Source organism: Clarias gariepinus, chromosome 10, assembly GCF_024256425.1.
Source record: "Clarias gariepinus isolate MV-2021 ecotype Netherlands chromosome 10, CGAR_prim_01v2, whole genome shotgun sequence".
Lineage (NCBI taxonomy): Eukaryota > Metazoa > Chordata > Actinopteri > Siluriformes > Clariidae > Clarias > Clarias gariepinus.
Genome location: NC_071109.1, coordinates 31,550,159 through 31,672,054, shown reverse-complemented (window position 1 = coordinate 31,672,054; position 121,896 = coordinate 31,550,159). Strand labels below are relative to the sequence as shown.

At 38.3% G+C, this 121,896-nt stretch overlaps 5 protein-coding genes across 8 annotated transcripts in view; 3 read left to right on the top strand and 2 right to left on the bottom strand.

Moving 5' to 3' along the window:
• The first annotated feature begins 1,106 nt into the window (after positions 1-1,106).
• On the top strand, positions 1,107-10,700 carry fbxl9 (F-box and leucine rich repeat protein). Of its 2 annotated transcripts, XM_053506094.1 has the most exons (8): positions 1,107-1,422; positions 1,754-1,855; positions 3,059-3,373; positions 3,485-4,156; positions 5,044-5,256; positions 7,391-7,603; positions 8,894-9,111; positions 10,359-10,700. In XM_053506094.1, exons 1-8 carry the CDS (start codon positions 1,396-1,398, stop codon positions 10,525-10,527), a joined length of 1,929 nt encoding a protein of 642 aa, XP_053362069.1. In that variant the 5' UTR covers positions 1,107-1,395; the 3' UTR covers positions 10,528-10,700. The 2 variants fall into 2 exon arrangements, with proteins under 2 accessions (XP_053362069.1, XP_053362070.1); XM_053506095.1 differs by lacking the exon at positions 8,894-9,111.
• A 2,616-nt stretch (positions 10,701-13,316) lies between these two features.
• Positions 13,317-45,281, bottom strand: elmo3 (engulfment and cell motility 3). Its single transcript, XM_053505361.1, has 21 exons — positions 45,105-45,281; positions 39,423-39,543; positions 35,281-35,321; positions 35,084-35,156; positions 30,335-30,385; positions 30,070-30,239; positions 28,478-28,577; positions 28,238-28,389; positions 27,091-27,169; positions 26,309-26,359; positions 25,747-25,869; positions 25,492-25,614; positions 25,292-25,396; positions 25,091-25,199; positions 24,826-24,962; positions 18,024-18,187; positions 16,406-16,518; positions 15,888-15,992; positions 15,389-15,468; positions 14,911-14,991; positions 13,317-14,694 (listed from the first exon to the last, which is right to left on the bottom strand). Exons 2-21 carry the CDS (start codon positions 39,498-39,500, stop codon positions 14,482-14,484), a joined length of 2,148 nt encoding a protein of 715 aa, XP_053361336.1. The 5' UTR covers positions 39,501-39,543; positions 45,105-45,281; the 3' UTR covers positions 13,317-14,481.
• A 4,513-nt stretch (positions 45,282-49,794) lies between these two features.
• e2f4 (E2F transcription factor 4) lies at positions 49,795-64,771 on the bottom strand. Its single transcript, XM_053505363.1, has 10 exons — positions 64,315-64,771; positions 61,820-61,929; positions 60,828-60,988; positions 59,339-59,383; positions 59,004-59,068; positions 57,578-57,851; positions 56,227-56,379; positions 54,332-54,379; positions 53,877-53,921; positions 49,795-52,562 (listed from the first exon to the last, which is right to left on the bottom strand). The coding sequence occupies exons 1-10, from the start codon at positions 64,468-64,470 to the stop codon at positions 52,447-52,449; spliced, it is 1,173 nt and encodes a 390-aa protein (XP_053361338.1). The 5' UTR covers positions 64,471-64,771; the 3' UTR covers positions 49,795-52,446.
• Positions 64,772-80,931: 16,160 nt separating this feature from the next.
• Positions 80,932-104,466, top strand: LOC128531874 (cytochrome P450 2F2-like). 2 transcript variants are annotated; one of them, XM_053506050.1, is made up of 10 exons: positions 80,932-81,029; positions 100,810-100,999; positions 101,357-101,516; positions 101,624-101,776; positions 101,884-102,044; positions 102,226-102,399; positions 102,488-102,623; positions 102,749-102,936; positions 103,018-103,159; positions 103,273-104,466. In XM_053506050.1, the coding sequence occupies exons 2-10, from the start codon at positions 100,838-100,840 to the stop codon at positions 103,467-103,469; spliced, it is 1,473 nt and encodes a 490-aa protein (XP_053362025.1). In that variant the 5' UTR covers positions 80,932-81,029; positions 100,810-100,837; the 3' UTR covers positions 103,470-104,466. The 2 variants fall into 2 exon arrangements, with proteins under 2 accessions (XP_053362025.1, XP_053362026.1); XM_053506051.1 differs by lacking the exon at positions 80,932-81,029 and adding an exon at positions 81,361-81,440.
• A 14,418-nt stretch (positions 104,467-118,884) lies between these two features.
• LOC128531876 (cytochrome P450 2D3-like) overlaps positions 118,885-121,896 on the top strand; it is a 4,018-nt gene continuing 1,006 nt past the window's right edge. The window contains exons 1-8 of one of the 2 annotated variants that reach the window (XM_053506052.1): positions 118,885-119,054; positions 119,908-120,067; positions 120,172-120,324; positions 120,442-120,602; positions 120,934-121,107; positions 121,193-121,328; positions 121,462-121,649; positions 121,762-121,860. In XM_053506052.1, coding sequence (XP_053362027.1) covers positions 118,893-119,054; positions 119,908-120,067; positions 120,172-120,324; positions 120,442-120,602; positions 120,934-121,107; positions 121,193-121,328; positions 121,462-121,649; positions 121,762-121,860 — 1,233 coding nt within the window. In that variant the 5' untranslated portion in view covers positions 118,885-118,892. Of the gene's footprint in view, positions 119,055-119,907; positions 120,068-120,171; positions 120,325-120,441; positions 120,603-120,933; positions 121,108-121,192; positions 121,329-121,461; positions 121,650-121,718; positions 121,861-121,896 lie in introns of both variants that reach the window. The other variant, XM_053506053.1, reaches the window with a different exon arrangement.

Here is a 121,896-nt window from a genome sequence, read left to right as displayed (position 1 = left end):
TAATAAATCTGTTGCCTTTGTTGTGCTTGAAATCAAAGTGGTCGCTTAAATATGACCAGGGGCTCGCTTCATAAGAATTTGATGCCATTTTCACTTTTAGCTGTGTCTGCATCACTGGCATCTGTTTTGTCCGTCTCCATCGTTCTTGTGAGTTTAGCGCGTTTGTTCTCCATCAATCAATCAGTGCAGTGGTTTCCGGGGTGCAATTTTTCATTTTTTTTTTACTCAGTAGCGAATATGATTTAAACTGTAGTGAAGTACAATACTTTAAACAAAACATACTTAAGTAAAAGTAAAATTACAGATTTAAAAAACTACTTTAAAAAGTAGAAGTACACAAAAAAATCTACTCAATTACAGTAACGCGAGTAAATGTTATACTTAAATAAATACTTTCCACCTCTGGTTTTGACACAATACTGTTCGAGAATAGCTGACCTTCATGTCTTAAAATAACAACCGACTCTTGTTGCTGTTGTAACTTATTTACCTAATTCCATATGTGTTATTTCATGATTTAAAAGAATAAATTGTCCAGTGTTGTTTTAGGGTTTAAATCCTTTGGATTTTGAGATGCTTTCGAGTGGATTGTGGTTGTTGCTGCTGTTTTTTCTCAGTCCAAGTGTTTGGTAATATTAGTTCTTTAGTTTATTAACTTGAAATATTTAATTAAATCATTCATTCCTGTATACAGGGTTATTTATCATTTTTAAATAATACAAAATTGTAATTTTGGAAAAAGAAGTAACCGGACTCAAAGGGTTGTCATTAGCCACAACAAGGGTACATCAGTAATCTGACACGGATTAAGCATAAACTCTGGTTTAAATGTTATCTTTAGTTTCATTGTCTCTTGATTCAGCATTTAAATCACTTCCAGTTGTCACTCTTAACTTGTAAAGGCTGCTCTTTGTGTGTGATTAAATAGCTAATTTAATATGCTAATCTAAAAAACAAAACTGATTATTTTTCAAACGGGGTAAATCTACGCCATCTAGCGGAGAAAAATAAGACCAGCACCAAGTTTAGACAGGAAGGAGGAACTCCGTTACCCAGCAACACTTCCGGGTTTCACACGTCATACCTTGTCACGTGATCTACTGGTGGTCATTCTAACGTGCGCGTACCTTTCATCCTCGTTTATTTATATGTCTTAACATATAGGTCTTATTTTAAAGGTTGGATTTATTAAAAACAGAGATCCATCGAATCTGGAGTTTGATTGGGCGTGTTGGCTTTGACGGAATAAGTTAAGGAAATCACAAGAAGACGCTTCTTTATGGATTGGGTGGATGACGTCATCATCAGCTGGGACATGCTGGTGTAAGTGTGTGAGGACAGTGTGAGGACAGTGTGGAGTTGTTGTACCTGTGCAGGTGAAATGACTGATCAGTAATGGAGACTCCTGCACTGCCACATGAGGTGAGTCTGATCTGACAGGGAAAGCAAAGTGATTTTTAAGGAAGGAAATGATCAAAGAACACATGTAACTGATCAAAGCAACATAAAACATGTGATCTGAGAGACTGCACACAGATCTACTGTATAATCGCAGCTTTTCAATCATCCCTGTTGTAACAATACTACCTACTTTTGATTTGTTTGTTTGTTGGGGGGGGGTACAAACTTTTGCTCCGACATGTCCCTGTAATACGGTGCCACTGTCTGAATCACGAGATGTGACTAAATCAAGGAGAGGAAGCTGAACTAGTGTTGCAGATGCAATCATGTGAAGTTGTTCCTCTTGTCACAGGTCATTTCTCACATCCTGAGCTTCCTTCATCCGTCAGACCGAAAAGAAGCCTCGCTGGTCTGCAGGAGCTGGTACGAAGCGAGCCAGGATCATCAGTTTCAGGTTATTTGCTCAATCTAAGTTAATAATATTGGATACTAGAGTTAGTACGTGTTGTTGACAGGAAAAGAGTTTGTAGAAATAATTAAAAGGTTAAAGCTGAAATAATCGGTTCATCTTTAATGTTATCAGTGATATTATTATTATTATTATTATTATTATTTGAGGTTGAAGCCCACGTACATGTCTGTCTGTCTTTCTGAACAGCAGAACTCTCTGTCTAACTTATTAATACAAAGAAATCCCATTCTGTAAGGTTGAGTATAAAGGGCCAAAGTAGATTGGATAAAGATGAAGTTTTGTCTTAAAACCACTCCAGCGTGTTAAAATTCACTTATACCACTTCAGCGCTGTTATTTCAGCCAAAGTGAAAATATGAACTAATCCCAGTCAAAATATTCACTTTATCTTTTCTAATTAATATTGTGATTTCACTGATGGTGCAGGTTAAACTCCAGGCAGAGATCGAAATACTGCAACAGTTTCAGTAAATTCTGTCGAGACAGTTTTGCGTGATGCTGTGACACAATCTGGCTGGACATACAGACAGACAATTTTTTCTGAGACGGGTTTCGAGTCCTCCAGTGTATGAAACATAAAGATATCATTGAAAGAGCTTCTGACCAACTTACAGACTAAAACTTTCTTTTGTGTATATAGATTGTTCTTGTATCTGGCAGAAATCTAATTAAAAAAGAACGAATGGATCCTGATGGAGAGATTTGACATTTAATTAAAACCTGCTGCTTGATGAAAAGATTTTGGAATAACAGCAATTTTTGTTCTACTATAATACTACATATTGCGGTGGTCTTTCGGCTGCTCGTATCGAGGGGTCGCCACAGGGGACCATCTGATCCGCACCACAACAGCACAGGTTTTACCCCCTAAACCCAGGCCTTCTGCATGGCAGGTGCAAAACCTACCACCAATGCCCTATTATAATATTGTAATGTTTAAAACTGTTATTTTATTTTAATCTTTAACAAGCAAAACAAAAGCAAATATTACAAGGACGTGTTCATTAATAACAAGCAAGTAAATGCTTGTAACGGTAATACATGTCGCAATTTTATATATATTAAAAAAAACTGTATGTTTGTCAGCATCAACATCAGCACCGGCAGATGCTTTGCACAGGTTTGAAATTCTCATAATCCTTATTTTTATTATCCGCTCATATTTTTCCTTTCCTTTTTCTTTTAGAAAAATGTCACATTCAGGTTCCCGGTTTCTACGTCTTCGGTAGGGTTTATTCGTAGTCTCGCACACCGGCATCGATGCAGTCTGATCATCAGCCACGTGGACGACTCTAACCTGTCTCGCAGAGTGCTAGAGGAGGTCAGAGTTCACCTCGGGGCTCGGCTGGAGGGTCTGGCGCTGCCCCGGAGCAGTATGATGGAGTCGTCCCTCCTGAAACTGCTGCCGTGCCTGACTGGCCTGCACAAGCTTGACCTCAACGGCCTCGACAGTCTCTTCATGTCAGGAGCTTTCCTGAGCCGTGAAGAGCATCGACAGCAGGTCAGAGCTTTTTCAATCCAATTGACCAACCTTTTTCAATCAATTTGTGTAATTGTTATTTAAAAACTCATTATTATTATTATTAAATATAACAATATGTAATGCTGATAGGTCCGTACAGCGCTGAAGAACCTGGAAGAGTTGGACCTGTCTGACCTGCGCTACCTCTCTGACCTCACCTTTAACCGTCTAACAGGCTGCACCCTGAGACTCGGTCGTCTAGCGCTGGCTGGTTGTTACATCGCTTTCGAGTTTGACCCGTACCGAGGCCGCGCGGTGGGCCCGGGCTCATCAGCCATGCTGTCTCTGAGGAATCTTCTCCGGCTGGTCCAGGATCACAGCTCCACTCTGCGCAGCCTGGACCTCAGCCGCACCTCCATCACCCCTGAGTCTTTGCGCTCGTTGGTTTGCGTCCCCGGCCTCCACCTGGAGGAGCTGCGCTTGTCTGGCTGTAAGAAGCTCACTGATTACTCCGTCGAGCAGCTCTGCCGGCAGCAGAGAGGCCTCCGCACGCTGGACCTGAGCGGCTGCACGGAGCTGACGAGGCGCAGCATGGTCGCTGTAACTGCCGAACTCAAACATCTTCAGAGTCTCTCGCTGTCCCGCAACTGGAAGATGACAGAGAAAGGATTAGCAGATTTAATGGCGCTGCCCGCTCTGACCTCACTGGACCTGGCTGAATGTGTTAACGTGTGTGGAATGGAGCTGGTGAAGGGCCTGTCGTCCCCACAGCCCAGAGCACAGCTGGAGAAACTTAGCCTCAGGAACTGCACCTACATCCAGGTGAGCCCAAACTTTATCCAGATTAGACAAGTAATTTATGTGGTTGGACTTTGACTGCTCTTGTGAAGGGGTCACAACAGCGGACCATCTGATCCGCAAACAACTTGGCACAGTATTATGTTCAGGTTATGAGACTCTTTCATCCGCAGTAAAACATTTAAATGGTGCAAACGTTTTAAAGAAGGCGATAGGTTCGTGAAGGACGATCCCGGCCAAGGTGACCTGGAGCCCACTGCAGTCGTTCCTGTGAACGTTCAGCGAGTAGAACGTCTGATCCTTGAAAATCGGCAGACAACTTGTCACCCACTTGTGAAATAACTGGGCTGGGAGTTGTTGCCACATCCCCCATATAGTCCTGACCTCGCTCCAAACATGTTTGGGCCTTTAAAGAAGTTCTTGGGAGGCCAGGGATCAGACGGGAAGCAGGCACTGGGATAAGTGCATTAGTGTAGCAGGAGATTATATAGAGAAATAAAGGCAGTTTTTACTCTCACACATGTGTTCCATAATTCTGCATAAATCAGAGTCCTGGTTTGGCTTGAACGACCTCAGTGATTAATATAATGAAATCAGTCCTAATGAAAGAAAAACACACAAGTGTCTTTAAACATTTCAACTTCCACACTTTGCAGGTTCTTACAGGATCTGATATCTGATAAGATCTAATATCTAATATCTGATCCAGTCACGTTTATGTAATACATGTCCTTCAGTTGCGAGTCAAATTAAATATTCATTAAGGTAAACACGTAAATCTAAAAATGTACTGAAATCCTTTTACGTAAGGTGTTTTGCAGAGAAAATCTCTTCATTCTTTACCAGCTACTAGCCAGACGTCCTCCTTCTCCTCCATGTTTTTAATAGTTCCTTCTTGTTTTTCACTCTAGGACGTGTGCTCGCTTGCTCAGTTGTTGACGTCCAGTCTGAAAGAGCTGGATCTGACCTCCTGCGTCGTCCTCACAGACTCGAGTGTCCGCACCATCGCCACCCATCTGCCCGGGCTGCAGGTGCTGCGTCTGGGTTTGTGTAAGTTGATCACCGACTGGGGGCTGCTCGGGATGGAGGAGCCCAGCGATGGCAAAGAGTCCAGCAAGTACGCGGTAAGAGAGAGGAAGGTTCAAAACAGATGAAGGTCTTACTGTTAAAAATCAAACCTTTACTTTCAGTGAACTAATAAAATAACCTTCAGTATCAGAGTCGTTTATGCTTCAGCAGTAAATGCATAAGTTATATGAGATAGAGTTAAAAGATATAAATGAAATATATGTTCTCATTCGATTGTCCAGTGTCGTTCCACCAACGGACAGGAAAAAAAAGCATTATTTAGTTGTGTGACTACATATTCCTGACCATCGGGCCCATATGTCCGTGTTCATTCGGCTATGAGAGCGTTATGGAGCTCAGGTGCTAATGTTGCGATGTCGAGGAGCCTCCAATTTCAGTTCGTCCCCATGGTGATGGTGCAGTGAGTTCAGTCAGGGCACCGTGCAGGACACTTGAGTTCCTCAACTCCAATCTTAACACACCGTGTCTTCATGGAGCTCACTTTGGGCACACGGGCATCGTTAATCAGGAACCGGTTTGGACCCTTCAGTTCCAGTGAAAGGAAATCTACAGTGTACAAAGACATTCTATATAGTTGTGTATTTTTACTTTAGTGAAGCTCCACATAAGCATGAGGGTCTGGTGTCCACATACTTTTGGACACTTTTATAGGTAGCATGAAGCTGAAGATAAATCCACGAACACGATAAATAAGATAAATGAATAACAAGGAAATGAATGAATACTCAAATTAGTATCACTAATACCTGCTTCAATGGTATAATTATTTAATTATTTATTAATATAGTAGGCTAATTTTTTATGATAGTGTATAAATCCTTGTTTTTAACAACACGTATTTATGTTGAATTTCTTTTGGGGGTCAATAAGATATAATGATATAATAGTATAGATTACTATTAGATTGTAAATATTATTATGGATTAATTTTAAAATGTGTATTTTATTTTAAAAAATGTTTTTAGATGAAAGAAAAATTCACCTTTTCAATTTTTCAAACTTTAAAAATATTTTTAAAAAATTATTTTTTTTTACATTCTTTAAAAAAAAAATGAAAAACAAAAATAAAATACTTAATGTAATATCTGCAAAAATGTTCAACACCTTTAAGAAAAAAAGCAGCAGTACTATTTTGTTGGGAATTCCCAAACCTAAATTTTTTTATTTTCTAGATTTTTAAACAAGTTTTCTATTATGTTTTTTTTTTTCTCCTTAATCGAGTCACATCCATTTTCCACCTTTCATCACTTCCACATTGTAGTAATTTTTTATTTAGTAAATATATTGTAAAATATATATAAATATATATACACTACCGGTCAAAGGTTTGGGGTCACTTTCTAACTCCATGATGGTTCCTGATTTTTATTTCTTTCTACATTGTAAAGGAATGCTGAAGGCGTCCAAAAAATGCATTAATCTCCTTTGAACAGTTAATGGTGAGATGTTTCTGCTACTTCTGCTCTGTAAAGACTTCATAACGCCTCTAATCTGAGGTGCTGGTTGTTAATTGGTCATTTTCAGGCTGATAACTCTAAATGAACTTCTGGTCTGTGTCAGAGGTAGGTTTTGGTCTCGCCCTCCTGGGACGGCCTTCATGAGAGCCAGTTTCATTATGGTGCTTGACATTTTGCAAATGCACTTGACAATACTGTTCTTGCAAGAACTATTACAGAAAGGCCGACCTCTGTGTCTTAAACTAACAACTAACTGTTGTTTTTCTTGTTGTTACGTAATTACCTAATTCCATATGTGTTATTTTATAGTTTTGAAATCCTCAGTATTGTTGTAGAATGTAGAAAATAAATCACTAAACAAAATCAAATAAATTTGCAAGTGACCCCAATATATATATATTAGGGTCACTTGCTTATATTATATAAGTAGAAGTGCACAGAATAAATCCTTCATTAGTAATACAGTAGTGCTAAACTTGTGCAATACTACTGAGGTTCAGCTCTGTGATATTCAATAGTAATTTTAATAATAATGCCTAAATGAAAGTAAGTATTATCGGGTCTGTTGTCCAGGATACGGTGTGTACAAATGTATTCATGGTCGTAAAAATACAAAGAGTTAAAAAGCACTTATATGGATTTTGACCTCAATTTTTTTGTTAGATTGCATAATACACAAAGAACTAAATCATAACTCTTCACTACGTGGCAGGAGGATACAGGGCCGAGCTTTACTCGGACCTTCGGGAACATGGGCTTCTTTCAGCCTCCCAGAATGCCGTTTGATGAGAAGCCACGCCTGGTCACTGACGAGGACCTGGGCACCTTCAGGGAGCAGGAGGGAACCTCGCTGAGAGCCATCAAAGGTCTAGAGGAGCTCGACCTGACCGCCTGCTCCAAACTGACAGACATCAGCATAACACAAGTCAGTACCTCCTACATACTGTCAGTGTCTTCTGGACTGGTTCTTGTACTATAAATAAGATTTATTCTAAACAGAAAAAAACAACAACAACAAAATGTTGGAAAAAAAAGTGGCAAATGTAAAAAGGCAACTAAAAGGTTAGTTGTTTAAAAAACACAAATTAGACATTTTTAAATCCATAATTAGTAGTGAGAACTACAATATAATTAGGAATTTAATGTTCTGCTGAGATGGATCTTATTAAAATGGCGAATTTATAATCATTAGATTATTTTTCTTATTTTCCTCCATTTTTAAAACGTTGAACCTCTAAAAAAAAAAATAAAGTTGAGTCATAATTAAACAGTTTTACAAGTGAATTAAATACGATTGAACTGTTTAATGCTATACAGAATGTATCCCGTTCCTTATAACATTAGTTTTCTCACTTATAAACCAAGTGCACAAAAAAAATTAAAAGTAAATAAATAAGGTAGTGCAGCCTTTAAACAATATAAACTAATGTAAAATACAAGAATTTAACAATTACGTTTTTAATAAAATTATTTTTTCTTTTTTTTTCTGATCAGCAGGCATCTGCCATCCACTATAAGTGTTATGTCCTAAACAACCTTAGCGAACGATTAATTCCTTTCGCATAGGATGCCAATGTGGGAATAGTTTAGCACGCACCCACTGTATCCCCTCAAATGCCTCCAAAGTCTCAAAACTCAACTCGATAAAAAACACCGGCATGTCTGGCCTCTAACACTCGCAAGTTTCAGGATGAATTTGTTCTTGCAGTGTTTTGACGCTGTTGTAAGCGTCTATAATGAGTAGGTTTGAGATAAATTTGCCTGCAGAGTTTAGAAGAAAAGACTGATCGAGTCTTTTTTACCATGCACGTTTTGGAACGCAATTAAAAAGTGTTTCTGTTGCACCACTCGGAAGCTTCTGCACTCGGCACGGGATCTGATATCTGTTTGGATGGTAATCGGTCTCGTCCAATCAAACTGCAAAACAGGGAATTGCAGTCACTGTCCGATTGACCAGAGGAGCTCTGTTGCAAATGTAAAAAATTATTTTAAAAAATCAAGTATCAAAATCAAATTTTGTCAATCGATACATGAATCGCCACGCAAAAGAATCGCGATATGTAACTAAAGATTGTTTTCCGGTTCACATGTAACCAGTCAGCAGTAAATACAATTCTGCAATCTAAATAAAAGCAAAAAATAATGATTGATGAAAACGATATCTCGTAGCACACATACAGTAGAGTGTTCTCAGCCTGGTCATCGTTTCCCCCAGGTGTTGCGTTTCCCCGTGCTCCAGCGCCTCTCTCTCGCCATGCTGCCGGAGCTCAGTGACGAAAGCGTGGCGTCTGTGGCGCATCACTGTCGCAGCCTGACCAGCCTGGCGCTCAGCGGCTGTTCCTGGCTCACAGACGAGGGTCTGGCTCACGCCCTGCCTCACCTGCACAGACTGCAGCATCTGCAGCTCGCCTACTGCGACGGCATCACGGACAGGTGAGCTGGCACAAGCCCACGCCGTACCTGACTGCTTTATCAAGATCACTGTCCCTATGAACCACAATTTCTTTTTTAAATGTGAGGTGTGTTTTGTTCTCGCTGATGTTTCAGTTTCTCGTTAGTCGGCTTCCAGGCGTCCAGTTATTGTAGCGATCATCTGTCCAGTGGACGGTGTGTATGTGAAGGTGTTGATTAATTCTCCCGGACAGAGCTCTCACTTTAGTGCAGCTGCAAATCACAGGTTCATGATAGTACGCTCATTCTGATACGTTATTGTTTCTATAGCAATAGCTCTAGGGTATTTATAGTACTTGACTTTTATGATGGTCAGGTTTGAGAACAAGCTGTAACTTTTGTGCCTTTTCAGGTTCCTTTTCCCTTATTAACTGAAAAGGAGAGTCTGGTTTCTAATGTTACAGTGTGTTAATGGGATTTTCACAGACATTCAGCAGTTATCTTCGTCATCATCTACACCACTATACCAGGAGACTTGGGGCACGAGGCAGGGTACATCCTGGATATGCACACACATATACATACACTAACATGCTCATTCACACACTACAGGCGATTTGGGAATGAACCTAATCTGCATGTCTTTGGACTATGGGAGGAAACCGGAGTACGCGGAGGAAACCCACCAAGCATGGGAAGAACATGCAAACTCCACATGCACAGAGACCTAAGACGGGAATCGAACCTGAAACTTGGAGGTGCAAGGCGACAGTGTGAACCACTAAGCCATCTTGCCGCTGCATTCAACAATATTTATTATAACTATAAAACTGGTTTAAAAAAAAAGGTAATTCATCGTCGGCTTCTGCTCAGTACAAAAGGAATAAAATATGAAACAAAACAAAACCATTCACGCTGACTCCAAAATTATTTTTTAGTATGTTTGCATTTGAGGTGGTAAAATGTTGCTGTTTCTCTACAGTCCTGCAGGTGGCACACTCTAAACTAGTCCCACAGCATAGCATAGCATAGCATAGCATCATGGGTGGTAGGAGCGAACTATTTACTTACATTGTTTAGAATCATATTAAAATCTGGATCAGGATATTAATAAAAAATAGTCACACAAAATCGCAATGCAAATAAAATCTGTGCCTTTTTATCGTGATAATATCGTACCGAGCGCTCCCTGGTGATTCCCTTCCCTATTATATACATATACACACACGGTCGTGTAAATCTGGCTCCGTGTTTATGTTGTTGTTATTGTCTTTCCCGTCTTCCACCAGGTCCCTGAGCCTCATCGCCCAGCACTGCAAGAGACTGAGGACGCTGGACATCTCCAAGTGCAGAGACATTACTGTAACTAAGGTGGACGTCCTTCAATCCCAGCTGCCCTTTCTGGAGAACGTGCAGTATTGCTCTGTGAGCGGAGCCGACCTAAACCTCACACTCTGATTAATGATACTGTGCGCTTGACCAGGCGGCTTTGCTAGTTAAATTATGCGATGTGATGTGTAGAGGACCTGGTCCAAACTTAATCCCTAATCCGACGGTGCTTCTGATAATCTTGCTTCTTTTGCATGCAAGCACTCGAACAATGGCACAGCTGGAAAATAGCTAACAAGTTTATCTCTTAAACTTCAGTCAACGAGCATATTCATACTGAGCTATAAGGCATTATCAAGGTGTTATACACGGTTATAATCAAGAATCATTTGTTAAAGGAAAAAAAACAAACAAACTAATAATCATTCCAGAAAGATTATCAGGAAATCATCCTACAAAACTTTATAACTCATCAGTGATAATATTTATTCAGTATTGGCGATATTAAATGCATTTAAACACTTCCAAAAACCTTAGTGCCTTTCCCAAGATTATATGTACAGTGTGTATCGGGGCATATGAATGCATTATAACCCTTTGTGAAGGCATTCATAGGTCAGTATAGACATGGCCTTAATAGAAAGGAATTCCAAATATTTTGTCTAAAAAATTGTCACCTGCCTGTGAAGCACAGGGATCACGTCTGTTGTTTGTCGTCCCAATTTTTCCTTCTTTGCAACTCCTTCCAAACTATTCGTTAAAATTTGACCAAACCTTTTAGGAAGCAATGCATACACTAGCTATTACATCTTCAAATATTAATCAATTCATTCATTCATTCATTTATTTATTTATTTATTTTTATATATCTGCTGTCCAACAATCCTAATATACCATTTATGGGAATTTGACCAAACTTGCACAGAACACTTTCCAGAAATCTTACGTATGTATTTGTTTAAGTTTCTTCTCGCTGTAATTTTTCTAAGGACTACAGTATTCAACTATAACTATTAAATATACTGTAACACTCGGAGGTTATTACTCAGAGAGTAATGTTGCTAAAAGGTAACTTTGTTGTGGTCAGCTACACCTGAATGTGTGTTCAGAATTTTATTGTTTTGCTGATCGGTACAGGTGCAGGTCTTATATAAATGTCCATCACTTTTACATCTTCGTTCACCAGAAATGTCATTGCAAGTCCTGGTTTAAACGCCTTTCGAAAAATCTATTCAAAAACAAGTCCATCGACATTTAAACGTCAAAGAGTACCACAAGGCCATCAGGGATGTTTCTGTGTTTTAATGATTATGAATTTTATACAAAGAAAAATCCCAATAATTGTCAGTCTTTACAGTATAATGTAAAGTACATCTCCCCAAAAAAATCCCAAGGGACAGAACAGTAATTTACAGTACAGTGAGTCTCTAAACACAAATGATTTGCTGCTTATTATTATTATTATTATTATTATTATTATTAATAAATCATGATTTTCACCTGTTGCCAAGTTGAAATGTGTTCACAGCAGGTGGAAAGATAAAAAGTACTGTAAGTAAAGTGTTTTTGTGCCGTTATTGCATTAGCAATGTTCAAAACCACAGCATATTGTACCATGTCATTTTTATTTAAGATGTACTGTGTATGATTATTATTAAAGGATTAAATTAAATTACAATTCAAATCAATCACTGGCAGCATTGTACAATACATCTGATACAAAAGGCATCTGCGATCTGATACAGTGCAACACAACACAATTTTGATTTCATTTAATAGCCTTTGATCAAGATTTGGATACCAATAAACAAAACTGTGTCAAATTTTAAGTTTTTTTCTATAGTACGAATGTAGTTCTTAAATCTCGTTAAATAACTGCAGGACTGTGCAAAATATTTATTTAATGCTCATACATCTTATTCCTCGCTATAATTTTACTGTTCGGTTTGTTTTCTCTGTATGCATTAAAAATGAAGAGCTGATTCGAAAACTTTCTTCTTGAGCAGGAGGTTCGTGTGATGTGATTAAGGAAGACGTTAGGAAATTGGTTGTAACTTTAAGCATTGACTGATTCATCATTAATCTGGTAGAGTAGTGAGTTTTTTTTTTTATTACTCGTTTTAATTCACATTAAAATATTTACAGAATGTGTAGATTTCATATATTTATCTGCTGCTGTCGAGCTGCATATCACTATAGCTGTTAGTGACTTCATCAACGTTCTATTGTCTTTGCAAGATTAAATGGTGAACAATATTAGTCAGATCCATAACGGTGCTTTAAAAGATCCCCCCTGTATGATGTTGTGACCGCTTTTACAATTCAAATGTGCAGAAAATTTAATACATATCGCAAAATGTACCATTATTATTATTATTATTATTATTATTAATGTGCCAAGTACCTCATGATGTACCGTTTACATGTAAAGAAAATGTTTCCTGTGTGCGCCAGTTGCTATTATTGAAGTCTTGTTCAACTGCAACAGCTCACAATACGCAATAAAACAAAACTCTTATATTTTGTTAACAAAAAAAGGAAAGAAAAAAAAAACATTTCAGTGCGCCATCAATGTAAAAGTATTCCACATTTATCCACGGATGGATACCCTCTCGTAATATGTACACTTTTCATTTAATCGTATATTCGCTTTATTGCGAGAAAAAATTTCCCCAAACATTAAAACTAGCTGTTTGTAATGTTGGCGCCCTCTATTGCCCATAAGATGAATTTCAATGAAAGCCTTAACATGAATCTGACCCCGCCCATATATATATATATTTAACTATCAATAATTTGTCATAAATCATTTCCTTTTAAGCAATAAGGGCAGAGTGGAGAAGCATTGTTAAGGCTGGGGGACGGGGCTAATTTCAGGGCTGGAACCATGTAATCAGGCTCTAAATGGAAGAGCAGTGGCTGACCAGACAGCATGTTCACATCACGTTGGGATTACAGTATCTCTACAGACCCTGGAAAATGTACAACGCTTAAGGATAATAATCATTTAATTAGAAAATGTTCAGGTTACTTATGTAGATTTTCACACTTTGACATGTTCTCATGTAGGTGGACTGGCTACCCTAGGTGTAGAGTGAGTGTGTGTGCGGTGCTCTGAGATGAACCAACATCGATTGCACAGTGTATTCCTCTCAAGGTTTCTTCCCATTACCATCTCAGGGAGTTTTTCCTTGCCACCGTCATCCTCGGCTTGTTCATCAGGGACTATCTGACCATTTTAATTCATACACATTTACATTCCATACAAACTTAAATAATTCTTTGGATTGTGTAAAGCTGCTTCGCGACAATGACAATTGTTAAAAGCACTATACAAATAAAATTGAATTGAATATTTCTGTCTCAAACGTAGAGATCCTGGGAAAGCTTCTGGAATCTTGATGATCCTGATCAGGTTTAAATCATGATGAAAGAACGCATGATGATCTAACTGACCCTAAATACCCATGAAGAGCCCCCCCCCCCCTTTTTTTTTACATCATGCTATAAATAGTATAACCTGGTAATCACCGTAATTCCAACATAATGTGAACACACGATTTGGTTGATTTGAGTAAAGTACTTCTACATATTGTGTACGAGTGTTACTCCTTATTTGTCAGTTTAAGTTCCTCTATAAAAGCGTTGTGGTTCAAAAAGGCCACTTGAGTACCGTACCTTCCTGAAGACCAGTTTAAGGAAGTAAAATGAAACAAAAAAGTTTAGATAAAGAAATTAAATGAGTGCAGTACTTGTTAGAAAAGGGTAAAAAAAAAAAAATATTATATTGATGGATACACACACACACAGAAACAGGTGTACATGTATGACATACACCTACACCCTCACAATGTCCTGAAAGCGTGGGTCTCTGTCACAACCTCTTTAGACGGCTTTCCTCGTCACCCCGCAGTGGGCTTTTCTGTGTCCTACCGCTTCACACTCGCTGCTCCTCGGCTCCACAAATCTCCCGCTGAGTTTTTCCTCATTCGTCGACTCACTTGGGTGGGGCAGGAGGGGCAGGAGGAGCAGGAGGAGGAGGAGGAGGAGGAGGAGGAGGAAATCACGCCCCACGGTCTGGCTTTAATGCTCCGTCTGGCTGAAGTCGTAGCAGAAGTTGAAGTTGCTGGGCGGGTTGGGGACGGGCGGGGCTGAGTCTGGAATGGGGACGTTTTCCAGGTCCAGGAGGCGGAGTTTGATTTCCATGGAGAGGAGGATCTCCAGCTCACTGCGCATGGACTCGCTGCTCATCTCCTTCCCAAGTAGAACACTCAGGCCGTCTGTCCACAAGCAAAACTGTGAGAGGGAGAGAGAGAGAGAGAGAGAGTGAGAGAGAGTTAAGGAAGGACAGAAATGTGTTGCTTTTATACCTGTAATAGATATTTTCTCCAGCTCTTTAGGACAATTTGGAAAATGTTAGAGATGATGGAAAAAGAGTGAGAGAGAGTGAGGCATGGAAATGGAACAGGCATAGCTAATGGAAAGATGACGAAGAGTTGAAATTTCACTCACATCTGTTCTGGAGGAGGCGACGAAATTCAAGCTGTACTCCTCGACATCATACGTAATGCTGAATGCCAAATCCAACATCTCCTGCAGGATTTATTACCAAAAAATAAATAAATGACACCATTTATATGCTTATGAACCCTCAGGATGTGTAATTTATAGATTCTTGGAACGTCAGAGCTAGACACGACTTAAAGCGATCCAAAAGAAATCCAAAGACAATCATTTTTACAGATATGAAATATGAAGAACTTTAGGCACCCTGGAGGTAAGGCTAAAGTTCTTCTAATGCTTAAAAAAATACTAATAATAATAATAATAATTATAATTTGCTGTTACGTTACACCAGATATAAAAACACTACATTATCTAAACACTACATTATCCAACGTGTGAAAAGTGACGCCTAAGAAACAGATTTGAAAAACAGATGATATTTTATTAGATAAAATAAATACGGAAGAGGAAGATGGAGATGAACCTTGGTTTGTTTGCCCTTGTTATCCTTCATGTGAGGACAGTCTTTTCCGGTCAGCAGGGCTTTAATGTCGGCCACAGGTACTGGGGAGAGGAGAAGAAAGAAAGAAAGAAAAAAAGAAAGAAAAAAAAAACGGTCAACTACATGTCAACAAACTTTTGCATTCAAATTTTATATGCAATTTGTTAAGTGAAAAATATTTTAAACAACAAAAAAAAAAAAGATCGTGTCCTGCAACAAGACATGCAATTTAAAATGTAGAGCAAAATACAAACCAACATTTTTTTCTAAAAAAAGAAAAAGAAAAAAAAAAAGGTGCATTACATTTGAAACAATATCTGATACAAACTTTTAATCTGATTTCATTTTATAAATATTTATAGACCATTTTGTTATACAGGATATTCGGACACTATTTAATTTCTCTACAGACTTTTGCACTCCACTATAACACTAACACTGCTCTCTGGTGAACTCTGGAAAATGTGACCGCATCACTCACTCTTGTCCTGCAGACTCTCGATGGAAGGCGTCTCCGTCTCCTCCTCGACGTCTCCATAGTGCAGGACTTTGTGGTTAGGGGACAGCCGACAGTACCACAATTTATCTGAAATTAACAGTGATGATGCAACCAACCCAAAAAAAAAAGAAAAAAAACAGGTCAGTGGTGCGACAACAATAAATTAAAAAAAAAAAAACGTTTCCAGTTATTTGTGCCAATTTGTTTAAATTTGTTTAAAAGTATACAATTCTTGGTAAATAAAATACGAACAGAGCTGAAAAAAGATTTTATCTATTAAAAAGGCCTTTGTATAATAAATTGTAAATTAAAAAAATATTTATCGTTTAAAAAAAAAAAAAAAAAAAAAAAAGTAGCTATTAGCACTTCACTACTCGTCCACTAGTGGGCGATCACAACCATCTCTCTACTCATTTCCTAAAGAGTTGTAATCCCACATCATTCACGTATACAAAACAAGGGACGTTGTGCGTGTGTGTGTGTGTGAGGGAGTTCCTCACCTTGTCTCCGGCGGCTGCTGATTTTGCGGAACAGAGTGCCGTGACACAGACGGTTCAGTCTCTGCTGCCTGATCAGCTCCAACAACTCTGGCTTCAGACGCTCCTTCAGCTCGCTGCACGAACAAGCACACGCAAACACAAAGCAATCTATTAATGCTCATCCGCTTTAAAAGGAATGTTTTGGGGAAAAAAAATCCTTTACTTCAAATGCTGGAAAAAAAAAAGTTTTTCCGTGTCAGACGTTTGCTGATTCAGTTTTGCGAGTGAGAGTTAATTAAATGCCAAACCCTCTCATACACATGATCTTACACTAATACACAGACAAATGTTTATACTCTCTCTTCAAATTCCATCGTTAAATCCTGTAATCTCACTCTCAAATTAATTATTATTATTATTTTGTACACAGCAGACTACACACACACACACACACACACACACACACACACACACACACTTTGCTTTGGTGATCCTAAAGGACATAAAAAAAATTATATGATGGGCGAGTCGATATCTAGGCCAACGTGAGAAGAGTCACTGCTAGACAAATATACTCTTATAATATACATAGTTTATTTCTGTGTGAAGTAAATTACAAAAAAATAAAAATAAAAATAAATAAATAAAAGATTGCACAGAGTCCCAGAGTGTTTTTCATAGTCCTGCCTCTATGCCCTGTGTTTATATCTAACCAATCACAGATGAGAATGAATTCTTCTAGCCAATCATAGCGCAGTAGGCAAGATTTCTAAACCTCACGGCCTAACCCATACTTGCTCAAAGTTTTGCAATTTTAATTTAATTTTTTTGTTATTTCCTTTACAAAGAAATAAACTAAGTATATTTATATAGCAGTGACGTTGGCTACGATATAGACTCGCCCATCTTAGACAAAGATTTAATTTAAAAACAATATTTTTTTATTTATATCATATTTTAGAAATATATATTTTTAAAGAGATACAGGTTTGGCTAAAGAAACATCCAGAAACACTTAAGAAAACAAAGTTTGCCTAATTATTATTTTGTGCATATAAAAATGCAAAAACTAAAAAATACAAAAACTGAAACTATCATTTAAAAATGAAAAGATAAAAAATATTTAAACTGTAATGATGTTAATATTTTAATGTATGAGCTCAAAATTAAACTTAAAAAAAAAAAAACTTCAGAAACTTCATGACTAAAAATTCTTCATGATACAGAAGATTCCTTACAATAACATTTATAATCTGACTGATTTCATTTAATCTAATTAACAAAAATCTAATGCATCACGATATCGATGTTATCTCACATTGCCCAGCCCTACTACAAAGCGAGGGTTTGATCGTGTGTATAAATTACAGCAAGTTCCGAGTGTGTCCTAAACCACACACCGCAGAAGACTTGGAGTCATTTTAATGTGGACATTTATTAATTACTAATTTACGACTTAAGCTTCTGTTGCTCAATATTTACATCGGTCACAAAGCTCATGTTTAAAAATGGGAAAAGGAATCCAGACTGCATTTGATCGACTGAACTCTTGATCCCTCTAAATCAGCAGCAGGTAACAGAATATACAGTAGTACAGTGTGTGTGTGTGTGTGTGTGTGTGTGTGTAAATGCGTCTCACAGCACGGGTGGTGCGAGCGTCTCCTCCTGGTGCAGTCTCTCGGTCTGGCGCAGTTTGAGGATCTCGCTGTAGTTCAGTGCGTTCACTTTGTTCTTAAAAAGCTCCAGTGAGGTGGGTTTACTGGACAGGGTCCTTGTGATCTGCTCCCGCACCACCTGCATGACCTGTACACACACACACACACACACTCTCATCAGTTACAATTGACAGATTTTTTTTTCGACAGGATTTGTTTTTAAAAAAAAAAAAAAAAAAAAAATGCACAAAGAACGATGCACTTTATATCATCTGTAAGGACGGGGTGGTGTAATTAGATATCAGTGTGTCTCAAGTTCGTCTCTAGTTTTACACGGACGCTAGAATTCGTAGGACTCATAAGTCAGTCGTAGAAGTCTCTCAGCCAAAATCATTCCTGATATAAAAATAAAATAGATCATTTGAATAGTATCATACAGCTGTGGAATAAGGGGAATAAAACACATCATAACGTGTTGTAGGTGTTACACCACGTTATGATTGGATTTCTTCATTTGTTAAATCCAGTAGACTTTCACTCCCATCAAAACTGAACAAAGCGAACTACAGCCTCCCAACATTTCTTAGATGGTTGGTTTAGTATTCTGAGCCGCTTTGACACACACGTGTTAAATTCTAATTAGTCTAAAGCGCAGTGTGTCGTCACGAAAGCGTGTGTGAGCGTAATGCCATAGACACAGCTTGACCTCAGGCACCCAAGTCAAAGGTCAGGAACGAGGGACTGAAAGAGGCCTAACTGTGAAAAAGACAGACCGAAGGAAATGAAAAGGTAACGAAGGCGCAGACACAATGGAGTTGGGATCGGCTCGGTGTCTGACCGTGGGACCTCCAGCTGTGTGTGGGACAATCCCACAATGCCATGCTAACTCAGTCGTTTAAAGAGGTCTGACCCCTGACCACATGCTCACATTTCAACCCTGGCTGGCTGGTATACTCTCGCTCTCTCCCTCGGTCTGTCTCTACAACACCAAAATGCTTTTGCCACAAATTTTAAAAATGATAAGAATTAAGATTATTGTTTGAAATTGAATATCAGTTTAGCCTTTCTCAATAGACTTGGGGCACGAGGCGAGGTACACCCTGGATGGGGTGCCAAACTATCGCAGGGCACACACACACACACACACGCTCATTTCACACTCTACAGGCAATGTTGTGAATGTCAATCAACCTAATCTGGATGTCTTTGAACTGTTGGAGGAAACTAGAGAACCAAGTAGAAACCCTCAACGCACGCGAACATGCAAACTTTATACACACAGACCCGAGGCGGGGATCGAACCCGGACCCTGGAGGAGCGAGGCCACAGTGCCGCATTAATGTATAATTAAAGTATTTGTTATATTTTTGTGTCCATTGTGTCCATTTGACATAAACACATCATAAAGATGACAGGCAGATGGTGTACATTTCCATTTTATTGATGTGACGCACAACATGGGCATTCTGGAGTTAAAGACATGAAGTTTATCAACATGCCACTTAAGTGCTTCAGACATGATGTTTATCATACAGACATGACATTTATGTGCTATGGATGTGACACTTGCGGTTTGGATCTTATTATTGTTTTTGTTCATTGGTCTGATCCCAGAAAAACAAAAACAAAAAAAGAGAAATATATATTTGCTTTCCATTTATTATGTGTCGAACTTAAGGAAGACTTAAAGTAAGGAACTGTTGACCATGGTCTTAAATAAAAACAACACACAACACATGCACTTTTACAATACTCAGTTGTTAAATTACAGTGCAGTCTGAGGTATACAGGTTGTTATTTTTATTCCCACATTATGAAAACATTTACGTTGTCAAATAAACTATTTTTCAAAAAAAAAAAAAAAAAAGGTACCGACCTTCCTTGAACAATAGTGAATGGAATCACAGAAAATTCGCTGTAGCCTCCCGCAGCCTGGAGCCTAGGGAGAGCTGATTGGCCGAGCTCTCTCGGAGGGGAGGGATTACTCATCAATCACGGCTCTAACCAATCAAGAGCGTCTGTGAGCTTAGCAAGCGGACAGCGCTATCCCCCGGGTGTGTTTCTTTTGATTGTGTTTTGATTGAAAGCTGCTTTGCGACAATGACAATTGTTAAAAGTGCTATACAAATAAAATGTCATTGAATTGTTACACACTGCCCCCAATGATGCATATGGCTGGTGTTACATGGGTGGAAGAAAACGCGTGATGGCCTTTCGTCCTCCCTGCTTGGTAGGTTTTATAACAGGTTCAGTTTAATGGAACGAATCATGTGAATATATATATATATATATCATTAATCTGATGTGCAAGTTCTAGGGCGAGTCTTAAAACTTGGCCTGGTGTTAATTGGAGTAGGACGGTTTCAGCACAGCGTGGGAGGATTTATTTGTATATAACATTACATTTTTAAACCTAACATTTTAGGTATTTATACAGTAAAGTGTGACATTTTCTCTGTAGCCAGACATTTGTGTTTTATAAAAAGTCACACTTTTTAATTTATTCACGATATTTACGCTTTCGAGCTTTACAGATGCGATTTAAATGTGTTATGGATATACAGTTACATCTAATAGAAAGTATTCTTGTTGCTCATAACCGAATGAGCCAGCTAGAGGAATCTTGCTGAGTAAATGTGCAGCTTAGAATTTAAATATTCGAGGTGAATCCCACCAGAGAAATAAAACGGTGACGTACAAATGATCACTCTGCTCTAACTTCACCTGTCTCAAAAGTACTTACAGGAAAATGCATAGAAATATGGAAATCAATGAGAAGTAGAAATTGTAGTGAACACATAAGTGACTTAAAAGTCTGTGTTTCTTCGGTATATGTAAATAATCTCTTGCGTTTCTTAAAGTACAAAAATGTACAATTAAACGACCAGCCTCTCTCGGGCTGTGGCTCAAGATTTTGTTAAGTCGGCACAAGTTAGAAGTACCACATGTACAACAACAAAAAAGAAAAAAAAAAAAGTTTCCACACCTTTCTAGAACAGATGAAAGTCAACACCACGTGCAGCTGAAACGTGAACGTCTGACTGCAAACGTAATGGAAATCTGGAATATTCTGATGATTTGACAGGTTTGGCACATTCACGTATTTAAAAGACAAAAGCAGAATAAAAGCATCTGTTGCAGGAATGAAGTTCACACACACACACACACACACACACACACACACACACACCTTTGCTTTATAAGAATAATCTGTAAAAGTACCTTTGCCAAAGTTCTGAAGGGTAAAGCAGCTGCGCGTCCTCACCTCAGTCTGTTGGTGTGTGTGTGTGTGTTCACGTGTGTGTGTGTCCGTCCATGTACAAACCACTGACTCGAGCCACCTTCAATACTGATGCGAATTTCCCAAACCAGGGAGCATCTTCATGAAAATTAAACACGCCCATGAGTGCATGCCAAACACACACTCTCTCTCTCTCTCTCTCTCTCACACGCACGCAAACACAGACACACGTGTGCTCAGTTGGGCCTGGGGAAGGCAGCTGGCAGAAGCAGACTGCCAGGAGCGATTATGAATGTGGAGAAACAGCAGCGTCAGGAGACGAGGTGGGGGGGGTGAATGAGAAAACCAGGGTGAGAGTGACACGGTGGAACACGGAGGTGCGGAGGACGCAGCACAGAGTCACCGTCACATACGGAGACATGAGAACCAGCACAATGACATCATATCCTGTGAGGGGAAGCCTGAGTGCTTTAGCAGCGTCCGTACGCAACTCGGGTCCAAGTCTTCTGCTGCAGAAAGCAAAAAGTACCGAAACTTCTGAAACCCCACCATCGCCTCCCCCCCAAAAACTTTCATTTTTGCCAGCGACTCGTACAGACTGTACAGCTGAATGCTGTTTGGTTCCTCATTAAATTTGGTACCAACAGGAACTAATTTATGGGTTCAGTTAGTTCCCGAGGGCTTGAAAAACTGGTTTTAATTTGGTTTATTTCTTTAACATTATAATTGTTTTTCTTTCTTTTTCCCTTACTTCATTTTTTAACAGTAAAGTTAATTTCTTTGCTGTTGTCTCATAGTTTCATTATTTTCTTTCTTTCTATTTTTCCTTCTTTCATGTCTTATTTACTTTCTTTGTCCTACTTTCCCATACTCTCTTTCATCCTTTCCTTTCTTCCAATTATTTACTTTCCCATTTTTCTTTCATCTTTCATTTCTTGTTCCTTCTTTTATATTGTTTACTCAATTCTTTCTTTCTTTTGTATCTTATATTTATGTTTCCTTGATCTTTTTTTATTTCTTTCGCCCTTTTTTTCCTTCTAATTGCTTATTACTTTCTTTCTGGCTTTTCTAGCTCTTTCATACTTTTTCTCCAACCAGTCTTAAGTCTTTCTAACATCTATTCTTTAATAACTTTATTTCATTCTTTTCTTTCTTTCCTTACAACTGTTAACTTTGTCTCTTTTTAGTTTTTACTTTCTTAATTTCCTTTCATTTTTTATATTTTTTTCTTATTTTTATTCCTTACTTTAATTTTTCCTTTATTTTTTTGTTTTTTCTTCCTTTAATTTTTTCCTTTCTTCTATCAATTTATTTTCCTTTATTTTTGTTTATTTAAGGAAATGGAAATTGTATTTTAAATGTGTGCCAAAAGGGGTGAAAGAGCAGAGTCTGGTGAGGGAACAACCGATGATGAATTGATCAGTTGAGCCATAAGAGGGATTTTAGTTTTGTCATTCATTTAAAAAAAAAAAAAGTAATTGTTGGAAGCATGCTGTGGCACAAGAGCAATAAAACTCCCCAGGGTGAAAAAAACTAATCATCTTCATTAATTCAATCTGGTGGGGAACGAACTACAACCAGCATGCAGTTGGTTCTTGTTTGGACTGTTTGGGCTGGTAAGTTACACAGGAACAGCTTTACAATGCTGATTGTTTACGTTGCCCTTCATTGTGTTGTCTGTGTCCCAGGCTTTGACCATCATGCGCGTTACTTAGTGCTGATTTAACCAAGCTATTGTGATGAGGAACAGATTTTCCTCTCTCTCACTTTCTCTTTATTCCTGCTACAGAGTGGGCTTGCTATTGTTGCATTAATACGCTCATAAAAAACGCTCAACACCCCTGGCCATGAGGACAAAAGCCTAAATTCCAGCCTAAAGGTTAAAAGGTCGGGTTGTTTTTATAAAAAAAAAAAAAAAAGGAAAAAAAAAGAAAAAAAGGTTGGGCCCCTTGGGGAGCTAGGATGCACCGAGTGGACACTTGAGAAAACTGGATTACGAGTAGATTTTTCCATCAGCTAAGTGTGTCTCAGCTTTGTCGGCTTGTCAGGATGAGCGGGTTTAGACCCAGTCTAAGTGTTGTTCATCACAAACTATGATTCACAAACATTCAGCATCTTTCACGGATGTGGATTTCACAGGAACACAAACATTTCACAAAATGATTCACTCATCGACTAAACACCAAGTTTACACAATATTACGGAACCCGTCTTACATCCGAAGCTTCTTATCGACCCCAGACTGGTGCCTCCTGGGTGCAAAAACAAACCCGAATATTCAGTGACTTCTGAGAGACAGACAGAATTTATTTTCTAAAATGCTGGTAGTTAATGGATGGGGAAGGCTGTCCAAACCTGCCTGATTATGTGAAAAAAGTAATCTTCAAGAAAAAAAAAAGGGATTCTTTTAGGTTCCTAATTAAATTGGGTACCAACTGGAACTAGTGGTGGGTTTCTCGCCTGAAATGCAGAAGGCCCGGGTTCAGTTCCCACCCGGTGCCCCAAAACCTCAGCCACTGGTGCCAAGCCGGAATAAAATGGGAGGGTTGCATTACATTTAACCAGAGTTAAAACAGTTTGAACAGTTGAGAGTTAATGGCTTTGTTTAAGGGCTCAACAGTGGCAACTTGATGGTTGTGGGGTTTGAACCTGGGACCTTACGAACCATAGTCCAATGCCTTAACCAGGGAGCTACTCCTGACCCACGTTACGTAGGGTGTAAAACAAAAACAAACAAAAAGACCATTTGCCGAATTGTTGTGTGGATCAGATGGACAATAACTAATGGTTTGGGTGCTATGAAGTTTATTTATTTATTTTATTCAGAATGTTTTTTTCTTTCTTGCTTTCTATTCTCAATTTACCTCCTATCTCTTACTTAATTTTTCCGTTCTTTATTGTTACCACCCATGCCTATTTATTTATTTAATTAATCTATTTATTTCACACATTTCATACACTTTCTCACCCCTTCTGTTCTTCTTTTCCTAAATTTCTTTCACCCTTTAAATTTTTTTATTTGTCTTATTTACGCATTTCTTTTGTCTTTCATTTCCTTCTAATCTTTCCCTTATTTTCCTTTTCCTTTCTTTTCTTCCTTCTAATTATTTACCTTCATTCCATTCTTTTTTTTTCCTTTTCAATCTTAACTGTCTTTCTTTTCCATCATTTCTTCACTTTCTTTCTTTCATCATGTCTTTATTTCCTTCCAATAGTTTACTTTGTTTTTCAGGATGGCTGAATGGTCGAACAGACTTCATCAATCATCTTGAAAAAATTTGGAAAGCAGCGTACAGCACCTGGTCTCCCCAGGCAATCTCCTATCCAGGTACTACCAGACCTCACTTACTGTATACACAGATACAACTGGGTGTTCTCTGACCGGCGTAGATAGAAGTATACAGAACATGGATATATTGTATACAACATGGCTCTATAAAAAAGATTGATTGACTATATCTCAATCAGGGTCACAGTGGATCTGGAGTTCAGCAACACTTTGAGAATTCATTGTTGCGCATCTTTATTTAAAAAAAGTGAATGACCTTATCAAAGTCTTCCTGTGTGGCTCGCATCTCCTTCCAGGTCTTGTTCAGGAGCTGTATGCAGATACAGAAAAGTTCCTCCAGCAGCCGGTCCTGGGCAAAGAAGATGGGGTGATAGTTGGAGCCCGTTTCTGATGCTGGACAGACAGAGAGGGAGAGATTAGGAGGGAAAGGGAGAGAATATTTTTAAGATATTATACATGAAACAATGTGCGAATTTCTCAAATAAAAGAGAATGCGTGCTTGGCGTTGTGTCTGAACTCACGTGGTTCTCCGATACGCAGGATCTCGCACAACATGAGCGTTAGCTGGATGCTGCTGCGGGCAAACGGGCACTCGTGTTTATCTTCCCGGCTACTGTTCTCCAAAACAAACTGGAGCAGAGATGAAGAGAGAAACATACAGCATGTGTATATGGCTAAGGCTTGTGCGATAGAAAAGTAGCATGCTGCTCTGGGCATCTCACCCTGCTGTAGGCGTCGGGGTAACGCGAGGCGAAGTACGTCATTGTGTCCAGAGCGAGAAGCCCAGGAGGAGTCCGGCTCAGGTCCTGACCAGGGTTACTATTGTTCTAGAATATATGAACAATAGTTCATATATACATATACATATACACGTCTCCATGACCATCTTCTAAACCTCTAAACATTTAGCTCTCACACTTACAGAGAAACCCAGCTTCTTGAACTCTTTAGCGCACAGAGATCGGCGACGCTCGGTACTTAAACTGCCGTCGGCATCTGTCTCGAACACCGCCTGCCGCAAACTATGCAGAGCCTCTCTCTGTTCCTGAGATACACAAAGAAATTGCATGCAAGCGAGAAACAGTAGTTTCCCCACATTAGCACTGCAGCGTCATCGAACCCTGTGGATGTGAGACATGTGGATTAAGATCAGGTCTTGGACAGCCAGCCAGCTCACCTGACTAAAGGAGTCCAGAGCGGTCCTCATTCGGCCCTCCAGGTGGTTCAGACACACCGACTGCAGCACGTACAGATAGTGAGCCATCTCGTCTCCAATAGGACCAGAACTATGGATTATATTCTTTGAAAAAAAAAAAATTAAATATATATATATAATTCGGATTAGATAAATTAATAATAATAAATAACCTACTGTACAATGAGAATCCAGAATTCAACAGCATTGGGGTATAAATTTGTTTAGTTGTTTAATGTACATGTTCAAGTCAAAGTGGGACTGGTGATAATTTCTGGTGAAGGGGTTTAAAAAAAAAAGCCAAAAAAAAAAAAAAAAAAAAAACAATAGATATTTAAAAAGACTCAAGAACAGTATAGTCATCAGGTTCTTAGTCGCATAAAACATTTGAATGATGCAAACGTTTTAAAGAAGACTATGTTCATTAATGATGATCATGGCAGGCAGCTGTACCTTGAATACAAATGCATTAGTGTAACCATAGGGGATTATGTCGAGAAATAAAGAACAAGCCTTGTAAAAAACTTTGTAGGACTCGTCTCACCTTGTGAATATACTGGCGAAGATTCTTCTTCTCGAGAAAAGCAAAGAGATTCTAAAATACATAATATATAATTATTATTCATATTAAAAAATAAACTTTTGTAAGCATGTGATTGTACCATAATCCATATTGAAGATATTCGAAATCCCTCTGCTTATACCTTTATAATCAAAGCAGTGAGACATTTTTATAATACACACAAAATACAGTAAGTTTCCCCTCCATCTCATTAACTCAGTGATAACAAATCACAACAATGATATCAGAACATGATTTTAATCAGCTAGTGGATAAGTCTAAATTTGGGGAGAGAACAACAGGACGAGGTCAAAATGCACTTAAAAAACAAAAACAAACAACCCAAAACATCAGTGCACTACTGATGCAACGCTATACGGTGTTCATTAAAACAGTGGTATTAAGTTGTGCGTTTTTTAACAAGTTGTATTCTTAAACCATTTCAGTGTTAATATTAAAATAACTACAAAACTATAACAAACTATAACTACTTTATTTTTTCCACCCACTGTCATTGTACTGCCTGCAGGAGGCAGCAGACCGTGTATAAAAACATCACCCTTAATATAACACCCAGTTCATATTAAGTAGCGCTTCCTCTTTCCCATATCATCAGAATCAAAGTTCTGCATTTTGCCTGAATAACTGGACTAATACGGTGAGACATGCCATGACCGATCCTCAATTCAACAGTGATGCTCAGAAAATAAAACAAGCAGCCCAGGGTGAAATTAAAGGTGAGGCTTGAGTCCTGTAGTACTAACCTGTCTGTCTGCGTCTCCAGCCGTCTGCAGCAGGGCCATGAGGAGAGCCATAGCTTTGGTCTGAAGTTGCTGGTTGGACCTGAAAGAGAGAGAAAGACAAAAAGAGTCTTAATTATAATACAAAAAAAAAAAAGATTGTAGTGTACTGACAGCCAAAACACGGTATTGTTGCTAAAAAAAGATAAGAAACACATTTGCTGGATACAATTCATCATGTGCTTTTATGTAGTGTCTGTAACCTTTTTGAAATCAAACCTTTCAACGATTTTAACTGTCATGCAGATGAAACTTGGCCAATTTAGATTTTACATGAAAAGACAAACTTTAAAAAAAAAAAAAAATAAATAAAAAAAGTGTATTATTGTAAAATTTTTAATTAAGATACTGCAACATGAATTGGACATGGTTACGGACACTACAGATTTTATTTGCTTTTCAAGCTTTTACCAAAAACCAACTTAAACAACAATTATTACAGGTAATATGTTTCTAGAAGCTTACACAAACTTCAGCATTAATACTCAAAGAAATTCGAATAATTGACATTTGAAATGATTGTTTAACGCGGTACAGTATAGCGCTGCAAAACGGCGGGACATATTCTTGGGGCACAAATAAAATCATCTCTAGAAAACGGCTAAAGTGAGGAACTTAAAAATTTTAGGGAAGCAAGATTGGTCACTTCCATGTTGCATAGAAGCTTCTTTGGCTCAGACATTGTCTGTGTAGTATGTAGATCATACAAAAAAAAAACAGAGTTTAAAAAGGAGCTAAACAGATCACCCAAGGCGTGGCACAAGGGAAACTCAAAACCCAGGTTATTTTAATGTTACTGGTTTTAATATTATGGTTGATTTGTGTAAATCACATGTCGCACACTGTTTGTGATGAACGATCCAGGCTTTTCTTCTTGCATTTTACTTATGTCATGAGTGCTCATGCATCTAATCCATCAACCAATAACATCATTTTATAGATATTTAAGTTGATCTTTAATGTAACGCAAGCTAGCAGGTTATCGCTTAACACATTATGAGGCTCGTCTTGAAGTCGGATGTAAATCTTGAAGGACTACTGAGCAACTCAATAAAACCACTGTTCTGTGTGTGTGTGTGCGTGTGTGTTTGCATGGATATACAGTACATACACTTGCAGATGGGCGATCAGCCTCTCCATTGTGATCTCCTCTCGGATCTGGTGGAACAGGCTGCTACTACTCAGAACCATGCTCTCCAGGATGTCCAGGGACACCTGCTGGATGGAGGTGTCCATCACCTTGGCGTTCACGAACCCGGCAATCTGTGGACACGTACACACACACACACACATGCAGTTTAACACAAACAACGTGACAGTGACGATGTAAGGAGTGTGATGTGACCCGTACCTTTTTGATAAAGACACTGGAGAGGTTCTCCCAGGAGACGATCCCATGGTCCATCAACTCCATGAAGGCTGTGAGTGTGTGGGTCATAATCAGAGGCGCCCTGCAAGCAAAACACACACACACACACATTTAAAATAAAATCATTGATAATATATACCGCTAATCACTGCATGCGCATGCGGCAAACTGTGGGCGTGTCTTAAATCAACCGCTGGACAGAATTTTATGAGACTTTTGCGGTCCTTATACATCTTAAATTTAACCTGCATCATGAGTGATGTTATAAACAGTTATGTGTGGGATTTAATAATCTACTGTAAAATAATCTCTAATGCGCTACTGTCTCAATGTAAACAAACACCTGCACCAATAGATATTAATTAGAAAAGATAAAGTGAATATTTTTACTGGAATTTGTTCATATTTTTACATTTGAAATAACAGCGCTGAAGTGGAATAAGTGAATTTTAATCTGCTGGAGTGGTTTTAAGACAAATCTTTATCCGATCTACTTTTTTGATTTTTCATCTATAATTCACTTTCCGATTAAGTGTAAACAAGGTGTAAGATACTCATAATTACAAAATGTGATTTCTTTGTATTAATAAGTTAGACAGAGTTCTGCTTTACAAAAAGAGACATGTACATTAAGATTAATTTTACTAGATTATATAAAGCCTCACAACCCTGTACAGGACAAACTGTATATAAGATGAATGAATGTGTGTGTGTCTGTGTGTGTGTGTGTGTGTGTGTGTGTGTGTGTTAGAGTGGCCTAAAGAGCTCAATTTCAGTGCAAAAATACATTAACCCTCTGATGCCAAGTGATTCTCTAGAGAATTAGAGTTAGAGGTTGTTTTTTTTTTTGTATTTTTGAACGCTATAGAATCTTTATTTTTAAGTTATGTTCGCAATGTAAAGTTGTCAAAAAAAAAAAAGTTTAAATTTAAAAACCAAAGAAAATAATTACAATTTAAGGCACGCCCAGGAAGACTATTCAAGCGATCAAGATTACAGGTGGGAACCTGGCGAGGGGGATATGGGTGGGATTGGGGTGTGAATAGTCTTGCATCACACAGGGTTAAACTTTAGATCATCTTTTGAGAATATTTGTTTCACAATTTTTCATGAATTTGCACGAGCAGATACCCAACTGAACGTGGTCAAAACTTTCATACCGAACAGGGAGTGTATTTGGCTGAAGTGGAATGTAAAGTAAACCAGTCGCAGGATACTCATCCTTACAGAATGTGATTTCTGTGTATTAATAAGTTAGACAGAGAGTTCTGCTGCACAGAAAGACAGACAGACAGACATGTACGTGGGCTTCAACCTCAAATAATAATAGTATCACTGATTACATTAAAGGTTGAAACTAAAAATATCTGATGATCTTTAAACTCTTTCTACGAACTCTTTTTGAAGTAGAAGATATACATTTTAATTCCTGACTATAGAAATAGAAACGGATCTTTTCCGTCCGAAATCTCTGTCCCAGTTCTTTAACTTGCTTTAGCTCATTCACTTTAATGATCAGAATTTCTGAAGTGTTCGGAGTGTGTTTCGCAAAGTCTTACTCAAAGACTACTCACTCTTTAGCGTCCTCTACGATCTGGACGAGCAGGGAGTGGCCGTCTCGACTGATGAACTCCTGAGCGAAGGTGATGTCTGTGGAGATGGAAGCCAGCTGCTTCAGGGACTCGCAGCGCACGTCTGAGTCGGAGTTCTGGATGCCCTTATAAAGGTCGTCTGCACAACGACCCTGCGACACACAAACACATGCATACTGCGTTATAAAAGTACAAAGATTTCTGACGCTAAAGACACCGATTACAGCATACGGACGAAGTCACTCACCGGAGCTTTGGTCAGCCGAAGAATGCTGCCGTTCTTAATGTCCAAGCGATTCTACAACATACACCATGAAGAGTCAGACAGCGAGCACGAGACACAGCTATAAAAATAATCAAGCTACTGGATAACACACAACTGTGATAATCAGAGAGTGAGAAGTAACATCCAACAGAACAGACGTCTGTGGTTCCATGACGTTTAAAAAAAAAAAAATTACAAGGGGACAATATTAGATAGGTGCGCATAATGTTATGGTTGCAACTAGTTTTATTTTTTAAATCATTATTTGTATGCTCATAGTATTTATACATTTAGGATTTTTGTATCAAAGTTAATTTTTTCTATAATATAATATAATAAATTATATAATAAACATTCATTAAGTATTTTTTCAATATGTTTAAATATTTTAATGAAACCATGTGTGTCCTAAAAGCAATATCAAGAGGGGGCGCAATCCAATGTCTTCTTGTGCCAGTCCCAAGTCTGGATAAATGTAGAGGGTTTTGTCAGGAACGGCATCCGACATCAATGATGGCCAAATCAATGATGCGATTCACAAATATCGCTTCCATACCAGATCGGTCACGGCCCGGGTTAACAACTTGGGCTACTGTTGGTCGAAAAAGGAGAGGAGGAAGGCGTGTTCGAAAGCTCAGAGAGAAAAGGAAAGGCAAGAGTTTAGGAGTGATAGTAGGGACTTTAAATGTTGGTACTATGACAGAGAAGGCAAGAGAGTTGGTTGATATGATGCAGAGAAGAAAGGTGTATATACTGTGTGTCCAGGAGACCAGGTGGACAAGTTAGCAAGGCTACAAGCTTAGGATCAGGGTTCAAATTGTTTTACCATGGTGTGGATAGGAAAAGAAATGAAATAGAGTTATTCTGAAAGAGGAGTTTGTTAGGAATGTTCTAGAGGTGAAAAGAGTATCAGATATGATAATGAGTCTGAAGCTGGAAATTGAAGAGGTGATGTTGTTAGTGGTTATGCCCCACAGGTAGGATGTGAGTTCGAAGAGAAGAAGAAATTCTGGGGTGAGTTAGATGAAGTGATACAGAGCATCCCCAGAGGTGAGAGAGTGGTGATTGGTGCAGACTTCAATGGGGAAAAGAACAGAGGTGATTATAATGTGATGGAGGTTTGGTCTTTAGGACAGGAATGTACTGTAGAAGGACAGATGGTGGTGGACTTTGCAAAGAGGATGAAAATGACACTAGTGGAAACTTTCTTTCAGAATAGGCAGGAACATAGGGTGACATATAAGAGTGGAGGCAGAAGCACTCGGGTAGACTACATCTTGTGTCGACATTATGCAAAGTGTTGGTAGGGGAGAGTGTAGCCAGACAACACAGGATGGTGGTGTGTAAAATAACCCTGGTGGTGAGGAAGGTGAAGAGGACAAAGTGGTGGAAGTTGAAAAAGGAAGAATGTTGTGTAGTCTTCAGGGAGGAGTTGAGACAGGCTATGGGTGGTCAGGAGGTGCTTTCAGTTGACTGGACAACTACAGCCAATGTGATCAGGGAGACAAGAAGGAGAGTACTTGGTGTATCATCAGGTAAGGGGAAGGAGACTTGATGGTGAAACAAGGAAGTACAGGAGTGTGTACAGAGAAAAAGATTAGCAAAGAAGAAGTGGGACTTAGAGAGGACTGAAGGGAGTATAGTAATGTGCAGGATGTGCAGCAGGTTAGAGTGATTAAAGATAGAGATGGAAATGTACTGACAGATGCCAGGAGGGTGATAGGAAGATGAAAAAAGTACTTTAAAGAGTTGATAATTGAGGAAAATGAAAGAGAACAAAAGGTAGAAGAGGTGACGGTTGTGGAGCAGGAAGTAGTAATATTAGTAAAAGTGAGGTGAGGGCGTTGAAGAGGATAAAGAGTGGAAAGGCTGTTGGTCCTGATGACAAACCTGTGGAGGTATGGAAGTGCTTAGGAGAGGTGGCAGTGGAGTTTCTAACTAGTTTGTTTAACAAGATCTTGGAGGGTGAGAGGATTACAGAGGAATGAAGGAGAAGTGTATTGGTGCCGATTTTTAAGAACAAGGGAGATGTGCAGAGCTGTGGCAATTACAGAGGCATAAAGCTAATGAGCCATAGAACTAAGCTGTGGGAAAGAGTAGTGGAAGCCAGGTTAAGGGCAGGGGTAAGCATTTGTAAGCAGCTATATGGTTTCATATGTAGAAAGAGTACATCAGATGCAGTATTTGCTTTAAGGATGCTGATGGAGAAGTACAGAGAAGGTAATAAAGAGTTGCAATGTGTCTTTGTAGATTTAGAGAAAGCGAACGACAAGGTGCCGAGAGAGGAGCTGTGGTGTTGTATGAGGAAGTCTGAAGTGGCAGAGAAGTATGTTAGAGTGGTGGAGGACATGTATGAGAGCTGTAAGACAGTGGTGAGATGTGCTGTAGTGACAGAAGAGTTCCAGATGGACGCGAGTCTGCATCAAGGAACGGCTCTAAGCCCCTTTTTCTTTGCTCTGATGATGGACAGGATGACAGATGAGGTAAGACAGGAGTTTCCATGGACTATGATGTTTGCAGATGACATTGTGCTTTGTAGCGAGAGCAGGGAACAGGTGGAGGAAAATTTGGAAATGGAACAGTGAGGCTACAGGGAGCAGAGGTAAAGAAGGTGCAGGACTTTACGTACTTTGGGTCAACGGTCCAGGAGGTGGTGAAGAGGCGCGTACAGGCAGGTTGGAATGGGTGGAGAAAAGTGTCAGGTGTGTTGTGTGATAAAAGAGTATCAGCGAGAATGAAAGGAAAGGTGTACAGGACAGTGGTGAGACCAGCGATGCTCTATGGCTTAGAAACAGTGGTACTGAAGAAAAGACAGGAGGCAAAGCTGGAAGTAGCAAAGATGATGATGTTGAGGTTCTCTTTGGGAGTGACAAGGATGGATAGGATCAAGAATGAGTTCATCAGAGGGACAACCCATGTTAGATGTTTTGGAGATAAAGTCAGAGAGGCCAGATTGAGGTGGTTTGGACATGTTCAGAGGAGAGATTGTGAACATATCGGTAGAAGGATGCTGAGGTTGGAACTGCCAGGCAGGAGGTCTAGAGGAAGACCAAAGAGGAGATTTATGGATGCAGTGAGAGAGGACATGAAGTTAGTTAGTGTGAGAGAAGAGGATGCAGAGGAGAGGGTTGGATGGAGGCAGATAATTCTAACACCTAAAAGGGATAAGCCGAAAGACAAAGAAGAAGAATGTTTAAAACAAAAAAAAGTTTAAATACAAAAACCGAGGAAAATTATTGCATTTTGAGCCATTAAGCCATGCCCTCTCACACGGGAAGGCTATTCATATGTAAATATGCAAGAAATCAAGATTACTGGTGGGAACCTGGTGAGAGGGATATGGGTGGGATTACATTTATGCATTTGGAGTTTTTTGGATTAGAGTGTGTATAGTCTTGCATCTTAAGACTAAACTTTAGATTATCTTTCTCAGAATATTTGTGTTTCACAATTTTTTTTAGTATTTGCATAGCCAGGAAGCCAACTGAACATGGTCACAATTTTCATTACCGAAGTTTAGAATTTGCTAACTGTTACCTATTACTATTGTTAACAAATTAGAGATGGAGGGAAGCTTTAGTTTCATTCAGTTTCGCCATTCTTTTGTGCGCCAATTTCTGTATTGCCACAATAACTTTTAAAAAATAATTTTTCATTTATAGAAGCTTGCATTCTAGGTGATAATGCGGCTGTTCCTCTATAATCCTACAGGTGCTGTACTCTAAACTATTTAAACATTGTGTGGAAGGAGCAAATTATTTGAATACAGAATTGCAATACAAATCCGGACCGAGTGACTGTTTTATCCGAACACTGGTCCTTTTCTAAATAAGAAATAAGAATAATTAATATACAATAATATAGCACTTATTCCCCTCGAGGTGGACGAGGCTATACGCATCACTCAACAATCATGATCAACATGTATTGACTGTGGGAGAAACAGAAACAAAACCGCAACACTGCATGGCTTACTCCTAGAAAAAGAAAAGTAAACTATAAAAACTGAACCTTTAAAGATGAACGGACAGATGCACGATTGATTATTCTTCCTGCAGGAAGTTTAAAACCAGTTTGTCTCATATTTCTTGAAATGATGATGAAGAAAAAGTAGTAATGTTAAGTGCCACTATGAGATAAAACACACGAACATAAAACAGAGCAAACATACCCGGAGCGGTCCGAGGTCACTGAAAACTGACATTATATTATTTAAATACTATTAAAAATTTTAATTTATTATTTTAAAAGACTAACAATGGCTGCATATAGAGTATAGAGATCTGAATCCTTACACAAATGTGAAATTCTGACCTCAGCTTAAAAGAAAATTATGGTGTCCGGATATTTTTAAATCGTGATTCAGTACCCATGCAGTAGTTAAGTAGAAGTTAACAGTAACATAAGAGAAAAACAACGAGAGAAATATCAGCAACACAATACACTGATGTTTGTCTCACTGATTCTTTTCTTTTCAGAGGAACTCTCACATTCTGTAGTACTTGTGAAAGTGCAGTTTACTGCTGACGTTTTGTCGTTATTATTCATATGTAAATGCATTCCAATAATACACACCAGCTTGCAGTTCAGGAAATCACAAATACACATACTGCTGAAACAGAAATGACTTCATTTCCCCCAATTGTCCTTTGATTCTGAAAAGCTGCTTTGCAACAATGACCATTAATTGCACGACATCAATAAAACCTAATCAAACAGAACTGAACTTACAGACTCTGTGATGTAGGTATGAGCGCCGTCTGCATACTGAAGAGCGTAGTTCTCTGGACCAGCTAGATTCCACCTTAAAAAAAAAAAAAAAAAGATTGTTATGATTTAGCTACAACTTCATATTAAACAATTTTAAATAGAACAATTTCATATTAAATGCTGAAGACTTACAAAGTACACAGGGCACACACACTTACCGGTCACACACTTCCTTTATTACTGAAGTGAGAGGCTTTTTCTACAATACAAACAGAAAAAAAGGTTTAAAATGAGAAACTGCACATTGTGTTATCTGTATTATCTGGAATAGGGTTAAAACATATTGCACACTTTGAAAAAGAAAAAAAGAAACACACACAATGACCATTAACACACTCACACTAATATTATTATTAACATTGCTGATAAAATCCTTAGCAACATTTACACCAGCACCATTAACACCTACATTTTAACACCAATAACACTCTAACAGCACTGCTACAGGGGATATAATTAATACCAAGACCATTAACACAACCATCATTACTAAAAACGAATGTCAACAATAACCTTAAATTCTTTACTGTTTCACCAATTAGCAACATTAGCAAGAACAACCAACACCACAGTTAAAAATTTTGTACATCATTAAAACACCATTAAAAGTATTGGCATTAAAACCATTCGAACCATTTAAAAAAACCACAACACCACTTAAACCTCTAATGTTAACACCATTACACTGTAACAATAACATCAATATTTACTATCATTAAGACCAGATTTAACACCATTATAACCATTAACATCAAAATTACTCAAGTCCATCCATATCACTACATTATTTTTATTTTATTATTATTTTTTTTTTCCAATTTTAAGCCAATTCCTCCCCGTCACTAGGGGGCTCCCACATTAAGGCTACTACTACCATTCAGCCGGGAGGGCCGAAGACTATCCCGTGTTTCCTCCGAACCGCGTGACGTCAGCCGACCGCATCTTTTCGAACTCCTCGCTCACGCACCGTTAGGGGCGGAGTAACACACTCGGAGGAAAGCGCTAGCCGCTCCTTCAGCGTGTGCGTGCTCACAGACGCCCCTGATTGGCTGTAGAGCCGTGATTAATGTGGGAGCGCAAGTAATCAGCAATCAGCTCTCTCTGTGTCTCCGGCTGTGAGAGGAAAACAGCATCACCCGGGGTTCGAACCAGCAATCTCCGGACGATAGGGCGAGCACTTTACCACTGCGCCACTCGGAAGCGCGTTTTTTTTATTTTAAACCATTAATATCACAACTATTACCAGGATGCCATTGTTGGGCCCTTGAGCAAGGCCCTTAACCCTATCTGCTCCCTTAAATGGCAGATATTTCACATGACATTAGGGTTTCATTATATTTTAAAGATTAACAAAATCTTCAAGGTCTAAGAACAATTTAAAATAAAAAAGGACCTTTAACAGTATTACATAGCGTTAACGGAACTGAAATGAGGTTATAAAAGCCTGTACATCATGTAGTGTTATAGCACATCTACCTCTGGCAGTGTTCTTTCAAATGATAATCTGCAGTTAGAGCTGTGACTGTTATGGGACTTAAATAAAAGATCAAAATCAAGGTTACACTAACCTTCTTACGCGTAGCCTTCGGGTTTTATGTAATAGAGTGAAATTAGCAACTGTATCCAGACTAATCCTCCTTAAAACTTTAAAAAATTCTTTTAAAATTCCGCAAGACACAAAAATTACACATTCAAACCCAGGAACAATAGTTAAAGGTCCCATAATTTACAATTCTGTAGCACTAGAACCAGAATAAGCTAGAACAACAGAGCAGTGTAACGAGCCGCGAGACGGTACAGAAGGAAGAAAAGCTTCAAATAGCGGAAATGTCGTAGTGAAGTAGTAAATAATCTGTAAATCTTGAACTTTTTAGATCCATCAGGAATTCAAACCCAAAGGCAAAGTGTGTCACTTCACTCTGCATTTAAGTAGAAGACTGAGCATAAAAATAAATGGAGGAGACATGTTATTGCTACATCTGACTCCGAGACACCCAGCAATTAGTGGCGGGCTATGTGGGAAACCAATTAGAGTTTTCGGTGTAGTGTGGTAGACCAATCAGTGGGCTGTAATTTGTGGCCGACGGGCTGGTCAACCGAGTGGAAGCCCTGGGTTTAATCCGTCAGCGCAGCAGAAGAGCAGTTTATGTGAGCGGTTTTGAAGGAGAAAGAAAAATGGCTTGTCGTAACAAAGCACTTTTCACAACCGCAAAACCATCCTCCGGGTAAAAAAAACAAAACAAAAAGACACTGCTGTGGGAGAGTCCAAAGGATGAGACTGAACTTAGGAGAGAGAACTCGCTACCACGAAGATTAGGGAGGCTTCACACAAACAGGAAAAGAGCTTCGAGATCGCTATATGCTGAAACATTACGAGACAGGATTTCAACACTGTTTTGTGCAAATGGAAAACTAAAAATTAATATGTACAATTAAAAGAAATGATTAAAGTCATAAATAAATGCTCCAGTCTCACTAGTCTATTTAAGGCACCCATGGGAAATGGACAATGTGTGTCTAAGCATTCATTTAGTCACAACACACAACTCAAATCACTGATGTACAGTCAAGGCGGGGCAAGTTGAAAATTATTTCATCAATACTAGTTTCATACAGATGGCGCTTTAAAATTTATTGTTTCGTTTTGCCATTTCAAAACTAATTCCGCTACTTAGTTCAACTTAGCAGAATTACTGTACAAGTAACACACCATTCTGTATAACAGTCCTCTGTGCGTCAGTAGTGAAAGTGGGTGTTCAGTTCCTATTCCCTATTCAAATCAACACTTCTCACTTTAATGTCATACTTAATATCAGGTATCCTTGTATTTATACGCCCGGAATATTAACTCTAAAAAACTATTACTACTCCTCTAGTATTAAAAAGTTTTTTTTATACTAAAAGATTAAACCCTAAACAAACATACTTAATGCTGAAAAATAATTCTAAGTATTACACAGAACTAGCTAGCTAGTGTTAAAGGATAACTACAAACAAATTAGCTTAAGCTAGGGAAGTTAAACAAACCACAGCAGCAAAAGAAAATTAGCAAGCTGAACTAACTTTCTAAAGAGCTAGAAATAAATACAAAAACACCCTGACTAATGTTACCGTTTGTATAGTTGATGTTAGATAGGAAAAGCAGACTTTAACTAGCTAAAGTAAGATTGTACAACCAAACTAGCTGAAGTTAGAGCATATTCCCAAATAAAACTAGTCAACTCCAAACAAAGCTAGGTAGAATTAGAGACTATTTGCAAGCTAGACTTAAATTTAAGACTTAAATTTGAGAATATATAAAAAAAAAAACTAATTAAAACCCTACACCACAAAACTAGCTAAAGGTATGGAGTATTTCTCACAAACAAGCAAACTTATTTAGCGTTAACTTACTTAAAAAAATTCTTACTAACTTTACACAATAATCCAATCCTAAAAGTAGGTAAAGCACAGAATATTACCAACCAATATACCCAGTTAGAGCATATTTCCAAACAAAAACTTATAATCCAGACAATACCTTCAACTAGCTGGACAGTATTTACAAAAAAAGAAGAAAGAAAAAGTTGCTAATGTTACAAAATACCTCCAAACCACATCTAGAGAAATACGGTCAATGAATAGCTCTTAACAAACTAGTTAATTATGTTAAAGCTTGATTTGAGAATAGCTTCTAAAATCTAAATATCTAAAATAATAGTTTGGATTATTATTAAACCGACAACGCTAAAATGTTAAAATAGATAGTGTGCATTACATTTTGGCGAGACTAATCTGTGCAGCAGTGAAACATTACAGAAAATAACCGGGCTGATGAAATGTGTTGGTTTATGCACCGACTTATTATAGCAGACATTTATGGCATTTATATGCCAATACATATACTATTAAAAAGCATGACATAAGGCTGTACGTTTCTCAGTGTCATTAGGAGAAAAGCACTTTTAAGTGCACTTTCAGCATTTCACACACACATCGCTAATTGTAATTTGAAACCTGCTGCTGATTTAAACTTCAAATGCACAACACACACACACGCACACACAGAGGGCTATTAGGGAAACAGCACTTTGATGCTGCAACATCACTTCCCCATTCCAACTGGGCGAGGCCAGCCTGAGACGGTGCAGACCTGAAGCCTGGAGCAATCAGGAACATTCCAGACCAATAGCAAACAAATACGACACATGTAGAACATTCTTCTACAGCGAAGGTGCATTTCTGTTGATCATGTTTCAGCAGCTGGTGTATGCATCAGTCAGTCAGACACAGTGAGTCTGAACATCCCGCTTGTCCTCACCTGATCGAGCTGAATGAGCTGAGGGTACGCCCCTGGCATCTGAATAGCAATCTTCACGATGTCCTTCTGCTGCGGCATTTTGATGCTCGGTTGCCTGGATGCCTGCTCTGCTCTCGAAACTCTGAAACAGCACATGGACAACATTAGGTATTATGTTATGAGGTATGCTATTCTTTAAAACAATCCTAAACTCAATACATACTTATTTACCAACCTCACATGACCTCTCAAAACCTATTAAATCCAATGTGTAAGGAATAAAACACTTGTGCAGGCATGCTGTTAAAGGAAAGTAATCAATGATCCTGTGAAGTGGAGCCACCAAGTTGATTCATTCCCTAGAACAGGATTTCCCAAGAAAGTGTTTCAATTTACTTCACAAATGTGCCAACTTTTTACGCATTAAATAATGACATGTATTACATTTTTCAATTTATATGCTTCCTGGGAGAAAAAAAGAAGAATTAAATAAATAAATAAATAATCACTAATAATTCTTAGGTTTAATTTTTTCATGAATTCACTACGCCATTGCTTAGAAAACATTTTTTTTTCGTCCGTGTCAGCCTGAGATCTTATATTGATTATGGGAGAATTGAAACATCCCATAAAGTCTTCTCCAACAGTTTCAATGGTGTTAAGGTAAAAATGACTTCTCGTGCTCCCAAAACCACTCTCTCACAATCTGAGTCCTGGAATATGTCAGCATCATCAGGGAATAAAAACTCCATCCTGGTTATTCAGGTCGTCAGCTTATTTCATTTTATTGCCACATAACGAGTCTAAACCTGAACAACTGAAGCAACACCAGATCACCGAACAGAACACTGTCTCCTAACACTGGAGACTCCTTCTAGAAGTGTCACTAAAGTCTGCTAATGTTATTTATTGACTTGTCAAACATTTTCCTATTTTTAGAAGGAATTTAAATTTATAAATGCCTACATTACTTGAGGAACACAGTAAACATCATGCCTTGTAACTCCTTTGAGTGGAAATCTTATCTTTCGACTCAGACACCATTATATCTGGTGAAAATTGGTCAGGATAGAGATCAGAATGATTTTTTTAAATCCTCTATCTAGAGTTTTAACCTCATGACAGTTTTCATGAAGTGACCAGTGACTCATTAAACTTCTGACCAATCAGATTAGAGAATTGAGAATTCAACAAAGCTGTTGTATCAGGAAAAGGACTGCAAGATACCAACATTAATAATAAAAAAAAATAATAATAATAATAATTAAGCTACACAACCTAGCTATACAAGTTATAAAATGTCACAAAGTACACAATTGTATTAGATGACAAGCACTTGGCAGAGGTGGAGGGTTTGAATGTGGATTCATATTTAATAGAATTTGTTCCACCATGTAGATCATTTTTAGGGATCAAAAAGGGTAAAGTCTGGGATACTTTAACATTCTCATATTTCATCATTTAAATGCGTAGTTTCCTAATCCCACGGTTAACATTAATCTAATTACCAAAACGTTCTTTATTATATTTTTAAACTTTTGCCACCAAAAATGCAAAAAAGGTCCTGGATTAGAAATAAATAAGAAGCACATGCTGAAACAGAAACACGGACACAGGCGTTTATGTTACAGGAGAGAGAAGGGCACCGTGAGTACGCTCCCGTTTTCATAATGACTTTAGACCTTCCTCTTTTTAAGGAGAACTTGTGAGCTCAGCTTATCAGAAATGTGAACATGGGAAAACCTGTGAGATACTCTATATGGCATACAAGCACTCACAGTCTCAAACACACACACACACACACTCAAGGTTGAGGTTTTAGCAAAAGAAGCACCATCTGAATTGTTTAACAGACTCAAGTGCTTCCATATGTGCGAACAGGAAAAGTAACACACAGCTCCACGCTCACGGTTGTCTCCGAAACTGCCATTAGAGAAGTGTGTGTGTTGGTGTGTGTGCGGTTTTCGCTCGATTGTATGTAACTTCACCAGCGTTCTGTTGCAGCTGTGACCATGCCTCATGTCACATTACTGACATTTATTACACTAGACAGATTCATTTTATTCAATTATGTTTTGTAAATCAGAACCAAATCTAAAATGCATCCTATTAACAATCTTATTAAAAAATAATCAATCAAGCAATTAAAAATATTATGGCTAAAGTCTTTTTTTTTTGTTTTTTAGTTGAGTTGTAGCAAGAGTTACTGATTATATGACTGCAGCTGGTCATGTTTTCAGGTCAGACACTGCAAGGAAAAAAAAAATTCAACACTGAAGCGGAAACGCAAACTGAAAAACATATTCATCAGCTTTTCAGTTCTCTTGAGATATAGAGATTAAGCTGATTAACCTGAGTGGATGAGAGAGAGATAGAGAGAGAGACTCAGAGGCAGGACTTTCTGAGTCCTCATTCCACTTCATTCCTTTCATGTTCCTGCATGCTCCCAATCTTGAGACATAGTGCCAGAGAAATAAAGAGAGAGAGAGAGAGAGAGAGAGAGAGAAAGATCACCATTGCTCAGATAGTTATTGTTTGTTTATTATTGTTATTCTTTCATATTTAATATGTTTATATACAAAGTTTAGATATGTTTATAAATTCTGATTGATGTTATTTGTAATGTAATCAATGTTTTATAATTGCTTTGGCAACAATGTAATTTTTTTTCAAAATCATTCCTGCCATTAAAGCCCTTCTGAACTAAACAGAGAGAGAGAGAGAGGGGGAGAAAGTCAAACAATATGACCGACACAGAAGATAGAACAGGGACGGAGAAATCGACAGACAGGGAGAGAGAGAGAGACAGCAAGGTTGTGAGGGGGGGGAGAGAGAAAAAGAAAAAAAAAAAAAAGTAAGAGAATGATGGAAAAAATCAAGAGTCAGAGAGGGAGAAAAAACAAGCACACATCTTGGGTGTGTTGCACATACCGACTAGAACATCCCTCACCTCTTTTGAAACCACAAAAGCGTGATTTCGTTGCAACCTCTGAAACGGTTTCGGTGGACTGAAGACCCCCTCCCCCCCCACACACACACACATTAAGATATCATTTCTTTTTTTCTGTTCCAGTTCGACACCTTCACCTTACAGTCCACCCTAAATCTGAAATCCCAGAATGCACTGCGTCAGAATTGTCTCCAAACGGCAAGCTGTTTTCAAGATCTCCATACATTATATTAGACTATAAACATAACTGCCATGTATTCACTGTATAGTAAAGGTGGAAAAGCTGTGCCTTTTCAGCTTGATTTGATTCGGCTCTAATGTAGGAGTCGGCTCTTTGAGCTCCTAAACGTCTCGTTCTCATGCTCGGCCAGTTTGTGATGTCGTTGCCAATGATTGTTCTCGCTGATCTGAACACCAGCATTTTATAAACTGTAATTAAATATAATAATCGTTGGCCTAAATCACCAAGACACCACAAATCTGCGTTAACAAGAGCTGCATTGTTCTGGTTTGGATTGTTAAGAAGATTTCTGTCCATTTAGCCTAATAAAATGTTGCTTCCTGTACCTACAAACTAGAAACTACAAAACATAAATAAGTAATGATTATACCTTTAAAATAACTTTATTTCCAATCAGACATCTGGTTAGTTAAGCATGATTATCACTTCACAATCCAGTCACGGCACTTTACCCCACTCCAGCCGATGTGTAGCATTGCGTTTAGTGATCTTAATCTCAGATGATCTCAATCTCGTGCCAACATTGTTTCTCTGAAAGGCAGTTCGTACTAAACTCAGTACTAAGGAAGAGTTCAGAATATTTTTCACATGCTACACACTTTAGCTCTCGATGACCACAGTCTGTGTGGTCTACCACTTTATCACTGAGCTGCTGCGAGACACTTCCATGTCACAATAATAGCAATTATGGCTGGGGCAAATGTCACCAAGCTCACCCGAACGAGCCAGTGTCTATAGAGAATGAAGGTTATATGTGCTTGATTTTATGCACCTGGTAGCAACGGATGTGGCTAAAGAGCTTAAAGTATACAGTTAAGTGAAAAAGAAGAACGCAAAACACGTGTGAGATAGTGCAGCTCTTGGTGCTTTGGCAGCGGTCAAGCTACCACCACTGGGCCCTTGAGCAAGGCCCTTAACGTCTCTGTTCCAGGGGTACAGTATCATAAAGCTGTGAAAGTAACTAGTGCTGCAAAGTGTACTGTATGTGACGGATAAAAACTTTAGCTACTGTACGAGAATCACTAGTAACCTCAAGACACCTAATTAAAATTGCGATCACAATTTTATAAATATCCGTATTCAATATTACATTTTTCACCAATTCTGTTACAATTTTTAACCTCTAAAAAAAGTTTAATGATGAATCAAATGTAGCCCGTTTCTTATACCATTAGTTTCTTATAACAATAGTTCAGAGTGCGCCACCTGTAGGATTATAGAGAAATGTTTTATTGAGACAAATTGTTCCAATTAAACTAAATAGAAGCCAGTTCTGGTCATTGGTCGATTGACCGGTTTATATCCATTCGTGAATCACCACAAAAAAGAATCGCATCATCATATTGGGGGTCAGGTTATCTTTCTCCAACAAATCGTACCTTATTCATCATGACTGGTTACAAGAATTGTGCTTAGTTTACTCTATGATTGGTTCGATTTTCACTGGGTGTGAAATGCGAGTCGGTCCTGCAGCATTAACGAGCGGGACGTAAACATACCGGTCTTTTAAGTACAATGTATCTAATTGCACAGCATGAAGATTTATTTGTGATAAATACATTATCTGTATAATTCTAAGACACTAAAATGTAACAAAATAAGTGAGTTTTAAAGTTAGTTTGTTGGTTAAGGAGGAGGATCATTTTGTTAGGGTAACTGCTTGTCCTTCTTCCAGACACACTGCTGATGGTGCGTTATGGACGTGTCAGCCAACAGAGACCCAAACTAGAAATATGTGTGCGTGTGTGAGAGGGAGATAAAAACCTGATATAATGGTCATTGAGGGAAAGACGTCAGAAATCTTGTTTTGGGAAACAATCCACGTTACAAGATTTCTTAACAGAGAATAATCTGACCTGGATGACGGAAAAAAAATGTATCCTCCTTAAATCAACATCTTTTTATGGACATACACACACCTGATCTGATCTGATCTGACTCACCTGTGCAGCAGGTGAGTGTTAATATAATTTGGGGTTGGAACTGGAACAGGAAGGTAAAATAGATACACTGATGAATATATATAGCAGAGAAATGTGTTTGTACTGAGTCTAGTTGTGCTTTTATACTGCTTAATTAAAGGACAAAGAGATGGCACAGTTCCTCTACCTGGCCATTAGTTTAGGAACACGGTCTCAAATGTAGGAAAAGAGTTTAGACCAGAAAATAAAGATCATGTCATTTTAAATAGCTATAATAATAATAATAATAATAATAATAATAATATATTTTTTTAAATCATAGAATGCATTATACTACATACAGTAATGAATAACAATGCTGTTAAAACAAATACATAATAACATAAAAACTTTTTTTTTAAATTGTCTGGGTAAATTGTTTTAATGTCACAGACTTCATAGAAAGTTTTAAAAAACTTAAAAATATTTTTATGTTCTATGGATTGTTTTGAGCAAATCTCAACCCGCAGTGCACACGCCTGAAACAAGCAGAAGTGAGTTCACTTCCAATAATCTAATTATGCTAAAACTTGTTTAAACGTCTTTCTTACCTGCTGACACACAAAATCTCCGCACATCAACGTCTCTGATCCTTTAAAACAAGGCGATTGTTTCGGACATCAAAAGAACGCTTCGTGCGCGTTGCAACAGTTCTTTCAGTCTAAGTTTCAGAGTAAGAATTGGGTTTATGCTCCAGAACCATCGCGTTTCAACACGAAGTGCACTAAGTAGGGCTCGTTAGCCGTTCTCGAGCGCCCGTAGATAGTGCACGTGTACAGAAAGTCGGAAACAATTTGAGCTTCCGCCTGACAGCATTCCCAGTTCCGGGTTGAAACTCGTCCCTCCCGCTGCTGAAGGAAGAAGACCAGAGCTGCGTCCCAAACCGCACACTTCTGTACTAAAGAGTGTGGGGGGGGAAATTAGTACGTCGCCACTAGCAACCTACAGCAGCGTACTATTTTTTTGGTATAGTATTTAAGTACAGAAGTGTGTGGTTTGGAACCAAGCCCGGGTCGATCAGCCATTTCAGTTTACAAGAGTCTCAGGGCAATAACAGGAGTGAAATAGCAAAACCTAAAAGTTCAACTTTGGAACGTTGCAAAACTTTCATCAACATTATGTAGTTATGCACTTTGTTTGTAGTTAATAGAGATTGGGGGGTATGAACTTTTTAGTTACATATCTCAATTCTTTTATGTAACAATTCATTGTATGCCACACTGAAATTGATTTTTAAAATTAATTTATTAATTCAAATATGTTTGCATTGAGGTGGCAAAATGTTGCAGTTCCTACATAATCCTACAGAGGGTGCACTCTAAACTATTCACATGTTAGCTGGCAGCACTTTATTCTGTGTGATAGGAGCGAATTATTTATTGTTTGTTTACAATTGTAACAAAATCTAAAAAAAAACGTATATTAATAAATCGCAATACAACTTGAATCGGCACATGGGTATCGTGATGATATCGTATCAGAATGTCCTTGGTAATTCACATCTTTAGTAGTTAAGTGTGTTATAACGCTGCAAAACTTTCAGCAAAAGTACAATATTCTAGGCCACCACGAATACTGAAGTATAATAATCTGGAGTAGGACAAAAATAGTCTAAGAACCAGGAAGTCGGTTGAAATAGTTATTCCTGTCCGTGGTAAAATCAGATCAATTTTATTTACTGTACAAAAGTTTATACACCCACGGTTATAATGAACAACAAACGTGATGCAAACTTTTTTCATGCACTTGCAAAAGTTTCAAACTTTAAAAAAAATAAAAATCTTTTTATTTATTAGGACCATTAATATAGGAACATCCCACAAGAGTTGCACTTTTGGAGTTGCTCTGACCTAGTCCTCTAGCCATCACACTTTGGCCCTTGTCAAAGTCACTAAATCACCTTATGTTTGACCATTTGTCCTATTTTCAACATTAACTTTTAGGGATAAAAACTTTATTTACTGCCTAATATACCCAACCACTACCAGGTGCCATTGGCATGAGATATTGTAGCTGGGTCAGAGCAACTCCCAAACTGCAGCTCTTATGAAATGTTTCCATTGTAATGGAATTGAAATGTTACTTTATTTGTATAGCGCTTTTAACTATTGACATTGTCGCAAAGCAGCTTTACACAATCAAAAGAATTATTTAAGTTTGTATAAAATGTGAACGTGTATGAATCAAAATGATAAGACAGTGCCTGATGAGCAAGCCGAGGACAACTGCGAGAGTGGCAAGGAAAAACTCATTGAGATGGTAATAGGAAGAAACCTTGAGAGGAACCAGACTCAACATGGAACCCATCCTCATCTGGGTAAAACGGATAGCAGGGATTGATCTGCTTCATACTGTGTAAGATTGGAAGTTCAGTATAACAGCAGATGTGTTAAAGTTAAAATGGAGTCCAGTTCGTTCTTGGAGGCTCAGGTAGACTGTAGGAAACTCCAGCCCTGAATTATCGAGTGACTGAAGTCATAAATCTTCAAAGAACAGTGGAAAAGTGGAACCGTCCCAAGTCACCACACGCATCCCAGGCAGACAACATGGGGCATCCATGCGAGGAGATCTCCAGCCAGAAGCAGGACACCAGGACTATTCAGACAGCTTCAGAGGGCAGAGGGGGTCTGGATTACTGGCAGCTAAGGAGTGACATGTATAGCTCGGCAGTGAGACAGGGCGAAAGAGAGAGATAGAGGAGAAGAGAGAGAAGAGGAGAGAGCAGAAAAGAAGGAGAGATGGCAGTTAGCTATGATCACAGTCACACAATGTATAAAGTGAATGTATATTTAGTGTAGAGTGCAAGCAGGAACTACGGCAGGACTAACTATGACATCATAACTAAAAGGAGGGGCCAGAAGGAAACACAGACATGAGGGCTTCCTGAGATGTAAAGCGACCAATCACTTCACTGTCAACAAACCTGAGTGATCAATGAGAGTGGGGAAGACAGCATCCAAACATAACAGTTCACCGTAATACACTACGTCCATGAATCCCCCAGATCTGCTCCTAAGGAAAATCTATTTACAAAAATGCATGGCTAAATACAGAACAGAAAGGCCATCTAAAGTTACAGTGTGATCTAAAATCTTGTTTCTAGCTGCTTGTGGTCCTTTGACTAGAACTTCGTCTTTTCAGGATTAAGCAGAAGGAGGTTAATTAAACATTAAAACTAATACCATGTTATGAATTATGTTGCCCAGAGGAAGCATATAAAAAGAAAAAAGCAGTGGGCCTAAAACTGAACTCTGTGGAACACCAAATTCCACTTGAGAACATGCAGAACGGTCACCATTTAAATCTACAAACTGATACCGACCGGTCAAATAGGATCTGAGCCACGAGAGGGCCGTTCCCTTAATTCCTACTGCATTTTCTAATTTTTGAAGGAGAATACTATGATCAATGGTGTCAAAATCTGCACTGAGGTCGAGTAACACAAGTTTTGTGACTCAACCTTGATCAGAGGCCAATAGGAGGTCATTTACTACTTTAACAAGTGCTGTCTCTGTGCTGTGCTGAGGTCTAAATCCTGACTACAACAGTTCGTTTATGCTATTTCTATGAAGATATGAACATAAAAGTGATGTGAACTATCTTTTTCAGAATGTTAAAGATAAAGGGGATATTTGATATCGGCCTGTAATTGGACAGCTGACAGGGGTCAAGGTCAGGTTTTTAATTAGCACTTTAATAACTGCTAATTTAATGGATTTGGGAACAAACACACTGCTGAGTGAACAGTTAATTATTTTCAGCAGGGGTTCTGTTATTGCTAGTTCTATCTGCTTGAGAAAATGTGTCGGTAAAGGGTTTAATTCACAGGTTGAAGAAGAGATGAGTAAAATTAGTTCATTCTCTTCAAGGGTAGTAAAGTATTCTAGGTTCTGATGTCATGTGGTTAGTTTAACATAATGTTATGGCTGATCTATATATCTAGTCACACACTGTAATATTTTATTCAACCTCCTTTAATTGACCGCACACACACACACAATGGGGTGACAAGTTTATGTGTGAAACTGACTCCTCACATTCCCACAATCTGAAAAACTGATAACCTGGTGATTCAGTACATTCAGGTTTGTCAGCTGACTTGAGGCTAGACCTGATCAACTCAAGCAACCCCAAATTATTTTTAAATCTCTTCAGTTGTTTTCTTTTTTCACGCAAGCCAACAATTTAACATTTCTGAAACAGTGACTTTTTGGGGGGCCTGTTTTAGGCCGTGTATGTACAGATCAACATACACACACACACACAATATCTTGGTCTAGCTCTCTCTTTTTTTTTTATACACTATCAGTCAAAAGTTTGGACACACCCTCTAACTCCATGATGTTTCCTTATTTTTATTCATTTCTGCTCTGTAAAACCTTCATACCGGCTCTAATCGGTAGTGTGTTTATTAAAAAGAATATAGTAAACATAATACACGTGAGTGGTGGCTCAGGCAGCTAAGGCTCTGGCTTGTTGATTTTTGGATCTGAGGTTCCGGGTTTCAGCCCGCCGTTGATGGGTTGCCACACCCAGTACTACCCAGCCAGTGCATGCAATGCCAGGCACATTTCAGAGATCTTAATTTAACATTCGTTAAATGTTAATGTTGGAGACATTACAAAACTACATAATCTCTAGATTACAGTGTACTTTTCTCTAACTAGTTTTCATATAGATGATTAGATGCAGTTTTCTGTCTGTTTTGTTTTTAAACTATTGTTCTTATACTTTGACTGTAAGGTGTCCTTGACTGCCATGAAAGGCGCCATTAAATAAAATGTATTATTATTATTAATAATAATAAAGACTATGACTGATAAACTAGTTAAAATTTTTAACAGATTGACAGCACTAACACACACACCCTTGATAAGGTAGGTATGCTATTATAAAGGTTTCCTCTCTCAGTAGAAGTAGGGGTACGATGACTAAACAGTGATGTAGTATAAAAGAAAAAAAAAAATTTATGACTAGCTGTGAGAAAAAAAAAATCTGCTTAGGGTCAGTTGCAGCAACTTCCCTTCATCACACCCAGTCACTAAAAGCACAGCCCGCAGCGGGCCCCTCGCCCCCTATACTGTTGTTTATAAATGCAGAGTTGACCTTATCAGTCCCCAGTTCTGAATCAGTGTGTAGAATTTCAGGTGACTTGAGTCATATCCTGCTATAAATCATTTTGGAGAAAGAAGAACAGAACAGTATCCCTGAAGCACATTGACTCATTAAAATACACCACTGTTACAAAACTCTCATTTATTTCTTTTACAGATAGCCATTCTGGCAGGCTACTCGGTTACAAATAACCTCAATAGAATGCATTGAGACAGAAGAGTGAAGGTTGAAGGTAACATTTCCCTGGAGCTGAACTGAAGCTCTCCGTCCAGCAGAAAGGAGTGGATGAACGAGACCCAGAGTGATCGTACTGCCTTAAAGTGCAAATATGGAGATGACCGTGTTGTCGTCATCAGAGAAACGAGTCTGCTTTGTGCATACCATGGTTGTCTGTCTAACTAGCCTGTACAAAAATAATGATGGTGTACAACCATAAAAATATCCTTCAGCTAAACGCAATGCTTTTTTTTTTTTTTTTTTTTTTTAAATAGAGAACGGTCACGTTCTGGAGATGATGTGATAAAACTGTTTACAGATATAGGTGTGGTGCTGAACAGATTTCCTTCTTTACATTGTCATGCTCATATACAAACAGTACAAACTTGTTTAAGCTAGGATGAGTGGAAATACATATAGATACATGGAAATGAATAACAGATGGAAAGACTATAGGACTGGATATAACAGAAGGAGGAAAAGGATTACGCACATTGGGAAAAAAATAAAAATAAAGTTTGAGTACTGAATGCAGAATTAACAGCTTAAATGACACAGTTTATGTAAAAATCTAAAAAGACATACATTAAAACCTGGAGTTAGTTTTGGGTTAAAAATGAATCCATAAATTCTGTCCAGTTTAGTGATGATTAAATGAATATACAAATATGTGTTATATAGTAGGAGTAGGACTCAAGACAACTGATCACAATCCACAGAGAATAAGTGGACCAGACGTTTGGATGAGGAACTGCTGAGACACTGAGTCCTTGAGCGAGGATTTAAAATTTTTAACATCTTTGGATGAGATTTAATTCAACCTGAAGCTGTTAATCGCTAAAAAGTTTCAAATCGTCCCAAAGGATCAGAAAAAGCACCACAGACCTGACTGATTTCCTCAAGGGCATCATCACCCTGAAGGATTGTGTTTTAAATGTGCTCATATTATATACGTATTTAGCATGTCCTTAGTGATTCTGGTCGTGATTTAAGTTCAAGTTAAATTTGTTGACAAACAACAGACCAATAGTTTTATTTCTCATTAAACATCTTAACAGTAATCCTTGTATAGATTGAATCCTTGGAAGCTAATTGTTTTGAGTTGGAAGATGCGTCTGTAAAGTTGCGTTTACAGATAAAGACATGAAGCAAAGACTAAACTCCTGTGTTTATCTAGAAATTAAATCCCACTGGCTCACAATCAGCAGGTAGCCTAAACGGATTGTGGGCAATGTATGAAACTGCTATTTAGAGTTGTAAATCATAGGTAGACGTTCAAGTAGATTTTTTGACTCTGCGATTATTCTATTCAATAGCCCTAATGTTTAGTGTCAGATTTGTATCTAGCTTGTAGGGGTTTTAAAGCATTAAAACCTCCAAAAATAGTACCTTTTTGCCATTAAAATGCAGTGTAAATTTGTGTTATGTTATTTCTCATAGAAAGCATCTGACCTCTTTTCCCGCAAATCTTCTGCGTCATACTACAGTCCAGTATTGCATCAAATCAACCATGAAGTTAAAAAAAGAAGTGACCATCTGCCAAAAATGCAAAAAAAAAAAAAAGAAGAAAAAAAGTTTTGCAGTTTTGTTACTCTTTTGGTCCAATCTGTGGTATACTTCTAGGGAATCAGTCAATTTTAGAGAATTTATCATTTGAAAATATTTAGGTTAACTTTTAAAAGTGTGAATTGATTCATTTGATTGATTCGATTACTGAAATGCATAATCGATAAAATCGACACAGAAATGTGTAAAACTGCTGAGTATCAAGTCAATTTTAAAGTTTTTCATGGTAAATTTTCCGTTTAGACGCAGGTCATAACAGTTCAAACATCTTTAATCAGCGACTTTGTTTTTTATTTAAAACGTCCCTTCCAGCTCTAAAAATTACAAACTTTTTTTCATTTAGAGATTGGAAACCAAACTCTACACTGGATGTTTTTTTGCTACTCTGTAGGACTCAGCCAAGCGCTCATACTTTAAGATGCTCAAAGACAAACGTGATGAAAACATCTGTGTATGTGATAAATGCAAATGTTCTGTAAGTAAGCAACAATAAACTAACTCCTACTAATCAACAGACAGGCAGTTAAAAAACAAACAAACAAACAAACAAAACACACAAGTCAGGGATTAGAGCTGGTATTCCTGCTGGTGTTTCTGATTGGGTATTTGATCGAAGTAGCTAAAACAACGTCTTCATCCTGGGTAATCAACCCAAATTCAAAGTGTCGTCGGGGTTTTCAACATGTTTAAAAAGCACAGCTTTTAAAAAATAAAATGCTGACGCTTGGTGTCAGGCACAGGGTCGAGACAGTGGGTGGCCGGGGGGGCTGGGGGAACAAGTTCTGTGCCACTATTCAGTAGATCGCTGCTTTGGGTAAAAAGGTTATCACAAGAAGGTAAACGCAAAAACAAAAACATAAAAACATACAGCTCTATATACACATAAAATCAGCTTATTCACATGGATCTGAAATTCAGCCACACCTTTTAAATAAAAGATGGGCTTCTTTTGTTAAATACGAGTGTACGCTACTCTCATCAGGTGCGTGTGGAAGGTCAAAGGTTGGCAATAGGGACGTCAAAAAGATCGCACAGGCCCTCGGTCTCGTCCAGGTTATAGATGTAGTCGTGGTCGCCCGGAGGTGGTGAGAGGCGGAGGAGTGGAGAGAAAACTAGGAGAGAGAAAGGGGGAGAGAAAAAGAGAGAGTGAGAAAAAGAGACTGGGACATTTTAGAGGACTGTAGATACCCAAAGTGGAATTGGTGTTAAATAGATGGAGTGGTAAAAAAAAAAAAAAAAGATTAAACACCATATTTATTCATAAAGAGCGAAATTATTCAAAAATATTTATAAAACCTATATATAGTACCAGTCAAAACTTTGAACAAACCTTCTAATTCAATGTTTTTGTTTAGTGATTTCTGTTGACATTATGATATAATATAATGTGTAATATTTTTCATGCATAAGAAAAAAAAATAGTTTTATGTTACAATTTATTCATACAATATGCTCTACATGGTTTGGTAAAAACATATTGTAATACACTTTACCTATTGTTGATAAACATGGAAATATGCATGCAGTCCTTATAAATTATAAATGTACAAGTACCCCCCCCCACGCATATTTAAATACGTACACACTGTGTAATTTAAAATGAATAAATGTATTTTTCTTATGTATGGAAACTTATGGCCGACTTTATAGAACTATTCTGGAGATTTCAAAACTATGAAAACAAAAAATTTATAAATCAACTAAAATGTTTGACCTCCTAAAATCAACTTTTTCCTAAAATACCTTTTATTCCCTAAATATATTTGTAAAATATAATTTTTTAGAGAATCTAATTTTTTTTTTCCTTTAAAGTTTTAGAAAATCACAAGATACTTTTCAGTGTAAACTAAAGCTTGAAAAAGAGAAACACTTCAATAAAAAAAAAATTCTCGGATTGTATTGGAGATGGAATGTAATGGAAAAATTCAGGAAGTCGGCAGGAAAACGTGCACAAATTACACAGACGAGATCATGTAGGAAAAGCAAGATGCGCCATTTTTCTGTAGTCCTTTCTGTGGGAAATTGTCTTACATAATGACTTATTAGAAAAAGGAATCAGATTAATTTATGGTTATTAGAAGAAAACGTTTAGCGGGTGGGACACGTGAAACACTCCACACTAACTGAAACAAGACATAGTTTTCCCCACCAGATGCATTCTTATTTGGTGTATCCCCTAAACACCCTTTCCTTTAACATAGAATAAAAAAATCTTGATTTTCAGGACAGCCAAAAAAAAAATATATATATATATATATATATATATATATAAACTTACTATTTTATTTTCTTAATACACAATAGTTTATATAAATCGTACACACATCTTCAGTGCCGCGATCACAGGTCTGAAGCTTCTGTAATTCTCTTTCTTCATGATTAGTAGTAAACTATGTACAGATGGCTTGGTTTATGGCCAGCTTTACCTTCTGATGACATGAGCTCTTCCAGAAGATCTGCACTCATGATTTCTGCACAGACAAATCAGGAAACAGAAATGAACACCGATGTGCCAACAGCAATAAACATTTTATTTATAAGCTACAATAGATAAGATTCGTGGAGAGATTAAAATTTTCCCCACCCCAATTCTATTTCTTTACACAAATCTCCGCCCACAACATGTACTTTTTATAGACCCATCATGACTTCCCTCTCAATCGCACTAAGATATTCAACTGTAAAACTGAGGTAAACTCCATACACATGCGACTTTTCACTATGATTACTAATGTAAAGGGGCGTTGTGGGCGTGTCAACAGGCTGAACTAAATGCAAACATATTACTTATTGTCTAAAACAAGCTGCTATCCCTGCCTTTTCTTTCTTTTTTTTTTTTTTTAAGAGAGACATGTCAGGCTAAGATGAGAAACATTCTTACCTTTAGTAGGATCAAACATTTCTGACAGTTCTTTAGGGAGATCCAGCACTAAAAACAATCATAACAATTAAATGTTAGTTTGCCTTTAAAGCAAACATGTGCTGCAAAAACAACAACCTTTATTTAATTTTATTTTTAGATAGATACATAGACCAACTAAAAGGTATACACACGTAAACATGAAAAATGTATGCCTCACTTCTGACATCAACGATGGTGCAGCTACTGACATATTTAGAGGAAACATAATACTGCACATTGCTGCCATAATTTAATTTGGATTTAAAAAAGGGAATAGATTACATATGTACATTCACATACACACAAATGCAGTAACTATTATAAAATATAGCTATGCAGTCGATATGTGCAGTAACTACAGAATATACCAAAAAGGCCTTTCACACAGTGTGATGTCATAGCGCTGTTGTCATGGTGGTTGGGCCCTAATAAAGCTATATATAATAAATAAAAAAGGGATGTGGGTAAGTGTCTGCCTATATATATATATATATATATATATATATATATATAAATAAACACACACAGCCAAAAAGTATTGTATACACACTTCAGGAAAAAAAAAATAGTATATGTATATACTATATGTATATGTATATTATATTAATATATCATTAACATTATTGTAATATTATAATATAATATACATCAATATATAACATCACAATTTAGTATTTAAATATTTATTTACTTTTTCTGAAGTATGTACACATTTTTTTTGGCTGACTTTGTGTACATGTATACACACTAACTCACAAAAGTGAGTACAACTCTCTAATTTCAGCAAACATTTTAGTATACTGTATCTTCTCAATGGACGTTACTATAGAAATGAAACTTGGATTTTTTTCTTTCTTCTTTTTTTTTTCGAGTTGTCAATGTGCAGCTTGTATAACAGTATAGATTCACTGTTCTCTAAAAATAACTTAACCATTACTGTCACAGCTACACCCAAAGTGATAAAAGCTGTACATCTTTAACCATGCAAAGTCACAAGACCGGTTCATCATGTTCATGAGTTTGTCAGTGGCCGAGTACGTCTCCAGACCTGAACCCTATTGAGCACCTGTGGGACATAGTCCTCAAGCGGAGGGTGGTGGAGCACCATGTGTCTAACATTTGCAGCTCTGGTGAATTAAGGCTGTGCTCGATGATAAAGGTGCTCACACTAAATACTGATACTTTGGACACAGTTTTGACTTGTTCACTTAGTGTGTACTCATTTTTGTTTATTATCTAGTTATCAAAAATGATGCACAGCAGAAAGCTAGCGGTTTGAGCCCTGCAATGTAGCTGTCACTTAATTCGACCATCAAGAAACAATTTTATGACTTTATATTTTAAAAGCTGAGTTACATAAAAACCTCACCCTACAATTATAATAAATGGAAAACCCATCTATGGAGACCAAAACAAAGTTTTTTTTTTAGTCTTTAAACATGTTTATTTCTGTTGTTAAGTTTGATATTTTAATATGGGGCTCTATGGGGATTGATCATTTGAGGAACTGCTTGTTTAGGTATTGGACTAGTTTTCAGAACCAGACACTTGGTATGGATACACAAACATGAAGGGGAAAAAACAAAACATTCCACGTCATTTGTCCTTTTTCCCATTTTGTATTCGCCAGGGCTTAAGAAAATGCACTTCCTAAAAGGGCTGTGGAGAAGCAATTCAATTAAAACTACAGACACTGAAACAGCGTGTTTGGAAAAGTAGCGCAACAAAAAGAAAAATTAATCATGCCAGAACGCAGGATCTGAGTAGCAGGCACAGTGACCTTTAAAAGAAAAGTCCCAAACCAAGTCCAGCAGACATACTAAGCATAGTTAAGTTTTGATTCAGCAGCGTGAAAAAACAGGATGCACACTCACACTCTGAAGGGTCCGCTTTGATTGGCTCGAAGACAGCCGAGGACACGGGAAGCGATGAAGAGCTGTCCAACAGGGCTGAGGACTGAAGTTGTTGGCTGTCTTCTGCTGTATTCTGATTGGCCGATGTGTCTGAGGGGGCAGTGCTGGAGGCTTCTGTCAAAAACACACACACACACGACGACAACACACTGAGAATGTAGGACCTTTAAAAACACAACCAAACATGGAAAAGATTTAAGAAAGACAGGAGGTGCTTGAGTCCAAGTTTATAAATCTGAAGTACCAGAAAGGTCCTTTAATACAGTTAGTAATTCTCACATCATAAGAGCATGAAGGTGGTGGAGTACTTGGAATATTTGGAGTATTTTTCTGTCCAAGTGTGCAACAGAATCTAAGCATGCTCTCAGCATCAAATACACTGTTTATCTTACTGAGTTTATGGTAACCATGTGGGATAATACCCTAATTTGTTTAATATTTACTATTTCAAAAAGACTGACTTTCCTAATTATTATTTGAGTTAATTCCTAAGTATGGATTTACCTGTAAGAACAAAAGTTTCATAATCAAGGATGTTAAATCATCTTGTATTTAAGCACCAAGTTTAACCTACATTTAAGCATATTTTTTTATACATCAGTCAGTTATTGGAAAACTAACGTTTTGGTTTTGGGAAGTCTCTGGGATCAAAAGGAGAGGATGGAGAATAGCGCTTCCCTCTAAATGGGTTAGGGCCTGCTGGCTGAAAAGATGGGGTTGTGAGAGAAACAAATGCCAGCCATAGCCCTTTAGACTGGTAAAGAGGGAAACCTGAAGTGACTGATGGATCAAAATTATTCAGTACTAAATTAGGAAGAAAATTGTGGAAAATCCCCAAAAAGGAAGCATTTAGTTTCTCTGCCTGCCAATCTGTAAGCCATCATGTGCTTGATTAATGTCCCTGACTGTGGCAGCGTAAACAGGGAGTGAGAGAGGGAGAGTCCCTCCTGAGAAGCAGTTTTGGTCCCCGACTCCTGACAACATTTGGCTGTGATATTGTTTTGCATTTCTATGCAATACTAGGACCTAACAGTTTGAAGAGATGGCCCAGATGTTAGAAAGCAACAACTGTCTCAGAACATTACATCTGATTACTCGGTTCCGACCAAGTAATCAGAACCAGAAAAGTTATCACACTCCCTCTAGTGTGATAGTGGTTAATTAATCTATCCTAAATAACAAACAAAAAACATATAATCAGCTTAATCAGTACATCAGCATACTGGATTTGAGAACAGGTGCTGTAGTGCGCTGAAAAAAATTAATGAAAAAATAATAATTAAAAAAAAGTTATAAAGTTTTGGTGTGAAACCTGTGACGGGTGCTGCAGTCGTGTTAGCAGGACTCTGGTTAACGGCTGTACTTGTTGTACTGTTGCTTGCATGTTTGGCGGTTGGGGCAGTGACGGGAGCAGACGGTGCAGGAGCGGCTGAGGAGGCTGGGAGACTCTGGAGCATGTCCTCCGGAGGGGGGACGGGTAATACGACCGGAGAGGCGCTGGCTGGATCTTTATTTACCAGGAGAACGTCGATAGGGCCTGAGGAACTTTTCAGATGGATCTGGTACTTCTTTTGTCCGTTTACAACCTTAAAAAAAAAAGAAAAAAAAGTGAAATAATACATTACTCACAGAATTTTTATATATTTTTTATTATATATATATATATATATATATATATATATATATACACACACACACACTACCGGACAAAAGTTTGAGGTCACTTTCTAACTCCATGATGGTTCCTGATTTTTTTATTTCTTTCTACATTGTAAAGGAATGCTGAAGGCGTCCAAAAAATGCATTAATCTCCTTTGAACAGTTAATGGTGAGATGTTTCTGCTACTTCTGCTCTGTAAAGACTTCATAACGCCTCTAATCTGAGGTGCTGTTAATTGGTCATTTTTCAGGCTGATAACTCTAAATGAACTTCTCGTCTGCGGCAGAGGTAGGTTTTGGTCTCGCCCTCCTGAGACGGCCTTCACGAGAGCCAGTTTTATTATGGTGCTTGATGGATTTTGTAAATGCACTTGACAATACTGTTCTTACAAGAACTATTACAGAAACGCTGACCTCTGTGTCTTAAAATAACAACTAACTGTTGTTTTTCTTGTTGTTACGTAATTACCTAATTCCATATGTGTTATTTTATAGTTTTAAAATCCTCAGTATTGTTGTAGAATGTAGAAAATAAATCACTAAACAAAAACAAAGAAATCTGCAAGTGTTTTAAAACTTTAAAGGGTAGTGTATATACAAAATAGTAAACAAACAAACTACATGTTTAGTTGATATTTAACTATTAGAATAGACACCAGGGATGTTCTGGTTTCATACCGAGTTACGATTCATGTGCAGGAAGGTGCCTCGTTCTTTATTTTACTTCATGAGCTTCAAAAAGTTTTTGCAAAACACTATTTTGTGATTTCATAACATCCCCCCCACCCCTTTTAAGAATCTTTATTACTTTTTAAACATGATTGTACACTACACACTATAAACATTTCACTGACTTTCAGGAAGATATTTCCTCACAAGTTTGTGGCTCCACTTCAAAAACACAGCTACGCTAAACCACATTTAGCAATCTTACCCACCCACTGGTTATCGCATGTGTCCAGAAATCGTTGACGCATCGTGCATGCACAGAGAGAGACGTGAGTAAGCAGACGTGAATCAAACTGAAACCAAAGAGCTGTGAGGAGAAGAAGAAGAAAAAAAAAAAGACAAACACTTACAGACTCTGGTATTGGCACTTCCAGCTGTGTGCCTGAAGGCGCTCGGATCGCTAGCAGAGTGTCACCTAGAGGACAGAAAGAAAGAGATATGATCTTAAAAGGATAGCAATAAGGCAAAAAAAGGGTGCATCCTAGTTGTGAGAGGGTGAAGATTTCAGCAAGATGTCTTTAAATAAAGTAAAGGGTGTGATTCTGTGTTGTAATGAGTTGAGAGTTATATTATTTGAAATGCTACAACTATACAGTCATAAATAATTAGTAAATATATATTTATTTGTAATGTAAGGGTAATTTCCCAGGACTGTAATCAATAATGGATGACAAAGTGGACTTGCCTTTAAAGCAGTTGCAGAGGTCTTGATGCGTCACGTAGGCCAGAGTGTCTCTCTGTTAAGGATGCAAAAAAAGAAAAAAAAAAAGGCAACAAAAAAGGCAGAATCCTTATTTTATCCACATTAGTAATAAACCTAACCTAAAGACCAAGTCAGACTATTCTCCACTTTGTAAACATGAGTGTAAAAAGCACCCTAGCTCAAAAGAAGATTCATTCATATGAAGGCACCAAGTTTAAGTTTCAAGTACAATTTGTTCAATTTTGTGTTTAATTAAATACGTGATTTGAACTTGACAGTGTAACCTGTGCATTAAAAAGCCACAGAAACTCATCGAAAATTTTAACACTCTGATAAGCATTAGTGCATGTTCTCACATGAAAACTTGCACAAACTCAGGAACTTTGGTGGATTTTCGCCATGTTTGTGTAAACGCTCCTCCAAACAACTTATGGGGGGGGAGAGTTCTTATCCAGTTTGGTAGAATGATGCCAGTGTGTGAGCCAAGCCATGATCGCCGTTTTTTTTCTTCCTTTCTGGTACTCTCACTTTAATGCTGTAAGTAAATTTATGATAAGTTTAAGATTTTCTACTTTACCCAGAACTGAGAATTTGTAGCGGTGCACGAGGGTTTTTATGAGAAATTGCAATTTTCTACCTTAACCACCCTTTCATGAACAGTTATGGAAAATCAAAGACTTAAATTTTAAAAAGAATTTTTTTAACAAACCAGATAAAAGAATAAGATGATCTCTAAATAATGCAAAAGTGTTACTGTAAACTAACAGAAACTTGAGACGCAACAGGGTCTTGGCTCACACCGATTTCTTTTTTTTCGTGTGTGTTTATGTTTGACCTGCTGATAGAGATTTTGGCTTGTTCCTTTTTTTTCCCTAAGTTTAAGAAAATATTTAATTCGGTGCATACAATAAAACATGGACTATTAAACAACCTACAGTTTTTCTAAAAATGCACAAGGTTGAAGGAGCTATTTTTGTTCAAATACAATCTAACTGAAATGGAAAACTCAACAGCGAGGTGAAGGCCATAACATGCTTCCTCTGAGACACAGGCTTCTTGCACCGCTGCACGCGCGCACAGTTTGGCAGATGTGTTTCTGTTGCACTACAAAACAGATTATATCTGAAGCTGATCAGCCGATCGCGGATCATGACAGGTCAGGCTGAAAACTGTCCTTGATTTGATGCATCTCTCTCTCTAACTGAACTCTCTTCAGCTCTTTAGGCCTTTTGTCATTGTGAATAGTTATGAGCTTTCCACATTAAATACAATTATATAATATTGTGATGGACCCAACATCACATTTTATTTTAAACTGTTGATTGAGTAGTTTTTCCCCCATCACTGCTTCTTTCCAAAGTCCTACTATGGAAATTATGCAGGATCAGAAATTATTAGTGATAGATCAATCGGTGCGTCGTCAGTTTTAATGACGTGAGAAACGTGACGGAAAAAGCGAGTGAAGGATATGGGCTGTTTTGTGAGTCGTCCGTAACGTTTTTGATGCTCTGCTGCACCCAGACCCTCTGCTGGTCCAGCTCATGTTCTCGTCTGTCCAGATCTTCCAGCTCCAACTTCAGATCTATCAGCTTATCAGCAATCTCTCGTGTGTTGCAGCCAGGACCTACACCTCTACACACACAAAATCAGCAATATGAATATTGACTCAGTGCTGATTAAATTAAAACCCACAGCTCTGTGATTAATTAAATTGAAATTACAAATTTTACAAACACTTATGACCAGATAATCGAGATCATTCTTGTGCCACATTAAATTTTTCAATGATGTTGCTCTTATCCGTTGCTCTAAATCCTAATCTCACGCTCAGTCAGACTGCAGCATTATTTTTATTATTATAATGCAGGACAATAGTATTGTAAGCAAAGTCTTAAACCCCTGTTTATTTCTTTATATTTTCTACAGACTTTCTTGTATTTTTATGTAGTCTTGAGGAATAGTTCTCCAGGCTTCCTGAAGGACTTTTTTTTTTGTCTCTCATTTTCTGTCCAGTCTCTGTACCTCAGCGGTGTCAGAGAAATGGTTTTGTTTGTTAAGCCACACAGTGACCCATGAATCAGTCAGGAATTGTCAAGAAAAGAAGAAAAGAAAAACTCATCTAACTGAGTTAAACAAAAGTATAATTTATGTGCAAAAATATATAACATCATGCAGTATCAGTAAAACTATTATGCACCGTGATGGTTAAACTTTGTAATTAATCCACATGAGTGCTAAACAGTGAGGAGAGATCTGTTTGGATTAACAGCTGTCTGTTACACCACTAGTAAGTTTTTTTTTATTATTTCGTTTGTTAAATTGTCGTTTCCATTAATGAGTCATCTATTATTTATTGATAATGTTTTCAAATATCGATTAAAACATGTGAAACTTGCAAGCCTATACTTTACAACAGATTAAGTCTACTGATAAAGTTTAACCACTCTTCATTGCCTTACTCACTTCCACTGAATGCTGTTCTTTGATTTCTTCTCAATCAGCCCGATGCCCTCGAGAACGTTGGTGATGTCGTATATCCGCCGCTTCTGCCGTACGGCCAGCGTATCAGCAGCCTGCAAAGAGCAAACAATAATACACATGGTGTGGTGAAGAGGGGAAACAAACAAACAAACTACTTCTTATGCAGTAACACTGTTCCTTTCTCGTTTCATAAATAACTATGAAGTTGTGATTATTACAGATGCCCCTGCATATGTCGTGGCTTAGCTGGTATTTCTTTCTTTTTGGTAGTAAAGAGAAGAAAAAGAAAGCTGAATGTAAGTTAAGAATGAGGCAGGATCTTTGTGGTTAAAGAAAAAGGACAGATGTGTTAAAATATTGTGCACATTAAATAGGTGGGAAAACTTTCAAACAGTTCCAGTGTAAGATTAGTTATTTATTTAAAATCATTCATTTAAGAGTTTCACACATTTCTATAATGCTTTGTGTTTTTTCATAAAATGTGTGGCATTCTAATGCATTTTTTGCGAGTTCTGGTGATTTTTTCTTATTGTTTTTGGTAATTATTTTTATTACATGTGTGTTCAGATTTACGTAAAAATTTAAAGGGTGCTTTTACAAGGAGTGTTCAAGTCAAACCGGGACCTTCTGGTGAATGAATGTGTAAAAGCGACTGACATTTAGACAAGACATAAAGTACAGTACGGTGATGAGACTCTTAAACGCAGTAAAACATTCGAACGGTGAACACGTTTTAAAGAAGGCTGTATGTCTTCGAACAAAACATTTAGTAAGTAAAACACCTAAACCTTGAAAAATGGTATCCAAGTACTAAAGAAACCAACCATATTTAGTGTTTTTTTTTCTACTCGAGTAGAAGTTTGGGTTCTTTAGGTAGATTGGAATCACACTACAGAGAGTCTGAGTGAGGGTTTCTTGGTCTGTGTACAAACAAACATGTGACTCTGGTGTTGGAAAGATATTCAACGTCAAATTGACTTGACCACAGAAAGCGAACATGAAATCACATGCCTTAGAAGCTGCGTGCTCGCAGTCGTTCAACCCAGACGCTCCTCGTTCGAAACGGTAAAGCATGGCCGTCTCTTTATAATCCTACAGGTGGTGCACTCTGAACTATTGACACATTTTCATCCTGTGTGGTAGGAGTGAATTATTTGCCAAGTTTGTTTAGAAATAATATCTATATCTTATGACCTAGATATGCGTTGCTCAGTTTAATGTTGTTTACATGCTGTGCTTGCTTTCTAAGTGAGGAAAACTAATGGTATAAAGTACGGGTTACATTTAATTACTGGTTAAACTTTTTTAACAGAATCAAGGAAATGTTCTATCAAAACAGGATATTTCTAAAACCGTGATACTTATAGAATAGCAATTTGAATCGAATCAGCACCAAGGTACCGTGATATCGTACCGGGAGGTGACTGGTGATTCCTGTCCCCATTATCTAATTAGTAAAACGTAAAATTAGTTAGCGTAGAGCTACGTGTGATTTCTACGCCAATGTTCCTCCCTTGTTGTGACTGAAAGTTATACCAGGACATGTTTTACACTTTTAGTTTGTGAAGTGTGAAATGAAAACAACAGAAACAAAAATCTTCCTGATGTTCTCACAACAACAATAGTAATATGTGTCAGAGCTGACCCTCCGGCTATTTCTTCACAGACTAAAAATAAAACAAGATAAAATGACACCTGTCTGAGGTGTGTACATACACACTTATTGTCTTATTGTGTTAGGGTAGGTACTTCTTTTATAATGTTTATTATAAGAATGATTAAAAACATCTACAAACTACTCCAAGCCGTCACAGTTGGATTAAAAAAAAAAATACTTTTATTAGAAATTGAACGCAGGTTTTCAGTAAAACACGCCGCCATTTTGGATTTTTTTTTTTTTTTTAACTCTGGAACGCTTTCACAGTGCAGTCGTTATCACGCAGTGCGCATGCGCAGAGGACATGCGGCAGGTTCAAGAAAAGCCCATATAAAAAAACATTTTCTGACAAATCTCAGTTTTTTTAAATATATAGTTTGGTTTCATTAAATTAAGTTAAACACAATAATCTATTATAGTTGGCTTTTAAAACTTCCAGACCACCACGCGCTCTCTTTCTGCCCATCTGATCTCTATGAAGACCAACTTTCCGAAAGGATGTGTCTCAATCCCCGCGACAACACACATCTAGGGCACTACACAGCGTGCAGGCGCTATTCTTTTTGTAGCCTACTGAGAGACGCTATCGAGCAAACAAGCAGCCGTTTGAGACGGAGCCAAGAGTTAGTTTGTCTTTTCTTTTTAACATACTGAAGAAACAAAATACGTTAGGAGAATAATATTTCATCACTCGTGTTTGTTTGTTAAAAAAAGAAGTAAGGTAGGTATAGTAAAGAAATAACAATATCATTGTAATAATGAGTGAGTGATGCAGTGCTAAACTAACTAGCTAGCTAGCTATAGCTAACGTCATGCTTACAGCCTTCAGGTCCAGCACTCCATCCTTGGCTTCCTGCAGCAGGGTGACAAACTTGGTGGTCAATAATCCAAGGCTTTTCTCGTGGCGGCTCGGCGTAGCCGGCTGCATTGATTCTCCCATCGCTCCTGATTCGTTTCGTCCAGAATCCAAATCCATTCAATGATATTTCTGCGTTGTGCTCAGCCGTGTTTGTGTTTTGTTTCTTGTCAAGCTCCGATTCTGGCGCCTAAACCTTCTGCTTCCCGTTACAGGCCGGAAAACATCCCGCAGCATGAGGCCAAAATTCGGCTCTGCGACCGCTTAAACTGCCCGGTCCGGTCCGGCTCAGGATCCGGTTCGTTCAGCAACCCAAAAGGTTTCGCAAAAGCAACTCAATAACCACCAGAGAACACACACATTCACACTGAAACACACACCGGTAGTATGGTGCTGTTGCTACTTGAATTGAGTGAAGCCGTTGAAGGAGCAATGCATCATGGGATTCTGTGGTTAAAAAAGGAGAGATAAACTATGCAATTCAAGGGGGTTCCACTAGAGGGAGACAAAGTTACAAAAATGAAATGCTATACCAGTGTAACAGTAGGAAGTGTCATCATCAACTTTTATGTCATACGTTATGAACCCTGAAGATATTTAAAGGTGGGCTTAAAAAATATCTTGCACCAAGAAAATAAAAAATAATTTTAAATTAAAAAAGTTACATAAGACTTAAAATGTTAATTTTTTTACTTCACTCAGCTGTTGCTGACATACTAATCATAAATAGAACTTTAAAAGCTTAGAGGACTGTAAAGAGGTTTATTCTTCTCACCTTTGCATACATAATAATGGTATACTTCTCACGCTTGTTAAATACGACCTACTTAAATATTTAAAAATATTTTTTTATTTTATCATAATCCGTTTATAGTAAATGGTTTTTATTGTATAAAAGCTGCATCCTCATGACTACGGCCACATCATAGCCATACTAATATTAAGCACAACAGCACTCCCTCTCAGGTGATAGTGTTTAATGGTTAAACACAGTACAGTACTGCCACCGCTAGGTTAATTATAATAATTCTGCTTGCCTGAGTAGGATCCTACACCAAGGATCTTTACCTACAGTCCTGGAGGATCAGTGTCCAGCACAGTTGGTAATATGCTAATACTAAACACCTAGTATTTAACAGATTAGTTGAATCAGCTGTGAATATAAGCAGAGAAATGACCAAAGTGACATTGGGCCTTCAGGACTGGAATCAATGATCCCTGGCATAGGGCATGTGCATGCCAAATTTTTATAGCTTTAGGGTTTAGGGTTTCTTTTGCATATACGTATATATTTTTAAGACAAAAAAATATATGTTAATCCTTGCAAACATAAGAAGACCCCTAATAACAACCATGGTATATTTACAGTAATATAACTTCAGACAGGATGGAAGGTTTAACCATCACAGTGATTACACTACATAGCCAAAAGTATGCCATCAAACTTATATGATAAGTAATATATTATCTAACTTATATATTAAAAAAAAAAAAAACTTCATTAATCTGTTGCCACAAAGATGAAGGCACAGAATTGCATACAGTGACAGTTTCCCTTTATTTGAACTAAGAGACCCAAACCTGCTTCAACCCAAGCCTGTGTATAAAGCAAACTTATTGAAGACTTAGGTTTTACCACACAGACTCTGTTCATCTAGTAAGCAGCCTACATTATGATGAGGTTTTGTGTTTGACAGGAATATTATTCAAAAAATAAAAATAAAAGTTTTGAAAGCAATTCTTATTGAGTGTATAATTAAGAAGGTGAGAAAGCTGGAAGGACTTTTTTTTTTTTTTACATTTGATAACTTTATTATTGAGTTAGTACAAAAATCTCAAATTTCTCAAAAAATATTTGTATGCTAGAAAAGAAAGCAGTATATTTAATGTAATTTATTTTAATACAGAAAACAAAATGAAAGCTACCAGATTCTTTATGCAAAAAAAATAATAAAAAGCTGATGTAACAGTCAAAGACCTCAGAAAAACTGTGGATGGTTCTGCAGGATGCTTATTAAAGTTTATTAGCTAAATCCCCTATAAAACTGCACAAATTGTACCTGATATTAAAATGTCCTCAAATCATTGATACGCCAAATACTGACTTTCTTTCATTAATTACTATTTACTGTGTTTTTTAAGGCATCCTTGCTCTACAGCATTTACCTGCATATGACTTTTGCACAGTAATATATGCAGACATTAACTCGCTTTGAAAAGAGAAAAAAAACTGTGTCAGAGTACAAATGATAAGCTGTGAGTGTCGATTGTGTCAAAGGTTTTATGGTTGAGAAGTTTGATATCTGTGACCCTCAAATCATGCTGAAAAAACATCACAGCAAATTCACGCAGCTGCACAGATAAAGCATTTACTTCAGATTACTGATTTCACCAAAGGCTTGTTTTATAATCTAAAAAAAACCTTTGTGTTAATACAGTTATCCATTAAAGTTTTAGATGCTGGCAGTCATAGTGCCTAGAGTGAATCAGCATTTATCACAGTTGTAGAGCCAGACCAGGTAAACATACGGAATTGACCTGCCACCGAGATTCATGCGATTTAGTCCAAAGTCCACACTCTTATAACATTACAAATATAAATAACATTCATAAAATCTACAGCACTTTAAAAAAGCATTTTTCATTCATGCATGAATACCTTGAAACATATTTTTCCCCAAGTTATTTATTAAAATTTATATATATATATTTATATATAATTTTAATAAATAACTTGGGGGGGGGGAACAGTATATATATATATATATATATATATATATATATATATATATACACAGTATATATATATATATATATATATACTGTATATATATGTGTATGTGTGTGTGTGTGTGTGTGTGTGTATTTTCAACTGAAAAATAACTGAAAAGGTAATGTAACTCTTCGGTTATGATTCATTTGGATGCAGTTATTTGATTAGATTCACAATACTTGCTTTACAATTTAATGCAATTCAATTCTCAGAATATTTTGAATAAACATTAATAAACATAACTAAAATATAAATAAAACTCTGAAAAGACAGTCCCATCTCTCCACCACTATGATAGGACAGCACAAAACACTGCCTTATTATTTACATTCATAGGAACACTCACTAACAAACTTGACTAAGAGAGAATACAATAAAACACATGCAATATTATGTGAAATGCAGCAGTCATGCAGGAGCCAAAGAACTACATGGAAATTCCTACGGCCAAAGTTCAGAATCTAATCACAGAATAATAGAAAAATAAACTAAAACTGAAAAAAAAAGAAAAATCAATAATAATAATAATAATAATAATAATAATAATAACTACAGCATTATTACTACTACTAATACTTCCACTATATAATAATAATGAATGTAGAAAGTATAGTTAAAGAAGTATTATCTATCTATGTTTCTATCTATCTATCTTTCTATCTACCTATCTAAAGCTGAAAAAATCGTGTTTGTGGCTTTGTTTGCTTGTGCAGGTAGGTCAGACACATGTTATGTCATACTGTCACCCTGTCACAGTCATTCCTCCCAAATTCAATAGAACTTCTGCAACTGCTGTCTATTGATTAAAAATCCACTTCATCTGTGGAGAGATGGCCGCCAGAGATTGCTGTGAATGCAACGTAGGGAATACAACGAATGTTAGTGTCATCATCAACAACATCAACACATCATACTGTGATGCATGCTGTTATGTCATACATGTCACAGTCGTTCCTCAGCAAATGCAAAGGTCACCAAACTTCACCAAAGTTGATCGCACACTCCATTTGCAGGTAACGGTAGCATGTAGGTGTCAGGATTTGCATGAAGGTATAGCCGTGATACCCTCTAGTTATTGATATAAAAAAGGAGAGAAGAAAACAACTAAATACAAGTAGTCCCCAAGTTACAAACATTTAAGTTACGAATTTCTGCAGATACAAACAGACCACCACTCTACTTCCAGTTCAATCACCCAGATACCAATATTGACAATTATAATTAATATTTTTAGTGTGTAAGTGAGTGTATAAAATATTGTAAGTGTGTGCGTGTGGGGGCGCCGGAGAAATTAGTCATTTCTAATGAATCAGTCCGGAAGCATGATGATAGAAAATGGCTGTCCTCTTAAGCTGTTCCAATGGTGAACAATCCTAAGTTTGGAAGTTCACAGTCCAATACAGTACAGTGGAAAAAGAGTTCTAAGATTTTTTACTTTGAGATTCATTTCCTAAGGTGTGTTTGTGGTTTTGGCCACATGATGGCAGTGTGGGAAAAGGGGACAGATATAGTCAAGTGGATCGGTATGCTTTACATTGTATATTTGTGTCAAAGGCAAATAAGATTCACTTTGTCTGACTTAAGAACAAATCGGAACGTGCTCTCCGAACAGAACTCGTTCATATGTCGGGGACTAACGGTATATACTAAATATGAAGTGGGATTGTGTGTTGTGTTTCTCTTCCTGTTTTGTGTGCACAATTCTTTCTTAAACAAGTTTTTTATTTTTTGGTAAAGTTTTTGAGTGTTTTATGTAAGATTATACTTAATGCAAATATTTAACATTCCAGCAGACATAGCGAGGAGTTGCAGCTCTCTATGGATGATCATCTCCACTGGAAGGAGGCAGAGACAATGTTAGAAGAAAAAACTAAAGCAGGATGCAGAGCTGGCACATTAGCGAGGCTATGGGAGCAGCCGCATAAACCACTTCTCAGCCTTTTCCTTAATAATGCCTTATCCCGTGTTAATAAAATGGATGTACTGTGGCTACAAGTTGCAACTAATAAAATTTTCAGGGACAGCTGCATCATTCTCATCACCAATACATGGCTCCATTTCTCCATTCCAGACTCCGCAATCAAATTAGCAGGCTTCAAAGCAAAGTGTCACGAATCAGTACCAGGGATTCTGGTAAGAGCAGAGGAGTGGGACTTTGTATGTCGATAATATTTGGTATACAAACACAGTGACTCTAGCCTACCGCTCTCCTGACCTAGAGTTTGTAACTAGAAGTCTGTTTACCTCCCCAGGGAGTTTAATGTGGTCATGCTAACTGACGTGTATATTCCACTGGATGCTAACGCGGCACTCAGTCATTACCATAGCTGTATTCGCTTACTACAAATATCCTGATGCTTTGTTTTATATATTTATAACTGGAGACTTTAACCATGTGAATTTAAATGCAGTGCTTTTAAAACTGGTGATGAAATCTAAAAAAAGGCATTAAGAAGGCCAAGGCAGAGTATAGAACAAAGATCAAGGAACACCTGGACAGCAACAACACAAAGCAGATGTGGGATATTCATGTGGGTATTCAGCACCTCACCAACTACATGCCCAATCTACAAGCAGTTGAAGGTGATATATTGCTGGCGTAAGAATTGAACTTCTTTGTTGATCGCTACAAGGTAAAATCAGCATGGGTAGATACACCATATCCAGCATAAAAACAGAAGCTCCACCCCTCCAGAGTTGTGGGGTACAGTAGAAGGTAAGGTGCACATTTAGGGCCATAAATCCAAGCAAAGTCACAGGATTTGACAGGGTCCCAGGATGTGGGCTGAAGAATAGCGCAGATCAACTGGCCAATGTCTTTACTGAAATTTTCAACTGGTAACTACCACTGTCTTCCTTCCCATCCTGTCTGAAGTCCTCCTCTAAGGAGGACTGTGAAAGACCATCTACCTACCGTCCTCTACCTAAGAAACCAACCATCACCAGCATAAACAGCTATTGGCCAGTAGCACTTATTTCACAGATCATGAAGTGTTTTTCTTGCCGCCCGACTTCGGATGCGATAGCAACACATCTCCATGCTACACTTACACATAGCAAGGAAGCTATGCTTGGCTCCTCTTTGTCGTCTGTAGCTCAGCTTTTAACACCATCCTTCTACAAAGATTAGTGTGTAAACTGTTGGACCTAGGAATGCCATATAACACATGTCTATAGATCAAGGTATTTCTGACAGGACGTACACAGAAGGTGTGTAGGACGACTTTCACCTATGAGCGAGTCTCTATTTGGGTGTGTAAAATAAAAGATGTTTTAAGCACACACACACGTGGTCACAGTGTTATAGTAAAACGTGCACACAGATGTTGAATATACAAGTGACGCACATGCACTGAGTCTGAGCATGGGAGATGATTACCCACAATTCCGCAGTGCGAGAGAGAGAAAAACCATTGGCTCAGTTGTGATCGTGTAACGCTCGGCGTCAAAACAAGAAGCGCATGATACTTGATGACATTATATATGTATATCAAGACTTGCTCATTTACCAAGTCAATTTATAAAAAAAAATTTTGTTCGTCTTGCAATCCGGGGATCCACTGGAGTTAAATTGGCAGGTAAAACCTTGGCGATAGGGCTCATCCCTGGAGGGGACGAGTCAGAATACCGAAACGAGGTGGTAAGGCTGTCATAGTGGTGCACAGACAACAACCTCCTTCTGAACACATCCAAAACAAAGGAATTAATCAACCAACCTTAGGAAAAACAGAACGGACATTACACCTTCATTCATAAATAGGGACAGTGTGGAAGTCCACCTTGGAAGACCTGACTTGGGGCACAAACATAACAGAGCTGGTGAAGAAGCCACAGGTGAAACTTTATGTTGTGAGGGCCTTCAGGAAGAATAATATTTCAGAAACAGTTGGTGTCTTTATTTTGTTGCACTGTTGTGAGCATTACGACATACTGTCTCTGTGTTTGGTTTTCTAGCTGTATAGCTGCATGGAAAAAAGAGCTCCGGAGGTTAATTAACTCAGACCAAAACATCAGTGGGTGCTCTCTCTCTTGTTGGAGAAATGATACAATTCTCACTGCTTCAATACAGCTAGCATTATTTTTAAAGATCCGTCCCACTCTGGTCACCCTATGTTTGAGCTGTTACTCAGGCACAGAACAACGGATGGTACAGAACAATTAAAACCAAAACAAATACTGAAGACGAATTTTTACATTAGAGCAGGAAAAGCATTACATGCTCAGTAAAATTATCTGGGTGAGTAATGTTCTGTAATATGTGCAAATCTTGTGCAATATTTGTCAATTTATGCAATATATGTAAATTTATATTTCAGTATACTTAAAAAAAATTTCTGATGCAGTATATGTAAAATTTTGGTGCTATATGCGTAAACCTTTCTCCTGTAGTTTGTATTAAGTCTATAATAGTGTGTAAGTATAATTGTATATCTCTTGTAATATTTATAAAGCACCTAATTTTGTTGGACATCACACATGTTCCTATACCAATAAAGTTGTTATATTTTATTAAATTTCACTGTAAATATTGAGATGTATTTCCCTTAGGATAATACTATGTCATATATTTCAATGAATAAGAAAATGTGATAAATTGGAAGTGTGGCACAAGAGCGAGTGACAGTTGCAGGAGTGTGAGAGTTGACAGCTCCGACTGTGATGCCCCTACCTTCTCTGCCAGTTAGACAAGGATAATATTATGTGGCCATATCCAGGAGGATTAAATTCAGTTAATACTACTTATTCATTTAGTTTACTATTCTTTTCTACCTTCAGTCCTAGCTACATTACCACAGGTCTTGGTCATTAAAAAATTTCTTGCTCAATTTGTCACCTGAAACATGAGTACAATGTGAGTAATCAGGGACAAATTATTTCATACAAATAAAAGAAAGGAGTTAAATTTACAAGGGGTAAATATTTCATGATGAAGTAATAAAAACAACAAAACTGCTATGATAGAAAGATAATCAGAGGTGGGTAGAGTAGGCAAAAACTTACTCAAGTAAAAGTAGCTGTACTTTGGCTTATTAATGTAGAGATACATATTTAACACCAGTTACTAGTATAAAAATGTAACACAATACAGAAATCAATGCTTTTTAACATATTATTTGAATTATCACTGAACATACTGTATATTGGGTCATATTAGTAAAACAAAGAAACAAAGAAAAGAACATCTAGACAACAACATATAAATCTATAAAGACTATTTTAAAAAGAATGGCAATAAAACTAAACAAGTAAGCGGAAATAAAATCAGTAGCAGCATTAGCTCACGCTATTAAATTAGTTACTTATTTTGATTATTATGGTAGTTAATATAAATACAGTGGAACCTCGGATTACGAGCATAATCAGTCTGGAAGCGGCCTCGTATTCCAAAACACTTGTAAACCAAATTTAATTTTTCCACAAGAAGTAATGAAAACTAAAATTATTCGTTCTACAGCCCAAAAAAACCTCATAAAAATAATTTATATAAAATATAAAGTAAAAATAAAACAAATTAACCTGCACCTTATCTTAAAAAAAGGCTGTAAAGTAAAAAAAACTAAACAAAAAAAAAACAAATATACAGGCACTTTACCAAAGAATCGTGACAGAGCAGAGTTTCTGTGTAGGGCAGAGAGTGTGTGTCTATATGTGTGTGTGAAGCCGAGAAAAGGAGGGGGTGGGAAGGGGGCTGTAAAGGCAAGAGTGTGTGTGCAAGTGTGGGAAGCTGAGAGGAGGGGGTGGGAGAGGGGTTGTAAAATCGAGAGAGAGAGAGAGAGAGAGAGAGAGAGAGTGTGTGTTAATGTGGAACACGGTGTCGTGTGCGTACATGTGATCGCACGTGCGTAAACACACATAAACACACACACTCTCGTCTTTACAGCCCCCCTACCAACCCCTCCTCCTCTCGTCTTCTCAAGCACACACACACACACACACACACACCCTCTCTCTGCCTTACACAGAAATTCTGCTCTGTTGTGATTGAGTGGTACCCGGTGGGGTTTTCTGCTGTTGTAGCCCATCCGTAGTGGTTATTTCAGTCAAAGTTGCTCTTCTATCAGCTTGAATCAGTCGGCCCATTCTCCTCTGACCTCTAGCATCAACAAGGCATTTTCGCTTACAGGACTGCCGCATACTGGATGTTTTTCCCTTTTCACACCATTCTTTGTAAACCCTAGAAATGGTTATGCCTGAAAATCGAGTAACTGAGCAGATTGTGAAATACTCAGACCGGCCCGTCTGGCACCAACAACCATGCCACGCTCAAAATTGCTTAAATCACCTTTCTTTCCCATTCTGACATTCAGTTTGGAGTTCAGGAGATTGTCTTGACCAGGACCACACCCCTAAATGCATTGAAGCAACTGCCATGTGATTGGTTGATTAGATAATTGCATTAATGAGAAACTGAACAGGTGTCCCTAATAATCCTTTAGGTGAGTATATATTTATATATATATATATATATATATATATATAATCAGAGGTGAAAAGCAACTAATTACATGTTCTCGCGTTACTGTAATTGAGTAGTTTTTCTGTGTACTTTTACTTTTTAAAGTAGTTTTTAAAATCTGTAATTTTACTTTTACTTAAGTATGTTTTGTTTGAAGTATTGTAATTCACTACATTTTAAATCATATTCGCTACTGAGTAAAACAAATGAATGAAAATGATAAAATAATAAAAATATTATGCTTTGTATAAATGCTTCGTTGCGCTCGCATGTGTGTATCATGTCCTGGTCACGCGCCGCTCCAGACTCCACTCCAGGTGTTCTGACTGTTCCCACATCTGCATCTACCTGACCTTCCACATGGTCGCTTCCGCCCTGAGAGTGACGTCATCGACTAGCGCAACCATATATAAACCGAAGAGGGACGCGGGAAAGAGGAAAGAGATTGTGATTTTGGCGTTTTGATATTTGGTTGTGTATTCTGGTTTTGACTTTTTGCCTCCCATTGACTTTGATTATTACTTTGTCCCTTTGGTTTGGTTGGTCTTTGTATATATTTGTAGATAATTTCACTGTATGTTTGTGCACTCACTAGTAGTAGGGGGGTGGCTGCCATTTATTTTGGGAAGAGGGAATTTATACACTGTTTTGGGTTTAGGGAGTCCGGGTAGGTACCTGTATTTTTGTTTGTGTTTGTTTTTTTGTGCAGGTAATCTAGCTACTAAATATAAATACCATTTTGTTTATTATTTTGGCCTGGGTCCACCCTGAATCTAATCTAACACCGGCTGAAGGTTTTACCCACTTTTGCCGCCTGACCCGATTGGTCAAACGGAGTCATGTGATTATTGTTGCTGCGTCTGATTGGTGAAACAGTACCGGCTGCATGTGTAGTATAAATGGTTAGAAAAGTAACGAGCTGAGTGTAGCCGAATGTAACAAAGTAAGAGTAGCGTTTTCTCTTCATAAATTTTCTCAAGTAAAAGTAACAAGCTTGGTGCAGTAAAACTCATATAAGTAATTTTTTTTTTTAGAAGTTACTTAAGTAAATGTAACAGAGTAAGGCCTTGTTCACACAGGCGTTAAAATCCAGCGTTTTTTTGCGTTCGTAGCATCCGGTGAGCGCGGATCAAGCGGCGAGTGTTTTCTACACATAGCAGTCAATTAGAGTGTTCACACGGGCTTTGGTGACGTGCGTTTGTCCGGCTGCGCGTTTATACGGCATTAAAAAAACGTTGCATTAAGCTTTTTCCTGGAGTTCAAAACCCAACCAATGCAAGGAAACCGCTTCTAGTTTTTTTCTTCGAGTTAATTTTACGCTTCAGAGGACCGGATATATCCCATGATCCTACATGCTATACATAGGGAAATGGGGAAAAGGACAAAAAAAGAAATTGTTGAAAAAAGTTTTGCATTTCGTCATATACCCCCCAAAAAATTATAAATCCGACGTTGTGCAGTCAGAGAGTGAACCCGGTAGCGGCGGGCTTTCATATCCAGTTCGTGACACTGCCCCCACAGGTTAACACACAAACTACAATTTGGGCTGCAGGCTGACGTTAGACAGAGACAAACGAACGCCGGTGTAGAAGTCAATCAAGCGCCACTACCGAACCTCGGATTACGAGTAACGCGGTTTACGAGTGTTCCGCAAGATAAGCTAAGTTTTAAAATAAAATTTAACTTAAAAAACAAGCATTTTTTGGTTTACAAGCACCGAGTATCATGTTTCACGCATGCACTTCTTGTTTTGACGCCGAGCCTCACGTGATCACAACTGAGCCAATGGTTTTTCTCTCTTTTGCGCTGCGGAATCGTCTCCCCTGCTGGGTCTTAGTGCTCGTCTCTTACTGGTATAATCAACATCTGTGCACGCGTGTACTGTTAACTAAAACACTGTGACTACGTGTGTGTGTGTGAAACATATTTTATTATTCAATTTAATTCAATTCAATTTTATTTGTATAGCGCTTTTAGCAATTTTCATTGCCGCAAAGCAGCTTTACATAGTCAAAAGAATTATTTAAGTTTGTATGAAATGTGAATTTGTATGAATCAAAATGGTCAGTTTGTCCCTGGTGAGCAAGCCGAGGGCGACAGTGGCAAGGAAAAACTCCCTGAGATGGTAATAGGAAGAAACCTTGAGAGGAACCAGACTCAACAGGGAACCCATCCTCATTTGGGTGAAACAGAAAGCAGTAAATGATCTGCATTTATACAGTGTGTAGGGTGGGAGGCAGTTCAGCTATAATAGCTGATGTTAATTGATGTTAATATGGAGTCCAGGTAGTTATTGAAGACCCAGGTAGACTTGTAAGAAGGAGTCCGTGTTCGGAAGCGCGTGTGTACAGCACGTGTGCTGTTTCTTATAACACACGTGTGTTATGGGAGAAATTTTTATTTAATTTCATTTGATTTTACTTACTTTTGGGGGATAGAAGGTACCATATCTGTATATAATGGGGGATGTGCGTGCGAAGCTGAGACATAGGCTTCTCTGTGTGCGCGTGCATAGAAAACCAGAGCTTTACATTGGGGCACCTTCACTGTGAGCTAAAGAGGGCCCCTAATGGGAAACAGATGTTGAAGGGATGTACAACGAGCCCTGCATATATAATGGTGAAAACGGACCAGAGATTCAGTTGTATCCATGGTGCAGCTCCGGCCGTTATTGCATGATAATAAAGGTCGTAATCTTCTGTAAGCAAAGCCTGACTCTGAGTATTTTTCCACAACATCTTGGCGCTGCGAGCAGGGTGGTAAAGGGGCAAAGGTGACTGATCAGCATGGGCTTCCTTGGTCAGCAACAAAAACAAGTGGCCACTTACAAAGGTAAGCAACTTTTGCTTATATACTTAGGTTGTGTTGTTTGCTGGGGATCACCCATGGTGGTAAGGACGCCTAATAAAGGCCTCTCCAACTCAAGTAATTTAAAATGGGCTTTGTTTCCAGAAGAGAATGCATGCATCATCTTACTAACTGTTGTACTGATAGTAAATTGATAAAATAAGCATTGCATTGGTCTGTTTTGTTGTCAAGAGGGCATTGATTGATGGCAGCAATAACAGATGTTATGAGAGAGCGCATTTGAGTGTCTATTTGAGTTGCTAAGAGGGCAATGTAAAAAGGTAGATAGTCTTGATATTAATTTGTACTCGTTGTCAAGTGGGCCTTGATGGATGACAAGGAGTGGAAAGCAAGTTAATACGGAGTTGCGCTTAATTAGTAATATTGCTTGTGTGAGGATACGCAGCAATGAATAAAAAATACCCTTTCGTATGAGGAACACCTTTTGGCAGTGGCGGACTGGGACAATAATTCAGGCCGGGAATTTGACTCCACTCCCAGGCCACCTCTGCTGCTGCAGTCACCACCACCCTATTCATGTAATCTACTGGACTGATAAACTTGTAGGCTAACCCTATTATTGTAACAGGTAGACTACCAGATGCAATATAAATGAATAAAAAATAGCCCTTAACAACTCACTAGGAATACACCATTTATACTACCAAACCAATGACAAATAGAAAATTGGCTTTTTAAAAGAGATAATAAGAGACACATTCACATGTTGAAATATTTACATTTTATGTATTTTCAGTGCTCAACTCTAGTATATCAAATGCATCAGAAACACAAACACAAATAAACTTAACAAAACCTATGACAGCGTAAGTAACAGATAACAATCAATTATGGCATTATGTGGAACAGACCAGTAAGAGTAAACAGTAAGTAATTAGCACTACTAGTACACCAGTAGGCGTTTGAATTGGGTGATACTTAAAAAAAAAATCTAAATCCTTAGACTGTGGACAGGCAAAATAATCAAAAAAGATATAAAGGCTTTTACTGTCTCCTTAATCTTTCCCTGAATCCTTCTCTCTATCACTTTGCACATGTAGTTGCTCTGCAATATAAAATAAGCGTGTTTAATAATCTGTACTTATAATTGTGCAGCCATCAGTTGTATGTCCCCAAAATCACAGTCCTACTACTGATCTTATAAATCATAAAAAAGCACATGTTGTTTAAAAAGTATAGCCTGGTGCCTGCATGTTTAGTTTTGCTTATCTTTAACTTTACCTGAAGGTCCCTGCTCTGACTCACATGCTGAACTGTCCACCACCTCTAGCTCAACAGCAGGAGCATTTGCAGCACTAGTGCTACTGCTGCTTCCTTCGTCACCTTTTCAGACGAAACGAGACTTGACACAGCACAGCAGCACTTACATATTGTTGCTCGTTTGTTGGTTTAGTTTTATCGATTGTGATGATCTAAGTGATTTGGATGAAAGTGTTCGTCTGCCAAATTATTATAAATATAATGTAGATGTAATCTTGACCGACCTGTTCCCTTACTGGCGAACATGGCTGGGATTTTGCAGCAGCTTGCTGCGTCTGCGGCCAGGGCTTTTTTCCTTTTTATACGCTGACTCTCTGCTCCTCCTTTGCGCTCCATTTTTGAACGATTTAGTCAGATATACCCTGTCTCTGGACATAGCCAGATATTAGGCAGTGCGTCGCTGATGTTGGGTCATGTGATGTGGGAGTGTAATTTTCCCTCCTGATCTTCTAATCTTCCCCTCCCTTTCCATTGCCTGATTCGTAGATTGAGAGATCCGTCAATTAGTTCGTAGTTATACACCAGCCTATCACATGCCAGGCTGATCATCTGCATAGCGGCAGCCGGCAGGCCAGAACGATGGCCAGTCCCGATGGCCAGTCCGCCCCTGCCTTTTGGTGTCGTAAGCATTTGGTAGCCACCTTAAAATTTGTATTGTATGAGGTTTTGTGGCTTTTATTGATATCTTTTCCTATGAGGAATGTACTGTTGTACATCATAAGTATTGTGTAGCCACCCAAAAAAGGTATTGTATGAGTTTTTGTGGCTTTTATTTCATAACTTCCTATGTGGAGCACTATTTTGTGCCATTAAGTTGAATGCAATTGCAATTGTTTGTGTCTAATTGATGTTATGTCTGTCTGTTACTGTCTGAGTGTGTGAGAGCTCTATGTTCGCCTAAGTGTGTGTGTGTGTGTGAGAGAGAGAGAAAGTGATGGAATCTGGGTAAGTGATACCATAAGCTCTGTGTCCAGCGAACAGGGCTGGACCTCCCGAGGGGATTCTGTGTACAACCCTCAGAGAGGGGGCAGCTTGTTGCCGGACCGGAGATGTGTGTGTGTATGAGCCCTAATTAGCAAAGGGGACAAGTATGCAAAGAATAAGCCCTATTTTCTAGGAAAAGAAGGACAAAGTATGAATGCAAAAGCCTATAAATAAATAAATAAATAAATAAATAGTGTGGAGTGGTGAATGTGTCTAAACCCCATATTAATACTGTGGCATTAATCAGTTATTGATGGAAGTGTTCACTGTGTATGAGAATACTGTGCTTTGTGGCAAGCTAATAGGCAAATAGTAAATTATTGTATATTAAAAAGTGGTTATAACTGTTGAGCCTTGGTAAGGAAGGCGGACATTTCTGTGATTATACAATATTGTATGTTGTAAGCAAATTTAATCATTAAGTAAGGGCTTAGGCATAAGATACTGTAAGAATATCTAAGTTGTGGTAACAGGCTATAAAGCATAATGGCAGCCTCTCCAGTGGAGATATTAGTGCTGAAGCATCCTTTGTGTGCAGAGCTCATAACTAAGATCTCCAATAAATGGCAAAAGCGAACTAAAGATATAATTACAAAATGGCCAAAGGAGGGGACCTAAGATGTGGCATGATGAGGAGATGGAACCCTAAGTATAATTATAAAATAGCGGCAAGAAAGAAAAAGCGTGTCCAGAGGAGTTGAAAAGACAGCAGGAAAGAGAGGTCCTAGCTCTGTTTAAGGAAGAATGAGTAGAGTTGGTAAGAAAGAAAAATCAAGTGAGGAAAAAGTTGAGAAAGTCAGACAGTGAGGCACAGAAAAACAGTAATGGAAAAGAAGCGCTACACCTCCCTCATATGTGCTGACAGAAGGTCAATTCCCAATGTTTAAGGGAATGTTGAATGTTGAAAAAATGCGAATGGATGGTCATGTAGATTTAGATGGAGACGACAGAGAGCCAGGTGTGAAGTTAAGAAAGGAGAGGAGAAGGAGTAGGGAAGAAAGCACTCCGTTAGATTGTTATAAGAAAGTAGGGGCAGATTTACAGAGTGAAAAAGCTATGTGGGAAAAAGGATAAGATAAAGGAACAGGAAAGGGTGCAGATAAGTGAGAGAGGTTAGACAGGAGCACTAAAACACCAGGACAAGTAAGAAGTCAGATAGATACAACATTAAGGACTGGGCATAGGTCTTTGTCCAGTAGAGGGGATGAAGGTGAAGAGGATTGTTATTTAATATGGGCAGTCGGAAACAAAGAAGGAACACTGGAAGACTTAGGAACCTAGCTCCATAATTTCCAATTTACCTTAAATTTTAGTTAAAGGTGCACTGGGACAGTTATACTGTACCATGGGCAGCTGAAGATCTCGAGAGAGTTGTCAACCGCCTCCCTAACATTCACGAGGGTGCAGGGAAATGGATTAAGGTCGTAGAAGAGGAGACCTCAGGCAAGCTTTTATCGGTGATTGATATGAAAACTGTTGGCGAAGATTTTGGGGGGGGAGAAAAAAACATGCTTCTGACTAGAGTGGGCTGTGAATACATAACACATGGATGAACTGTCTTTGAGGCTTACCGCCCTGTTGTGTGGAAGGCCTTGCGTGCCGAGTATCCACCTAGAATTGACCCAAAGACATTAAAGGGGCGACCTGGAGGCAGTTACAGCTTGAAAACTTACAGAGCGAACCAAGAAAAAGGCCCAAGCTACTCTGATTACCAAAGAAACAGAGAGGGCCCCAAGCAGTCCTTCACCAAGGATCCAGCCAGCTGCAGAAACAGTGAGACATCATCAGCAGCACTACCTCCAAACTCAAACCAGATGCCTGCGCCTGTCATTAACATTTTCACTCAATAGCCAGGACAGAGGGAGTGGAGAGCCAATCAGCAACTGAGAGGACAAAGGAACACTCTCCAGGCGTATGTTGGGGTTGTGGACAGGCTGGACACAACTGATCAAACTGCCTAACATTTATGCATATATAATAGTGAAAACAGACCAGAGATTCAGTTGTATCCATGGTGCAGCTCCAGCCTTTATTGCATGATAATAAAGGTCGTAATCTTCTGTAAGCAAAGCCTGACTCTGAGTATTTTTCCACAACAGTGTGCGCGCGAGTAAGGCAAAAGAAATTCTCAATACAGAGGTTAAAAATCTATTTTCTTCCTCATCGCAGTGTATGTGTGTGTGTGTGTGTGCGCATGCGTGCGAGCGTAATTAGACACTGTGCCGGCTGTGTGTATGTGTGTGTGAAACCCTCATTCACAAAAACACACACAGGCACACAGAAACGAAGGCAAAAGACTCCGCTCTCCGAAAAAACTCTTCGCAAATCTTTTCAGAGGTAAGGTGCTGGGTTATTTGTTTGTTTGTTTTACTTTACAGCAGTGATTTTGTAAGTTTGCGCTCACACGAGTGTCTTTAGCGATGTTTATTGTTTTTTTTTTGTTGTTAATAAAATTGAATGGATAATTTGGATTTAAGTGAGGATCCACCCAAAAGTTTGTTAAGAAGCTTTAATAATTTAGAGGAGAACAGCAGTCTTTCCGTTAATGTGTGTGTGAGTGTGTTTAAACGAGAGGAGAAAGTTTTAATGTGTAAGATGAGGAGGGGGAGACAGGAGGGACTGAAAGCAAGAGTCTCCAACTTACTCTAGCCTCACACACACGCACACACATACACAGCGCCTGCATGCACAAAGGGAAACGCTTTAATAATAAATCTGCCAGGATTAATTTTTTTACTTTTTTGAAAGGTAACGTGCAGGTTAATTTGTTTTATTTTTACTTAATATTTTGTATGAATTATTTTTATATATTTTCGGATTTGTCCACTGACAATGTCCTCTAATAAGGCCAACACTGCCATTGCCATAGACTAAGGGTTGTATACATTTGCAAATGCTTTTGTATGTTCTAAATCACATAATTGGTAGAAAAATATTGTGTCAATTCACTAATTTTATCAATTATAAATTAATAGCAATGTTTTTCACATGTGTTGGTGCCATACTTTGTAGTGTGCAATTTAACATAATTGCAAATAAAACAAACACACACAAGAAATACACGTACGTCAGACATAAAGTGGCGTGGAAGAACGCACATTCTCACATTAATTTCACTGTTAGTAAATCCGACCGTAAGCGTGAAAACTGGCGTAAGCAAAGTTTTGGTGCGTACGCATCGTTGATACATGAGGCCCCAGGACACTGGGAACACCAATGCAAAAAGACATGTAAATATTGCAAGACAAAAGGACATTGGGAACGTGACTGTAGACAAAAAAGGAAATATAGTAAATGGTTCTACTTCACAGGCTCACCAAATGCATTAGACCATCCCATTAGGCATTTATGGGTCCAAAAATGCCTACATCTATCAATGGTACTTCTTATCATTTAATGGTAGACACTAAAGCTACATGCTTGTGAGACAACGGGTCTTCGCGACCCAATGTCAGGTGAAGGATTTACCAACACCAAAAAGAAGGAAAAAAATTAATCCAAAAATGATGGCAATATTCGCAGTGTTGTTAAATGAAAAGGGATGATTTATTTACAGTGCTCGAGAGGTGTAAGAGTCCCAGTAGAAAAACCAACCAAAACTATATACCAAGTAACAAATAAACACTATACAAAAACAAAACAAACAAATAAATATATGTACGTCAAATTTTTGTCAAAGAATTGCTCACGGCACCACAGTTGCACGCTCGCTCGCCAGGTAAACTGACTCGGCATACATACAAGCCCTGTCTCCTCAGAACAGACCAAGTTAAAAAAAAAAATAGGAACGGGGAAGTACAAAATGGTAAATATATACATTTTTACCATTACACACAATACACATATAACACAACATCCACTCTATGCTCCTTTGTTTAGACAACATAGAATTAATATATACAAAAAATAACAGAAACAGACATCACAATATAGGATTTGTAATTCCTCAGAGAAACAATTGACGAGTCGGCTTCCGGTTGCTTTGCATCAGCGTGTCGCAACTCTGGCACTATATAGCCAGGCCGCTAGGTGGCGTTCGGGTTGGCCAACCGATGGTGTGGAAACAACGAAGAAGACTGACTATTCAGATGCTAACAAACACAGGAAAACATTTACAAAGCAAAACAAAATCCAAAATAAAATGAAATGTGTGTGTGTTGTTATGCACATTACTATAGTGGAATGGAAATGGAGTGGATAGTTTTGCATGTATGTGAACCAGTATGCAAATGGAATGCATGTGCACCCACATTGCCTCAGCAGGGGATTACGGAGGAGGATTGTGGTAAGATGTGGTGTCTGTGTGTGTGTGTGTGTGTGTATGTGCTGTGCAAAGCAACAGGGACAGGTCACTTTGTGACATCACCTCTCCAGGCCGCAAACTTACCGGGTAATGAGACAGCTATCTTGTTCTGGGGGCCAGGTCGATGCTTCATTGTATGGTTCCATGTCAGTGCTCTGTGATCTGTTTTCAGTAGAAACTCCCTTCCCAGCAAGTAATACCTGAAGCTCTCCAATGCCCACTTGATTGCTAGTCTTTCTTTTTCCACTGTGGAGTATCGCGTCTCTCTTGGCAGCAATTTCCTGCTCAGGTAAGCAATGGGCCTTTTTCACCCGGTTCTCCCTGGGCCAGAACTGCACCAATCCCCACAGCAGAAGCATCCACCTGCACAACAAACTCCTTAGTGAAGTCTGGACTCTTGAGGACTGGGCCTGAACACATCTGTTTCTTTAAGAGGTTAAAGGTTGCTTTACACTCCTCAGTCCAAGTAACGGGGTTCTTCACACTTTTGCATAACAGGTTGGTTAGTGGGACAGAAGAAGTGGAGTAGTTGGGAATGAAGCATGGACCACTTTTTTGGTTCTCGGTCTTGGACTATATTGAACCGCTTTTGCTTTGTCCACTTAAGGTCTCAGCTCCCCAGTTCCCAGGTGGTATCCAAGGTAGTTGATTTCGAATTTAAGGTCAGGCCAACCTTTTGGATCTTGCTCAGGGTCTTTTTAAGGGGCAGAAGATGGTCTTTTCATGTCATACTGTATAAGACAACATCATCCAGATAGGTGGCTGACTATTCTTCACAGCCCTTGAGGACTTGGTCCATCAGACTTTGAAACGCTGCGGGTGCCCCATGCAGCGCGAACGGTAGCACAATAAAATGGAATAGCCCCAGCAGGCTTTGAAACGCCGTATAGGGTCTGGGCGCCTCCTCCAAGGGCACTTGCCAGTACCCTTTACAAAAGGCCCAAGGTGGTAATGTATCTGGCTTGGCCAATCCTTTTCAGAAGATAATTGATGCGTGGCATAGGGTAAGCATCAAATCTTAACTGGGCATTCAGTTTTTGAAAGTAAATGGAGACCCGTGAAGTGTTGTCTTTTTTCGGGACGATATCAATTGGGCTACTCCACTCACTCTCGAGGGGTTCAACTCCAGCATCGTGTCAATCTCTGCATTTAGGGGTGCCACTAGCCTTTCAGGTACTCTGTATGGCCGCTGAAGAGAAGGTGTTGAATCAAGAAAGTAGATTTCATGTTGTAACAGGTTGGTCCGACCAGGCCTCTGACAAAACAACGAAGGGTACTGATCCAGGAGATAGCACAGCTTAGCTTGCTTGGGCTCTTCCATATTAAGCAGATCAACACCTGCTGGCTGTGCTGGTTCTCGTACTTTCGGCTCTGGTTGGTTATCCTCCTGATCCTCTTCTAGTTCTCGAATCAGCAGAAATGTTTCACGTTTGCTGGGTGGCTCTTTTCACTTCTTCAGCAGATTAATGTGAAAGGTTTGTGTTGCCTTGCCTTTGTCAGGGTGAGGAATAACAGAGTATGTCCTGGCCACTTCACCAGCAGTTTGTTCGATGAGGTAGGGAGCAGTAACAATACCTTTTGTCCAGGTTGCAGCTCTCGGGTTCTGGCGTGCTGGTCATATAACATTTTTGGGGGCTTGTTGAGCCTGTCTGAGGTTCTCTTGGGCCATCTCCCTGTAGCGCTCCAGACGGTTTCTCATCTCAAGGACGTACTGGACAATGCCCTTCTTAGATTTCACTATCATCTGAGACAAAGCGGCCCCCAGCTCTTTCGCAGGAGATCCAGTGGCCCTTGAACCCGCCATCCATACAGGAGCTCGAATGGAGAAAAGCCTGTAGACGCTTGTGGTACCTCCCTGTGGGCAAACAACAAATTCAAATTTTATTTGTCACATACACAGTTATACACAGTATGATATGCAGTGAAATGCTTATACGACCGCCAATGACCTTAAAAAATAAGAGCTTATACCTAAGAAATAAATATGAATAAAAGGAAATACGAAAGAAAATAAATTTAACTAGCTTAAGTCTGCTGATCAAATAAGGCATAATAAAAATATTACAATATAGAAATATAGAAGAAAAAAATTAAAATTTGTAAACACAAACACAAATGGTAACCTGACTTGTCCAAGTCCTTTCCAGTGTCTGAGACGAACTTGCAGAGCATGTTCCCTTTCTACACTCGATGCTGCGTGAAAACGCTATGGGAACATCTTTTTGTGTTGCCGGTTGTGAAGCATGTGTATCAAACATGCCAAATTTTTGGCTTATATAACCTTAGTCAGGTGACGTCATCTGATGAAGTGAACCTGCAGGTTATAAATAGGAGTGAACCTGAAACATTCCTCAAATCTTTTTGTCTTCAGGACCGTATTGTGTTTGCGTGTCATGTATGTAAGCGAGTTTAAAAGTTTTAACTCACCGATATAGTGGAGTTTGTTGGGAGATCCATACAGTAGGTGGACAAGCAGTATTCAACTTTTACCGCCGCGGCATATGGCGACAGCATTTACGTTTGTGCGTTTGCTGGCTCACCGCTGAGTTGCGCTATATAACTATAGACTGACGCCTCAGGCGTCAGTTCGTTCTCTACAGGATTAATGAGCCGCAGCTCGTCTAGAGCCACACGTAGTTGCAGATAAAATCTATTGAAACTTAGTAATTAATCAAATTCATTATCACAGTAGTAACATTACAGTACAAATGTATAATTAAAATTAAATTAAATAGTTTTAGGATTGAATTTAAGCAACGTAAACGTTAACACACTAAGCCTATAGATTTTATGTGTAATTAGAAAAGCTACACGTGTAGGGGCTTGCGTCATCTTATATTTTGTGTACTTTAAATTTGTAATAGATTTATTAACTTAAATAAAGAAACTAAACGACCATAAAATTAAAACACTATATAAGCTACATAGGCTTCATAAGACTCTACGTTTATTAAGGTTTATTAAAATAATTAAACAGCGTGCACTGGTCTGTATTGTTTTCGGGGAACTTGAGCGCGTCAGAAAATGAACCGAAACTTCTTGTATACTCGCCTCACAGACATGAAAAATATATACTTATAGAAAGCAAAATATGTGCTCTTACATAAAATAATGAAAAACTAATTATTAGATTATGTAATTTGTATGAAAAGTGAATTATAGGTGTGTTCACTGGTGCAGAGACGACGAGATGACATCATCAGCACAGCCGAAAGCAAAGAAATCACAAATTTATCATTTAAATATTAAAATGGTCAGTGAGTTTCATTGCTGTTTTTCCCGAAGCATTCATAATCATTCCTCTACTTCTGCTGGTGCACTCTGAAAAACTTTAAGTGTGCGATTGAGCGCTGATTAGACTACATAAATTAAGGAGCAGGATCAAACCTATTTTAAAATAAATTAACAAATATTTGAAGTAGATAACAATAGCCCACATTTATAAAAGCATTTTTATTTAGACTATAAAAAATAATCCTGCATTTAATTTTAGGTGTGCCAGCTGCCACAGTTCTTATACGGCTCTTTATCGGTGTAAATCATTCAGTAACAAGCCTGTAACTTTTCATGTAATACAGGTACATCTGTATAAACAAAATTCCTCCGCGCTCGGAAAAACTTCATGCGTGAGGTTAAGCGCTGATTAGACTTTGTAGGATATTAAAGAGGAGAAGATAAACAACAATAGCCCACGTTTAGAAAAGCAGTTTTAATTAGACTATATAAAATAATCTTGCATCTATTTTTAGGCGTCACCATGACAAAAAAAAAATATTTTGTAAAATAATTAAAGGAAAAGCTATTCTGTATTGTTTTCTTGAGCACGTCAGAAAATGAACTGAAACTCAGTGTATATGCGAATTATTAAAATGGCCAGAGTCGGTTTCCCTGCTGTTTTTCCCCGAACGCATTTTTTAACTTTATGCGTGCGGCTGAGCGCTGATTAGACTACGTAGGAAGTTAAAGACGAGGATCACGATATGTCAAGCCGTGCGCCTGTGATGGGCGTGCCCAAATCTACTATCGCTTCTTGCTCACTCCTCCACATTATAAAAGCAATGTGGAGAGTTGAGTCCGGGAAGTACGTGATGCGGTGGAGCAGGACAGAGTGGCATGTAGGGCGCCCCAGGGACTTTAAACAGGACACTGGAATTCCGCCCTTTGATCCTCGCGCTCCCGCGGCGCCTTCACTCCGTGCAGCCTCCGCATGCTCCTGTCTGCCACTCCGTCCACCGCCACCTTTCGCCAGCTATGTGCCTGCATGCCAGCATGGCACATCCCCCGGACCTGCACGTGCACTGCATCCCTTCCCCTTTCTTTTCATCCTCCCTCCATTAACCCTTTCCTTTCCTATTTTACCTAAATAAAAGATCTCTTTTCTTGTAAGACCTCGCCTTGTGTCCGTGCTTCATGGTGCCGCCCGTGCAAATAGGCTCGAACCCGTTACAGATACCAAATCCTGAGGCCAAATCTCATTTAAATTAAATTAACAAATATTGTAAATAAACAGCAATACCTCCTGTTTAGAAAGTCTTTCCGAGGCTGGGTTGCGCCAGTGTTTTCCGCAGAGCGCCGGGAGATTTCCTGAAGCTCAAATATCTGAAAACTACACTTGTGACACAATAACAGTAATATTTCAAAAATTTTGCAGGCTGCCGTTTGGACAAACCAGAAAATAAAGAATAAACCAGTTGTTGGGTCAAAATAACCCAACGAGGTGTTTATTTTTAAATTACCCACTACATCTTATATGACCCAACATAAGGAAGACAACAATGTGTTTAAAGTACCCGAAATAATTAAAACATGGAAAATGTCACTTTGCGCCACCTGGCGGTCATTTTACGAATGACTTGAACTACAATGCAACTGATTTATTTTGGCTGCTGCCATTTTCCCACAGCAGTAAGCACGACTGTAATAGGCATTCTGGTTGTCTACCTACTAAACTTACGCAAGATAGATCTCTTTCGGAGCGCGATCTCAACACCTTTGTTGCGAGTGCTTCGTGCGTGACTCGCATTCTTTAAAGAGAAACTGCGAGCCGGGGCGATTCATGGGTTAAACGATGCAATCTGGAAGGCGCGCATGAGACGGAATTCCCCCATTCTCTCGTGCCGGATCAGGAAGTTTCCCTTCCACTTCCCAAGCGCGCATCGGCGTTTCTTGTGACTGGACAGGAAGCGGGATTTTTCCCCAAGCGCTCAAAATTTAGACACCAAGTTTTTGGGGTTATATGATTTCCCAGATAGAAGAGACGCTTGCGGGCTATCTCCATGGTGAGCACTGATATACTGCTAAGCCAGGTTAGCAGCATCAAGTCCATTTGTTAGCTCCATGTCAGTTGGTGTGTCTTGGGCTCTTTGGTAAGCTTTTCTCCTGTGCTGAGCTTATGTTGGGAGCTCCATCCACAGGCTCTCAACGTCACTCGACCCCTCAGCTGGCAGAACAGCTTGCAGAATTGACTCTCATAGACTCTGTAAGTCCTGAATATAACGCTGTCTTCTTTAATCTTGAGCGCTTAGAAAGTCACGCACCACAATACATCCTACTTCCATATGATGCCGCAGGAGAGACGGGTCTGTCTTGGGGTGACGTGGACTTTGGACAAACAAAGGAAGATCTCTCTCTCTCTCCTCCTCATCCTCTGCAGAGTCGACAGAGTCCCAGGCCACATCCTTTTTAGCCATAGTTTTGGACTGGGAGCGAAGCCCCAATCTAGGTTTCCTGCCTCTCGTCACTGTCTTGGGAATAGCCATCCCACTTCTGACAGCAATTGTGAGACAATGAGTCTTTGTGGCCCGATGTCTTGCAAAGGGGTTAACGACACCAAAAAAAGGAAAAACAAATCCAAACATTGATGGCAATACTCGAAGAGATGTTCAGTGAAAAGGGAGGATTTATTTACAGTGTTTGAGAGGTGTAAGAGTACCAGTAGAAAAACCAACCAAAGCTATTTACAAAGTAAAAAACACTATACAAAAACAAAACAAATAAATATATGTACACGCTTTGTACATTTTTGTCAAAGAATTGCTCACAGCACCACAGTTCGCGCTTGCTCTCGAGGTAAACTGACCCTGCATACTGGTTTGGGGCTCTCTTTTATAGTGCAAGCCCCGCCCCCTCAGAACAAGCCAAGTTGGAAAAAATAGGAAAGGGAAGTACAAAATGGAAAATATATAAATTTTTACCATCACACTCAATACACATATAACACAAAATCCACTCTATACTCCTTTGTTTAGACAACATAGAATTAATTATTATATACAAAAAATAGACATCGCAATCTAACCGTAAGAATTTGCAATTCCACTTTTATACAAACAATTGACCAGTCGGCTTCCAGTTGCTTTGCGCTAGGACACCGCATCACTGCGACTATATAACACTATATAACTATATAGCCAGGCCGCTAGATGGCGCTTGGGTTGGCCGTCTGATGGTATGGAAGCAATGAGGACGTTTTTTTCTATTCAGGAAAACATTTACAAAATGAAATAAAACCCAAAATAAAACGATAAACAGCTTTAAAAATGTGTGTGATGTTAAGCACTAGTGACAGGTCACTTTGTGACAATACTCTTCTTTTAGTGGTTCTCCGTACCATGGTCCTGTTTCAGCATCCACTATAAGCTCTGTATGGATAGACGGGGTCCCAATTTCATGTCCTAAAACATTTCAGCCCCTCTGTAACTAGCCCAGATGATCCAACTTTGCATTTTATTCATGATACCTTTATCCCCTTTTAATTCACTAGGCAGCGATTTACTTTGTAAATTAGGCTGTTGTATATCTTTTGCAGAAGGTAAAACCATTTTAAATATGCCTCATAAATTGATTATGTTCTCTGACAGGATCCCACCCGTTGATTCTATTGACGCATCTATTGTTATCTTATCCTATCTGCCTTGTGTACCTCCAAATTTGTGATCTAATCATGCTAACAAAGTGGGCACAGTTTGTACTACACCATACACAGCAAAATGTAAAAAAGTGACACCTATATATTGTAAACAATATCCTCTTTCACCAGACAAGGATGCCGGTATTGAGAGATCTTGTCATTAAAACAACAAGGTGTTCTAGTTCCTAACAAATCTCCATACAATACACCTGTTAATCCTGTACAAAAGGCCTGTGGAAAAGGATACATATTTACACAAATTAATAATTTGACAGCAAAACCTCAGATTACTAGTAACGCAATTTGCGAGTGTTCCGCAAGACGAGCAAAGATTTTTAGTGAATTTTGACTTGAAAAACGAACCTTGTCTTGGTTTACAAGCACGGAGTATCATGTATCACGCATGCACTTCTTGATTTGATGCCGAGAGTCATGTCATCACAACTGAGCCAACAAATTTTCTCTCTCTTGCGTAATCGTCTCCCCTGCTGGGTTTTAGTATTTGTCTCTTACTGGTATAATCAACATCCGTGTGTGTGTGTTTTTCTTTCTCTTGCGCTGCGGAGTGTGTATTATTTGTGTGCGCGTAATTTAACACCGCGCCAGTTCACACACACACACACACACACACACACTCTCTCTCTCTTTCGTCTTTAAGGTGTGTCAGTGGTTGAGCGTGTGTGTTATGTGTGTGTGAACCGTTGCGGTGTCAAATTACACGTGCACACACCTAACCCACACACTCAAACACTGACACACACACACTCTCTCTTGTCTTTAGTGTCAGTGTTTGAGTGTGTGTGTTATGTGTGTGGGAAGATTGCAGCAATCCACCAGTCCTTCGCTCCCAACCAAACTCCTACGGCAGAACCTTAGGATCTTCCCTTCCCTCCCTTAGCAGAATTCTCCAACTTGTCATCTGATGAGATTCAGCAGATCATCTCGTCATCTAACCCATCCTCAAGAAACCCTGCCTGGACCCATCAGAAGTTAACAACTATCGCCCGGTATAACTTCTCTCTTTTATTTCCAAAATTCTTGAAAGAACTGTTTATAACCGAAAGTCTCTTTATCTCTCACAGAACAACCTTAATGATCCCAACCAATCTGGATTCAAAGTGGCACATTCTACAGAGACTGCCCTTCTGTCAGTCACTCCATGCTGCTAGATCTGCTAAACTGTTATCTGTCCTCATCCTCCTGTGCCTGTCAGCTGCATTTGACACTGTGAACCACAATATTCTATTATCTATTCTTACAAGCCTTGGAATTTGTGAAACAGCATGGCAATGGTTTGCTTCTTACCTAAAAGATAGGTCATATGAGGTAACATGGAGGGGATCTACATCTGCCCCATGTAGACTCTCTACTGGTGTCCCGCCGGGCTCAGTACTTGGTCCTCTTCTGTTTACCCTCTATACCTGGTCTCTTGGTAAGGTCATATCATCGCATGGATTTTTATACCATTGTTATGCAGATGACACCCAACTTACTTTCTCCTTTCCTCCATCTGACACTCAAGTTTCCACCCGCATGTCTGGCAGACATCTCATCCTGGATGGCTGCTCATCAGCTGAAGCTCAATCTCAGTAAAGCCGTACTGTTGTTTATCCCTTGTGACTCATCCCCATGTCAAGACCTTGTAATATCCCTGGACAACAACCAAATCACTCCTTCAGCCACCGCCCACAATTTTGGGGTAACCGTGGACAATCATCTGTCATTTTCCCCCCACATCGCTAACCTTACTCTTGTAGATTTCTTCTTTACAATTTTAGAAGAATTCGCCTATTTCTTTCTTTACAGGCTACTCAGGTGCGTGTTCAGTCCCTTGTTATTTCAAGACTGAACTACTGCATCTCACTCCTGGCGGGCCTGCCTCTGTCCACGATTCGTCCTCTGCAACTGATCCAGAACGCAGCAGCACGTTTCGTTTTTAACTTTCCCAAGTTCTCCCACACCACACCACTTCTCCGCTCCCTGCACTGGCTTCCTGTAGCTGCCCGCATCACATTCAAAACGCTGATGCCTGCCTACAAAGCTAAAAATAGCCCAGCACCCACTTACCTTTCTGCTCTAATCACACCACGCACTGCACCACATTCCCTCCGATCCTCCAGCACTGCTCGTCTCATCCCACCCTCTCTGAGGGTTCGAGGGCAGCATTCATCCAGGCTCTTTTCTGTTCTGGCACCTAGGTGGTGGAACGAACTTTCTCTAGACTATCTTTGAACGACGACTCAAGGCGCATCTGTTTCCAAAAAAAAAAAACTTCTTCCCAGTTGTGTTGGACTAATGGCACTTAGTTATTAACCTAGTTAACCCAGTGTAAGTATGTATTCAATGATGTAAACTTTAAAGCACTTTTTGTAAGTCGCTCTGGATAAGAGCATCTGCCAAATGCCTAAATGTCAATGTAAATGTGTGCATGCGCGTAATTTGACACCATGCCGGTTTACTCTCTCTCGCGTTCTCTCTCGTCTTTTTTGTGTGTGTGTGAAGCAGAGAGGGTGTCAAGAACTAACCTGAGTGACCAGAAGACTTAGCTTAGTGGTTAGCCCTTTGTAGCGTGAATGGTAAACCCAAACGCGGAAGAACACGAGTAGGCAGGATAATCACGCTATTTAATCTAAGGACTCTCACGAATGGACACAATCTAACCCGCGTCCTATAAATGCACACTCAATCAGAAAGCAAGACCAATAAAGTGAGTACTCACGATTCAACGAACGATTCCGACGAGGCATGGGCCAAAATCAATGACTGAGCAAGATGCTATGGTTTGTTTACTCCTTTTATACTTTCTGGTTCGCGACCGCTTAACTTCCGGGTCCTAGTGCCGGTCGCGTTCCGAGTGTGCATGACAGAGGGGGTGTTTCACTCACACACAACTGGCACGGTGTCAAATTCCGCGCACGGACACACACACTCCGCAGCGCAAGAGAGAGAAAAACACACACAGCGCCTGTGCGCATAAATGGAAACACTTATCCATTGGATTATCTGGATTTATTTTTACTTTTTTTTTAAGGTAAAGTGCAGATTAATTTGTTTTATATTTACTTTATATTTTGTGTTGATTATTTTTATGTATGTATTTTTTTGGGCTGTGGAATAATTTTAATTTCCATTATTTCTTATGGGAAAATTTGTTTTGTTTTGGAATACGAGCCCACTCCCGGAACGAATTATGCTCTTAATCCAAGGTTCCACTGTATTGTAATTTCTGTCAGTCCTATTGTTCCAGATCTCCCATGCATTTTGATGTCAGTACCTACAAACTTTTTAAGTTCAGCTCCAGCATTGGGTCTTCCTGATTAAGGCAAGCCATAACACCTACAGTACATGTTTCTGAAGGCGGAGGTGTCGCAGCCGATGTCTTAGCCCAAGAACACAGGGGGTCCTATCACTCAGTTGCATATTTATCTAGTAAAACCACAGATCCTCTAGCACCCGGGCTTCCTACTTCTTTGCGAGCTGTGGCTGCTTCTGCTCTCATTGTCACAGATGCTGAAAAGCATGTTCTCTCGTACCCCTTAGTATTACTTTAAGATAACATTAAGATGTTAAACATAATGCCTTACCAATGCCTATTGCACCATTTCAGTGTCTACACATTGATTTTACACACATGCCACTTGTCAGAACTCTTAAATATATGCTTGTAATTGTTGACAGATTTTCTAAATAGGTAGAGGCATTTCCATGCTCAAAACAAAATGCAACAATAATAGTTAAAATTCTGGCAAAATAAATTATTCCTAGATACTGTATTCCAACATCAATTGACAGTGATAAAGGCACTCCCTTTGTCTCCAAAGTGACACAAAAACTAAAAGAATTTAAAGCATTGATTGGAAGTGTCACATTCCCTACAACCCCCAAAACTCTGGCATGGTAAAAATGATAAATAAAACAATCAAAGACAGATTGACCAAAGCCATGATGGATACAGATAAGAACTGGGTTGACTTCCCCAGTGAAAAAAAAAAATCACTTTAGTGTATTACAAATATATTGAAATTCATTGATAGTACACTGCAAATATACTAACAAAAAAATGTACCATCAGTTAATATATAAAAAGTATACCAACATCATGCTTTTACCAAAATTTGGAATTATACTTTAAATATACTAAAAAATAATTGTATTATAGAACACTTTCCAAAAATATATTATTGGAAAATATACTTTAAGTGAAAGGTTTGTTTAATTTCCAAAGTACTGTATACTTATTTAAACTTGTTTTTCAATGTATTTTTAATATATATTTTAAAAAAATATGCTCGAAATAATCATTGTACAAATGTACAGAAAGTATACATTAGAATACAATTTTTAATAAACAGTAGTCTCAGTATATTATCAGTTAAATGTAAATGTACTTATTCATATGTACTTATATTTAGTGCACTCTCTCATACGCGCACGCTTTTAGACTCGTTTTTTTCCCGCGCCCCCTTTAAACTTGTTTTTGCCTGCTGGAAATCACGTTCAAAATAATTTCTGTGTTTAAACTTTCTTCTATGCGATCACTGTCATACCCCAGTGGAAAAAAATACACTTTAGTGTATTACAAATATATCGAATATAGTACACTGCAAATATACGAACACATTTTTTTACCATCAGTTAATATATAAAAAGTATACTAACATCATGCTTTTACTAAATTTTGGAATTATACTTTAAATATACTTCAAGATAATTGTATTATAGTACACTTTCCAAAAATATATTATATATTTTAAGTGTAAGCTTTGTTTAATTTCCAAAGTATACTTATTTAAACTTGTTTTTCAATGTATTTTTTTTAATATTATTTTATAATATAATTTATATATTATTTAAATGTAGCCTACAGAAAGTACACATTGGAATACAAATTTTAATATACGGTAGTCTCAGTATATTATAACAAAAATGTAAATGTACTTATTCATACATACTTATATTAATGCACTACCCTCTCTCCAGCGCGCGCCCTCAAACTCGTTTTTGCGCGCTGAAAATTACTTTTGCACGTTCAAGGTAATTTCTGTGTTTAAACTTTCTTCTATGCGATCACTGTCATAAAGCACACTTGCACGAACTGCAGCAGTGATATAGCTCTTTAACTATTGAAGACAGCAGCCAATCAGAAGCGGGAGGCGGGCAGATTCGGACTGTCTGATTGGCTCCCCAGGCCTCCGCTTCTAGTTTGAATTAACGGCTGGAAGCTGCGTCGTTGCGTGCGTTCGTTGGTATCGTTATTATTTTATTTTTCATCGACATAAGGTAAATTTAATGGTTTTTGTTCGGTAGTTTAAAATTAAGTACATTGTTTAAGCTATAGAATGCATTGTCTAACGTGTTGTTGCTAAATCTTATGTACTTCGCTTGTGGTATAATGGCTCCGTAGCTCTCGGCCTGTTTTCAGTCGAATCAACACACCAGGTTTAAACTAATACTGTACCTGTATACTCTAATACTAATGTCTGTCTGTGTTTACACAACTGTTTACATTTTAGTTTGTGTGTTTGTAAGACAACCTGACTTTTGTTAAACACAAATAAACCATAGTAGTGCTTTTTTGTAACCTTGTGCAAATTAAATCTGTTAAACTCTTAAAATCTTCCTCATAATTACTGATGTAATGCGTTTCAAAAACATGTTATAGTGTGGAAAATGCATTTAGCATGTGTAAATGATCCTAAACACCTTTAGTGTACTGGTAACACATTTGCAATACTGTAGTATAGAAGGTTGTGTGTACTGTATGATATAATAAAGTATATTTGTATTAACCCCACAGTGTACTTTTTTAGTATTTGTAATTGACCAGAAGTATAACAGCTACTGCTGCAATAAGAATATACTCATAGTACAGTATATTAATCATGTATTTGTAACAGTAAAAATAGCTGTAATGTACTTATAATACATTAAATATATACTTACATTTCATTAATTACTGTCAGGTATGTACGTTAGTACACACACAGCCATATACTTTAAGTGTACTAAGTATACTTAAAGTTGGTCCACTTTAGCACACAAAAGTATACTTAATACACTTAAAATTGTGCTTTTGTATAATTTAATTACAACTTAAATACACTTAATACAAAATTAGTTGTTCCAAAACAGCAAACTTCAAGTATACCAGTCATTAGTCTGGCTGCAAGTACATTTAAGTATGCGTTGGCATGCTAGGATTAAATATACTTTTTTTTTTTTTTTTTTACTGGGGTTGATACCGCCTGTGCTTTGTAAAATTAGAATGACGCCCAATTCTACAACCAAACTCTCACTCTTTGAGATTTTAATGGAACAACCCATAATGGTTTCTCTTTCAGGTAATCTGGATGTGATTGTTGGCAATTATACATAAGCACTTATCGAAAAACCAAACAGTGTTTATGGTAATGTCTCTGCTTCTCTCTCACTGTGTACAGACAAGCCTACTCACTTTTTCATTCCAGGTAATCAGATACAGTGCTGTTGAAAAGTTTAAATCCCAGGAAAGTGGGGGATGCTGCCACGGTACACCCATAAGGGCCCCAAAGATTAATATGCAAAAAGGGGCAAGATGGGAGTAGAGTGGGGCAAAAGAGTATTTAGTTAGCCACCAATTGTGCAAGTTCTCCCACTTAAAAATATGAGAGGCCTGTAATTTTCATCATAGGTATACCTAGGCCTGGGCGATATGACAAAAAAATGTAAAAATCTAGGTTTTTTCATAAAGTTTGGCCAATTCACGATTTCGATTTGTAACTAGTCAACTTAAAACATTACAACACGTGACTGAAGTAACATTCTCTTTATAAGTAACTTGAAAAACCATCTGGTTAAGGAACATTGTATTTTTAATGGCCATGCCATACATAAATTGGTCAACAAGGTGTAAATAAATGTAAAACAAATTCTCGAGTTAAATATCTTTGCAGTAGATTTAAATGAAATATGAAAGTAAATATTGTGCAATTTGAATTAAAAATCAAATTCTTCTAAATATACAGTTAGAAAATAACCATTTTAACCAATGTAAACATTACATCAGTGAACTCAAAAAAGTTAAGCAAATTTACACCAGTAAATAATAATAAAATAACAGAACTTTGTAGACCATCGTGCAAACATAAAGCATGATGTTGATAAGACACATGTAGATGTTCTTTACAGGTTTCTTGAGAGGAAGACCAGTCTGTCTACTGTTTCAGGCTTTAGAGATGCTGTGTGACAGGTTATAATGTTCCCACCTGCACTGAACACCCTCTCAGAAAGGGCACTGGTTGCAGGAATACGGAGGTATTTTTTTGCAAATTTGCTGAGCCTGGGGAAGATTGCCTCATTAGCCTTCCACCAGTAAAGTGGGTCTGTGTCTGAATCTACATCAGGAGATCAAATAGACTGTCATCTTGGCATTGACTTTGTCTTCCTCTGATTGAATGACAGGTTGTGATGCTGATGCTGGTTTCGTTTTTTTTTTAAAAAGCTTCCCAAGGTTTTCTTCCTCTTGGCCCTAGCTTCTGTTCTCTGTTCTTCCTGCTCCACGTCCTAAAGCCATCTGAACTGTTGTCTCAAGATTTTTGTCTGGCAACAAAGACGTCAGCTCTTTAACAACTCTTTGCTTGTTTCCTTCCAACTTGTCATGTTTGATGTAAGTTGTACGGAACCTGGGATCCATCAGAGAAGCTACAAGGAGTTCATCTGTAACAGGGTCGCTGTATTTGCTGTTGAGGTACTGCAGTATTGTGCTTTTGATGCATTTTGTTAAATCTGTGTCATCGTCTTGTGCTTGTAAAATGCTACTGTTAAAGAGATGGAGCACTGGTTTGAGATACGAGACACTTACATATGCTTTACCTGACAATGCATCAGTGAACAGCTTTATTTATGGATTCCATGACATCGATGTCTTGCCACGTTGGAACAAGCTGCCGAGTTTTTTTTTATCAGCGCCAAGAACCCGAGTTCTAAAACACCCTCGATCATCTTTTGTCTTGAACCCCACCTGGTGGGGGTCTCTGTAATGAGTTGATGAGAAGGTAGGCCAAGCTCAGCCTGTGCAAATGCAAGATCTCTTCTCTTTTTCCAGCTGAAGGAAAACACACTTACAACCTTCTTGCACACTGCAACTGCACGGTCAACTCTGTGGTCTTTCACACCATGTTCTGTTAAAACAAAGCAACAAAAAATAGATTTAAAATAGCAGTTCACTGTACTTTGACAGAAATATTGTGAAGAGCTTCCTCCTTCAGAACTTCAGAATATAAATCTATAACCAACAAACTTATATTACGTGATTGGCACTGTTATTACAAAAGCAAAACATAATAATAATAATAATAATAAATTATAATTTCATTTATTAATGAAATAACATCTGAATATTATTGCTTGAATTATTAATCATACTTACCAATGGCATTGTGAAGACGATGTCCAAAGCACTGAAGATGGGTCCACTCGTTTATCTTCATTGCTTTGATCATGTTCATTCCACTGTCAGTCGTCACGAACACCTGTCGATCCTCCACAAGCTTCCAAGACGCCAGCGCATCTTTGAGCCCATGACCAATTATTTCCCCAGTATGATCGTCAGGAAAATAACACGTCTGAAGGCAAAAACTTCGCAGTTTCCATTCTGCGTCAACGTAATGGGCTGTAAGGCTCATGTAAGGCTGAAGAGTACGACTACTCCACAGGTCAGTCGTCGTAGAAAAAAAAAGATGCCTATTTAAGCTGCTCCGCTACTTTTTCACGTGTTTCAGTGTACATTCGGGGAATAGCTACGTCTTTAAAATATTTGCGGCTCGGCAACTTGTATCTTGGATCAGCAGTGTGTAGCATTTTTATGAACCCTTGCTTTATCGATGGTGTATATGGGAACCATGTCTTTAGCGATATGAAACGCCACAGCATCTATTATTTCTTTCCATCGGGGTGCCTTTTTATCATATGGAACGGAATAGGAAAATGATACCGCTAATGACATCTGCCGTTTTGCAATTTTAGGTGGACCTTTTGCACTTGGACCTATCTTGTCTTCATCTCTTAACTTTGAGCATTCTTCCTATTCAACTTCGTACCTTTGTCGCAAATGTTGGAATAAATTAGTGGTGCTGCCACTGCCGGTTGCAACTGACTTTCTGCATATTTTGCATTTGACAAAAGTTTGTTCGACGTCTGACCTCTCAAATCTGAACCATTTCCAAACCACAGAGGAAACATTACTACCTTTCTTTGGCACAAGGTCATCCTGACGTGAAGAGCCGTGCATCTCTATGATATTTTCTCTGTAGTAGCTCAGGGGTCGCTCAGTGGGTAAGACATTGGACTGCGGCTCAGAAGGTCCCAGGTTCAAACCCCACCAAGTTGCCCCTTTAAGCAGGGCTCTTAACCCTCAACTGCTCAGATGTATAATGAGATAAAAATGTAAGTCGCTCTGGATAAGAGCGTCTGCCAAATGCCTAAATGTAAATGTAAATGTAGTAGCCTATTACATTGCTTCATAGAGTGCAATTAGGCGCGCCATCATGTGGTCGGACATGCCTGTTAATTATTCTGCCATTGGTGCAATTACTATGTATCTAATATTTTTATTAAAAAAATCGCGATACCTCGATTTAAGAAAAAATTTAATCGTCTTAAAACACAAATTCGAATTAATAAAAAAAAATCCAAAGAATCGCCCAGCCCTAGGTATACCTCAAGTATGAGAGACAAAATAAGAAAAAAATCCAGAAAATCACATGGTAGCATTTTTAAAGAATTTATTTGCAAATTATAGTGGAAAATAAGTATTGGGTCAATAACAAAATTTCATCTCAATACATTGTTATATAGCCTTTGTTATAGGCTGTTTTCAGACACTGCTGCTGGTATTTTCTCCCATTCCTCCATGCAGATCTCCTCTAGAGAAGTGATGTTTTGAGGCTGTCTCTGTGCAACACAAACCCTTCAAAGATTTCTTATGGGGCTGAGATCTGGAGACTGGCTAGGCCACTCCAGGACCTTGAAATGCCGCTTACGAAGCCACTCCTTCGTTGCCCGGGCAGTGTGTTTGGGATCATTGTCATGCTGAAAGACCCAGCCACGTTTCATCTTAAATGCCCTTCCTGATGGAAGGAGGTTTTCCAAAAATCAAAATCTCACGATACATGGCCCGATTAATTTTTTCTTTTACACGGATCAGTCGTCCTGGTCCCTTTGCAAAAAAAAGCCCCAAAGCATGATGTTTCCACCGCCATGCTTCACAGAAGGTATGGTGCTTTTTGGATGCATCTCAGCTGTCTTTCTCCTCCAAACACGACAAGCTAAGTTTTTACCAAAAAGTTTTATTTTGGTTTCATCTGACCATATGACATTCTCTCAATCATTTTCTGGATTATCCAAATGGTCTCTAGCAAACTTTAGCACTGGACACGACTGGCACTGTAGGATTTGAGTCCCTGGCGGCGCAGTGTGCTCCTAATGGTAGTATTTGTTACTTTGGTCAGAGCTCTCTGCAGGTCCTTCCCTACTGTAGCTCTGATATCAGATGCCATTACTACAAGTGGAGGACAGAGTAACCTCTCAAAGAAGAAGTTACAGGTCTGTTAGATCTAGAAATCTTGCTTGTTTGTAGGTGACCAAATACTTTTTTTTTTACTGAGGAATTTATCAATTAATTCATAACAAAATCCTACAATGTGAATTTCTGTATTTTTTGTACTTTGTCTCTCATAGTTGAGGTATACCTATAATAAAAATTACAGGCCTCTCATCTTTTTAAGTGGGAGAACTTGCACAATTGGTGGCTGAATAAATCCTTTTTTGCCCCACTGTAAGTCCTTATGTCCAGTGGAGTTTATATGTAAATTATTAACAAACTGTAAGCACTGCTTTTAAGGACTTGTCATTTCAAATGTGTGTAGTGTGTACAGCAGCGGTACAACAGTCGTCATGTTGGGGACCTGGATTCTGGTTGTGTTTTGTGTCTGCCTCCTCTTCCTCTTCATCAGGATCCAGAGGCCCAAGAACTTCCCTCCTGGACCACGACCCATTCCTTTATTTGGGAACTTGTTTCATTTTAACATCAAAAATCCTCTGAAAGACTTTGAAAAGGTACAACATCATATTAGATTTTTATCATTTTAAATTTGTGTTTGTGTAAGTAATCAATAAATTGCTTGAAGTTGTGTGTTTATTGCCTTGCATACAGAAAGCTTATAAACACTCTGTTTTGTCCACTGGCATTTCATCCTTATTTTCTATTGAAAGGGATGCCATTAGGGCCCCTCATCACATTTTCTCCATTGTATGTCCGCTAAGAATGCACGATGATATGTTTTTTCTACCATAGAGGTATTGTAGAGGGCATTTTTGCCGTGTTCTTCGAACATGGAGAGAACAGTTTGCCTAATGACACTTTTGCAATGTTTTTTTTTGTGAATAATATTTATTTTTATATTGTATGTGCAGTTGGCTGAGAAATATGGAAATGTTTACAGCCTGTCTATTGGGACAAAACCAGCTGTTGTTCTTAATGGTTTACAAGCTGTAAGAGAAGCTCTGGTGAACAAATCTTCAGACTTCTCAGGACGCCCGCAGACCCTGGTTAAGGATGTACATAGAGGAAAAGGTGAGATCTTTGACAAACATGTCTGTCAGGGTGTATCAAGTGTCTAATATACATGCATCATTAGTTTTATTTTGAAATGCATGACTGATATGAATAAAATGCAACAGGCGTCATAATGGCGGATTATGGTTTTCAATGGAAGGAGCATCGGCGCTTTGCTCTTATGACCTTAAGGAACTTTGGCTTGGGAAAACAGTCTATGGAGAACAGGATTCTGGAAGAAATTAAACACCTAGTTGCAAAATTGGAGAAATTTTCTGGTAAAAGCATGTTTCTTTATTAATTATGTTCCTCTTGATTATAGCTGACCAGGATTTATACTTTAAAAATCAAGGAAAAAACATTAACCTAGTTTTTCTATTTGTAGGAAGTTCCTTTTATCCTCAGACTTTGTTCCATGATGCAACATCAAATATCATCTACCAGGTTTTGTTTGCCACTCGGTATGATTATGGCAGTGAAACCCTTAAAATGTACGTTCGCCTGTTTGCTGAAAATGCAAAGCTCTATAGTGGAACTTGGGCAATGGTAAGTTCTGTTTTATTGTATTTTATTTGTAAAACACTTTTAATAATAGATTTAGTGCCTTGGTTGGTTTAATTGTTAATTTAGGGGTCCCTTGTTGCAAAAGTTTGTCACTCCTCCTGGAGTAAGTTTTTGCAGGAACTACAGTTTCTTGTTTTCCCTCTCTCACTTTCATTTCAAATAGATTTATGACGCGCTTCCTCTAGTAAGGTCCTGGCCCCTTCCCTTTAAAAAAGCTTTTGATAATTACACCACAATGAAAAGCATGACAGTAGACATGATCAAGGAGCACAAGACAACGAGAGTGCCAGGAAAACCAAGAGACCTTGTTGACTGCTATCTGGATGAGCTTGATAAGGTTTGTTTTTAGTATGATGAAATAACTTTTGATTTTTTTAATGAGAACTAATGCTAAAATGTGTTATTTTATGTATCACTTTTAATAGAGAGACAATGAATCTACTTTTAGTGAAGAGCAACTTGTGACATATATTTTGAATCTGCATATAGCTGGAACTGAGACGACATCCAACACACTTCTTACAGGGATTCTCTACCTCATGGCTCATCCAGACATTCAGAGTCTGAACTTTAATATTGTCTATTACACTGTCAATCATTGTTGTGATTTACATTTTAACATTTTAATTTTACAGTTTCCAAACTGACAGGTTGAATTAAATAAACATGCTATACTTTCTTTCTAGAGAAAAGTCAGCAGGAGATTGATAGAGTAATGGATGGAAAATCTCAGGTGTCCTTTGAGGACAGACACAACATGCCGTATACACAGGCTCTGATTCATGAGTGTCAGCGCATCGCCAACGTCACCCCTTTGAGCGCATTTCACTGTACCACGAAAGATACTGAACTGATGAACTACACCATACCAAAGGTGATGATTGTAGCTAATTGTTTTGGTCAAATTTTTTTTTTTACTACTTATGTTATAATTTTTTATTTACCCATGTTTCAGGGAACTACGATCATCCCCAACTTGTCCTCAGTGTTGAGTGAAGAAGGCCAGTGGAAGTTTCCTCATGACTTTAACCCATCAAACTTCCTAAATGATCAGGGGCAGTTTGAAAAGCCTGAGGCCTTTATACCCTTTTCTGCTGGTGAGAACTCAGAAGAGAAGGGACACTGCAAACTTAATTCAAACTTTGTTTACGTAAATCAAAGATTAATTCATTATATTCTGACAAATTTATCTATTTGTCCATGTGTGCAGGCCCTCGTGTGTGTCTTGGAGAAGGCCTGGCCCGCATGGAGCTCTTCCTATTCTTGGTTTCTCTCTTGCACCGCTTTCAGTTTTTTTGGCCTGAAGATGCAGGAGAACCAGATTTCACTCCTGTGTTTGGACTATCACTTTCACCAAGACCATACAGAATGGGAGTCAGGCTGAGATGGCCAGCTAAAGAAATATAGAATTACAACCATATACAGTATGACTACATACTGTACAGGAAACTTATTTGAGGCTAATAAGAATTTAGTCTGTCCTTGTTCTTAGGCAAAGTACTGTAGTTCTAGCCTATTCTGAAATAATTTCTTGGCAGTTTTACATTTACTTACTTATTTTCTGATGGTCATGTATGTAAAATCTTTTACTTTTTTGAGATCTGGCCATTGGGGTCAACAGAGTTTTAGTCAGGTAAAATTCCAGCTATTATAATCATATTAAATTAACCTGCTTAACCCACAAGTAGTAAACCTGGATCCTTTTTTTCAACAGTGAAATAAAAGCTACATTTCTAACTAGATGCTTATGTTTGTATTTATTAATGCCAATTATCCAAAATTTTAATCTTTAAAAATAATGCATCACTATTTGACAGCTTATCTCTTAGTTATAGTAACCAAAGTAAATTTGTGCAAATACCAACCAATGTGTTTGGGAAGCAAAAAGATAATATTTATTTATATAAAAAATGGTTTTGTCTGTACATTGGCCAGAACTCACTTTTTCATACAACTTGCAAAAAATTGATCTCAGAAAATTTTCTGTCTGTAATGTCTGCATTTCCAGTCAGAATTTGTCACAAGATCACTCAAAACTAGCTGGACAAAATTTTATGAAACTTCGGCAGTACTTAGGTTGCATAATGTTAAAACTATGGGCCTGGCTATACACGTCACTCAACAGAGCCAATCAATGCGTTAGTTTATCTTGTATAGACAGAGTATGTGTAAGACACAGAAACAATTGTAATACACCTACAAGCTGCCAAAATCCTCAGGAAATAGAGATGCAGCATGGCTTACTGCAAAAAAAAAAAGATCCTTGAAAGATGAATGGACAGATCAATATATGTTCATTATTCCTAAGGGAACTATGATACAACTAGTTACTTCATTGGTTCTGAAATCGTAGGACTAAGAAAAAGCAGTAATGTAAAGACAACTAGATAAATGTTGAATGAATTAATATCATATTGTTGGCCTAACTTCTTACAGTGAAATTTGTTCAGACAACAGGTAACATTGTGTATTCAAAAACTTTGAAGAAAACTAAAAAAATCAAGTTGAGCCAGCAATTTACCTTCCTTAAGATGCAATCACAATCATCAGTATTTATTTATTTAAATAAAATATTTATACAGTTAATGTTACCCAGGTTAAAAAAAAAAGTATGCTAAGTATATAAAATCCTAGCATGCCAAAGCATACTTAAGTGTACTTGTTCTAGACTAATGACTAGTATACTTGAAGTTTGTTATTTTGGAACAACTAATTTTGTACTAAGTGTATTTAAGTTGTAATTTAATTGTACAAAAGCACAATTTTAAGTGTATTAAATATACTTTTGCATTCCAAAGTGGAATAACTATAACATTATAATAATACTTAGTACAAGTATTTAAGTATATGGCTGTGTGTGTACTAACGTACATACCTGACAGTAATTAATACAATTAAAGTATATATTTAATGTATTATAAGTACATTACAGCATTTTTTTACTGTGTTACAAAAGCATAAGTAATATATCATAAATATATTCTTATTGCAGCAGTAGCATGTTGTTATACCTCTGGGCAATTCCAAATACTAAAAAAGTACACTTTGTGGTTAATACAAATATACTTTATTATAGCATACAGTACACACAGTCTTCTATAATACTGTATTGCAAATTTGTTACCAGTGCACTAAAGGAGTTTAGGATAAGTTAGAAATACTGAATGCATTTTCTACACTATAACATGTTTTTAAAACACATTACATTAGTAAGTATGAGGCAGACTTTATTCATGAGTTCAACAGATTAAAATTGCACAAAGTTACAAAAAAAAAAGAAGTACAATAGTTTATTTGTGTTCAACAACATGGCAGGTTGTCTGTACAGGTACAGTATTAGTTTAAACCTGGTATGTTGATTCTGGCTGTTAAACAAAATAGGCAGAGAGCTACAGAGCATTATACCAGAAGCAAAGTACATAAGATTTAGCAATAACACAATAGACAATATATTCTACAGTTTAAACCATGTACTTAATTTCAAACTTCCTAACAAAAGCCATACAATTCATTATGCAGATGAAAATAAAATAATAACGATATGAACTTTCGCACGCAATGATGCAGCTTCCAGCCGTGAATTCAAACTAAAAACGGAGGACTGGGAAGCTAATCAGAATTTCTTTTTTTTTTACTAGGGTATATATGTGAGGCTGGTGTGTTTCCGCTTATTGTTATACTGAGGCACACTAACATCAATGAGGTTACCTTAGGTAACGTGAGGTATGTTGCTGTACATGATCTAGCAAGTTAAACTTTTATAACCATATTTATCTTTTTTTCCCACTTTGCCTTGTCTTTTGTCCAGCAACAGCATCCTGGTCCACCCCAACACGCATGGCTATGCGAACATTTAGATAATGAAAGTTAGAGAAAAAATGCCGAAGTGACTTTAGTACTTGATAAGTTAAGGCATATAAATTTTGCCAGAGTCGCTAATGCTTATCTACAAATGTTATACAGTGAAACCTCGGGTGGTTTGCGAGACGAGCAAAGATTTTAAATAAATTTTGACTTGAAAAACGAGCACCAATTCTTGGTTTACGAGCACCGAGTGCGCTTCTTGTTTTGACACCGAGCATCAGGTGATCACAACTGAGCCAACGTTTTTTTTTTCTCTTGCGCTGCGGAATTGCGGGTAATCGTCTTCCTGCTGGGTCTTAGTGCACGTCTCTTACTGGTATAATCAACATCCGTTTATATTTTTATATATTTTCCGTTTATAACTTTATATTTTGTGTTAATTATTTATATGTATTTATTTTTTTGGGCTGTGAAACAAATAATTTGAATTTTCTATTATTTCCTAAGGAAAAATTTGCTTTGGTTTACGAGTGTTTTGTAATACGAGCCCACTTCCGGAACAAATTATGCTCGTATTCCAAGGTTCCACTGTATTTGTTAACTTGAAAACTGAATTGAGTAAATACCCAGTTAATTTAAAAACATCACTCCAAACGTAGTTACTGAGAATGATAAAGTAAAACCCTTGAAAATATCAAAACCTTTCAAATATGTAATACAGTACATAGCTTTAACCCATCATTAGAATGTCTTTTACACACTGGTGGTATAAAGCCTGATTCATATATTTAATTTTAATTATAACTAGATATTTTTTTTAATTTATTTATCCCAGTTGTTACAAGACTTCTCCTGTTCTCTTTAACCAGAGGGCACTATGAGGCAAAACACAGTTATTTAGAGCAAACATATCAGAGGTGAAGGTGTGTAATATACCCAAACTGAGAGCCAGATGTTATGCGCTAAAATGCCCCTCCTGCAACAGATTGCCCCTTAAATACTCATCATAAAAATAAACACCATATTGCCAAATGTATTTGCTTACTGTACCTGCCATCATGCAGATGAACTTGAGTCTAATCTAATTTTTAATCCATAATATAATGTTGGCCCACCCAATAATTGATTCAACACTTCAGGGGCTTTCCACATGGTTTAGAAGTGTGTTTATGAGAATTTTTTTTACTATTTTTCCAGGAGCGCAGGTCAGATACTGATGTTGGACGAGAAGGCCTGGCTGGCAGCCTTCGCTCTAATTCATCCCAAAAGTATTAACTCAAAGTGAGGTCAGAACTGTTCCTTAGGCCAGTCAAGTTCTTCCACACCAAACCTGCTTATCCATGTCTTTATTGATCTTACTTTGTGCACTGGTGTTATATTCAGTATAAGATGGCGCCGCTGAGGTCGGCTGCCGTCAGGAATGCTCCGATCCCCTTTACTTTATTTTTGTTTTTCAAGTTAGTTTTTAGCGTTTTAAACCGGCAAAATCACCACCATTGAGTACATTATGTAGGACAGAGACACTATTGTTTCTATTGGTATACAATGTACTCACAATTCAACGTTTTTAACTCCGGATCCAAGCTGGCCGAGTGAGATGCTTAGGGAGAACAAAGGACACGACACGAAGGAACAGGCTGAGAGCCCGTGCACACGGCACACCTCTGCCTAGCATCCTGCTCGCCAACGAGGGACCATAGAGGGCACTTTTGCTGTATTTTTCTAACATACAGCATTTTTTCTGGTGTTATAGAATATTTGTTATACAGTGGAACCTCGGATTACGAGCATAATTCATCCGGGAGTGGGCTCATATTCCAAAACACTCATAAACCAAATTTAATTTTCCCATAAGAAAAACTTAAATTATTTGTTCTACAGCCCAAAATAATAAATACATAAAAATAATTTATACAAAATATAAAATAAAAATAAAACAAATTAACCTGCTCTTTACCTTTCAAAAAAGGTAAAAAATAAAAATAAATCCAGATAAGTGTTTCAGTTTGTGCACGCAGGCGCTGTAAGTGGAGACTCTTGCTTTAATCCCCTCCTGTCTCCCCCTTCTCATCTTACACATTAAAACTTTCTCCTCTTGTTAAAACACACACACACACGGAAAGACTGTTGTTCTCTTCACAATTATTAACGCTTCTCCGCTTTATTTTAATGTTGCTCATGACAGCGTAACAGCCCATTAATTTATGCTCGTGTAATGATGAGATGAACAAACTTCTTTTATTTGCTACATTGCCAGGTTATAGTACAAACTTTCAGGGGTGGATCCTGTGCTTAAATCCAACTAAAAAAACTACTGAAGAACAAAACTCAGGCTCTATGTCCTAGCTTACATCTCGCATTCGCGTTCACAAACAAGCGGTCATAAATCAACGTCTCTCTCCCGCTACACTGTTTTATCTGAAAATTAGCAATAAACATCGCTAATGACACTCGTGTGAGCGCAGACTAACAGAATCACTGCTGTAAAGTAAAACAAATGAACCAGCACCTTACCTCTGAAAAGATTTGCGACAGAGCAGAGTTTCTTCGGAGAGCAGAGTGTGTGTCTCTCGCCTTAATTTCTGTGCGCGTGTGTGTTTGTGAAGGGGGTTTCACACACACACACACAGCTGGCACAGTGTCAAATTACGCTCGCGGGCACACACACACACACACACACACGCCGCGATGAGGAAGAAAATAGATTTTTAACCTCTGTATTGAGAATTTCTTTTGCTTTCCTCGCACGGGGAAACAGCACACGAGCTGTACACACGCGCTCCCGAACACAAAATAAAATATGTTTTACATACACATGGGGTCACAGTGTTATAGTAAACAGTACACGCCTGCACAGGTGTTGATTATACCAGTAAGAGACGAGCACTAAGACCCAGCAGGGGAGACGATTCCGCAGCGCAAGAGAGAGAAAAACTATTGGCTCAGTTGTGATCACATGACGCTCGGCATCAAAACAAGAAGTGCATGCGTGAAACATGATACTCGGTGCTCGTAAACCAAGACAATGCTCGTTTTTAAGTAAAAATTTATAAAAAAATCTTTGCTCGTAGTGCGGAACACTCGTAAACTGCGTTACTTGTAATCCGAGGTTCCACTGTATATTGTATGTGTAGTTGGCCGAGCAATATGGAAAAATTTACATCCTGTATATTGGTACAAAACCAGCCGTTGTTCTTAATGGTTCACAAGCTGTAAAAGAAACTTCTCAGACCGCCCGCAGACCCTGATTAAGGATGTCCAAAGAGAAAAAGGTGCGGTCAATCAAACAATATAAGTATTGTCAATTGGCAACATGATTGGGTATAAAAAGAGCCTCTCAGAGTGGCTCTCAGAAGTCAATATGGGCGAAGGATCACCAATCCCCCCAATGATGCGGTGAAAAATATTGGTGCAATATCATAAAGGAGTTTGACGTTATTATTATCTACAGTGTATAATATAATCCAAATATTAAGAGAATCTGGAACAATCTCTGTGCATAGGGGTCAAGGCCGAAAGACCATACTGGATGCCTGTGATCTTCGGGCCCTTAGACATTTTAGGTGAACATAAAAACATGAAAATTTGATGTTCTTTTTGGGAAACTGGGCGCCATGTCATCCGGACTAAAGAGGACAAGGACAACCCAAGTTGTTATCAGTGCTAAGTTCAGAAGCCTGCATCTCTGATGGTATGCGGTTGCATGAGTGCATGTGGCATGGGCAGCTTACACATCTGGAAAGGCACCATCAATGCTGAAACGTATATCCAAGTTCTAGAACAACATATGCTCCCATCCAGACATCGTCTCTTTCAGGGAAGACCTTGCATTTTCCATACATGACAATGCCAAATCACATACTGCATCAATTACAACATCATGGCTGCGTAGGAGAAGGATCCGGGTACTAAAATCGCCAGCCTGCAGTCCAGATCTTTCACCCATAGAAAACAATTGGCGCATCATAAAGTGGAAGATGCATCAAAGAACACCTAAGACAGTTGAAAAACTAAAAGCCTGTATTAGACAAGAATCGGACAACATTTCTATTCCTAAACTTGAGCAACTTTTCTCCTTAGTCCCCAGACGTTTGCAGAATGTTATAAAAAGAGGGAGGAACTTCCACACAGTGGTAAACATAGCCTTGTCCCAACTTTTTTGAGATGTGTTGATGCCATGAAATTTAAAATCAATTTATGTTTTCCCTTAGAATGATACATTTTCTCAGTTTAAACATTTGATATGTCATCTATGGTGTATTCTAAATAAAATATTGAAATTTGAAACTTCCACGTAATTGCATTCTGTTTTTATTCACAATTTGTACAGTTTCCCAACTTTTTTGAAACACTACCAGATAGTTGTTGTGTTTGCATGAGATCTGGTGTGTGTGTGTGTGTGTGTGTGTGTGTGTGGTCTAGAAAAAAGCAGGGGAAAGCCCTTTGATGCAATGAGGGGGTCGGGCAATGACGTTAAGGAATCCTCCGCGAACCCGGATATAGTGCGCGCAAGAATATCTTTGGGAGCTGCTGCGGCTGTTTCTTTTCCCCGCGGTTTCCTGGTTCGCCGTGGGAACGGAGAGGGAAGACCTAAGACTTCTGGTTTGCATTTGTTAAGCCGTGGGAGGCAGGCGAATGGCATGAGCATTTTACCGCAAAGGCAGAAGTGTGTGCACACTGCGAGGGGGGCGCGACTGCAGCCGAGGAACGACGAGGAGAAATCAGCGTGGTTAGCCTGGTTACCGATGTCATAGTTTCTCTCTGCAGATGAGAGTTGGTGGGAAAAGAAACAACAGGGGTGCAAATCTTTGGGAGACCTTTGCGATAAGACTGCTCCAACTCCTGAATCTGAGGCATCTACTTTGACCACAAACTAAGGGGAAAGGTCTGGCTGGCGACCTTTGCAATAAGACTGCCAAAACTCCTGAATCTGTGACATCTACTTTGACCACAAACTGAAGAGAAGGGTCTGGATAAGGATAGGAGTCGAGTTGAAATGCCTCTTTAAGTCTAGAAAGGCCCTGGCATCTTGTTCTGACCAAATGAACGAGGTCTTGGATGAGGTCAGGGAGATGAGTGGGGCGGCCACCAAGCTGTAATCGCTTATAAACCGCCTGTAGAAATTGACGAACCCAAGGAAAGCCCAGGAAGGAGACCGTGCTGCTGTGGAACTCGCACTTCTTAGCATTGACAAAGTGCTGATTCTCGAGGAGCCTCTGGAGTACCTGGTGATCGTGCCTTTTATCTTCGACCTAGGAGCATGAGAAGATGAGGATGTCATCTAAGTATACAAAGGTGTTGATAAAATCTCTGAGCACACCATTGACCAGAGCTTGGAACATAGCTGGGGCATTGGCCAACCCAAAAGGCATGACCAGATACTCATAATGACCACATGGAGTGTTGAAGGTGGTTGTCCATTTATGTTCTTCCCTTATACTGACCAGATGATAAGGGCAGCAGAGGTTTAGTTTCATAAAAACTTGGGCTCCCTGCAGGAGATCGAAGGTGGTAGACATCAGAGAAGAGGGTAGCGGTTCTTGACAGTGATGTCATTCAACCCTCTGTAATTAATGCAGAGATGTAGGGTGCCATCCTTCTAGGCTACGAAGAAGAATGATAATGATGGCCTTATGATGCTGGTGGCTAGAGACTCAAAAATTTACTTATCCATGGCCTTCCTTTCTTGTTGGAGGGTAAAAAAAGGCGCCCTTGGGGTGGAGGCAGAAGGTCGATTCCACAATCGTAGGGGCAATGAGGAGGAATAGAAGTGGCCAGAGACTTGCTGAACACGGCTTTAAGATCTACATATTTATGCAGAACCCCAGAGAGGTCAGGGAACCTCTCACAGGCGGCTGAGGCATCACAGAAGGCATTTCATTAAGGGTGTGGACAGGCAATGGAGCATTGAATGAGAGTGGAAATGTAGTTCTAGGACTTTTGCAGTGAACTAGTAGGTTCACTGGGATGGCCTTGCTTTTAACGGACACTGTAGGTGCAAATGTCCGACCTAGCCACAGTAGAGGCATGCTTCTTCCTGAATCCAGCGCTGTCGCTCCTCCGGTGAGATCTGAGTTCACGTGATCTGCATTGGTTCAGCCAGGGGTTGGCTGGCATGGTCAGAGTGGGAGAGGTACCAGCTTTAAGCCGTGGTTGGTTTGGAGGGTGGGCCGTTCTTTTTTTACTCGCCCCGCAAGGTCCATCAGGCCGTTCAAGTCTTCAGGCAGTTGCTGGGAAATCAGCTAATCTTTGACTGACTCAGAGAGCCCATTCATGAAGTTGTCATATAGGGCCTCGGTGTCCCACTGAGTGGCGGGTGCTTGGGTTTGGAACTCAATGGCATAGTCATAAGCAGATCGGCGGCCCTAGCAGAGCTCCAGTAGTTTTCCAGCAGCCTCCCTCCCAAAATGGAAGCGGTCAAATACCCTCCTCATCTCCTCACTAAAAGAGTCGGAGGTGGCACAGCAATGGTCGTTAGCGTCCCAGACGACCGTTCCCCATTCACGGGCTCTTCCCGTGAGGAAGTTGATGATGTACGCCATCTTGCGGCGCTCAGTAGAGAAAGTCGAGGGCTGGAGCTCAAGCAACAGAGAACACTGACAAAAATGAGTGGCAAGATTTCCAGAATGGATTTAAGCCTCTGAAGATCTCAGTAAGTCTCGCTGGCTCATGCCAGGAGGATTATAAGAGTAGAATAAAAATATATATAAACATCAGTCAGGAAATAATTGACTTTAATAGTACTGTAGTTTTATATGAATATGCACCAGTCTTTCTCTCTCTCACACACACATATGCGCGCACAAATAATCAAATTATTATTATGGCATATAAAAAATTATTTTTGACCCTTTTGTACCCAAGCATGTAGGTAAAGCCACAAACTCTAATGAAAAAAACAAAACCTCTTCTTTAAATCGAGAATGAAATTACACAAATTGAGTAAAGAAATTTTTAATTTATTTTTATAATCCTTAAAGCTGTCAGTCATTTCAAAAACTCCTGTGTTGAACTGAATGCTTAGTTTTCATATATATTTCGCATATATATATATATAAACTGAAGGTATGATATATATATATATATATATATATATATATATATATATATATATATATATATATCATACCTTCAGTTTTCTTTTTTTAAAATATGTCAAAAGTTGTGCTTGAACTATTCTCTTGGCCATTGCAAAAATGCAAACAGCGCGAAAAATGAGCAAACTTTGGTGGGCTTGTGAGCAGCACGTTACAATTGTTACGTCCCCAGGTCTAGGGTCCCAGGGCATAATAAATAATAAAATCTTAAACAACAACCAATTTTTGTCTGTTTCTCTCTTATTTTTTTACACACACACACACCGGAAGCTCTAGGCTTCAGGGTTGGGCCAAGGCCAAAACAATAAACAAAACCCTTGCCCTATATTCTCCCAGAAACTAACTAAACTACAAAGAAAACTAAACCAAAAACACAGGGCTAAACTATCTCCCTAACTAAACATACAAAACAGGAGAAAACGGGTCTAACTAAAATGGCACCCAACCCCTACTGCTTCCATAAAAGAAATGCATATACTAACAAAAATACCTATTTACAATATTTACAAACAATTAACATAAACACAAAAGAGACCAAAACACACACCACACAAGCTCACAAACACAGGCGCGATCCAACAGCTCTATTTTTGTTACACAACAAACAAGCACAAGCAACATCTCCCAACCACATCACACAGCGCGCGCTTCCGGCTTTCCTTGATGATCTTAAAAAGACCAAGGACGGTCCAAAGACGGCCAATCCTGGCGCACGTCACGCACGTCCAATCAGGGCGGGGCCACCTGCAGGAAAGGGAGAGCGAGAGAGAGAGAATGAGTGCGCGTGCACGCCGCCACCAGCATCCGCGCCTCTACACTTACATGCCACACACACACAGGCATGTAACACAATATTGAATTCTGATTGGCTAATTATTTATTGTTTGAAGATGATTGTACGTAGAGGGTTTTAATATTTAATTTTATGACAAATTTTACATAATACACAGCATTTTTAATCTAAAAGGGATGATAAGGGGGATGCTGGGTATACAGTGGGGATGGTTTGTGTAATTCCCCCCCCGCCCCACACACACACCACCCCTTAAATCGAACCCTGTATATATATTTAATGATTTATGTTTGTATAATGCATAGACCAATGGTCATTGTTGCAAAGCAGCTTTACAGAATCAAAAGAAAATATGGAAACATGTATAAAATGTGAGAAAATGTGTATAAATCAAGCTGAGCAAGCCGAGGGCGATGATGGCAAAGAAAATCTCCCTGAGATGGCAATAGGAAGAAACCTTGAGAGAAACCAGAATCAACAGAAAACACACCCATATTTGGGTGATAACGGATAGCATAGCACAGGCATACTGTGTTTTAGGCAGCTGAAAGTTCAATACAACATTTGATGTCTTTAATTTAATATGGAGTATAGTTTGTTTTTGGAGGCTCAGGTAGACTGTAGGAAATTCAAGTCCTAGAGTACTAAGCATCTGCAGTCACAAGTCCTTAGAGAACCAGTCCCCAGTCACCACTTGCATCCCAGACAGACCACACGGGGCATCCATGCGATGAGATTTCCAACCAGAAGCAGGGCACCAAGACGAGTCAGACAGGTCCAGAGGACAAAGGGGGTTTGGATCCCTGGCAGCCCAGGAGTGGCATGTGTAGCTCGACAGAGAAGGAGAGAGCGAGATATAGAGAGAAGACGAAAAGAAAGAATAAGACATAACAGTTAACAATAATCACAGTCACATAATGTATAAGGTGAATGTATATTTATTGTAGAGTGTAAGCAGGGACCCTGGCAGGACTAACTATGACAGTATAGGTAAAAGTAAGAGCCTGAAGCAAACACAAACATGACGGCTTCCTGGGATGTGAAGCAACCAGTCACTCCACCGTAATAAAACATGAGTGATCAATGGGAGTGGGTAAGACAGCATCTAAACATTCTCAAAATATCTGCATCCCGAGTCTGAATAGTTAAACCTTAGACATAGTCAGACCTGTAATGTAATATTGAACTACCAAGAAAAGCAAAATTTTTAGTTATTTAGTATTTTTTAGTTAGTTTACTTAGCTAGTTCACAAGGACACATCGTCATCACTCCGCATCACCTGCACACTATTAAACTACACCTATCTATTAATTGTCTGGGTTTTTATTTTTTGCCAAATCTTTTCTGCATTGACAGATGAGCTGCAAGCTTTTCCCGCAGAATTGTTGCAGCAGCCTTGTAGCTGCAGGTAAGATGACCTTATGTAGCTATACATTGGCTGGGTGGGCCCAAAAAACACAAGAGGCCTCACATGACACAAATATTTGAACTATAAAAACAGAATAAGCACATAATAAATCATCCTTATTTTCATCTGAGAAAGGATGACTGGTTACTGAACTGTAACAGGGGCAATATTGAGCTGGCACTTATTAGAGTTACGTTGTCTCGGCTTCTAAATCATTAATTTGAAGAAATGTTTAAACCACTGGAGAAAACAAGAATAACCTTTTAAATGTGTAATAGGTAGTGTCAACGATTTCCAAAACCTTCTGTAAAAACAATATAAAAAGACAAAAAGTGACATTAACATCTCAATTCTTTTATATTCCTTTATTAAACTATTACATTTTGTAGCCTTTTAAAGCATTTAAATTGTTGCTGTGAAGAAGGCTTTGAAATCCACTTTAACTTTCTATTATTTACATTCAGGAGGTTAATGAGGGGAGCAGCAATTTGACTGCAGTTTCTAATGAAACGTCAGTAGACATTTCCAAAGCATAGAATACAGGCAGTTGATGGTTTTGGGCATGGGCCAGTTTCTTACAGCAAATACATTTTCTTGCTCCATTTATACTCCTTAATCTAGCCCAGGAAAGAAACCCTGGTTACATGAAACTTGATTGTCCGGTAAAATACCCTTGACATGGTGGATGTGAGTATTTTAAACAGGGCCTTTTCTCCACAAATAAAATGGCAGAAACTGGGGCTGTGGTAGGGCAGATAAATTCTCGCTGTGGTGCCTCTGAGACCAATTTCCTTAGTTTTCTTCTGAAAAAGTTGATAAATTCTGCTATGAGGTGGTATGGCAACTTCTAGAAAGTCTATTGTGCAGATGTATGGTCGTTTTGGAGGGAGACCACTAGCTTTTGATTTGCTGAAAACATTCCTGTAATCTTTATATTTTGTCGTGGAATAGTGGTTATATTTATATATATGGTCCAGTCACATCATCGACCATTGTTCGATACCCCTTTTCTTCCGAGATATATGTGGGTCATATTTCTGAAACCAGGTGAATTTCATAATTACCTTGAACTTTCTGGTTGCTCATAATGGAACACACCCACTTAAAATTAAACTGTTTTATTGCAATAATCCAATAAGTTAACAGTTGTTGCAGTGGAAACGGAGTTCCTCCTCTGTAGCTTGGTCCACAAAATTTCCAGCCATACCAGAGTCAATCAAGGCTGAAACAATAAATGTTTTATTTAAGTGCATTATTGATGCCTGACACAGATTTACCCCTTTGCTTTTTAGCCAAGGTTAATGATGAGTTAATCAATTCTAGACCATGTGAGCACTTTGCCGAGGTAATTCAAGAGGCTCTATGCAACAGCTGAACAAGCAATGCTGAAGGAGACTTTATTTGTGATTCCAGCTATGAATACACCATGGACACCTTTTGCAAAAGGGAAGAGGCAGAATCCAAACTGCCTTGAAGCAAGAATTTCTGAATTTAATTCAGCAGTTGTTGCCGAGCAAGCACCATTGCTCAGAAAAGAGGAAACCATCAAATAAGACACTAGCTGCTCTTCATAGACTAAGGTGATGTTTGCTCCATGTACATTATCATTTTTTCCAATTGCCACCAAGTTTTACCCCTTAAGTCCTCTTTAGGTGACATCATAATCAACACAAACAGATGAAGAGATGGGGGTCACCTTCAGGAGGTCTATCAAATAAAAAACATTGTATCACACACACAGCACTTAGGATTACAAACCTCCTGCTTGCCATGGAAGTGCTCAGCATTCCCCCCTTTTGTAAAAGAATTCAGCAAGGCCATAAAATTCTTAGCCTGTGGCAAAGCTCCATGAGACAATGGCACAATTGCATGAGCTTCTGATACAGTGCTGATAGGGACCATTCACCAGGAAATATGTTACATTAACATCATCATGCTTTACAAAAACAAAGGTCATTAAAATGACGGGAACTTTTATCATGTAATATCTGTATTCAGAATTTTTGGTAGGGTCTTTCCCCACATAATACTGAACTGGTTGCATATCCTGACAGAACATATATACCCTAAGGCACAATGTAGATTTAGAGCAAACAGCTGATTGCCCTGAGCAAAAGTGAAAATTTACCCCTAGTGAATGATTGGGTCTGTGACTGTATGATTATGTGCTGTGGTGGCTTGGCACCCCATCCATGATGTACTCCGGCTTGTTTCCTGAATTCAGTGGTATGTGGTCCAGGTTACCCACAGTTCTACACAGGATATGCAGTATAGACGATGGATGGATGGGATGCACAAATAAAGACCTTTGGCGTTCAAACAGTGCAATTGCATTAGATCCACAAATAAAATAATACTATAAAGGGTTACATGTAACAGAAAAGTACATTATGATGTAGTAATAAAATAATTTTTACTATGCTATCGATGAAATAAAATGTGTTTGGGGGAAATGTATGCTGCATTGTGTTTTATTCTTTGCATACTTAACCTTTTTGATTACGTTTTCAAGAGATAGAGCAACATTTCGAGAAGAAAGTGTTTGTGATTATGCAATCCCACCTACCTGTTAGTGTCTGGGTACCTTAAACCTCTGAAAAAACTATTTTTGGTTTGTTGGTTTGGAACAATGGAAAAAGCCTAGTAAGGGCAGCTTTGGTAAAACATTCTCTCTCTCATCACTTATTCTAAGATTCTGACTGTTAATGTGTAAATTGGACTGGTGTTATACATTGACAAAGGTTTGGCTAAAAACATGTTTTCTTTGTTTGTCTCAGCACAATAATAGCATATGTTAGATGCCATTAGATTGTTATACGTTTTTTAAAAGATTACCATAATAAAATCGATGCATGTGTTAAAGTCTTTTATTCTATGAAAGCTCAATAACCAGAGCATCCCAGAGGAAAAGGGGTTAACATATTAAATTATTAGTGATACTAGGTTTTTATAGAGAGATTACAGAACAGTGTCATTTCAAGAAAAAGGAATTTTGGACTCAAATAAACCATGATTTCACTTATACATGGGTTGTATTTATAAACACAACATATTCATATAAATTAGTGTTTCCCTTAATACATAATCAGTGGGTGCTTTTAGATGGACCCTAATATTCCACAAATAATTGGACTAATAGCCCAAACAGAATAATAATAATAAAAAAATGTGTTTCTCGGGAAAGGAAGTTTTGTTTCTCTGGCTAGAGAAGAAGTAATGCTTACCTCGCCATTTTTATAAATATTAAAGCATCTAACCAGTCACAAATTGAACTAAATTCTTCTAAACAATCATAACACAGAATGCAAGATTTATAGGACAAGATGGGAAACCTAACTATAAATATTTCTTCTTTTTCTGTTATATTCCTAGCAGATTAAACATGTCATAGTGGACAGAACCACTTTGTGCATGTCAAAAAAGTTTTATTCTGATTTAATGCTTTGAGCATGTAAATATAAATCTTATTTGCCCAGTGTCCATGTAAACAGTTAAGTTGGAATCTCTAATTGGAATGATTTGATTCATATTAAAGAAACATTTTGCATATAAAAGTAATTATTGTAATATACGTTCATGCCTAATATGCAAAAAAGCACAGGATTTACAGTAACCCCATTTGTTCAGTTAATTTGCTATGTAAATAATTAACAAGCTTTAAGAACTGCTATGAGGACCTGCCGTTCCAAAGATTTGTAGTGTATAAAGCATCAGCCAAATAGTCATCATGTTGGGGTTCTGGATTTTGGTTGTATTTTGTGTCTGCCTCCTCTTCCTCTTCATCAGGATCCAGAGGCCCAAGAACTTCCCTCCTGGACCACGACCCATTCCTGTATTCGGGAACTTGTTTCATTTTAACATCAAAAATCCCCTGAAAGACTTTGAGAAGGTACAACATATTATGATTTAATAAGATTATTTGAAAATGATTTTGTGGAAGCAGTCAATGTATTTGTTTGTAGTTGTACACCATCTAATGATCATTTCTAATCATTTTATGCCATTTAATATTTTTATAATGCCTATTGTATACCAGTATTTCCCCCTTAATGATAATACTTTGATAAAGATTTGATTTGAAATTTTTGTTTTTGGATATTCTGTGAAAGATTATAGAACCATGATGAAATAAAGTTCACTTTTAGTTGTTTAGAAAGCAGGTACAAACGTTATTCAAATAAGCCCGGGTTAATAAGTATAAGTTTATTGTTCACCATTACCACTACCTTATTTTAGCTCCGCCATGACTTTTGAGCTATCCTGTTCTGCCCTATAATGACACATGCTGTCTGAGGGCACTCATAGAAGTAACCTAAAATGGTTTCCAACTCTGGTCCTGAATGACCTCCTGCTGTGCATATTTTAATGTTTGCTCAGATCATAGCAAACCTAATTTAACTAATTAGTTAATTAACAACTATTTCTGAAATGAAATGGATGTGACACAACAAGGAAAACATGTGGAGGAAAGGGGGTCATCTGGATTCAGGGTTGGGAACCAATGACCTCAAGGACACTTCAGCTCATTTCCTTCCACAAAGGGAAAATCTGGTGAACTTTATCTAGTTTCATTTAAAGGCATGCTAATAAGGCACCTTATGCTGTTTTTCTACTTAAAAGCCAGCTATTAGTGCACTGCATTACATTTTCCCCAGTATATACCACCTTAAATTTTGCCTGATGACCGTTTGCATTGTGTGTATTTTTTTTCTTGACTAACAGTTATTGTATATTATGTGTAGTTGGGTGAACAATATGGAAAGATTTACAGTCTGTATATTGGAACAAAACCAGCTGTTGTTCTTAATGGTTTAAAAGCCATAAAAGAAGCTCTGGTGACTAAATCTGCAGACTTTTCAGACCGCCCTCAGAACTTGCATAAGGATGTACATGCAGGACGAGGTGACTGTATCAAGCAAAACTATATCAAGTTTCTATTCCACGTGTATCATTATTGCAACTCTAAAGTGTGTTACTAATATATATATATATATATAATGAAACAGGAGTCATAATGGCTGATTATGGTACTCAATGGAAGGAGCATCGGCGCTTTGCTCTCATGACCCTGAGGAACTTCGGCATGGGGAAACAGTCTATGGAAAACAGGATTCTGGGAGAAATTGAAAAGCTTGTTACGAAATTAGAGGAATTCGATGGTACAGACATTTTGCTTTATTAATTATGTTTATATTGATCATATCTTCCCAGTAAAACCTTCCGCTAGGCTTTATCAAGCAAGAAAAAACACATCAACATAGCATTTCTTTTTGTAGGAAGTTCCTTGTGTCCTCAGACTTTGTTTCATGATGCAGTATCAAATATCATCTACCTGCTTTTGTTTGCCACTCGCTTTGACTATGGTGATGAAACCCCTAAAGTGTATGTTCGGCTGTTTGATGAAAATGCAAAGCTCTATAGTGGAACTTGGGCAATGGTAGGTTTAATTTATTTTATTTTTTGTGTATAACATTAATGAGAAACATTCTAATGAAGCAGCTTCACAGAAATCCAGAAGACTTTGATTTTCATGAGCAAGCCTGGCCCCTCTGATTAAGACTAATGCTCAGGGCTTTCACTGGCTTGAGGAAATATTAAGTTCTTATATACAGTATAAGTTTATAAAATTTAATTCTATGTTACGGTTAAAACCGTAACATACAGTTTTATGTTGACTTTTGAGTTATTATACTCTTTGCAATTTTTAGCAATTAGTAATTGTCTATGAAACTACATTTCTATTAAAAAAAAATCTTAATTTCTTCTAGATCTATGATGCACTTCCTGGGTTGAAGTCCTGGCCCCTGCCTTTTAAAAAAGCCTTTGATAATAACAACACAATGAAAATCATGACAATAAACATGATCAACAAGCATAAGACAACAAGAGTCCCAGGACAACCACGAGACTTTGTGGACTGCTATCTGGATGACCTTGATAAGGTTTGTATTTACATTGTGGAGTAAATTGTGTTTTGTTTGATATGAATTTGCGCTAAAATGTTATTTTATGTATTGTGTTTATTAGAGAGGCAATGAATCTACTTTCAGTGAAGAACAACTTGTGGCGTATATTTTGAATTTGCATATAGCTGGAACCCAGACCACATCCAACACACTCCTTACAGCGATTCTCTACCTTATGGCTCATCCAGACATCCAGAGTCTGAACTTTAAAATTACCCTTTATATGGCTTCTAAGTCTGCTTATTAAATATTGTTTATTATTAGTTTTATTGCAGAAATTGACACGTTGAACTGATCTAAAAAAAAGTGCTATACTTGATTTGTGTTTAGAGAGATGCCAGCAAGAGATTGATGAGATTATGGACGGAAAATCTCAGGCATCCTTCGAGGACAGACACAACATGCCATACACACAGGCTATGATTCACGAGTGTCTGCGTGTTGCTGACATCACTCCTTTAAGTGTGTTTCACTGTACCACAAGAGATACGGAGTTGATGAATTACACCATCCCAAAGGTGATGATTGTATTTGTGTTATGTTTCACTGTTGTGCTACCCCATATAATTAATTTCTATGTATTTCAGGGAACTATGATAATCCCCAACTTGTCCTCTGTGTTACATGAAGAAGGCCAGTGGAAGTTTCCTCATGATTTTAACCCATCAAACTTCCTTAATGATCAAGGGCAGTTTGAGAAACCTGACGCCTTCTTGCCCTTTTCTGCTGGTGAGAACTCAGGAGAGAAATGACATTGAAAATGAT

Bases quoted from the DNA above. Each gene is read 5' to 3' on its own strand.
- fbxl9 (XM_053506094.1), top strand. From the start codon at position 1,396: ATGGAGACTCCTGCACTGCCACATGAG. The intron at 1,423-1,753 runs GTGAGTCTGATC...CTCTTGTCACAG, and splicing joins CTCCTGCACTGCCACATGAG to GTCATTTCTCACATCCTGAG. The intron at 1,856-3,058 runs GTTATTTGCTCA...TTTTTCTTTTAG, and splicing joins GCCAGGATCATCAGTTTCAG to AAAAATGTCACATTCAGGTT.
- elmo3 (XM_053505361.1), bottom strand. From the start codon at position 39,500: ATGCCGCAGCAGAAGGACATCGTGAAGATTGCTATTCAGATGCCAGGG. The intron at 30,240-30,334 runs GTGAGTGACTTC...TGTGTGTCGCAG, and splicing joins TTCGGCTGACCAAAGCTCCG to GGTCGTTGTGCAGACGACCT. The intron at 26,360-27,090 runs GTTAGTACTACA...TATGTATTTTAG, and splicing joins CTGGAGACGCAGACAGACAG to AATCTCTTTGCTTTTCTCGA.
- e2f4 (XM_053505363.1), bottom strand. From the start codon at position 64,470: ATGGATTTGGATTCTGGACGAAACGAATCAGGAGCGATGGGAGAATCA. The intron at 61,930-64,314 runs GTAAGCATGACG...TGCTCTTTGCAG, and splicing joins GAGTGCTGGACCTGAAGGCT to GCTGCTGATACGCTGGCCGT. The intron at 56,380-57,577 runs GTTTCACACCAA...TGTTTTTGACAG, and splicing joins GACTGCAGCACCCGTCACAG to AAGCCTCCAGCACTGCCCCC.
- LOC128531874 (XM_053506050.1), top strand. From the start codon at position 100,838: ATGTTGGGGACCTGGATTCTGGTTGTGTTTTGTGTCTGCCTCCTCTTC. The intron at 102,624-102,748 runs GTCTGAACTTTA...CTTTCTTTCTAG, and splicing joins GGCTCATCCAGACATTCAGA to AGAAAAGTCAGCAGGAGATT. The intron at 102,937-103,017 runs GTGATGATTGTA...CCCATGTTTCAG, and splicing joins TGAACTACACCATACCAAAG to GGAACTACGATCATCCCCAA.